Below are 144179 nucleotides of genomic sequence, written 5' to 3'. Positions count from 1 at the left end.
CCATACACTATAAAAGTCTTAGAGAAAAACATAGGCAGAACACTCTATGACATAAATCACAGCAAGATCCTTTTTGACCCAACTCCTAGAGAAATGGAAATAAAAACAAAAGTAAAGAAATGGGGCCTAATGAAACTTAAAAGCTTTTGCACAGCAAAGGAAGCCATAAACAAGACAAAGAGACAACCCTCAGAATGGGAGAAAATATTTGCAAATGAAACAACTGACAATGGATTGTTATCCAAAATGTACAAGCAGCTCATGCAGCTCAATATCAGAAAATCAAACAACCCAATCCAAAAACAGGCAGAAGACCTAAATAGACTTTTTTCCGAAGAAGATATACAGATTGCCCACAAACACATGAAAGAATGCTCAACATCATTAATCATTAGAGAAATGCAAATCAAAATTACAATGAGGTATCACATCACACCAGTCAGAATGGTCATCATCAAAAAATCTACAAACAACAAATGTTGCAGAGGGTGTGGAGAAAAGGGAACCCTCTTGCACTGTTGGTGGGAATGTAAATTGATACAGTTACTATGGAGAACAGTATGGAGGTTCCATAAAATACTAAAAATAGAACTACCATAGGACCCAGCAATCCCACTACTGGGCATATACCTTTAGAAAACTATAATTCAAAAAGAGTCATGTACCACAATGTTCATTGCAGCTCTATTTACAATAACCAGGACATGGAAGCTACCTAAGTGTCCAATGACAGATGAATGGATAAAGAAGATGTGGCACGTATATACAATAGAATATTACTCATCCATATAAAGAAATGACATGGAGTTATGTGCAGTGAGGTGGATGGACCTAAAGTCTGTCATACGGAGTGAAGTAAGTCAGAAAGAGAAAAACAAATCCCTTAAGCTAACACATGTATATGCAATCTAAAAAAAAAAAAAAATGTTTATGAAAAACCTAGGGCCAGGATGGGAATAAAGACACAGACCTACTAGAGAATGAACTTGAGGATATGGGGAGGGGGAAGGGTAAGCTGGGACTAAGTGAGAGAGTGGCCTGGACATATATACACTACCAAATGTAAAATCGATAGCTAGTGGGAAGCAGCCCCATAGCACAGGGAGATCAGCTCTGTGATTTGTGACCACCTAGAGGGGTGGGATAGGATGGGTGGGAGGGAGGGAGACGAAAGAGGGAAGAGATATTCGGATATATGTATATTTATAGCTGCTTCACTTTGTTATAAAGCAGAAACTAACACACCATTGTAAAACAATTATACTCCAATTAACATGTTAAAAAAAAAGAAAACAAAAAAAATAATAAAAAATATAACACCTAAAAAAAATGAGAGCCGAAATGCAAAATTTAAATAGAGCTTAAATTGTGAAAAAAAACAAATTGGATTTCTAACTTACTTTCACTTTGATCCTCGAAGGTGTTATATATTACTTTGTGATAGCTCAGAGAGAGTCTGAAGTGGTAAATTTATAGAGTATCATTCCATTTAAATGAACAGCAGGATGTATTTGCAGAAACAGATTAATATTTCTTGGAAATTTATTAACACCTGCTTGTTTTTCTACACTCCCGTTGCTATGTGAATTTTCTATCTATAACATGTAAATTCCATTCTTATTTTTAAAAATAAAGGGTAATGAAACTGTAAGATCTGTTTCACACACTGCAGGCTAGTGACAAATGAAGTCAAATGTAGTTTATGCCCTATTGTTAGGAAGGGTGGTGAGACATCATGGAAAGCCTGGGGGAGAACACAAAAGGACAGCAGAAAAGTGGTTTGGCTGTTTCTCTCACTTGCTGCTAAGTAGATACATTGCCTCCATCTACCCAAGCTCAATTCCTTGGAGTTTGTAGCCTCCAGAGCTGCTTACAAAAGAGGATTCTGTGATGTTCTAAATCAGTGTGATGAATGTGGAAAGGGGCAAGAAGGGGCTTCGTCTCAAGCACTTAAATGACCTAGAATCTCTCTGGGAATAGAGAACAGACTTTGCTCTACCTAGGCACCCATCTCACTCCCTAGCTTGGACTTTCAAGTTTTTGGTGTCAGATATGTATTTGGGGCATAGTCCCACTCCAGCTAACAGACTGGTGAATAATCTTTGTCCACTCTCACAATCCTCAGTTTGATATCTCACTACGAACTTTTAGTAGTTCTTTATGCTTCAATCAAGTTCAGAATGTGGTTCAAGGTCTGTTGTGTTGTTGTTTGGAGTTTTGCATGTGTGTGTGTGTGTGTGTGTGTGTGTGTGTGTGTGTGTGTGCTGCCTTCCTGAATCTTTAACATCAAAGGTAGAATATACAATTTAATACCGTTACAGTTTATATTCCCCTGAATTTAACTGTCCTGGGATCTTTCTTCCCTTCTTAAAATGAAACAAATAACTTCTAGTGGAAAGATTTCTGTCATATTTGAATCTTAGGAAGATGCTCATATAATTTACGGTGCTTATGTATGCATTTGTGGTATTTTTTTTGGGGGGGGGGAGGTGGGGAATTGTGGTACACAGTAAGAGCCATCTATCACATAAAGCCAAGTGAAAAAGGCTGAACTCTTTGAAGCTTCCATAATCCCATTGCATAATTAGTTTTTCCCCTTTTAGGTTTGGATATGGAAAGAAGAGTTTGTATTTAGAAAAGCCAATGCTTTGAAGTGGATCAAAAGTCTAGAGCCTGAGGGTCCCAGCTGGTTGTTCAGAGCAGGCACCAGAGCTGGATGCCAAAATGAATCCAACCAGAACAGATGCCAGATAAATCAAGAGGAGGGAGCCAGGTAGTAATGGCAGGTCAGGTGGACCAATTAAAGGATAACCACAATAGCCCTGCCCCATCTAATCCAGACCTTTGTGACTCCAAAGCCACATCACGCCATCTCCTTCACTACCTTGCAGCTAAACTCCCACAGGGATTAAGTTCAAATCTTTCTTCCACTAATTTCACCAGGTGTTCTATTCACCAAAAAATTACAATTACAAATGCCACCTTATTATATTGGGTGAATAAACTATGGGTCCAAGTGAATGAGAAATGCTTCAGTTAATGTAATAAGCTAGGTGGTTTGCAGCTTTGACCTTTCTCGGCATTGCTGGAAGCACTTGATTTAGAACTCATCAAATCTGAAAGGGCCGTGCTCACCTTACCTTTGGACTTATTCTTGCAAATACAAATTATAATTTTTCATTTTGCAGCAACAGGGCCCTCACTATCCAGGAATATGTTTATAAAGATGTGTTCTGAGATCTAATATACCATGTCTAATCTCCACCTTCCACATTTCTTCTCTTCACTGCTCTCCATGCTCACATGGATTCTGTGCCATACCAGCTGCTTTTGGAAGCCCTTATATGCATATTGATGCCTGAGGATTAGATCCACTTCTAGATTCATTGAAATGAGTTCCTTTGAATTTTCTTTGTTAAATTCCAGTTATTATCTCTGCATGATTTATAGATGTTTAAGAAAGAAGATGCTGAGTTTTGTAGCCATATACATAATAGAAACTCTATAAAAATATTTCAAAGGGAAATGTTCAGAACTTGTGAATGAAATGGGAGAAAGGAACATAAGGTGAGCAAAAAGGGAGCCACATTTAATTAGTGTTAACTAAGGGCAATAATTATTTTGTCCACGTTTTATTAACTAATTCATTTTTAATTTGCATTGAAATGATGAATAGGCATTTTCCCTCACTTATTCTTTTGCATGCAAATCTGTTTCAATGTGATTAATATTTTCCCTAATAAGAAGCTGAAGACATAAGTAATCATAAAACCAGAAACAGATAAGAACTCCTGTCCTCACTATTTCCTACCACCTTTCAAAATCTTTCATTTTATGAAAATATTAATATCATGTAAACTGGAAACACTTTCTTCAAAGAAATATTTACTATCTATAGCCTACCAAAAAAGTTCAAGTTTCCAAAAGTAGTCAACGGTATGCCCTTAATTTACCAGTCAACCTGTGTTTTACACTGTCCCCATTAATTCTTTGAAATTTCTCCTGATGACTTAATGTGTGCCAGGTACTGTCCTCCCCATCATGTGCCTAAGCCTGTAGTAAACAGAGTATTCACTGCATTCAATGTACGTGGTCATATGTTGATATTACCCTTGTAGTTTTCTGTGACCTCCTAGACCATTTCAAAGGCCACTTTTATTTAAAAGTCTTTGCTGAGTCATCCTTTACTGCCAATTTAAAGAATCATCTTTGCAAATATTAGATGCATGGGAAATATTTCAGTAATTTATCAAATACAAGTGAGCATCTTCTTGCTCTCGTCTTGTCAATAGTGTTGAAATTATTTTTCTCTATGACTGGTTATTTTCAATATGCTCTCTTATTATAGTAATAGGATTAGCTTTTTTATTTTTTCTTAAAGCATCAGTACAACTCATAATGACACTTTTTCTCCAAAATTGCTTCTAAGTACATGCATGAAGTCTTTAGGAGGCATTTAAAACCTCAAGACTATGTCATGATAATCACCAAGGAGACCAGTCAGTGTCTAAGTGTCATTTGAAGAAGGAAATAAGAAGTCTTATTTAGTTTGGAATATCATGATATGACAGAAAACATTATATAACTTTAATATGTAGTATCTTTTCATTATTTTTATATGACAACATCTTTTTCCTCTCTCAAGTTTTAAGAAGAATTCCATATTTGCCAGATTAATTTCTAAGGCTTCACTGTGTAGAACTGGGGTAATACTTGAGAGGGAGAATTAAGAACACTGATCTGAGTGATTCATACTGGAAAGGGCAGAGATTTATTTATAGTTAAGACCATGAGATGGGGGTGGGGGGTGGAAACAAGACAAGCAATATCTAGAACACACTGTGTTTGAGGGAGAGTTTGGAGGAGTTTCAAGAATGAAAGGGAGAGTTATTTGATTAGCTGCCATGATATAATTTCAAAAGATTATATCTAGTCTATTGGATTAGATATATCTATTAAGTAGATATATTTAATCTATCAGAAGATAGATTTATGGTTATTTTTTTTTCCTTAATATGAAACTCTCCTTTGTTTTTTTGCAGTGAATTATTATTTGAATTACTCTTAAATCCTTTGGATGTCAAATTTTTTTTTTTTTTTTCTTGGATGTGACAGTAGATGTGCCAGTTTCATAGGAGTTCCATTTAGGTTGTTGTGTTAGGGTTAACAGAGATATAGCAAAGTGGAAATTTCTTACAGGCATCGAGAGATATATGACTTGAGTTTAGATCAGAGATGGCTTGGAGAGATTTATAAATCATTTGTGTGGTTGTGGCAGCTGACACCAGGGGAAGGAAAGAGCTTTTTGAGGAATGTAGTATAGGAGTGAAAAGCTCAGAGACCACAGCTTCAAGAAACCAGTTATCTAAAGCAAGACTTGGGGGGAGGGGCATACAGATACTGACATTAGATGTTCAGGAATGAAAGGGTAAGGAGTCTTGTAATTGGCTGAATAGGAATTTAAACAAAATAGGCCCAATGAGAACGATCGAGGAATGCAATCTTACCAGAAAAGGCTGAACATTTAGGGTTCGAGGTCAAAGAAACAGAGAATATGAGCAAGGACGCAGGAAAACCACGGGCAAGAGCTATGATCATCTCGAAAGAAGTGAGCTGTGCTGACAGAGTGGCTGCCAGCTATTTATTTTAATGGGGAAACTCTGGCAGAACTTGTATCAGTCTTTGAAGAGAAGACCTTTAAGTGGCAAGTTGTCAGGGTGGGAGTGGGGAAAGAGGCCATGTCAGGACCTGGGGACATTGGAAGGACATCAGTAAGAATGGCAAGCTAAGGGCCTCTGAAAACCCACTTTTCCATAAAAGCGACAAGAACACCGACAAAAATTGTCAAAATCAACCATTTCCCAGTTCTGGAAAGTAATCAAAGACTTGCAACAATCTGAGGAGTGTTTATTCAAGGATCTAGGGGAGCAGTGTTCCATCCTATTCAACTCAGGAATTCTCTGAGCTTCTCTCTCTGGAGGCACCACCACTGTTCAGGGCATTGTAGGGGTTCTGATCTGTGCTTGGTAACAACAAAACCCACTGAGTCTCCAGCTCCCCCTCTTTCTTCCCCTATAAGAGTTTTACTTGATTCAGATAAGAGAGCTCAAGAGAACACAAAGTTCTGTGGAGCTGCGAAAATGGGATCCAGAATGGAGAAGAAGTGGTGGCAGTGAGGTGCTGTGTATATCTGTACAGAAGAAAGAGAATATTTACAAGTTGGAAGAAACCTATTTTATTACAAATAGTTTTATTTTCATAGTTCCTCCTAATTCAATTATATTCTTATTTTTTTGATGAATGCACTGAGTAATTTTTGAAGATCCACCCATTCAAATGTGATATTTTCATGACTATTACAATTCCAGAATGGCATTAGATATTATTATAATACCACTTTTTTCCTCAAACTTTATAAGGTGTTTTATATTTTTACATCGTGCTTTTATACGCAGGATCTCATAATCCTCATGAGAGTTCTGCGAGGAAGGTGACACGATTCCCATTTTACAAATGAGCAAACTAAGGTTCAAAGGGATAATCTAATTTGCCTAAAGTTACCAAAAGGGTGAATGGTGGTCAACATCTTTCCTCATATTTTCTTCCTCTTCTCCTCCTCTTCCTCCTTCTTCTTTTAAAATATTTTAGGGTAAACTTTTAAAAGCATACAGTCATAACCATCACTCAAGTCAAAAAATAAAACATTAAAAATAAATAAATAAATAAATAAAACATTACTACAGACATAGAAAACAAATATGGTTATCAAAGGACAAAGGAGGTGGGAGGGAGGGATAAATTAGGAGTATGGGATGAACAGACACATACCACCATATATAATAGATAAACAAGGATTAACTGTATATCACAGAGAACTATATTCAATATCTTGTAATAACCTATAAAGGAAAAGAATCTGATAAAGAGTATACATGTGTGCATATATATGTATATATATATATATAACTGAATCACTTTCCTGTACACCTGAAACTACCACAATATTATAAATCAACTACAGTTCAATAAAAAATTAATCAATTACTTTAAAAAGAATAAAAATGAAACATTACCAGAGCCCTGGAGTCTCCTTCAGTGTCATCTCTTAGTCATTATCCCCTCAATACCCACAAAAGTTAAATACTATCTTTACAGATATGATGGCACTTCATGTCCTTTACATGTTTATCATCTAAACATTCATCTCTAAAGACTATGACTGTGTTTGTACTTTATGTAGTACATAGAGTCTATATATGTGTGTGTGTGTGTATAAACATATATATGCCTGCATGCATGTGTGTATGTATGTACACATACACATACGTATAGTTTGAATCTGACAGTTTTCATTCAAGCTATTCTTATCCATGTTTAGATGTAGCTGAACTTTGAATATGTTTTTGTTGTATGCCACATGGTTGTGTGTGGTGTACATTAATATACCACAATTTATGTATCAGTTCCATTACTGATGGGTATTTGGATTGTTTCCCATTTTCAGCTATTTCCAATAATGCTGCTGTGAACATATTTGTATGTGTCTCTTTATGTGCCTGTGCACACATTTCTGTTGAGTATATTACTAGAAGTGGGACACTGGGTCATTAAGTGTGCACATCTTGAAGTTTGGTAGAAAATGCCAACCCATTTGTACGTCATTCTTTGTGAAGTGCCTGTTCCATTCTACCATTTGGTTGTCTTTTTCTTATTGATTTTTCAGAGTTTTTTAAAAAATGTTTTGCTTATCAGCTCTTTCTTTGTTCTGTGTTAGAAATATCTTATCCTATTCCATGATTTCCTTTTTACTCTCCTAATGGTGATAAACTGAAATTCTTAGTTTCATTGATGTTTTTCATTATGCTAAGTATGTTCTATGTATTATTTAAGAAATACTTTATCCTGATACCATTAAGATATTTTCTAAATAAACTCCTAGAAGTTTTATTATTTAGTCTTTCACATGTAGATCTAAAATCCATCTAGAATTTTTACTTTGTTGTTTATCATATGAGGTATGAGTTCTAATAGATACCCAATTGTCTTGGGATATATTTAAAAGATTCTGCAGTGCTATCTTTTTAAAAACCTCAAGTGTCTGCATGTATGTGGATACATTTCTAGAATTTCCACTATGATCCATAGGTTTATTTATATTTTCTTGAACCAATACCTCAGTTTTAATTATTGTAACTTTAAACAAATCTTAATATCTGGTTGCATAGATCTTCTCTGTTCTTTTTCAGTATTGTTTTGGATAGTTGTGGTCCTTAGCATATTTGTATGCAAACTGAGGAATTAATTCCTCAGTTTTCACAAACTTCCCTGCCTCCCCACCAAACACAAAGAAACTTAGTGAAATTTTATTTGGAATTACACTGAATCTATATATCAGTTTGTAAAGAATTGTCATCTGTATAATACTGAGTCCTCTAATCTATGAACATGGTATTTTCTCCCATTTACTTAGGCCTTCTTTTATTTTGCTCAATAATATTTAATAGTTTCCTATATATAGGTCTGATACATTTTTAGAGTTTTTTTTTAACACAAAGAATTTGATAACATGATGCTATTGCAGAGCATCAAAAAGAATTTAAAATTTTATTTTTCCAAATGTCTGTTGCTGGTGTGTAGAACTATAACTGACTTTTGTATGTTGACTATGTACTCAGCAACCTTGCTAAACTCACAAATTCAATATTTAATCTGTATTTTTTGTTTGTTTTGTCATGTGATCTGTGCATAATAAAGATTTTAATTATTTTTAAACCAGGCTTAACATTAGTTTTGAAAATGTTTTTTCATTAACCTCAAAGATTGTATCTGCTCCATTTTCTCTCTCCTCTTATTCTTGTCCTCTAACTTTCCATTTTAAACTTTTCCTTGTATTCCCTATGTCTCATGCTATGTCTTCTCTATTTTCCATATTTTTGTTACTCTGTGCTTTATTCTGAAAATTTCTTTCTATTTCATCTGGCTGTTGACTAATCCTCTCTTTTGTGGCATCAAATATGTTGTTAAATACATCCTAATTTAGGTAATTTTAAATTTCAATTCTAATATCTTCTTTGGGTCTTTTTCAAAACTTTTATTTCCTTTTATCATAGTGTCCAATTCTCAACTTTTTCCTTCACCTTCCCTCTGAGTTTTAGATTTTCTATCTTTGCTTAAATATTAGTCCAGTACTTAAACTAGATTTTAAAAATATTTTGCCCAGCTTTTCAAGTGATCCTTGTTGAAAAGGTTGCCCTGAGTTATTAACCAGCTATCCATTACTGGAGTCAGAGTCAACCATCATCGGACTTTTTAATCTTTTCACAGATGCCTCATTTTAGACACAATGCCTGCCTTTCTGGACCTTTCATGTGGCCAAGGAGATATGGTACATGCCCATTGAGCAGTTACAGAGCAATATAAGACAATCAGTGATTAAATACAAATATGAGTGATATAGACATTACGTGCTTTGGAAATCAAGGGAAGGTAAAACACTCTGTGATAGATTTCTATAGCAGAGAGGATATAAAGAATTTAGAAAAGTGCACAGGAGGGAAGAAGGCCATCTGAGTGGAAATGTCTGAATGGGAGTAAACATAAATCTAAGGCCAATGAGAGAAAAGAACATGGGCAGCTCCTGGATTGGGAGGGTCTTGACCCTCTAGGAGGATCATCCGAAGATTTTGTCACTTCCAGGGGAGGCAGATAAATACGATTTGGAGTTGAAAGTCCATATTAATGAAAATCTTAAAAGTTAAACTGAAGAGTTTGGGGCTTTATTTTGAGAACGATGGCAGGCTATGATAAGCTTTGAACCACTGATTTACATAGTAAATGAACTGCAGAGGTCTTCCTGAAAGTGATGGATGGATCTGAGATGAAAAAAATAGAAAAAGAAAAATTGAGCCAGAAAGACTTTGCTTGTCATATATAAGCCCCAGGCCTAAGCAAAGACCATGCCCAATGGTGATAGCAAGAAACAATGGCCAATAAATGAAAATAAAATGCATAAACAAAATGTGGTATATCCATATAATGGAATATTATTCCTAACCCCTGTTCTTTTACTGTTCAAGGAAGAATAAAAAGAGTCCCAAGACTATGATATCTCTCAACAATACCTCAAAAAGACTAGAGGTTTTGATCCAGAAGTAATTAATTTTACAAATAAAAAAATGTGTCGTGTCACTAACCGCACTGAAAGTGTCATAGAGCAGTTCACAGATCTGCTTGGGTAGAAAAAAGTATACACAAATTAAAAACAGAGGACTAAGAATGAAGACTTCAAAAGACCTACAAAATTCAAAAGAGTTTAAATTTAAAAGGAATTATCGGTTCAAGTAAGGTTGTAAGCTTCAGGCACAGTCAGATCAAGGGGCTCAAAAGATGTCAAGATTCAGTCTCTTTCTATACTTGTCGACTCTGCCTTCCTCCTTGTTAACTTCATTCTTAGGTAGGCTCTTTATACATATTGTTCTCCAGTTGTTCTAGGTTTCATTCCTGATTAACCCCTATAGAAAAAAAAAAGGCTTTCTCTCCCAAAAGTTCCAGTAAAAGGACCAAAAGCACTTTCATTGGCCTGGGATGATACTGAACTAATCCCTGAATCAATCACTAAGACCATGCTCTGATTGGCAGGTCTGGGTGACATGCCTGCTCCTGAAGCTGAGTGGTAGGGTCAATCACACATGAACCACATGCAGAGAGGGGAAAAGAAAGTTGCTACATTTAGCAAATGAAAATTCAAGACACACAGTTAAATTTGAATTTCAGATGAGTCATGAATATTGTGTCATATGAGTATGTCTTATGCAACATTGGGGACATATTTACATTAATATATTATTCATTGTGTTTCTCTGAAATTCAGATTTAACTAGGAGCCCTATATTTTATCTGACAATTCCAAAGAAGGTGTTTCTATAAAGGAAAATTGGAATGCCATTAAAGAAGGGGGAATAGGTGCTCAGCAGACAAAAATGCAAATATCTGTGAAGATTGAGCTAAAGAAGACGCCAGTATATCTCTTTATCCTTTTGAAACTCTACCATCCGGGGTATTGTAAAATCTCTTTAGTATAGCCAAGGGATAAACAAATGTCATGCTGACAATATGCCAAATTTGCAATCCTAATATTTAAAGCACTTAGAGAGAGTATAAATTTTTCCAAATTTTGTCAAAGCAGTTCATTCACCGATAAAGTCACTTTCTTTTTCCTGAATGTTAAAATAAAGAGCTTTGTTTCCATAAACCTGAATGTTCCAGGAGGTTTCAATGAAACTAAGTGTATCAATCCCCAAATGTCCATTTAACTAAAGAAGTAATTCACTGAAGTACAAAGAGTCACAAGTAAGTCACAAGTAAGTAAGTGTACCATTCAAAGCTCCCTCAGGCAGAAGTCAGAGGAATATTTGATCATTATGATCTCTTGATTCCAAATCTGAACGCTGATTTACAAAACATAAAATTTTATTTTGGCCATTTATATAATCCAATCTACAAAATTAAATCCCAGGTCCACATCATGATTGGAAAAATCAAAATTTATGAGTTTTGTGACTGTAGCACACTTGCATAAAGTGTTTCATAACAAAAACATTTTGCAGAGGGACAAAATACTCCAAGTGAAATAACCTAAAAGATAAATAAATGCCCATAGGTGTGCATACATAAAAATTCATATAGAGAAATATTTATTCTTACTTATTTCCTATAGGAATATAAGTATGATTTTAAGGACAGGTGATTTTTACAAATTACAAATCTTCCATGTAGTTGATTTTAAAAAAAGAAGTTTAACCAGGCTTCAGACCCTCCCCTGAGCCACCCTGGACCTTCCCCCAACGTCTACCTACACCCATCCAAGCTCAGTGTGCCTCTCAAGAATCAACGGGAACAGCCAAAAGGAGCGAGGTGGTTGTCTCACATCATGTCAATGCATCTATTTTCCATCCTTATTTGTGGTTGCAGTTTTCCATGTATCATCCTTTCCCTCTCCTCCTTCTCTTTACCTTTCTGCCTTCTCACACTTGTGTTTGTGAAACAACCTTAAGATCTTTTTACAGAAGCAAAGCATAGCAGCTGGGGGCTGTTTGTTTCACATACCTTCTGGTGAGTGCCGCTCCACAAATGTCCAATTTGCACTTCCATCCTGCCAGTCTACAGGGAATTTTCTGCTATTCATTGCTTTATTTGTGGACATTTCTTTGTTGTGTGTGGGTGTATATGTGGGGGTGGGGTTGGTGGGGAGCAATGTGCTCTTTGGTTGTGATAGAGAGACAATGTTTAGTGGTTCAATGGAACCACACCAGCTTTCCTAATAAGAGAATAGATTGGTACTTACTAGAAACAGTCGTTTGCTACAAGGGAAACAACCAACATCTTATTTGCATCTGTGCATATCAACAATGCAATTAGGGCAGACTTCTTAGAGAATTAGATTGAGATGGTAATTAATGAATTGTGCCATGAATTTTAATGTGATCATAGAGAAGTAGATTATTTAGTATTGCCATATTTTCCCACTTTAGAATAAAATGCCCTGGGACCTTTAAATGAAAATTCTGTCAAAATTGCATGGCTACTAGGGAACTTATAAAAGCAGGAACTACTTGCTTAAGATATCTGTAGCTCAAAGGTTCACTACATTAAATCTCTCCAATGGAGGTGTTACTTATGGTGCTTCAATGCAGGATACATGATGAAATGGAAATGAAGTTTAGAAGTCCAAGCTGAGGAAATTAGGCAAAAGTACTTCCACATTCTAAGCAGAAGTAGTGGGCAGCCCTATCTTATAGTTACTAAAAACTTATCAAAACTCATTAAATAATCATCGCCCCTCATTCCTATTACTCACTTCCATTTAAAAGGGGAATGAAGAGTCCTTGAGTTTGAGCATTATGGACCCAATAGCTGTGACATTTTCCCTTTATCCCACCCAAAGGAGAAAGGTTTAAGAGAACTACCTTAGGAGGGTCTATGTAAGGCCAGACGGGAAACCCCGTGCCTGACTGGACCCTATAGTTGCCGCCATGAGCAAGGAAATAAGTGGCTTGTGTCCCAGGAGCTTGTGTTCCACCTGGTAATTTCACAAGGCCTGAGATTGCCTGAAGCTACAGGTGAAAGCAAGGGCTGAATTGGGAGAATCCTGCACTTGTGCCAGTTGGCTTGGTGGAGTGTGTCTGTCACATTGGCTCAAGCCCTCATGATTGGACCCTGACCAAAAGGGAGGTCAGTAGGGATTAGCAGATACCAGCAGCAAGAGTTTGAGAAACAGGGGATTCCCATGGTCAGCCAAAGAGGTATTGCTCACATCAGGGAATTACACAATGACAAGGTTCCTGTGTGTTTTAAGGGTATCCAGGATTTGTTTTAAGACACAGAGACACACAGAAATGACTGTTATGAAGAAAGAAGTTTATAATACTCACAGATCCCTAGAAACAGGAAGTGTGCCAAGCCACACAAAGGGACCACATGGGGAAGTACCAAGGTCAGTCAGCAGGCAGAGGGAGGAAAGGGAAAATGCGGGTGAGAGCCTTTATTATGGTTTCCACAGGAAGGAACGGGTGAAGGTGGGCAAACAGGCTTGGGATGGACTAGTTGAATAATTTCAGCAGGGTCTGGGGCATAGGGTCTATCCCTAGTTATCTGGTACCTGTCCCTGGAGAGGTTAGGGCAGGTGGATAGTAGCTTGGAATATGACAGCCCAAAAAAGAGGTGGTGGGAGTATGGGCTTTGAATTGGTTAGTTTGTATATGAAAGGTGTGCTTCTGGACAATGTGTTTAGTATCTCAAGGAAGTGGCTAATCCTGGGAGGGGTAGTCCTTCCAGGGTCAGCAAAGCCCCAGATGTCAAAGCAACAGGATACAGAAAACAAAAGACATGGGTAATACACTATAGGTGCCCACAAAGACCCCATGTCTGAGCTCCAAGAAGAAGCTGGTATTTTGATGTCTGCTGCACTGGGAGGCTTGATAATGAACCAATGTTAGTCAAGAGAACCACAGCTACACCAGGGGTATAAACCCTTGTCCCTCTCCCCTTAAGTCACTCTCCCCAGATGTGGGAAGGACAACCAGAGTGACAGATATATGGCCAACCACTCTTAAAAGATGTAGGGACTCTGCTCAAAAAACTGGATTTAGAGCAGTAATGTTCTGAATTACTGAGGTTGTGTATTTAAAATCAGATGTACACTCAACAACTTCTCAGCCTTTGCTCTACATACTTAATTTATTTAGAGTTATCTATCATTCCAGTTTCTCAATTTTTTACTTTTCATTCTCTTTATTTAGTGTTTAATATATGTCTTGCAATATTTTTTTTTCCTTTAGTAATGATATGAGATGGCTTTTTTGTGTGTGTGCCCTTAAACATTTGAATATCTTTTTGTTGTCTTCACACAAAAAAATTGTCTAGGTTTTAAATTTGAATCAAAACCATTAATATGGCTACGTTTTTGTGTGTGGAATTTGGTTGTGAAGAGAAGGAAAGCTGAAGACTGTTCTTAATGTCTATTATTTTTTAGGTAATCTGCTTTTCTAACTTGATTCATGTACAGTAGAGCAGGGGTCCCCAACCCCTGGGCCACGGACTGGTACCTGTCTGTGGCCTGTAAGGAACTGGGCCACTCGGCAGGAGGTGAGCGGCAGGCGAGTGAGCCAAGCTTCACCTGCCACTCCCCATCGCTTGCATTACCGCCTGAACCGCCTGCGCCACCACCCAACCGTGGAAAACTTGTCTTCCGCAAAACCGGTCCCTGGTGCCAAAAAGGTTGGGGACAGCTACAGTAGAGTTTTATGTTTTTAATCCTTTTAATTCAAAAAAAAAATCTCTTCTATGTCTTGAAGTGAGTCCATGCTTATTGATTTGGCCTGATACATAATGACGTATTTTGATCAGCTGACTCAAATTTCTTTAATCAGGCAAATGTCTTCTATTAAAATTTTATTTGTTACTTTTATTTCATGGCCTCTGCTTTTTAACTGGAAAATTTTCAGTATTCTTAAATTGACCTCTTTCTATTTTCCATCTCCTCCCTTCCATTTTGTGATTTTTTTTATTGTTTATCGATTAGGAATATGTTCAGATGTAAATAATAGAATACATAGCAAAAATGGATTAAACAAGTAGGATTGCTTGTCTTAAACAACAAGGCCAGAAATAGGCAGCACGCAGCTAGTGCAACAGTTATAAAATAATTTCAATGTATTAGGCTCATTCTCTTAGTTCTTTGTCTTTGTGTGGGTGCTGTTGACTCTTAGCTGTAAAATGGTTACTGCAACTATGGGCATCATAACCGCATTCCAGAGAGGAAATAGAGAGGGGAGAAGAAAAAGACAAAGCAGGCTTTCTCCCAATGATATTCTACCTTTTTATTTGCAATGGATACAGCCCAGAACTACCTCTGTGCCCCCTTGACCAGAACTGGTCACATGCCATGCTCAGCTGGAAGGTGGCTGGGAAAGGGGGTTGTGAATGGGGTGGGTCAGCCACCAGAGCCACCTGCTCCAGTCTTCATGCACTCCCCCTTCATCCTGGGTGAGATTTGCAAGTTAGTCTTTTATGTAGCCAAGCCAGCTTTCTAAAACCAACTCTGTTTGTGTCCCCAATGCAGATTTTAATTCTGTGATTTTTCTTTCTGGTTTCCATTTTTGCTTTTTAATTTTGGTTTAGTTTTTTGGTATTTCAAGCATCTGCATTTCTATTTCATTCTGTGTGTCAGCCTAACTTTTACAACCTTATTCTGATCTCTCCTTATGATTTCCTTTTTTGTTGTTATTTTTCTATGCAGACCATGATTTTGCCTATCTTGTTGAAAACAAGAAGTCTATTTTTTTTTATTTCTTGTAATAAACCATTTATAGTGATGCAATTTCCTCTGAGGCTTTCATATAATACTCGACATTTTTTATGCCAAGGATATTTTTCCCCAAAGGCTGCATGCTATTAATTTTTATTTTTTTAATTCACTCTTGATTAAGGATGAATCTACATATATAAATCCATATATATCCCTTGTTTGCCTTTTCCCCTGCTCCTAATGTCCACTTCAATGCTTATAGATCAGCCTCATTCTCAGACTTCATGTAGTGCATGAGTTGATGAATTAACAATTGATTTCCCCCTCCCCCAATCCAATTTCCACTATCCATTAGCATTTATCTGTTGGTCTGAGGTGGGAACATCTAAGCTTCTACTTCTCAGTTTTCAAGTATAAGATGAATTTATGTTTAGTACAATTACAGCAATGCCTGACACATGGTTAGATCTCAATATATATAATATCACCATTATCATCATCATCATCATTAGAGGGAAGACTCATTTTAATCCACAGACACGAATGTAAACTCCCACACTGAGATAAAAGGAATGAACACCATCTCGTGAGAGCATATAACAAAGGAACCTGACCTAGCCAGGGAGAAGGCAGAGGAAAGAGACTGTGGTTGTGTTACAGAAGGCTTACCCAAGGGAGCAATGCATAAGCCGAGCTGAGAGAGATTATATGTCAGTCAGGAGTATTTTGTTTGTCAGCCGATTTCTAGCAAACAGATTTAAATAAAAAGTCACTGATTGATTCAAGGAATTGAGAACTCCAAGCTAGGCAGGCTTCAAGCTGGATCCAGGTAATTTGTCTCTCTGTCATCTGATTCTGCTATCTTCTGTGTTGGTTTAATTTTCCAAAAGACTCCAGAATTCTCAGAAAGACCAAAAGCAGCTCCATGCTCACTTTCTACCATGTTTGTTACCCAAAAAAAGATGACTTCTCATTCCCAGTGATTCCAATGTAAGTCTCAGAAATAAGTCCTGTGCCCTTCCCTGCATGAATTGCTGAGACCAGAGAAAAAGAACGTCTTGAGTGGCCAGGTCTGAGCCCTGTTCCTTTACCTGAACCAAGGAATGACTGAGAGGGAGAGAGAGCTCCCATAAGAAAAAGAGAAATTATTATTGAAGAAAGAAATGGGTTCTGGGCAAGCAAAAGCAACAGCTGTAATACAAATAATGAAATCCGTATGTCTGGAAGATCACTTCATTCAAAGGAACAATGCATGCAGAACAGCAAAGACCAGTGTCCAGGCTTCATTGTCCACTGACTCTTTTTGTGTGTCTCTACTTTCAGTACCTTCAGTGTAGTGTCTGTAGAGGGCTGTGGTCTTTGAGTGGTAGTATAAAAAGGAGTACCAGATCTGGCCATATCTGAACACCCCTGAGCAAGTGCAGTGTTTGTAATTTGAATACATCCTATGTCTCCAAGACAGGGTCGAACAATGAGGAGAAGCCCTTCCTCTCATGGAAACTGTTCAGTTACATGATTTTATTTCAGAGGGTAAAGTGTCCATGGGACACTGATTATGTTCAGCAAATCCACTCAAACCAACTTTTAAAAATGTGAAAGAGAGGGGCTTCCCTGGTGGTGCAGTGGTTGAGAGTCCGCCTGCCGATGCAGGGGACACGGGTTCGTGCCCCGGTCCGGGAGGATCCCACATGCTGCGGAGAGGCTGGGCCCGTGAGCCATGGCCGCTGGACCTGCACGTCCGGAGCCTGTGCTCCGTAATGGGAGAGGCCACAGCAGTGAGAGGTCCGCGTACCAAAAAGAAAAGAAAAAAAAAAAAAATGTGAAAGAGGAACTAATTAATTCTGTAATTAAAGGAAATTCCTCTCAGACTCCCATAAAGTGCTGACTTCAGTTTCTAATGTTATGAGGTTTTATCTTGAATTTCTAAATTGAGAGATGTGAGAGGCTATTTTCAGGGACTGGATAAAATAGCCCGATACTATTTTATCCCTGCTGATGGTACAAGATATACTAGAGAAGTAGTCAGCTCTGGGTGGCCAGTTGGTTATCGTGCTTGTTAGAGGAAAGCTTGCTTCTGGACTGGCACAATGCTGACAGGACTTCTACTTGGCATAGTTTGGTGGGCTGGTAGAAGGAAAGTTAATCACTGGGTCAACAGTTAGGATGGATTCAGCCCTTGGATGCCCCTCTTGCCCTAAAACTCTCTGTCTCCATTATTCTATATTTAAAAGAATTTGTAAAATGATGACTAATGAATTCAGCCTGTGGATAAATCGATTGACCTGCTTTGTGCATGGCACACTGCCTCCAGTTTGTTACTTATTTGATGAGAATAGAGAAAGAAAGGATAATTTATAAAACAAATGAATATGTTAAGTTAAAGTAAATAAACAAGGAGTCCTTTAGACCGAGGTGGCTCTAGTGCCTTGGTAACCTAAGTATCGAAACCAAAACCCAAGCCGGAGTCAACTCCTATAAAGGCACTCGTATCTAAAAAAGCCCCTAAATTTAGGAACAACCGATCACAGATCGCCAACTAGGCTTTCCCAAATTAGGCAACTGCTGAAGCTATAGCCTACCAAATAATGTCCCTACTTTGCTTCCTGGGCTGCTCTATTAAAGCCTTTCTCCTAGCTCCTGTGGGTGGAGTGCTCTGGAGCACTTCAGTTTGGCACTGCCCAATTTGAATCCATCCTTGCTCAAACTCTTGAAAATTTCAGTGTGCCTTAGTTTATCTTTTAGCGGTTACAATTGTCAAGTTATTGTGCAAATAATTTTTAAAAAGCAGGTGCTATAAAATTTTCTGCAGGTCACAGAAATTACCAACTCTTCCTGAAGGAGGCCACCCAAATGGGTCCATTTAAAACAGAGAGAACTCATCAGAAAGTAGATGGTGTGGAGTCTTTTAAGTCCAAGGGAACTGCTTAAGAGAAGTTATCAAAGACTGAAGGTCTATGCTGTGCCTCATGGAATGAGAATGGTGCCATTTGACAGCAGTAGAGGCTCAGGGTAGGTAACCATGGTAACTGAAGCTGGAGGCATGGGATCCAAATGTCAGATCTGCATGAGGGGCAATGTGGAAACGACTTGCAAGTTGTAAACCTCTCTACACAGTCCCATATTGTTGTACATATCTATTCCACCTGGTTAGTGAAGGAACCTATACTCTTTTCATCCTCTCAGTGATAAACAGTGATAGGCTGTGTTCTCTTTTTTTGTTTATAACTTACTATAAAAGTACATTTATAATGCAAACTAAAGAGGCATTAACTAACCCTGAGTATCAATACTAACCATGTGTTGGGCACTGACCAAAAGAATACATATAATTACTCACTTAGCAGTCACCAAAATATTTAGGGCAGAATCATTATACTTATTTCACAAAGGAAAGACTCAAAAAGCTCCAAGTACATCATTAATTTGCCCTAAATAACATAGTAAATAGCAAGCATGAAGGAAAGGGGTACTGTATATTTGGCAAGTGGAAAATGAAACAGAAGAGTTAGAATAAAAAAAAAAAACAGAGCCAAGGATTTTCAGAACAAGCATTATTTAAAGTATTACTATGATAGATTTAAACTTCTAAACTCAGTGATCTAGAACTCAGAGGATATACACAGATTTATTGCTAATTTTTAATTAATTTGTTGATTGATATTTTTGGTATTGACTCTACATCATTCAACCCTGAAGATGGCTGGGTAGAATAAAAGGAATGTCACCAGACACTATGGTCATTGCTGCCCAGAGTGGGCTGTGCTGGTCCCAACCCATGGCTGCAGGCAGGGCCTCTTCCCCTATGTAATCCTATCAGAACTTATTTTGTTTATCAATAGCAATATCCATGATTCTTAAATATCAAATATTCACTATATCCAAGAAGCAAATATCTGATCCAAAACGTAACGCAGATAATTACCGAATCAGATATCCCTGGGAAGGAATTATTTTTAAACAACCATAGCTATTTTTATTACACGGACATTTAGTCTCTCTCTTTGCCATGTTTAACTTCAAAAGAGAGATGGTAGGATCAAAAGAAAAATGTAGTATGGGTTCCATGACAGCTTAAAAGAGATTTTAACAATTCAGGATATAAAGTAAAACCAGAATCACTTTAGGAGCTTAGTCTTACCTGGAAGTTATGTGGAGACACCACTGCTGTCGTTTTTAATAATGGAAGAGAGACTCAGAGATTTTTCCCCTTTTCTTTTTTCCTTTTTCATGGGAAAATGGTTTTATAAGCTGCAAATAGTATCAATACCTGAAATGTACTTAAACATTCCTGAGACATGTACTAGTCAGAAAACTTCACTACGTACTGTATTTTTCCATCTGTAGAATTAATTCAGCAGGGTTCTGTGATCTGCAGTCCTACTGAATAACTTCTTGTGCTATTCCAGTCAGTAGGGCATGATGAAAAAATGGTTGAAAAACTATACAGATTAGATTACATATCTAATTTTTATGACAAAACTCTAAAACAAGTTTTTAATTCCTGAATCCTCTCTGTGAATTCCCCCCTTTCTCCCCCGTATCATTTACTGAATCGCTCTCTCTACGTATCTCATTTCCTGTTCTTGCTTGCTTTGGTTATGCGTCATTTCTCACCACTTTCTCACTCAATGTACTTTCTTTATTTCTACCCTTTCCTTTTTGCCATTTCTCCCTTCCTTTGATTCTTCCACTATTCATCCTTCACTCTAATGAGCAGACCATTACATATAATTTATTTATATTTAAAATACTGACTTTATGAAATAAGCATTCTGGTCCTGACTTTATTTTACATATTAAGTGAATTGAAAATCTTACATTCTCTACTAAAACTAAACAAAACAAAACAAAACCTCAATATCAACTTACTTTAGAGAGTGAGAGAGAAAGAAAGAGAGGAAGAGAGAGAGGGACTCTGTGTGTGTGTGTGTGTGTGTGTGTGTGTGTGTGTGGTGTGTAAGAAAGCACCTAATGACATTTTCCCATTGGATTATTTTTCCCAAGGACAGAGGATGGTAAGCAGGTGGAGAGGGAGAGAGGGAGAGAGATTAAACTCAGCAGAATAGCATGCCCATTTTATACCAGTATTTTAAAAATACATACTAGATTTTGGCAGATTTGGGGAGTGCTCAGTTTCCCAGTCACACATTAAGCAGTGTGTTGTAATTGATGACGGTCTGATTTTCACCAATTTTCTCTCCATTTGAAAGTTTTCCCTTTTTCTTTTGATTCTTTATGCTCAGGTATTAAGACTATCTCAATTACACCATGATTCAAATTATACTATAAGCCACTGTGTATCAAAACTATTCTGAACATAAATTAACAGAATAGTTATTTAACACATGCATTGAGATTTAACAAAACTTTATGCATTAAGGTTAATTTTTCAAAGTATGGTAAATTTTTAATTTGTGCTTTAATACTGAAGCAACTGTATTACAGCTAATGAGATTAAATGTGTGCTATTAAATAATTACCAAAATATATTTTGCTTTTTAGCAAAAAACAGACATATATATCAGTTTCTACATTTAAAGCCTCTATATAACAGAAAGGAATTTCACTTTTAGTAAAAACTAATCTCTAAAATTTTACAATAGTACTTCTGGTGTGTGTATATATATGTGTGTGTATATGTAGTCCACATAGATATAAGACTGATATAATTTTTAATTCCCAACGCATCATTAAAATTATATATGTTAAACATTTTGACAACTATCTTAATCCTGCTTAATGCAAAACACAATTTGAGAAGTACATCTGAAAATCTTATTATTTTTTATTCCCCATATTTCATGTTAACTCATGAAGGAAATCAAATTGTCAGTTAAATCAGATGCATAAAATTTGATAAAAGTCATTCCCACTTTTGGCAGTAAATTTCTGAGTGTGGCATACATTTTGGAAAGTTTGGCTCATTTCTGTTTCCTCCTCACAATGTGTAGATTGTGTGGTCAAATTTCTTAGTGCTCCAGCTTTGTTTCTGACACCTTCCACAGGTTCAGAGGTGTGCTTCCTTCCTGCTGGTCTCAATCCAAGAGAAGTCTGCCCTTCTGCAGCTGGGTCCTCACTGCCCTGCTGCCCTCGTATGGGCTGTTTCATCAGCCAGTTTTATCTCCTTTCTTAGTCCATACTCTGCTCCCTCTTATACTTCTTTCATCATGTCCCTTCCTGTTACCAACAAAAATGCTACCAAAATGCCTCTTCTTTCACTATAGATGGGTCTGTAGCCGGCACCAGCCTCCTTCAGTCCCTTGCAGAATTCTCTACCATGTCAAATTGCAGAAGTTAACACAAATTGGGAGCTTATGCCATGGCAGTTACTGAGTGAGGTACTTCATAAAGCTAGGAGGTAGATGCATTTGTTATTCCTCTTTTATAAATGAAAACACTAAACCTTAGAAGAGCATATGGTTAGTAAGCAGTGGAGCTAAGATTCAACTGCAGAAGCAAGATATTCTCTGTTCTGTTAAATTATTTTCTTAACTGAACTAAATATATTGCTTCTTATTAAAAATAATGCTAATGATAATAATAATTAGAGTAGGGCAATGGTTGTGAAAGGTCTGTGAGTATTATAAAACATTCTACCAATGTAGGATATGAGAAAATAATATTTTATAGTGTTCAAGCCATTTTATTTCACCTCATTTAACTACTTTCAGAAAATTATGCTGATTGTTCTAATAATCTGACTAATTGAAAGCATTCTGTATAAACCATATATGGGTTCTCAATTTCAAAGAGTTAGAAAAGCAAAAGTTTATTCCTTTTCAGGGCAACTTTAATGGGATGGCCTCTTTCTTTGGCGGATGAGGAAGATCTTACAGGGACTTAAAGTCATAAGCTTGCAATCTACTTAACTATATCATTGTACAATAAGCAGGCATTAATCAGGCAGCACCCATAATCAACATGAAAGAATTAAAACAGCTTTTACTATTAAAGCATTACTATTGATTTATATAAACATGAAAATAATATTCCTTCTAGGCCCATTACACAGGTAATAATAACCATTCATTTAATTAATACTGACTCACAGTGAAAAATTCAATCTGAGTACTTATAACATCCACATTAAAATCAAGAAGGTTCATTAGAATTAATACCACAATAAATATAAAATGAATTAGTAATGATTACACCATTATTTTAAAGCATTCCTATTTGTACTCCTGTATTTACTTTAATCACCATGGCTCTAAATAGCAATTAACAAAAGCTGGGCTGGGCATTTTTGTGTAGAAATAACAAGGCATATAAATGCGACCCAGTGCAAGCCCTGCGCATTTTTATCTGACCTCCTGCATCAACACACCCAAGAGTATGGGAGTTTACTTTACATATTCTATACAACATTGGTGAGGAAAATAAAATCATTCTACAGTTTGGTTTCCTCCCCATTTTTTTTTTTTTTGTTTTTGTTTTTAAACATCTTTATTGGAGTATAATTGCTTTACAATGGTGTGTTAGTTTCTGCTTTATAACAAGGTGAATCAGTTATACATATACATATGTCCCCATATCTCTTCCCTCTTGCGTCTCCATCCCTCCCACACTCCCTATTCCACCCCTCTAGGTGCTCACAAAGCACCGAACAGATCTCCCTGTGCTATGGGGCTGCTTCCCACTAGCTATCTATTTTACGTTTGGTAGTGTATATATGTCCATGCGACTCTTTCACTTTGTCTCAGCTTGCCCTTCCCCCTCCCCATATCCTCAAGTCTATTCTCTAATAGGCCTGTGTCTTTATTCCCATCTTGCCCCTAGGTTCTTCATGACCTTTTTTTTTTTTTTTTTTTTTTTTAGATTCCATATATATGTGTTAGCATACGGTATTTGTTTTTCTCTTTCTGACTTACTTCACTCTGTATGACAGACTCTAGGTCCATCCACCTCACTACAAATAACTCAATTCGTTTCTTTTTATAGCTGAGTAATATTCTATTGTATATATGTGCCACATCTTCTTTATCCATTCATCTGTTGATGGACACTTAGGTTGCTTCCATGCCCTGGCTATTGTAAATAGAGCTGCAATGAACATTTTGGTACATGACTCTTTTTGAATTATGGTTTTCTCAGGGTATATGCCCAGTAGTGGGATTGCTCGGTCATATGGTAGTCCTATTTTTAGTTATTTAAGGAACCTCCATACTGTTCTCCATAGTGGTGGTATCAATTTACATAACCACCAACAGTGCAAGAGGGTTCCCTTTTCTCCACACCCTCTCCAGCATTTATAGTTTGTAGATTTTTTGATGATGGCCATTCGGACAGGTGTGAGATGATATCTCATTGTAGTTTTGATTTGCATTTCTCTAATGATTAATGATGTTGAGCATTCTTTCATGTGTTTGTTGGCAATCTGAATATCTTCTTTGGAGAGATGTCTATTTAGGTCTTCTACCCATTTTTGGATTGGGTTGTTTGTTTTTTTCATATTGAGCTGCATGGGCTGCTTGCATATTTTGGAGATTAATTCTTTGTCAGTTGCTTCATTTGCAAATATTTTCTCCCATTCTGAGGGTTATCTTTTTGTCTTGTTTATGGTTTCCTTTGCTATGCAAAAGCTTTGAAGTTTCACTAGGTCCCATTTCTTTACTTTTGTTTTTATTTCCATTTCTCTAGTAGGTGGGTCAAAAAGGATCTTTCTGTGATTTATGTCATAGAGTGTTCTGCCTAGGTTTTCCTCTAAGAGTTTTATAGTGTCTGACCTTACATTTAGGTTTTTAATCCATGTTGAGTTTATTTTTGTGTATGGTGTTTCTTAGGGAGTGTTCTAATTTCATTCTTTTACATGTAGGTGTCCAGTTTCCCCAGCACAAATTATTGAAGAGGCTATCTTTTCACAGCTATATATTCTTGCCTCCTTTCTCATAGATGAGTTGACCATTGGTGCATGGGTTTAACTCTGAGCTTCTATCCTGTGCCATTTATCTACATTTCTGTTTTTGTGCCATACCATACTGCCTTGATTACTGTAGCTTTGTAGTATAGTCTGAAGTCAGGGAGCCTGATTCCTCCATCTCTGTTTTTATTTCTCAAGATTGCTTTGGCTATTTGGGGTCTTTTGTGTTTCCATACAAATTGTGAATTTTTTTGTTCTAGTTCTGTGAAAAATGCCAGTGGTAGTTTGACAAGGATTGCATTGAATCCGTAGATTGCTATGGGTAGTATAGTCATTTTCACAATGTTGATCCTTCCAATTCAAGAACATGGTATATCTTTCCATCTATTGGTATCATCTTTAATTTCTTTCATTAGTGTCATAATTTTCTGCATACAGGTCTTTTGTCTCCTTAGGTAGGTTTATTCGTAGATATTTTATTCTTTTTGTTGCAATGGTAAATGGGAGTGTTTTCTTAATTTCACTTTTAGATTTTTCATCATTAGTGTATAGGAATGCAAGAGACATCTGTGCATTAATTTTGTATCCTGATACTTTACCAAATTCATTGATTAGCTCTAGTAGTTTTCTGGTAGCATCTTTAGGGTTCTCTATGTATAGGATCGTGTCATCTGCAAACAGTGACAGCTTTACTTCTTCTTTTCCGATTTAAATTCTTTTTATTTATTTTTTTTCTTCTCTGATTGCTGTGGCTAAACCTTCCAAAACTATGTTGAATAATAGTGGTGAGAGGGGGTAACCTTGTCTTGTTCCTGATCTTAGAGGAAATGTTTTCACTTTTTCACCACTGAGGACGATGTTGGCTGTGGCTTTGTCATATATGGCCTTTATTATGTTGAGAAAAGTTCCCTCTATGCCTACTTTCTGGAGGGTTTTTATCATAAATGGGTGCTGAATTTTCTCAAAAGCTTTCTCTGCATCTATTGAGATGATCATATGTTTTTTCTCCTTCAGTTTGTTAATATGGTGTATCACATTGATTGATCAGCGTATACTGAAGAATCCTTGCATTCCTGGGATAAACCCCACTTGATCATGGTTTATGATCCTTTTAATGTGCTGTTGGATTCTTTTTGATAGTATTTTGTTGAGGATTTTTGCATCTATGTTCATCAGTGATATTGACATGTAGTTTTCTTTCTTTGTGACATCTTTGTCTGGTTTTGGTATGAAGGTGATTGTGGCCTCATAGAATGAGTTTGGGGGTGTTCTTCCCTCTGCTACATATTGGAAGAGTTTAAGATGGATAGGTGTAAGCTCTTCTCTAAATGTTTGAAAGCATTCACCTGTGAAGCCATCTGGTCCTAGCTTTTGTTTTTTGGAAGATTTTTAATCACAGTTTCAATTTCAGTGCTTGTGATTGGTCTGTTCATATTTTCTATTTCTTCCTGGTTCAGTCTCAGAAGGTTGTGCATTTCTAAGAATTTTTCCATTTCTTCCACGTTGTCCATTTTATTGACATATAGTTGCTTGTAGTAATCTCTCATGATCCTTTGTATTTCTGCAATGTCTGTTGTTACCTCTCCTTTTTCATTTCTAATTCTATTGATTTGAGTCTTCTCTCTTTTTTTATGGTTGAGTCTGGCTAATCGTTTATCAATTTTGTTTATCTCCTCAAAGAACCAGCTTTTAGTTTTATTGATCTTTGCTATTGTTTCCTTAATTTCTTTTTCATTTATTTCTGATCTGTTCTTTATGATTTCTTTCCTTCTGCTAACTTTGATGTTTTTTGTTTGTTTGTTTGTTTGTTTTCTCAGTTGCTTTAGGTGTAAGGTTAGGTTGTTTATTTGAGATGATTCTTGTTTCTTAAGGTAGGATTGTATTGTTATAAATGTCCCTCTTAGAACTGCCTTTGCTGCATCCCATAGGTTTTGTGGCATTGTGTTTTCAATGTCATTTGTTTCTATGTATTTTTTGATTTCCTCTTTGGTTTCTTCAGTTATCTTTTGGTTATTAAGTAGTGTATTTTTTAGCCTCCGTGTGTTTGTATATTTTCCAGATTTTTTCCTGTTATTGATATCTAGTCTCATCGTGTGGTCGGAAAAGATACTTGATACGATTTCAATTTTCTTAAATTTACCAAGGGTTGGTTTGTGACCCATGATATGATCTATCCTGGAGAATGTTCCATGAGCACTTGAGAAGAAAGTGTATTCTGTTGTTTTTGGATGGAATGTCCTATAAATATCAATTAGGCCCATCTTGTTTAATGTATCATTTAAAGCTTGTGTTTCCTAATTTATTTTCATTTTGGATGTTCTGTGCATTGGTGAAAGTGGGCTGTTAAAGTCTCCTACTATGATTGTATTACTGTCGATTTCCTCTTTAATGGCTGTTAGTACTTGCCTTATGTATTGAGGTGCTCCTATGTTGGGTGCATAAATATTTACAATTGTTATGTTTTCTTCTTGGATTGATTCCTTGATCATTATGTAGTGTCGTTCTTTGTGTCTTGTAATAGTGTTTATTTTAAAGTCTATTTTGTCTGATATGAGAATTGCCCCTCCAACTTTCTTTTCATTTCCATTTTCATGGAATATCTTTTTCCATCCCCTCACTTTCAGTCTGTATGTGTCCCTAGGTCTGAGGTGGGTCTCTTGTATACAGTATATATATGGGTCTTGTTTTTGTATCCATTCAGCCAGTCTATGTATTTTGGTTGGAGCATTTAATTTAATCCATTTATATTTAAGGTAATTATCGATATGTATGTTCCTATTACCATTTTCTTAATTGGTTAGGGTTTGTTATTGTAGGTCTTTTCCTTCTGTTCTGTTTCCTGCCTAGTGAAGTTCCTTTACGATTTGTTGTAAAGCTGGTTTGGTGGTGCTGAATTCTCTTAGCTTTTGCTTGTCTGTAAAGCTTTTAATTTCTCTGTCAAATCTGAATGAGATCCTTGCTTGGTAGGGTAATCTTGGTTGTAGGTATTTCTCCTTCATCACCTTAAATATATCCTGCCACTCCCTCTGGCTTGCAGAGTATCTGCTGAAAGATCAGCTCTTAACCTTATGAGGATACCCTCGTATGTTATTTGTTGTTTTTCCCCTGCTGCTTTTAATATTTTTTCTTTGTATTTAACTTTTGATAGTTTGATTAATATGTTTCTTGGAGTGTTTCTCCTTGGATTTATCCTTATGGGACTCTGTGCTTCCTGGACTTGACTATTTCCTTTCCCATATTAAGAAAGTTTTGAACTATAATCTCTTCAAATATTTTCTCTGTCCCTCTCTTTTTCTCTTCTTCTGGGACCCCTATAATTCCAATGTTGGTGTGTTTAATGTTGTCCCAGAGGTCTCTGAGACTGTCCTCAATTCTTTTCATTCTTTTTCTTTATTCTGCTCTGCAGTAGTTATTTCCACTATTTTATCTTCCAGGTCACTTATCTGTTCTTCTGCCTTGGTTATTCTGCTATTGATTCCTTCTAGAGAATTTTTAATGTCATTTATTGTGTTGTTCATCACTTTTTGCTCTTTAGTTCTTCTAGGTCCTTGTTAACATTTTCTTGTATTTTCTCCATTCTATTTTCAAGATTTTGGATCATCTTTACTATCATTATTCTGAATTCTTGTTCAGGTAGACTGCCTATTTCCTCTTCATTTGTTAGTTCTGGTGTGGTTTTGCCTTGCTCCTACATCTGCTGTGTTTCTCTGTCTTCTCCTTTTGCTTAACTTACTGTGTTTGGGGTCTCCTTTACACAGGCTACAGATTCATAGTTCCCGTTGTCTTTGGTGTCTGTCCCCAGTGGCTAAGGTTGGTTCAGTGGGTTGTGTAGGCTTCCTGGTGGAGGGGACTAGTGCCTGTGTTCTGGTGGTTGAGGCTGCATCTTGTCTTTCTGGTGGGCAGGTCCATGTCTGGTGGTTTGTTTTCAGGTGTCTGTGGCCTTATTATGATTTTGGGCAGCCTCTCTGCTAATGGATGTGGTTGTGTTCCTGTCTTGCTAGTTGTTTGGCATAGGTTGTCCAGCACTGTATCTTGCTGGTCGTTGAGTGAAGCTGAGTGTTGGTGTTGAGATGGAGATCTCTGGGAGATTTTCACCATTTGATATTACGTGGAGCTGGGAGGTCTCTTGTGGACCAGTGTCCTGAACTTGGCTCTCCCACCTCAGAGGCACAGCCCTGAAGCCTGGCTGGAGCACCAAGAGCCTGTCATCCACATGGCTCAGCATAAAAGGGAGAAAAAAAGGAAAGTAAGAAAGAAAGAAGAAGATAAAATAAAATAAAGTAATTTAAAATAAAATAAAATTAATAAAATAAAAACAATTAAAAATATTAAGTAATAAAAAGAAAAGAAAGAAGGAAGAGAGCAATCAAACCAAAAAAAACAAATCCACCAATGATAACAAGTACTAAAAAGTATACTAAAAAAAAAAAAAAAAAGCAGAAAAAAAAACAACAACCAAAAAACACCATTTCACCAAATGGTGAAAACAAAGCTATACAGACAAAATCACACACAGAAACATACACATACACACTCACAAAAAGAGAAAAACGGAAAATATATATATATATAATATTATATATATATATATATATATATATATATATATATATATATATATATATAAATAGTTGCTCCCAAAGTCCACCTCCCCGATTTGGGATGGTTCATTGTCTATTCATGTATTCTACAGATGCAGGGTACATCAAGTTGATTGTGGAGATTCAGTCCGCTGCTTGAGAGGCTGCTGGGAGAAATTTCTCTTTCTCTTCTTCGTTCGCACAGCTCCAGAGGTTCAGCTTTGGATTTGTCCCTGCATGTCCTCTGCATGTAGGGCGTCTGTTCCTCACTCAGAGAGGACGGGGTTAAAGGAGCAGCTGATTCGGGGGCTTTGGCTCACTCAGGCCGGGGGGAGGGAGGGATATGCATTTTGGGGTAGAGCCTGCGGCGGCAGAGGCCAGCATAACGTTCCACCAGCCTGAGGCGCGCCGTGTGTTGTCCCGGGGAAGTTGTCCCTAGATCACGGGACTCTGGCAGTGGTGGGCTGCACAGGCTCCTGGGGGGGACAGTGTGGTTAGGGACCTGTGCTTGCACACAGGCTTCTTGGTGACTGCAGCAGCAGCCTTAGCGTCTCATGCCCGTCTCTGGGGTCCGCGCTGTTAGCTACGGCTCGCGCCTGTCTCTGGAGCTCCTTTAAGCAGAGCTCTTAATCCCCTCTCCTTGAGCACCAGGAAACAAACAGGCAACAAGTAGTCTCTTGCCTCTTTGGCAGCTCCAGTCTTTTTCCCGGACTCCCTCCCGGCTAGCCGTGGTGCACTAACCCCTTCAGGCTGTGTTCACGCAGCCAACCCCAGTCCTCTTCCTGGGATCTAAGCTCCGAAGCCTGAGCCTCAGCTCCCAGCCCCGCCCACCCCGGCGGGTGAGCAGACAAGCCTCTCGGGCTGGTGAGTGCTGGTCTGCACTGATCCTCTGTGCGGCAACCTCTCCACTTTGCCCTCTGCACCCCTGTTGCTGTGCTCTCCTCCGTGGCTCCGAAGCTTCCACCCTCCACCACTCGCAGTCTCCACCCACGAAGGGGCTTCCTAGTGTGTGGAAACATTTCCTCCTTCACAGCTCCCTCCCACTGGTGCAGGTCCCGTCCCTATTCTTTTGTCTCTGTTTTTTCTTTTGCCCTACCCAGGTACGTGGGGAGTTTCTTGCTTTTTGGGAGGTCTGAGGTTTTCTCCCGGTGTTCGGTAGGTGTTCTGTAGGAGTTGTTCCACATGTAGATGTATTTCCGATGTATTTGTGGGGAGGAAGGTGATCTCCATGTCTTACTCTTCCGCCATCTTGAAGCTCTGCCCTTCCTCCCTGGTTTTAAATGTTCATTCTTTCTCAGTAGCCACATTCTGATTCAAGATGTTAGCTGAGTGCCCAGCATATAGTAGAAATATCATAAATATTTCTTATATAATTTATGTGCCCCCATAATATATACTGGTCTGGAAGCACTCTGTTTACACGTGGTTGTTTAATGTTAGTGTTGATTACAAAGAATTTGTCATTGACTAGCTGTATATGCAACCAAACTGGACAGGTGTTATTTAGTATAAGAAAAGGGGGAGAGGGGTAAACTGCCCTGTGCCTGCCAGCTGCCCCTACTGAACTTGGATAAGGAATATAATAAATTACCTTTTTTTGCAGAATGAGTCATTCAGGAGGAAAATTAAGGAAAGAAACTATAAAGACCTTCTTTTCATTCTCTCTATTCCTATTTTTCTTGGCTGAATCATGACATTTCAAGATGTTAGGAAGCTGTTTGCCTCAACAGGAGTAGCTCAGATGCAAAAAGACAAAGAGGAAAAGAAACTACACCAACAAAACTCTCCTATCCACCTTGAATCTCCCTGCTAGTGAAGGGTATCTCCATACTGGCTCTTGCAGAATCTTAAGTACTGATCATATTTGAATTGGAGAATGTGGAATAGAATGGAAATTAGTTAAGTTACTGTTAATTGTTTTAAACATTATCTGAATGGATAAAGAAGATGCGGTGTGTATATATGTATATATTGAACTATCATTCAGCCATAAAAAAGAATGAAATTCAGCCATTTGCAGCAGCATGGATGGACCTAGGTAATATTATGCTAAGTGAAGTAATTCAGAAAGACAAAACCACATGAAATCACTTATATGTGGAATCTAAAATATGATAGAAATTAACCTATTTACAAAACATACTCACAGTTGTAGAAAACAAACTAGTGGTTACCAGTGGGGAAGGGCAATTTAGAGGTATGGGATTAAAAGATACAAACTACTATGTATAAAATAGATAAACAGCAAGGATATATTGTATAGCACAGTGAAATATAGCCATTATCTTGTAATAACTTTAATGGAGTATAATATGTAAAAATACTGAATTACTATACTATACATCTGAAACCAATATAATATTGTAAGTCAGCTTTACTTCAAAAAACTATTTATTATCTTTATTCACTCATAAGTTCTGGGTAGTCAGAAGTCTATCATTTCACATACTATTGACAATGTGATAAAGGGGAAATTCCTACAAAAGAATGTCACAAAGTCCTCAGCACATTGGAGGGGAAACCATGGGTATGTTTTTGATACATGGGAGAGGATGCTTCTACCTGGAAGTTTGGTTCTGTTTGGGGTTTGGAGGCTGTGTGATGAGTGCTGTCGATTATCAAAGTTCTGCTCCACACTTGCCATCGAAGTCATCTGCCTTTGCTTTTAGTTGCTTTAATTCTTTGTTCTCCCCAGCTGTGTGACTATTTGTCCATCAGAGAAGCTAGGGATTTGCTGATGCTGGAAAGAGTGACTGCGTTTCAAGACACTATGAGCCCTGAAAACCAGAGACACAATAAGCAAGATCGCATTTATTTAAAAGATAAACAGTAAATCCAGGTAGAGAAACAAAACACAATTTATTATCCTGCTGATCACTAAGAGACTAATGCCTTTCCCTTTCCTAAAGACATTTATCCAATACGCTTTGTATGCACCACAGCAACAATCTGTAACCCACTTACAGAAGTGTCACCAATACAGTGTTCGATACCAGTGTTCGAAAATGGTCATTTCTAAGGGGAGGCAGCTTATGCAGTTCTCAGACTGGCATCAAACCACATCAGGTTCTCTTCCATCTCCAGCCTGAGGCCATTCTCTTCCTCTGAAGGAGAAAGGAGGCTATTCTCAGCATTGAAGAAGAAAATTCAGAGTGTTCCTCCCTTTCTATACCTCCAGGTATAGAAATCTGGACCTAAGAAGAATCCACCATTTTTTGCACACCTACTTTGTGCCAGGGTCCTTACATAAACTTTTGTTATATCTTCATAATGACTTTCTAATGCATGAGCATACCCATTTATAGATGAGATTCTATATAAATAACTCACCAAACAGATTATTACTGTACGTTGCAAAGATAAAACAACCTTTAAATGGGTGCCTCCACACCCCCAAAAACCTCTGGCTATTTAGTCATGAAATTCCATAACTAAAGGAAGTTCACAAACTGAAGACTGAAGATTAAAATACAAGGCGAGGGCTTCCCTGTGGCGCAGTGGTTGAGAGGCCGCCTGCCAATGCAGGGGACACGGGTTCGTGCCCCGGTCCGGGAGGATCCCACATGCCGCGGAGCGGCTGGGCCCGTGGGCCATGGCCGCTGAGCCTGCGCGTCCGGAGCCTGTGCTCCGCAACGGGAGAGGCCACAACAGTGAGAGGCCCGCGTACCGCCAAAATAAATAAATAAATTAATTAAATTAAATTAAATTAAATTAAATTAAATTAAATACAAGGCGATGGTTACACAGACACCACCACGAATCTCAGAGCCACCTCTGCGGGCACCCTTGGGAGGTTATTTGTAAGGACCTTGTATCCTAGCCCTGCGTGTGAAGTGGGTGGACTCTTCTCACCATACTTGTCAAAAATATTTTATTAAACACCAGGTCTAAATACAGAATACTGTGCTAGGTACTGTAGGGGTTTTAAGGCTTTATCTCTAATATGTGAGAACACAAGCTTTTCTCTCTCATTTTGGATCAAGCTATTGCCTCTTTTCAATTTGCGTGATAGCTTTTGAGAGCACTCTTGGAGATCATAAAAGTATCTGGGCACTCTGCCACCATCTACTTTAGTCTGTAGCATGGTGGGAAGGAGGGTGAGAACAAGGAAAGTGAATAGAGGAGAATCTAAATAGATGATGTTCAGGTCTAAATAGACTAGGGAGGATGAGAATGTAAGGAGAAATCAAGGGAAGTGGAGGTTAATAATAATAATAATAATCAAATCTTTGTCAGAGCTTGCTATGTTCTGAGCACAGTCCTAAGTGCTTTATGCATGTTACCTAGTTAAATCCTCATGATAATCCTTTCATTTAGGAACTCTTATTGTCCTCAAGTTGCCAGTGAGATAGCTGAAGGTTAAAGGTTAGCATCTAGCTCAAACTAGCTAGTAGATGGCAACATCTGGATTCTAATGCAGGATGTCTGACTCCAGTGCTTGCCTCCTTAATCATCATCTGTAAGGAAACAAAAGGAGAAAAAAAGAAGCTTCAAGAACATAATGGAAAGAGGAAGTATGAACCTGTGCTCCTAATGCTATTGGCATGACATGGAGTCGGGAGCCAGTATTCAGGACCAGCCTGGCTCCCCTCAGGAGGGGGACATCCAGCAGCTGTTCTCTCTGCTGTTCATTGTGCCACGCTGTCTGCCTCTCCCTTTTGCCTCCTCTCTTGAGTTGGCAATACCTATTGGTGGAGAAACGATGGGCTATGCAGTAAGTGGCTTTGGAGCAAAAACATTTTTATCAAACTTTTTACTGAACTATAATACACATACAAAAAAGCAAACACATCACAGGTGTTCAGTTCAATGAATGTTCACAAAGTGAGCACATACCTGTGTAACTCCACCCATGTAACATGTGTACAACCTTTGTAACCAAGCAACAAAATATTACCAGCCCCCGCCCCATTCCCCTCATCTCCAGTTACCAACTCCCTTAAAGGGTGGCCATCTGACTTTGCAACTATAGATTAGTTTTGCCTATAAAAATGAATAGTACACATATATTTCTGTGAATGGCTTCTTTTTAAAAAATGTTTCGTTTGAAAGACATTCATATGATAGCAACTAGCAATAGTTTATTTATTCTATTGATGTATAGGATCAATTATATAAATATACTATTATTGATTTATCCAGTACACAGATGATGACTATTTGCATTGTTTATAGTGTCTGATGCAGACTGTAGAAAAGTCTTAGAGCCATCCAAGGACAGTTTGATAGGAAACAAAGCAAGAATCCTAAATTGTTCTACCCTTAGTAGAAGGACAAATTAAAAATAAACTAATTACACAGAAGAAACAGCAGAAATCTTTCCTATGAAAGATGATAGAAAAAAATATAGTACTTGAGAATTTGTAAATACAAGTTGTTTTTTATGCATTCTATTTTATTTTTTAATTAATTTATTTATTATTTATGTTTGGCTGCATTGGGTCTTCTTTGTTGCACATGGGCTTTCTCTAGTTGTGGTGAGTGGGGGTTACTCTTCGTTGTGGTGCACGGGCCTCTCATTGCAGTAGCTTCTCTTGTTGCAGAGCACGAGCTCCAGGTGCGTGGGCTTCAGTAGTTGTGGCACACAGGCTCAGCAGTTGTGGCTCACGGGCTCTAGAGCACAGGCTCAACAGTTGTGGCACATGGGTTTAGTTGCTCCACTACCTGTGGGATCTTCCCAGACCAGGGCTTGAACCCTTGTCCCCAGCATTAGCAGATGGATTCTTAACCACTGTGCCACCAGGGAAGTCCTGGTTTTTATGTTTTTTAATTATTTAAATTCACGTTACCTGCACAATTAGCTTCCTAGAATCCCAGGCCTTCAAACTGTAAGCTATAAATCCTCAAATAAATAAATAAATAAATTCATACTGTGTACCTCAATCCAGAAACAAAGTATGCCCACAGATAAAATTCTAAGGAACATGAGTTATAATCAGGAAAGATAAAAACACTCAAGGGAATGAAGTCTTATAACGTATCGTCTGCAGACAGCTAAAACTCCCCTCTGCTATTAGCATTTAAAAATGTGAAATAGAGGTCACACATAGGAGCACTGAACAATAATATTTTTAAAAGACCACTTAGATTTGTAAAATATCCATAGAAAAGTCTATAAATTAAACTAAAAACAGAAATCTAAAATTCAATGAGTAGGTTGAAAAGAAACCGGGACAGGGGTGAAAACATAATTTGTAACCGAATATTTAACTCAATAAACTACATAGATTTTAACACAGTAAAACAAGGAGATGGAAAATCTAAAGAGAGATTGAGAGATATGAAGATAAATGGAGAAGTTCTAACATCCAGTTTGCATTCCAAGAGCTCCAGTGCAGGTGGGCATCATCCAATCTGCTGAGGGCCTGAAGAGAGCAAAAAGGCAGACGAAGGGTGAATTTGCTCTCTGCTTGAGGCAGGACATCCTCCTCCTCCTGTTTGTGGACATTGGTGCTACAGGATGTCCAGGATTTACACCATTGCCCCTGGTTCTTGGGCCTTTGGACTCCAACTGGTACTTACATCATTGGCTCCCCCTGTTCCTAGGCCTTTGGGTTTGGACTGGAACTACACCACTGGCTCTCCTGGGCCTCCAGCTTGCAGACAGCAGATCATGGGACTTCTCAGCCTCTGTAATCATGTGAGCCAATGTCTAAAAATAAATCTCTTTTTATTATATCTATATATATTCTATCATATCTGTTTCTCTGGAGAACTCTAATACAAGTAGTATATAGTGGTGAAAAATATAAACAAATGCATAGCATGAATACATATCAAAAATATAGCATTATAGAAGAATGAATAAGTACATATAATGATTTAATTTATATAAAAATCAAAATAGGTCAAATTAAATCGTATTTTGTTTTGGATACATACATATATAAATGGAGATTCCATAAAGCAAAACAAGAAGACATTTATAAAAATGTCCTCTTTTAAGGGAGAGAAAGAGCAAAGAATGAACAATGAGGTAAGAAAGACAGAAAAAAAAATTGGCGGGTGGGGATGGACTTCAAAACAACTGGAAACATTCTGTTTCATAAACTAGGTGATCAGCACCTGGATATTGGTTTTATTTTTCTTTCAATTGTATATATGAAGAGTGTATGCTTTTTTTTACTTTATAATTTAAGAAAATGATTTTGTACTATTAGAGAAACAAAACAGAAATGGAAATAAGAATTATAAGAATGAACTCTATGTAAATATGAGCAACACTGTGAATGTAAAAATTACCAACTATTAAATTAATCTTTGGCAAAGAAGAATTTCAACATACTTTTTATTCATAAATCTTTAAGCCACAAGTGAAGAAAATGAAGAAATAGAAAAGGAAAGAGTTACTCTGACCTTCTAAAAATGAAAGGACACAAACTAATAAATTACTGAGGTATTTTAACTTTCTTTTTTGTTATTTTTAGATGAATTACTTGATTGTATTTTTAAAAGATGTTACATGTTTATTATTAAAAATGTAAACAATACTATAAACCATAACAATAAACTGTTAACTAAAAATTATAAAGAATTACACAAAATCTCACCACCCAGAAATAATAATAGTTAACATTGAATAATCACATGCACCAAAGAAATAATAGTCAGTTAGGAAAAAAATATTTTTAAAAAATGAGATAAAATTATGTATGCTCCCTGTAAATTAAAAAATCATTAAAATTAATTTTACATGAGTTTAATAGGGAAAAAAATGAAGCTCAAGTAAATATTACAGTAATGCTAAAATTTAGATGAAATATTTTCAATCACAAGGGAAACTGCTTTCCAAAAGACCATATATGCTTTCAAAAATGTATATATTATGAAAATCATCAAGCTATTGGGATCATTCTGTCTTACTTGCACATTACATCTTATCTCCTACTATGGCATATGTGAAGCTAACAATCTTAGATTTTCTTCCCAATTCTTCACTTCCTGATTTTGGACAGTTAGAGTATTATATTTATACTAATAATTTTACACTTTTACTAATTTTAATAATTACACATTCTGTTATTGATATGTTATTATATGTAGTATTATAAGTAATTATTTTAATCACTTATACTTTATTCTCTAATAATTATAAACAGTTACAGTTCTTTTACCAGTTTTAACGTTTGAATTCTTTTTATTTTTTTTATCTTTTGTGTGGCTTGAAAATATGGGGGGGGCGGGTGTTCTTTATTCTTTTTTTCAAGAGGAGTTCATTTTTTTCTCTTTTTCTGAGTCCCTGTATGTTGCAAAATATCTGCCTATTGTCTTTATAGTCACATTACATCTAGGCTAATATCTTTCGGTCATATTTTATTTTTCCTGAAATTTTCTAAACATTACTCTATCACATTCTAGTATTGACTGTTGTGTAGAAATCCAAAATTAGTCTTATTTCCCCCCCTTAGGTAATGAATTTTTATGGATGCCTTCAAAATTATTTCCCAATTTTTGCCATTCATTTTAACTAACTGAGATGTGGTTCTGTGTGATTTTTCAGTTCCTGAGATGCAGAGGAGTTTTCACTATGTAGATTCAACGTATCTCTTCATCTCTGGGGAAATCATCCTTCATTTTAACTTTGTATACATTTTTACTGCTCAGTTTATTGGGTTGTTCAGGTTGAAGGTAGCAATGATACATTAAGTTGAATTCTCTTTTCCTATCATGTCTTTTATCTCTACTGTAATTGCTTTAATCCCTTTGTCTTTTTTCCCTTGTATTCATTGTAATTATCGTGAGTTAATGTTAGTAAATTGAAATTTTTTTCATGAATCAATTTATCTTGCCTGCTTACCCCTTCCTTCCTTCCTACCTTCCTTCCTTCCTTCCTACCTTCTTTCCCTCCCTGCCCTCCCTCCCTCTCTCCCTCCCTCCCTTCCTCCTTCCTTCTCTCTCTCCCTGTTTTGCTTTTCTTCTTAGTTTTATATAATGGTTCTCAATTTTTTTTCTTGTCTCTTCAATCTCCTTCTCAACTCATTCTATTATTTTACTCATTTTGTCTTTGAATTCTCATTGCATTTCTAAGATGAAACATATTATGTTCCTTTTACTTTTCTTCATAACCAATATTCTAATACTGCAAGGTTTTCGTGCCATTTATTATATTCTTTTTATGCTTAACATGAGAAAGCATATTGACTATAAAAGTAAAAGACTCTCTGTAGGTCTCTATAGGGATCTTAAAAGTCTAGAAAATACAAATTACATTTTGTCAATAACATTTTCCTTATTTCCAGACATTTTTGACAACCTCTATTTACTATGACAAAGTGTGATAGAATCTCCATGATTTCTTTCTTATTAATCTCTACCTAGCTAATTATCTCTTCCATTGAGTTATGTGCTAAAGACTAGGCCCATACCTGATGTAATAGGAGATGGCAGTGTGCGTGTCTGTCTGTTTGTGGGAGTGTGTGTGTGTGTGTGTGTGTGTGTGTGTGTGTGTGTGTGTGTATTATGACAGAGAGAGAGAATGATAGAAAGATCATATGACTCCTCTCTCTCTCTCTTTCTCTCTCATCAAATGGCCTATACTAAGACTGATTTTGTGTAGTTTGAGGGTAACCAATCCTAAGAGAATAATTAGGGATGGTAACCATTAAATTATTAAAAACAGATTCTGTGTCAACTGAAGATTTTTCTTGAAATTTTCTTTTGTAAGATCTTGCTCTAAAAACAATATTGGTTAACCACTATTTGATACTAAATTTCATGTTTAACTTACCCGTTCTTCAGGCAGAAAAAAAAAAGATTTTTAAAACTAAGAGATTCTTGAAATCTTAAGAAGAAATGGATGAAGTATTCTAAACATGAGTGTGAAATTACTAATGTAAAGTAACCTTTCCTGGATAGTGAGACTAATTCTTTATCACAGTGCTCAATAGGTTTTATTTTGAGGTCGCTTAGGATGGTCCATAAGCCCCATGTCAAATCCCCTAATATTCCTTTAGCATATTAAGAGATGATGCTTAAAATTCTGAAGTTTCTGTAAATGAAGTTAGAATTCTCCCTGCAGTGTATATAACCGATCATTTTCTGAAAATTCGTTTTGGTTAGGATGGGGCACATCTAGAGAACTTGGCACTTGAATTGGAGGAATCGTCTCACGAGGGGCTCATGTGACAACTGACAGTTATTTCACAAATTGGTCTAAGCTTGGTCTTGCTTCCTTCAAAATGCTTTTCCCAATGGCAAGTCTGCCTGTGTAGGACATACCCAATCAATGGACTTCAGCTGTCATCATGGTCGACATGGATCACTGAACTATTGAGTAGACTGATGATCAGTATTGACTGTGAATGTTTCTGAAATTAAAATATTGGATATACTATAGACTATTCATTTCATGAATGTGGAATATAGTCACTGAATCATGGGTCTTTAATTCCCATAACGATTATATCATTTTATCCAAACCTAACATTTTTCTCCTAAAAGAGGGAGAAATTTAAATGGCTACATAAAAGATGTAGATAAGAGCCTAAGATTTCTTGAATTCAACATTTTTTTTAAAAGAAATCAAAACATGCTCTAAAAAGTCACATATATATGGTAATTATTCTTGTGTTCTGTATATATGCCTTAGGTCCCCTATGTAAACTCTGTGAGTGTTAAGGGCAGTGTTAATTAATTTAATCAACTGTCATTGATGAAGTGGGCATTATAACATATCAGGCAGTTTCTACGTACAGAAATTCAGGCACCTTACTAGATGCAGAGATAAAATAGTGCCATGCCTTCTGTTGCATGGGCAGAGACAAACATGATGAAATCATCGCAATAATAAATATGAGCTTTAGAGGAATGTGAGTCCATTGTCGGTGAGGTACCTGGTGAGTGCAGAAAGAGGGAACTAGCTAAAGGATGCAGGAAGGATGAAGTTTGCTGAGGAATGATCTCTACCTGATGCGATATTAGAATAGGATTTCACTTAAGAAATGTAATTAACTATGCAAAGAGAAGGGTGGGGCTGGGGTGAATGAAGAACAGTCCAGTTAGAAGAAAAAGTGCTTCTACAGCTGAAATGGCACAGCACGTTTGAGAATTTGAGAGTAGCCTAATGTGGCTGAGTGTAGAAAGCAAGAGCAAGTGAGACATGAGGCTGGAAAAAGAGGCAGGGATAAGCAAAAGCAGAGGCTTAGAGTAGGGTGACTTATGCCCTAGAAAGTCTAAGACAGTCTCAATTTATGCCTGCTGTCTAATGTAATAATAACATACCCTTTCACTTTTAAATGCACTCCAGTGTGCTGAGGAAATTATATTATTACCCTACTTAAAGGCCATATTAAAGTTTTCGGTCTTTATTCTAACTTCTAACAATGGAAAATATTTAAAGTGTTCAAGCCAGTAAGAGATGATCACTTTTAAGGCTTGAAAAGATCATAGTATAAGGTGTACAAGAGGTTGATGGGGGCAGTGATGGATAAAAGAAGACTAGGTAAGAGGTAAGAGGCTGATGCAAGAATTGCAGAAGGGATGGCTCTTCAAGGTGATACTCGAAGAGACAGAATAAATGAATTTGAGGCAATTGGTGTGTACTTGTCTAATCATATCTGCCTCAGCCTGGACAAGAAATTAGTCAGACTTCGGAGTGTGTTGAGACTACTTGCTATTCAAAATGAGAGAAACTGGTGGGAAACCTGTGCTAGGGATTGTAGAATTGTAGTTAGAATTGCAGAATTGTAGTTAGGTCAAAGAAAGAACAGAAATTCTGGCAGGATAATTAACATTGCCATTTGGGGATTGATGGAGGCTAGGTGAGGTTCACCATGTTCCATCAAAAAAAAAAAAAAAGATTCTGAGGCTCAAGGCCACAGAGAGATTTTTCTTTGTAGCGGATTGCCAGTTACTTGTATAAATACCAGTTTATAGTATTGTGAGGAGGTTCTAGAATTCACATGTGGAGCTCATCACTGCACATCCCCATAAAGGGGACAAGTGTTTTACATGAGTATTTAAATGATTTCTTCAATCTGTCCTCTGGCAAGGTGTAGTAGAGTACAGTTTTAAAAATCAGAAACTTCTCAAGTCAGATTATGAACAATTCACAGCAAAGTGCTGCTGAACAGACTTAGATTCCACCTCAAATCCAAGAGGTCATTGAAATACATGTGATTCCTGAACCTCCTTTAAGAAGAGAAAAATAAGGGAAGCAGCATGGAGGAGGCTTAAATGGAGGAGCCAGTTTGAGAAGTGATTATGTCTGGATCTAGGATGATGGAAGTGGATAGATTTGCCACATGTTTTGAGTTATAAATGAAAGCCTGTTGACAGAATCAGTGTAAGTTTTAAGGGAAAGGATAAATCAACTCTTCCCTTTCAGAAAGTAGATAAATGATGATGCCTTGTTGATATAGGGAAGAATGAGAGAAGAAAACATTTGGGATGATGTGAATCAAGAGCTACATTTTTGGCCTGTCAATTGGAGATAACATTTAAGTTAATAGTTGGTTTAAGAGTCTATAGTGACTGTCAGATGCTGTAGATACTTACTGAATATGGTAATTTGGTGGCCATTAGCATATAGATGTTATATAATGTTATACAAGGTCATGGGATTGGAGGAGATCATTAGGAATAAACATATTCATTTGAAGTTCAGTTGGAAGGAACTGAGACCAGATGGCATTACGTGATAATGAGTGGGCCAGAGCAGGCAAGGAGAAGAAGGGAAGAAGCACCAAGACGAAGGAAGGAAAGAGTAGCATTAACAAGAGTGTGTATGGAGAATCAGGAAATATTGGAGCAGCTGCCCTGGGAGGTTTGGCTTTGGGGAGAAAGATAGATCAAGATGACTTTTTTTTTCTGTGTGGCATACTGTCTAACCTTCTCCTTAATATTCCCAAGAGATTTTCAGAGAACATATTCATGATTTTTCAGAGATTTTTGTATGAACTCATATTTATTTTCCTTTAGAATGTTTGATAAAGCAGACTGGTCTTGAGGTAACTAAGTTATATTTCAGTTGCTCATATATTATTTCATTTAACTCATTCAAAACCCAATAGAGGTGATTCTATTATTTTTCCCATTTTACATTTCAACATAAGATTAGTTTGTTAGATTTCAGAATGCTTCCCATGAGATTCCCGGGAGCAGAGGTCTTCGAAGCTACTATCTTTTTAGGTGGCTACTCCAGGTTTCTGTAATATGATCCTAGACTCTTTTCTCAGTGAGATTTCGGGTTAAATAGCCTGTCTATCCAGCATCTATTTTCAGGGCCTCCATAAAGATTTCCTACCTTGAGAATTGGTTCTCATTTCAGATATCTTTCCCTTCTAAGCACCATCCTAGTCCAAATGTATGCTCAACATGTTAGCTAGTGACTTTTTCTGCCATCAACTTAGATAATTTATAAGTTTAATATGTATTCTACTTATTATAAACAAAATTTTACTTGATAATTTTCACTATAATCCAGGTTCATAAGTAATATTATATAGCACATGCACCAGAAACGGAAACACTGAAATGTGTTTAAATAGATATATTTCACCTTCAAGGAATTGAGGCTTTCTCCACAAACTTCTGACACCCAAAGATCACATAAGTTTTCCAAGGTCACAGCTAAAAATTGATAGCATCAGGATTAAAACTCAATCAGTTTTGACTCCAGAATCCTTGCTTTCCATATTCCTAGCATAGTAAGTACTCAGTTCATGTTAGTTCCTTTCTAGTATGCACTAACTGAATATTTGTGAATAAAAGAAATCAATATTCAGAGTCTGGCTTGTAGTTATATATTTGTAATATACAGATCTTTCAAAGAAAACGTTAAAGTTTATGAATATTATTATTTCATCACTTATACCATGGAAATAAACATACTCTATTTTCCAGAATATGCTACCAATAAATAAAAAACAGAGACTTCCCTGGATGGTGCAGTGGATAAGACTCTATGCTTCCAATGCAGGGTGCTTGGGTTCGATCCCTCGTCAGGGAACTATACCCCACATGCATGCCACAACTAAGAGTTCACATGTCACAACTGAGGAGCCCACATGCCACAACTAAGACCCAACACAACCAAATAAATAAATAAATATTTTTTAAAAATAAATAAGAAACAGCTACATGGTACTAGAGAAGTTTTTGGAGCACTAAATCACATTACATTATTTTAAACACATGTTACTTTTATGCAAATCTTGTTGCCAGGAGAAGCAAAATAATCACTAAGACTTTGACAATCATTTAGTCCACACTTCCCCCATACACACTTTTTATCAAATAATGATGCTGAAAGTGACTTGCCCACAGTCACATAGTTAATGAAATAATTAGAACCCAAACTCAAATGTTCTGACTTTAATTTTTGTACTCTTTCTATTACATAACACTTTTCAATTGTTGCTGTTATCCATGTTTACCTTCTCTTTAGGATCTGAGATATTTGGAAAAGAAGTTAAGTATATGGGCTACTTATCATTCATATTCCTCCACCCTCTCATCCCATGAGGTATAAGCCATTTTCAATGCTTTAGAAAACATTTTTTTTTCAAGAATGTTTGCAAATTAAGTGTCAGAGTTTCTACCTTAGAGGCTAACTGTTTATACAGATATGCTAAACCAACAGGAAAAATGGACAAAATAATTCGCACTGGCAATACAGAATATTCTTTATATTGTTGTTTAATTAATGACAAGTTAAATCTGGCATTGTGTAAAGCAGTGGAGTTCCAGTGTACATTCAGGGGGTGGTGAGGGATCACATAAAAAATTTCCCTAACTTCTTGCGCATGTGTTTTCTGCATCCCACAAGATAATTCTCATTGGAATGTTTACTTTTGCCTTTTCATATTGAATAGTAAATATTCTGTATTTCCATATATTGTTATGATGACTATGACAGGTTTCCGAACAATTTTTATTAGCAGTTACTCTCAGCCTCATGAACTGAGGAAATCATTTTATCATAGGCTAAGACATTTCTTCGATATGAAGCTAAAAAGGAATTACTTTGACACAGTAGAATGCAATAAAGCAATTTGTGATCAATTTGAAAGAGATGAGTGAAAAAGAAAACAGTCTTTGGCCTTGGGAGTGTCTGCCTCTTGCTTTGATATCTTTTCTAACACTGCAGAAGCAAGCTGGGTCACTTTTCCTCCTCCCAGGCTGTTCACACACCATCTGTCAATGTTGTAAAAATACAAAAAACACTGTATAATTATTTTCCTTATGAAAAACATGAATGCAAAGTTTCTTAGAGCTAAAACTTTCTTAGAGCAGCACAATCAGCTGCAAGTCTGCTTCTAAAAAATCTATGTAATACTCCGTTGCTACCTTAGTACTTATTTATCATAATAGCACCTTATCAAGAAAAAAGGTAACATATATCCATAAAATAAAATACTATGCAGGTGTTCAAAAAATGCAAGATGTTCAATATATTTTTTAAAGTGAGAAAAATGAGTCATAAAAGAAAATGTTATGCCATTTAGTAAATATTTAGAATATGATACCATTTCAGTAAACACACACATATACACATGCAAACAATAAATCATTTTGGGAATAGGAATGAATTTACTCCACAGCAGTGGGGCAAAGCAACATCCTATGTCTTTATTTTCCTGTCTCTCCTAGCTTGTATAAAGTTCAATCTCAGTAATATTTTCACTGTTCCTCCTCTTTCCTAAGTATATACAAGAGTTCTGAGAGCTTAAAAGTCATGAAACTTTAGGAAAAACTTCTGTCCTTGCTTCTATTATGGCCACCAATGAGATTAGACCTTCCCAAGCCTGGGTAGTATTTTGGAGGGTGAGTGGCTTTGTTGCTCATAGAATCCATCCTTCCAAGTCTGCTCAAAGACCAAGAAATTTGTTAGACTTCCATGGCCCGGGTCCTTACAGTGTCTTTCTGTTCCCTCCCTGAACCTCTCTATTGTGGTTTCTGCCATTTTTGAAGGCACTGTTTGGGACTGTGGACAGGACTCATTTCAAAATATCACAAGAGTACTTCTTGGTTACAGAGAGAGAGCTGGGAGGTATGCCTTAACCAAATAATCCAAGTTAGCATCACCAAGAATGACAGAAACAGACATCATATGCCTCCTGGTGGGATGCAATGCAAAGTCCAGGACAGCACAAATCTAATATTCCTGCCAAAATGTTTAACTCGAATGCAGTAATGAGGGAACTATTGGACTAATCTAGATTTGAAGGCATTCTACACACCAATTAACCTACATTCATCAAAAATATTAATGTCATGAAAAACAAAAAGACAAGGGGACCATTATTATATTAAAGGAGACAAAGATACATGACAAATAAATGCCAAGTATGTTCCTTAATTGGATTCTACTTCAGGGCGGGGGGCAGGGGGTATCAGCTGAGATACATTTTGGAACAGTTGTATATCAGATGATATTGGTCTGTCACTGTTCATATGGGAGTATGACAATGGTTTTGTGTTTACGTAAGAGAATGTCCTTGTTCTAAGACTATATATGTTGAAGTATAAAGGGGTCAAGGGTCATAATGTCTGCATGTCTGCAACTTACATTCAAATATTTCAGCAAAGTAAATGTATGTAAAAGAGATAAAGCAAATGTGGGAAAATGTTAATAATTAGTGAATTCAGGTGAATATTTTATGGGTATTCACTTTTCTGTAGGTTTGAAATTTTTTAAAATAAAATGTTTGAAAAACAATTTTAAAATGTTTTTAAAAACAATTTTAAAATGTTTGAAGGTAAAAGTAAGATTAAAAACAAAGATAAATTTTAAGTTTTGAAAATGAAAAGACAGGAAGGCTCAGTTGTTTTGGGGGTGGTGGCAATGATACGTAAGAAGGGTCAGATGGAGAAAATTACCTCTCATACTTTTATAATTACCTTACTGCTGAATATTATATATAGCTCATTTCTCTGAAATTAATCTGGCATATTAAAAATAAAGAGCAGGGGCCTCCCTGGTGCAGTGGTTGAGAGTCCGCCTGCCGATGCAGGGGACCCGGGTTCGTGCCCCGGTCCGGGAAGATCCCACATGCTGTGGAACGGCTGGGCCCGTGAGCCATGGCCACTGGGCCTGCGTGTCCGGAGCCTGTGCTCAGCAACGGGAGAGGCCACAACAGTGAGAGGCCCGCGTACCGCAAAAAAAAATTAATTAATTAATTTAAAAAAATAAAATAAAGAGCAAAAAACTCTTGAAGCATATAAAACAAACCACAGATAAATAATGGATGAAAGAGAGAGGGGGAGAAAGTTTGTGTATGGGCTGGGGTTAATACAAGTTTCTTCCACCAGCTAAACCACAGGTTGGCCAACTACAGCCCTTAGACCAAATCTGACCCCTGATCTAAATCATAAATATATTTGAAGTTTTAAAAAATCAAACATATTTTAGTGTTTCAGTCAGAAAAATAAAAAACAGAAAGGACTAACTTGCTCAAAGCTTAGGTTTTCCAGACCTTGCTTCATCAAATGCAGGCTACATAGCTTGGCTTTCTAGAAGAAGGGAAGTCATAATTAAAATGAGCACATAAAGAAAGAAAAACTGGAGTATTCATTTAAAATAGTACATTAGGACAGATGGGCAAAGTGTTTGATAAGACTTATTTTCACTGCCCAGTGCTTATAAAAAATATGAGCTTACTTTTCCAGGAATCATGAAACCCATTTGCTGAATCATTTGCTAATTCCACTGGCGCCTCGAGAGAAATGTGTCAAGTATTTTGAAGTTTTCTAAATTCAGGTTCAGAAAGGTTAAGTAGCTTGCCAAGCAGCACAGCTCAGCACAGCTCAGCAAATTACTGGAAAGAAAAAAAAGAAGCACTGTACTTGAATGTTGGTTGAACCTACCCAGAAGAAAGTCAAGAATTTCCTTTGGGACCTTTACGTGAACTAGAACTTTTTGTACTTTAGGAGAAAAGGGAAAAACACTGGCTACCTCCTAAAAAGTGTGTTACTAATTCAATTTACAGAATTAGCTGTGTCTATTTTAAGAAGGTAACTCAACCCTGCTAGTAACCTTGGGTTTAAAAAGGTTTTAGGTCTCAAATTAAAAAAATGTAAAGTTTTTCTGTTCTTATAAAGCCCTGTATCATTTTTTTTTTTTTGATAAAAGGCAGCCAACAAATTCTCTCCTGTCACTATTAGCAATTTATGCCTTAAAGAAACAAAGACCAAAGTGAGTAGACTTGAGTCTATTCCCCTACTTCTCTTGGGTGAGCTGAAATGGAAGCATTAGCAGTGCCCACTGCCTCACTGCCTTCCTCCACACACAGCTCTCACCACCAGCAGGCATGGGAAAGAGGAAAAGCCAAGCACTTTGCTTCTTTGTGTTTAAATCTAGCCTCACCTGATCTTATAAGAAGCTCTGCAATATGAATTGTAGCCCGCAGCTTGTCCTGCCCAGACACAGGGTAGCTGGCCTGTTGTACCCCTACATCAGTTGGTCTAGCTGTGGGGTGCCTCTGGCATGATTGCATTTCCTTCTAGGAGTGCCAAGCGGGTGGCTTCTACAGGGTGAGGTGGCCCCCATCAGCCAATGGCAATCCTCTGAGAAGAGACAAGAGTGAGCTGTCAGCAGCAGCTGAAGGACAGAAGCACCGTGCTGGTGAAGGCCGCCAATAGCATCTATGCCAATAGCCAATAATCATATAAAAGCATGTTTATGCTCATGAATTACAAAAATGAAAATTAAAGCCTAATGAGATACCACATGTTCCATATGTGTTTGAAAAGAATATATGTTCTGCAGCTGTTAGGTATGGGCTTCTATAAAAATCAATTAGGTCTAGTTGGTAGCCATTCATTTCTATCTTTTCTGCTTTGCTGTCTACTTGTTCTGTCAATTACTGAGGAAAGGTTGTTAACATCTCCAATTATGATTAGGTACATTTTCTATTTGGCTTTTTATTTCTGTCATTTTGGCTTTTGAAGTTTTGTTATTAGATACATTTAGGATTACAATGGGATCTTAGCAAGTTGAACATTTTATCATTATTTTGAAGTTTACTTTGTGTTATATTCATTGATTATTCATGTTTCCATGCTCTCTACTGAAAGAGAAAGAATGGGGGTGGAGAGGAGGAAGGAAGGAAAGAAAAAAGTCCAAAAAGAAGAGCAGTCCCTTGGCTTCTTCTCCATGAGTGCTGGTTACCTAGGGAGGAATATCTGTGCTCCTACTAACCCTGTGCAATTCATTGCTCTCAATGTTTTACTTACAGAAACTCGCAGAGGCATTAAATAATAACCAATAAGTCCACTTTCCAGAAACCATGGTCCATGTGCTCACTTAGAATTTGAGTCTATTTTTAGTTCTTTTTGTACATACAATATCCCTGACTTCATTTATACCTTGTGGCTTAGACTGGGTCATAATACATGTTCATCTGAATATACAGTCTCAAAATTCAGTATTCAAAATAAGATAGTCATAGGATTAGCATTTCTTTCTTTTAGAAAACTGGGTTTTGGAGGAAGGAGGTGAGAGCAGAAGGTCACGTCTCAGCTATGTCCTGTACAATATAACAAACGTATGTTTTGATGGGTTATTTCCATTTTGTTTTCTATAGTTTTTTAAAAACTTGATAATATCCAAATTTGTTATACCGGCCAAGCACACACCCAACTTTCCTGATGACAGGGCATGTGTCCTTTTTTTAAAGTACTTTGTGGTTGATATAAAACTATATAATAGAGGGAGTTTTAAAGGCAAACTTATGTGGTATAATAATTCTGGGGTGTGCTGTTTTTTAAAAATAATGTTTCTTTGACAGCATTTTCATGCTATTTTTGCTCTAACAACTTAGCTTACAATAGACTCGAATTTGCACAAAATCAAACCCTGACCCAAAACCTGAGTTTATCCAGGTTCCTCCAAAACTACACCAGGCACATTTCTCATTAGGCATCTGTTTATTCCAAAACATACACATACACAGGGGATAGAATTAGATAACACTTTTTTGGCTTACTAAATGGGTTAGACTCAGTAAATATGGTACTTGCTTTTCAACTGATTCTGCCATCTGTCAGCAAACTTATTGCTTCTAGCAGGGGTTTTTCTTGTGATAATTTACAAGTTGTTTTTCTTCCTTTGTTCTTTTTGGGAAGATACATGTCCTTAAAATTTAAGGGGGAAATAACACGTGAAATAAATTCACCCACAAAACAGAAAACAGCAGAGACCAAAAGGCTGCTGGAGAGTTAAAAGGAACATGAAATTTAACCACAGAAGATAATTTTTTTCTTCTGGGGAGGGAAGGAGAACGAGTCTCAACATTCTGCAGGTGACTCCTCCAACCCAGCTCCAGCTGGGAAGCATCTGTACAAAAGAAACAGCCCACAGTAGAAAGAATTCATTTCTCAGGAAAAGATGCAAAGCAGGGAACCCCGGGCTCAGGGAAGTTTCTAATAAAGCCATCTAGTTCTGGGTTCTGCTCTGTGTCATGATCATAGCAGCTAACTTTTCCATAGTGCTTGCTCTATAGTTTATACTACTAGGGTTTATTGTGTTTCGTGTCTGCCACTGCCTCACTGAATGCCATTGGGAAGTTACTCAACCTCTCTAAGCCTCAGTTTTCCTGAGAAACAAGTAAAATAGCATAGTGTGTTTAGTGTGTTTATTATGTGTTCAGTAGTGTGTGTTCAATATTATGGTAGCTAAGGTTTACAGATATCCTTTTAAAAAGAGTGAGCTTCTTGAGAGAAGGACTATGTCTTCTTCACTATTAGATGCCTAGTGCCTTCCCCAGTGCCCAAAATGTAATAGAAAGTTAATAAATGTTTGTCAAATGGATGGATGGATGGGCTGACAAACATGTAAATAAATAAATCTCATTATTTTTATTTGATTCTCAAAGCAACCCTACTAATTATTATTTCTCACATTTTATAGATGAGAAACCAAATCCCTGAAAAGTTCTGTGACTTGGCCAAGCTCATATGATTAGCAAGTAAATTGAGACTCAAATCCAATTCCAGTCATTATTCTTGATACTAAGAGAGTTCCTGAAATGGTAACAAGGGTTACTATTTAATCCACTTGTCTGGTTTGTACACACAATTTTAAATATTTGCTTAACATCTGTTAATACCTTTATAATTCACAAAATAATTTGGCTTTCGTCTATATGGCTTGAGAAATGTGGGGTTTTGTTTCAGATAGCATGGGGGAAAATGGGAACATTTCTGAAACCAGGTTTTTCTCTTTTTAATGACTCCAAATTTAAAATGTAGTCAGAGAAATTAAAATCCCCTCCTAGTTCTATCTTTTAAGAAATCCACTAGTATAACCATTGCTATTTATTGACTGCAAGAATTGTACACATTTTATTCCTATTTCTTACAACAACTTGAAAGATTAGGCATTATTACTCACAATTCATGAGTGAGTAAATAGAAATTCAAAGAGTTCAAGTTAAAGTCTGCCTAAATAGTGCTAAAGTTGAACTGATCTGAATTTTAAGGAGGCTCTCCTCTATGCCAGTGCTTTCAAACTGTAACATGCATACATCTGTTGAAATTGCAGATTATGTGGGTCTGGGGTGGAACAAAAGGGTCTTCATTTCTAACAAGCATCTAGATGATGTCAAGATTGCTACTCAAGATAGGCCACACTTTGAGTAGCAAAGCTCTTTACCACACTACCTTCCCAAATTCAGAGACACAGGCAGTCATCTTTACTATGGCCAGAGTTCTGCTTATAAGAATAACATTTTGCGTTCTTCTATCTTGTGTGGATAACTTACCAAAATAGTCCCTCATGTATTACCTAATTCTGAACATTTCTCCTTTCTTTTCAATCCTACCACAGTATAGCAGAAAATTTGGTGTAGCTGCAGTTGAAGACTTCTTCACCAGCTTCTTTAAATCAGAAGATTGTGTAAAGAATCAGCAGTTGTGTTCCTTAGTAAGTGAAAAGAAGAAAGAAAAATAAGAAAAACAATAATTAACATAAGCAGAGAAAGAAGAAAAAAATATTAAGCAGTGAAGCAGAAAGCTTGTGGCCTGAGGAGAAAAAAAAAAAAAAAAATAGAGGCAGATCTTAATCACTCCAGGGAAATTTCTGAGGAAATTCTATGCAGGAGCAAAGAAGCATGACAAGGGAAAAAGAGGAATGAAAAAGCTATAAAGGATATTTGACATCACGGCCTTAACTAAACTGTGATGTGCAAGTGGAAATCAATAGAGGCTAAATATTTAAGCATAATGACTGCCTAAAAGTGATGAGAGGGAATGGAAGCAGTACCTATGCATTTTATTGAAGCCATTGATGGAAATGAGAAAGGAGGAGATACCAGAGAAATAACAAGTGCGACAGAGTTATCATGGAATGAAATCAGAGAGGATAAGGAAAGAAGACTCATGAATCAAATTTCAGCTTAGACCATGAACAGAAGATCAAATTGAACAAATGGCGAAGGAACCAATAATAAATCTGAATGGTTACAGGTAAAGTGTGGAGTTGGGTAGAGGAGGAAGGGAGAGAAAAAAGAGGCCAAAGGTCTCTTAGGGGGAAGGAAGAATAGTGGTTAATCAAATTATCCAGAAGGGAAAATAACCATGTCTGAATAAGGTACCTAAGATTCAGAGAAAGGATCACTGCCAGCCTGTTGTCCTACCGTCCTCCCCCACGTCCCCACCTTGACCGCCCCTTCCAGGCTTTCCTTATGGTTTTCTTTCCATGGGATTCTATGAAGAAAAGCAATGTTTTGGTTGCAGTTGAGAAGTGCTTGGGGATCATTTGTTTGCTAATATCAGAAGCCATGAAAAGAGATGCAGGAGAAGAGGGGAAGGCAGAGATTAACACAAACAGGGACAGAGGCAAATTTTAGTAACCAAATTTAATTTCATTAGTTATAAAAAAAAATGTATGTAATGTTTGGCTTATATGTCTTATGCTTGATCTGAAATGTTCATGTTTTTCAGATGCAGTTTAATATGCAAGAATAATAAACTGATATTTTACTGAGCACTTACTTTATACTTAACATTGATTAAATCTCTCACACATCATCTTGTTTAATCATCACATGAATCCTAACTAGTAGACACCACTATTATCTGCCTGTTATAGATAAGGAACAGAAAGTTTAAAGATGAGACATTAAAGCAGGCTGAGGGCTTCCCTGGTGGCGCACTGGTTGAGAGTCTGCCTGCCGATGCAGGGGACGCGGGTTCGTGCCCTGGTCGGGGAAGATCCCACATGCTGTGGAGCGGCTGGGCCCGTGAGCCATGGCCGCTGAGCCTGCGTGTCTGGAGACTGTGCTCCGCAACGGGAGAGGCCACAACAGTGAGAGGCCCGCGTACAACAACAACAACAAAAAGTAGCCAAAATGCAAGTTTTTTGTCTCTTAGTGGAGAAAGTACTGCACCCTCGTTCTTATAAGGTAGTTTCTGGCCCCTGAGAGGCTGGGTACTCAGGGCCAATGATGACCTATGGCCATCTTAAACATGATTTGCCTTTGGAACTCCATTCAGTTCCTCCTTCCTCCCTCAGCGGCATTATCACTAGCCAGTTCAAGTAGCCGGTGACCAGACTTCTCTCACTCTGTGTAAACAGGGGCAGATCTGATATGACCACAAATGGTCAGAGAAATCAGCTGATTGCCCAGAGACACTCGATCAGATATCCTGATTCCCAAATAAGTTCCCTTTCTATCAGATGGCATACAGCCAGGCTCACCCCAGCCCAACACAACTATGTAAGTCTACAGATATTTTCTAAGTGCCTAATATCTACTGGTCCATCTGCTAGTTGCTGGAGATGTGGAAGAATAAGTCTACCTCCCCTACCAAAGAGGAATGCAGACAATTATTATAATATTGGGTGATGAGTTTGATAATGAGGTGGCCCAAGGGAAGCCCAAATTCTTAAAAACTTTAAAAAAGGCAGTTACTTTGTTAGGAAATCAAGAAAGTCTTCAAGCAGCATTTGAGAATAGGTAGAGAAGAGAACATTTGAGGTGACATTCTAGGTAGAGAAACAAGTATGAGGAAGATTTGGAAAGTTCCAGATGTGTTTAGGAAGGGAGAGTGGTTCAATTGCACCGCAGGATAAGGTGTATGTAGACAGATAATATAGCAAGTTAGAAAAAAATTGAGATATATTTTTGGCCTCTCTGCCAGGCTGAGAGCTTTATGTCTCATTCTATATGTTTGTGTTTCCTGAAGTATAAGACCAAGATAACCAGTGGTTAAAAATATTATTTGAAAGAGTACACGAATTTGATTTTGTGTAATATTTAATCATATGGAGAGAACACTATTCCCATCCTTGGAATCACATTAAATAGAAAGTTTTTGATAGGCACTAGGAGTTGAAACACCTCTTCCAAAATTGTTAGCCCCCCTCTGTAACAAAAAGAGTGAGGATTTCAGGTTCAAAGTTTTCAGCAGAAACATGCCTACAATTTAAGAATTCGTTTTATTCAAATCCTATTTATCTAATAGTTATCTTTTTTTATGGCAGTTGATACCGGCTTTTTCTATTCTAGTATTAGCATTGTTTCTTTTTGTTAAATAGATCTAATTTAGTTTGTAAAAAGGGATTATGTAAATATAATTATTGATTAAATCATAGCAGAAGCAGAATATAGAAATGGCAAAACATCAATCAATCAATCAAGACAGTGGTATGTGAACAGCCAAACTTTAGAAAGAAAAATACTATAGTCCAACTGTGCCACCTCAAGAAAGCCCAGTTTTTAGGGCATTTCAGGGAGGAAATGGATGATTATGTCAAGTACTCTACAAGGTCAAAGAGGATTTGGTTATTCAAAGGGCACTTCCAAGAGCCTTCCACAGTAAATTTGGATGAAAACCAGACTAAGCAAAGATTTAATTGGTAGTAAGGAGGTAGACATGACCTAGATAGTCATGGACCACATTTGGAAGGAAAATGTGGTGCTATAGGATGGGAAACCTTCTTCATTATGTTTCCAGCTGGGCTGAATACTCAATGTATAAATCTGGGAAGGCATTTGCTCCCCAGAAACTCAATTTTACCTTGGTGGTATTTTTTTTAAAAAAAAAAAACACCATCTATTTCTCCTCTTGAATTAGAGCTCTCAAATATATAAACCACTTGGATTAACCTGACCACAACTTCTACCAATCCTACGTCTAAATATGCCACGCACCAAAAAAAAAAAAAAAAAAAAAAAAAATCCATGAGGTAAGTGCTATCATTCTTCTCACTGTGACAATCAGAAAACGAGGGTTAGGGAGATTTATTAGCTCGCCCTAGGTGACACTGACACAGTAAGGCCCATACTTAACCCTCAAGCAATATAATGCACACTGTTGATGCCAATGTGTTTTGGTCCCATAAAACCTAAAAAAACTAAAACAGTATATAATATGGTTTGTCCAAGATGAGATTATAACTTTAGAAATGTTCTCTCAATATATGATAGGTTTTATTAAGAAAAGTGATTTATTTTTGGTTACATACCCTATCCTTATCAAGTTCTAGAATATCTCTTTATCAAAATACATATTTTGGGGCTTCCCTGGTGACGCAGTGGTTGAGAGTCCGCCTGCCGATGCAGGGGGCATGGGTTCATGCCCCGGTCCGGGAAGATCACACATGCCGCGGAGCGGCTGGGCCCGTGAGCCATGGCCACTGAGCCTGTGGGTCCGGAGCCTGTGCTCCGCAATGGGAGAGCCCACAGCAGTGAGAGGCCCGCGTACCGCAAAAAAAAAAAAACCAAAAAAAAAAACACATTTTTTTCTTAACCTTCATTGTAGGCCCAGCTCAAGAATCACATCCTTTATAAAGCTTCTCCTGACTGTTTTCCTCTCTAAATTCCTACAGCACTCACGGCGCTTGCCCCTCCATAGCCCACTTGTTATGTATATATATATATTGTGTTTTTGTGTACACTATGTATCTTGGAAACCACATAAAATTTTACATGTCCTCTACCACAATGGGCACCTAATAAGTTATTTCATGGAACACATTAAAGATCCACCACTAAATTTAAAAATCAACAGAAAATTTAAAAGTCCACACCCAAAGCAAAAACTCTTAGAGATGCTTTCTCCATCTCCAGTTTATACTCCAATTGATAGTCATAGTCTCAGCTTTGCTAATGTTCCCATACCTAAAGCCAGATTGCATTGAATTCGTTAAAGCTGAAGCAAGCTTATTCAGTCAGCTATAAGTATAAATGTTTACTGGAGCACAAACTAGGAGGAAGCCTACGAGAAGAATAAAGGGAGTAAAGCTTTTGCGATCCATTTTCTTCCGAGGCTCATTTCTCAGAAGGAAATATTTAAATGGTATTTTAACTGTTGTTGAAGTTAGCCAGGTTTAACAAATCTAAAGATAGAAGAATACTAAACTAGGCCTAAATAAAAAAAAAAAGAGAGGTGAGGATGGAATACAAATTAAAACCAAAATTCACCAACCAGCCTGAAGTTTCTATTACCTACAGTTCTTTCCTTTAATGTTTAGTGTGCCAATTATGACATTGCAATGTATTGATCTGGTTATTTGTCTGTCACCTCTGTGAGACTGTGAGCACCTCACAAAGAAGGACTGTGTCTTTGCATATCAAGGGATCAGTCCTGAATGATTTTTGTCCAACACTAACATCTGTGCCCAACCAGACCTTTCCTGGATAGTAACAATGGTTAACATTCATTTAGTGGTTCAATCTCTACTCTATTTATGTATGTACTAAATCACTAGCCTTTCCAAAATCATTCCCATTTTGCAGAAAGGGCAACTGAGACACAGAGAGGTTAAAAAAAACTGCCACAGCAGAACCAGAATTTGAAAACAAGCTGTCCTGCCCCAGCCTGCACACTGCTTACCACTACACTGCAAAGCCGCAGTTAGAATGGTATTCGTGACTAGAAAAAGTGGGTGGAAATTTATAAGTCTGAACTAAAACCTCTGTACTTTTGATAAGTACCTCAGGTGATTCTGATGTACATAGTGTGAGAACCACACATTAAAAACACAATTCTAAGTAGTAGTCGTAGAAATAGTCTTAAGAACTGATGTTTATCATTGCGGTTCAGCAAACATTTCCATATACATCATCTCATTTCATCCTGATAATAACCCTGCAGGGTTATTGTAACTGCTTCTCATGTTTCTGAATAAGAAAAGCAAATCTCCGAAAGCCTACCTGTGACCACATTGCTAAAAAACACAGATTTTCCAGTTTCAGACCCTGTGCTCTTTCATGACACGAACACCCTAACTGGCCTTCATAATTCTGCTTCTGCCCTTCTACAACTCATAGTCCATACGACAAACAAAGGATTGTTTCAAAGCATAAATCTCATAATGTCATTTCCAGTGGATTCTCACTACACTTGGGTAAAATCCAATTTCCTTACCATGACCCAAGAGCCCCTCATGATCTGGCCACTACCTGCCTCCCTCACCTAATCTCTCACCCTCTTCCCTCCCCCTACACTCCAGCTACACTCTTTCCTTTCTAACCCTTTCACATCATTTTTTTTCTCCAGCTGAGCCTTAGTCCTTTTCCTGTTTCTTATGTATTTCATACCATTACTTGAAATGAACCAATGGATTTATTGATTGATCATGAAGATGATGACGGAGCCCTTGTCTGACTTGTTTAATAGCTAACACTTACAAAGTGCCAGGTACGGGTCCAAATACTTTATACACGTTGATCTATGTAATTTTTATGACTGAGAATCCAGAACCTTACCTGAGGTCACCAGCTAGTAAATGACAGCAGAATTTTACCAAGAGCCTGTGCCTTTCACCACTTACCTGGACTCTCCCTCAAAGGGAATAAGTGATCCCACCACCTCACCTTTTGAAACAAGCCCATATCTCTTGCCATCACTCAGACACTCAGCCCCCGACCAAGCCACCAGTGTCCATGGTTAAGCTCAGTCTGAAATGAGACATGTTTGATGGAGGCAGGCCCTTTACCCCCATTCCAGTCCCATCTCCAAAGAAATGAATTTAAATGAATGCAAGAAAACTAATTAGAAACTACAGAATGAGAATTCAGAATGCCTAAGAATGCCCTTAAGATCAAAGTAATGTCAGAGAATGTAGACTTTAGAATGACTCTGTATTTGGTGGGGTGGGGTGGGGAAGGGGGGGAGGAGAGGGGCTGTCAGAGTTGACTCCACATGAGCTCGGTGGAAACACTTCATAATGAGCATCCCAAACCAACTGAAGTAGAAGGCTATTAATCAAGCTGAAGTAGCAAGTGGCCATTTTTTTCCATTCCAGACATCTCACTGGTTTGGAGGTCAAATATCTATTCTTCGTCAAGTATAAAAAGCTGCCATTTGGGAGAGATTGGGTTTTATAGTATTATTTTGCTTTGTTTTTCTTTAAGACATCTGTCATTTCTGAGAACAAAGATTTCTGTTCTGTGGTTCTTAATAAGCTTTGCAAGGTGGTTTTCCTGGCATATGAAGAAGTCATTTGAATAATAAAAGCTCATATTTATAATTACAGTGAGTTAAATAGATTTGCTTAGCTTAGAGTTTGGGGTTTTTCATAAACAGATGTGAGTCCAGAAAGGCTCTATAACTCCAGCAATCTTACTGCTTTGGGGTTGCTGAAGAGCTGAGAAGCCTGAATGGGAGTTAAAGGAGCTTTCCCCAACTCCCTAAATAATCACCATGATACCTCAACCTGAGCCTACTCCTCACAACCCAATACTATTCACGTTTACTAAGCATTTGCCAGTATGAGGACAACGAATGAGCCTGACTCTAAGCTGATAACATTCACCCCCTAAGTATTCAGAGAGGAGCCTTTTATAAAATGCTTTGCTCTGTTCTCAGAGTATATTGATGACCCATAGCTCCAGTTCTAGTTGAAGCTGCTGGTTTCAAAACAGTGGTGAAAAGTGGTCACCAGGCGAAGCAGCACCTCGGGTCTAGGCCTTCCCGTACAGCCACCTCTCCTCTTGAAACTCACCAGCTCTGTGAGCCATTCCTTCAGGTCCTTGGAAGGTGATGGAGTTCATTTCGTGCCAAATTTTGAAAACTGCAATGTGCTTCCTTACTTGAAAATATGTGTTTGGGGCAATGGAACTTTTGGTCACTAATTTTCAATCACTTATGGAGTGGATTATCTTTTACAAATAAATTTTTACACCGAACCTCAATACATAAAACAGGAAAAAGCTCAGCCACTCTAGTTGAAGTATCATTTCATTTACTTAGAGGTCCCCTAATTGTTCTGCCCTTATCCATAGATACCTCTAGCAAAACCTAGAATTCTTCTATCCATAGTTTGAAGACACTGCTTAGAGTCATCCTATCAGATCAGGGGATTTGGCCAAAGCTCTGATCTTTCTGAGGGGAGGAACAATATATTACACGGGCCTCTCACTGTTGTGGCCCCTCTCGTTGCTGAGCACAGGCTCCAGACGCGCAGGCTCAGCAGCCGTGGCTCATGGGTCCAGCCGCTCTGCAGCATGTGGGATCTTCCCGGACTGGGGCACAAACCCGTGTCCCCTGCATTGGCAGGCGGACTCTCAACCACTGCGCCACCAGGGAAGCCCCAAAGCTCTGATCTTGAGCTTCAATCAGGACTTTGTTCACACATACCGAACACACTAGACATCTGTGGGACGCTGAGCAGGCCCAGACTTGTGACCTAAAGCTCTGATAATTTCTTTAGCCAAATTCAATTTAATATGTGCAGTGGATTTAATAGTGTTTCCCCTAAATTTATGGCCACCTTAGAATGTGACCTTTTTGGAATAAGGGTCTTTGCAGGTACAGCGAAAATAAGGTTCAAGAGATGAAATCATAGTGGATTAATGTAGGCCTTAAACCCAATCAGAGTGTCCTTATACAGCGCACAAAGGAAGACAAAGGGAATAAAGTATTGTGAAGCTGGGAGAAAGGCACGGGACAGTTCCTACCTCACGGTTTCCAGGAGGAACCAACCTGCCAACACCTTGATTTTGGATTTCTGACCTCCAGAACTGTGAGACAACTCATTTTCTTTGTTTTCAAGTTTGTGGTAAGTTTTTACAGCAGCTCTAGGCAAGTAAAACATTCTGTCTTTCACTTAGTAGGCAAATATTTGTGGAAAGAATATTTGTTGAGTGAATATAAAAAATCAGCTCAATTTGATACAGTCACTGACTAAGGAAAACAGCAGTAAGTGTTTGAGGAGGAGAGAGAACGCTTATGGCTGGGGTTAGAGGAAACCCATTTTTCCTTTAACTCTATTCCAAGATAAGACTCAGGCAGAGCCTCCAGAGGAGCAAATGTGGGTGGTTAATGGATAAAGGACTAACCAAGGAAGGTGAAACTCACTATTGGCTACCTGAGGAGTAACAGAGACTCCCTGAGGCTTTCTCAAAGATGTCCTGGCACAATGAGAAACCATTCAGTTTGTCTTAGGCACTTAAGTACAAATATCATAATAGCAGATGAGAATTGGTAAACATATAATTTACATAAAGATTCTTTTAAGGATATTATTTTTCAATAGGTACCAATAATAGCTATGAAGTTGTTATGGCTTTTTATATTGCATACCATATTGCCACCTTGGCTTTTATTTTTTTAATCTATGATCTTCAGGTTCCATTGGCTGTGTTTTGTGGGCACACTTGTTATCTGTTTGGTGACTCCTCTCTCCTTGCCTGACCATAGTTTTATTCTGATGCAGCGTACCCCATGACTAAATTTCTACTTACCGATGTCCCTGAAGAATTCTTGAAATGTAATGAAGTAACTATTTTCCCTGTAATTTATGCATACATTTATATACTGAACAGTAGTTTAATCAAACTCCTTTGCCTTGTGTAGTATAATAGCAATATCTAATGAAAACATATGAAGTATGTGTTTCATAATTACCCCAGACAGTTCATTTCGGTTTGCTTCCTACTTAATCCTGAAATTCCTATCTTCCTGCACTGTAAACACTTTCTTTCCTTTCTCATCAATCTCAGTTATGTAAATGAAGCAGGGCGGTGGCACAATTACTTTTTTTCTGGATGTTATCAAAGGCTCTATTCTCAGAGAAACAGCTGACAAGGGCACCCGCTAAAAATGATCCTTTAGTTTGCTTAAAAGACTGAAGCAGACGTAAAGCGGAGAGAACTTTGCACATTCCACCAGAGTAGCACTGCTGGGGCAAGTGAATGCTGATTTGCATGTGTCGTGGAAATGCCCCTCATGTTGCCAGGCCCAGCGATAGTCATGAACCTCATTCAGTCCTGTACTTTTTACAAGCACACTGGGAAAAAATCCATCCCAATAAAAATCACTGTCATGGAACAAAAGCAAATTGCTGATTGAGCATCAGCATAGTGATGGTCCCTTTGACTTTGCAGAAACAACCATGCCAGCCGTCAGAGAACATTGAACTTCCTGCTATATGTAGGAAGTCCTCTATGATCTAGATTCTATGCTGGTTTCCTATCAACGATGAAGGCAGAGAGTAAACAGAAAACTGACATATCTCTTTACATTTTCAGAGCTAGTTTAAATGTCCTTTCCCTTATTTCTTCTCATCAGGATGATCCCTTTTCTGTCTATTTCTTTTAAGGGAGAAATATAATGTTTTGTATTCCCCACTTTCACTGTTCCAGAGGCTGTTGATGAAAGAGACAATGGGACCATGGAAAAACACACAATAGTTGACCCAGATATTCTTGGTACCTACTGTGATCTCAAGTAAGTTAAACAATCTCTGAAGGGTCAGCTTTTTCATCTGCCAAAACTAAGATAATGCCATCTATCACTTCAGGTTGCTGTGAGAATAAAATAATAAGTATGGCAATAGTGCTGGGCACTCCAAAACAAATGTTTCCCTCTTTATTTCTAAGACATTTTCTATCTGCCAGGTGAAATGAATCTACATTCACTTATTTGATAAACAAGTATGGAACACGCACCATACTGGAATTTGGAAAGTGAACATGGTCATTGGCCACATGAGTCTGACTCTGGCAGGGAGGGTAGACATTAATCAATTAATAGCACACAAATTATATTTGCAAACTCTATGTACACCAAAGGAAAACCTCAGGATGTGCAGGCATCATTTGTATGGGGGAGGGTAACTTCTGAGTTGAGGTGATTAGAATAAATAGGATTTAACTAGGTGAAAAGTAGAGGGGAAAGGAGGAAACAGTCCTTGCAGAGGTTGGTGGGCATACAGAAAGGTATAGAGGCTGATAGAAGCAGAAGAATTTGAAGAACTTTAAGGCACTCTTAAACCTCTAGGTTAGGAAATTCTTGGGCTTATTCTTAAGATCTCCAGGGAAGGATTTTGCATACTTTCCCTTGACAATTTATTCCAAGTGTTTTTCTGAGGGGAGAAACAATATATTACAGGAAACTTGATGTTAACTGTTTGTAGAGTATATCTCATTGTTACACGACAATATAGTGGTTTGAATAATTAACTTGTATTTATTCTTATTGCATTTTCCCCTTTCCTATTGAATGAAGTAGTCAGATCCTAACACTCCCTTATGGCACTAAAGGTCTTTGTTTCAAAGTATAATAAAAATTTACTGGGATACAAATTCTTAAAGACTAAGCAACTTGAAGGGACTATGGAAAGGAGACAGAAGTAAAAGTGAAAAGAAGGTCAGGAGCAGGGAGGAGAAGGAAAATGAGATGGAAAACTCTTGCTAATGTCTAAGATTATACTCTCAGTCATCACCAAAGAAGTTAATTAGATTTAGTTTATTTTAAAGAAAATAGAGGAATGTGATGGTTCTTAAATTTTCAGGTGGGTAGAGTAAGAGTTACACTTTCTACACACTACAGTGAGAAAAATATTGTTTAAGTGAAGGGTTTTTGACATCCCCAACATCTAGAACTTTCTCTAAAATGTACACAGTGGACCCTGTGCTGTGCTGAAGGGAGCACCATGGTAGGACCATGTTGGGAGACCTCTGGAGATTTCTGGAGCTAAGACTTGTGTAACAGGCCCTTCCAGGCCTGCTGCCCTCAGTCCTTCCTGGACACGTCACACCCACAGACTGGTCATCATTACAGGGCACGTGTCATGACTAGTCATTATTAGATAACTTGTGGATAACTCAGTACAATGTCACTCTCATACAATCCCTGTGCCTGAATGTCTATTCTCTGAGATATAAAAACCAACCTACTAATTCACTTTTCGTGTTCTGCTACACAATAGTCAGGTTCTGCCACAAGAGGAGACACAGGAAGGCTCAGGAAAACAGTTTACTATACTCATAGTCCTAGACAGGGATCAATAAATGCCACACAGGGTCACAGGAGAAGTACCAGGCTTGGGTCAGGTGACAGGAGCATGGGGACAGCTGAGACTAGAGCCTTTACTGGTGTTTCTTCAGGAAAGGTCAGACAGGGTGAACAGTTTAAGGTTGTCTAGTTTGAATAATTTCCATGAAGTCTAAGCTATGAGGTATGGTCCTTAGTTGCCTGGTACCTGGCCCTGGGATGATTAAGGCAGAGGAATATTCCCTCCTGGTGTGTATGGGGCAGTAGATGAGTTGTGGCTCTGAATCGGTGAGCTTATCAAATGCTATTTCTAAGAATTGGGTAGCCCAGCAAGGTGCAGTCTCTCCCTAGTCAGATAAGTTTAAGAGGGTAAAAAAAAAAATCAAAATATACAGAAAATAAAAAAATATATGCAATACAGTCACCATGCATATGTAAAACTCATGCCAAAATTCACCTTACATATGTAAAACTCATTTTACTAGAGCTTTAAAATCTTATTGAATTAATGCTTATTGTATTACTATTTATCATTTTGTGACATTTTGAGAATTGCCTGAGCCTTCTGATTTTCAGCCTTGAGAAGAATATGTACTGTTTTGTACCTCTCAATGTCCAGTCCCCTTTTCTTTGGGTTTTCCATAATTCAGGCATCAATATCTCACCCATACATGTACTGACTCTACCCCCACCTCCTGTGTGGGTCCTGATTGGCTCAACCAATGAATAAGCAGGCTTCATCCTCCTGGCCATGGTGATTGGTTCAGAAAACATGACCAATTGGACCAATCGGACACCCAGATACATTTTTATGTATTTTACGTTAAGAAGTTTGTTTATGATCTTAGAGAACTTCTGCAAGATACACTTTCACTTCGTATTAGGTATGAATAAGAAGCAAATACTTCCCACTAGCTGTGGACAGCCGGCTTATGATTCTAGAGAAGACAGGAGAGAAGGGAAGAAGTGGGTTCTTTGGGAGACATTGTTGATCTATGGAATGAATCTTCACCTGTCTACTTCAGGACTTCTTAGTTGTGTAAGACACTTTCTCACTCCCTTTTTAAAAGTCACTTGGACTCCAGTTGTCATTACTTGCAGTAAAGATTTCTGACAGAAGGTCCTTGTTTTCTCTCCAGCATCACTTTATTTTGATCATGGCACTAAGAGAAGAGAAAGCTTACTCAATTTCTTTTCTTCTGTGTTACCAGGAAAAAATCAGGTGAATTAGAAAGGTGAATTACAGCTTTACTAGGTAATGAATTTTGAATAACATGATAATAGTGTTTAAGAGGAAAAATTAGACAAAAATTATAATAATTATACTTATTATGAGCAAAAATACACAATTACACAATTTTATACCCACACTCATAATTTCCTGACTTTGCTGCTCTCTGTTTTTCCTTGTGGAGAGGCTCTCCTGGATTTCTGGGATGATGGAGCCAATGTCAAGCTCCTTGATGGAGTAGAGTTGACTCTTAAACAACATGGCTTTGAACTGCACGGGTCCACTTAATATGCAGATTTTTTTTTTCAAAAGTAAATACTACAGTACTACGCATCCCCAGTTGGTTGAATCCTGATCTTCGGTTGGTTGAGTCCTCGGATGCAGAACTGGATACAGAGGGCCGACTACAAATTATATTCAGATTTTCAATGGGGTGGGAGGTCAGTGCCCCTAACCCCTGCTTTGTTCAAGGGTCAACTGTATATAGTTCTTATTCACAGTACAACTGAAAACTGGAGGTCTATCAGATCATCTTAGCACTTAGACCGTGGATTTTCTAATTCCCTCTTCGTAAAGGGTAAAAGCAGGGGAAAACAAGTAGCAGAGAATGAGAAAGAAAAAAATGCAAAAATAGCTAAATTTTTATTTTTAATGTTTTTTAAAAAGAGAAAGTGTCAAAATAAAATAAAGTGTCAGAAAAATGATTTTTAATTGTCATTCTTCATTATGTTCTTCTGTCCTTTCACAGTCTCAGTCCTCTATAAACTAATAAGGGAAAATGAAAATCAGTTTCGTCAAGGAGACCACTTTTGTTGGACTCATTCTTTAGTTGATCAAATCAGGCAGCTGAGTGAGGATGAATCTTCCCTGTGATTAGCTCACACTCCTGAAGTAGCCAGGCACCTGTGAGGATATGGGGTGGAGAGAAGATAATAATTGGGCTCTCATCATTTATAATTATGTGTGTTTCAAGTGGATGTGAACAGTGGGGTTTGAGAGGGCTACATAAAAGGGGAAAATTCTGACATGAACACTTCAGTCATTAACTCGAGTATTCAAAAGGAGAGATAAAGTTTTAAACAATAAAAGCCTTGAGAAACAAAGACCTAAAAATAATAATGTTACCAAAAATTAGAGCAATTGTTTATTAATTTCATATCATACAGCATCTTCATCATACTAAAGAATTACCATAGTTATTGACTGGATGTACAGTGAACTGTTGTTACCCTTTGTGTACAAAACCCTCTGAAGTCTCAGAAAAAGTTAACCATTTTTTCCTTTTTACATTTAATTTATCAAGGAAAAATGAACAGTAATGAGAAGAGTCCAATATGCTATTTATGTGTGTGTGGATCATAAAAGAACTTTAATAAAATATCACATATTAAAGATTTTTTTTCCTTTTTTAATGTAGAACTTTCCCCAAGAGTCTGTTCCTATGATGTTTACTCTTATCTCTTCGATTTGAGTGTCTAAACAGAATATAAGTGAACTTAATTTTCTTCTTGATATTTTGTCTCCCAGCAAATGTATAACAAGAAGTGAGGTTTAATTAGAGCTTTGGAGTCCCACAGCTTTTCTACCCTTAATTAAAAAGGAAAAATTACTGTCTGCCCTCCCAACATAACCAGTAACTAGTAATTATTTCTATTTAAAAGCAAGCTTTCTATTTAATAAAGCAAGATTAAAAAGAAAAAAAATCAAACAAGTAGGTATAGTTCCAGCAGACTATAATCTCTATGAGGACAGATGATTTGGTTTACTGATGTATTCCCAGCAACTAGGACAGAATCCGGCATATGTTATTAAAACACTGCGTCATCAAGTATTTGCTGAATAATGTATAAATATATTTTTCCAACGTATCACTCACGAAATTTCAACTAGGGCTAATTACCATTTAATCTCTATATACCCATGACTCTCAACCAGGCTTGGGTGGGATGGTTATGTCACTTCATCATGAATACCTGTGTCTAGACAAGAGCCCTTTTAAGATAAATACTGCTAGAACTAGGGCACATTGGCACAAAAACAGAAAAAAAAAAAAAAAACATTTGGTCTTTCGCTTCTTACAGATTGATGCTTCCTAGAGAAAGAGCACTCACTGCCTGCTTACAGCCAGCCAGTTGGAGGAAAGGCCCTAATTATCCTCCCAAGTTCTGGCACTCAGACTCCATTTCCTCTTTTGGCTTAAGATCAAACAAAATGTGAAAGTGAAAAAAAAAAAATCAACAGGGCAATAATGTTCTTCTGTGCAGAGCACAATCAGAAAATTACTTCTTTTTCTACCAAATACTGATACAAACTCTTCCATTTTCAGAAGTTTGAAATTTCATGTAATGCTTAGATTTACAAATAAAACCCTATAGGCATATCATGTTTCCTTATTACAGCAAAAAGTCTTTCAAAGGGAACATGCTATCTTCAGGTACAAAATGATGTCTCTTGCTAAAGTTTAATTTTCAATGTATTTAAATAGATATAAAGTATTTACTCTATATTTCTTCATGTTCCTATCGGGGGCACTTTTCTGCTTTAAAATGAAATTTTTTTTGTCTTTTTTCTCTTTTTAGCCTGCCTTGATTCTCCCTCCACTCTTCCTGTTGTCCCCACAACACACACAATTCCTTGACCTTTTCTTACCCTCTCTTTACCTTTTTCTCTCCCCTCTATATGTTAATGTACACAAGTTCCCACCTCCCTCCCCAAACAGACCTCACCAACTTTTACTACTCACCATTTCCTTTCTGAAGAATAGAGAAGTTGCACAGGATGAAATGAATCTTCTAGTTTTCCACGTCTCCTGAGCAGTAGCTTCACTAAAGTTACCTCTATCAGTAGGATAGATCTATGCTGTTAGAGCAAAATTATGTAAAGTTTACATATTTAAATTTCTAGAAAACTACAAATATTTCCATCTTCTCTATTGAACTCAACACATAAAGTACCGCTAACCCAAAGTTCATAGCTAAGAGCATAGTTTTCTTAAACTTTATTATATTTAATGAAAATCATTACCAGTTAGCAGGTAGAGAGGTATGTATCTTGTGTATTGAGTCCATTCAAATATCTTAGAGTAAGAGGTCATGTAAAACTTACACACCTAGCACTAAGCTTGTGACATGGAGGATTCCCAGTAAATGTCTGGTAAATAAATGAGTCAGTGAACTTAAGTTAGGGAACGATTGACTAAAACTGCCTGCCTTGGCCAGGCACAATGATAACCGCTTGCCTGAGTTTTCTCTCAACAGGAGGTCCTGATAAAGAATAGGGTGCTGCTGCCAAAAACTAACCAGGAGAATTCGGGAGGGGCCCAACGAAGAGGGAGGAGACGATATGTCCTGCCAACCTCCCAGAAACCCTCACACTGGAATCCACCTCCGCTGAGAGATGTGTGTGCCACCAGGAAGGACCCTGAGTCAGATGATACAGCCAGAGACAACCAGAAACTAACTCCATCACCATAAAACCTGAGACTGTGAGCCATGCGGCAGAGCAGTCCTCCAGGGTTCCCTTATCCTGCTTCTCTCTGCCCCGGCGCCCCTTTCCAATAAAGTCTCTTACTTTGTCAGCAAGTGTGTCTCCTCAGACAATTCATTTCCGAGTGTAAGACAAGAGCCCATTCTCAGGCCCTGGAAGAGGTCCCCCTTCCTGCAACAAGGTGAGAATGTGGTGTATCATTCTGGCTGAAGTGTGGAAGATGAATTGGAGACTGGCCATGCTGGAACTAGTGTAACCAGGTAGGAGATTTTTAGTAATATTAAGGGGGTAAGTGATGAAGATCTAAAAATGTAGCAGAAATGGAGAGCAGTGGTCAGATATATTTTAAAGATAGAGAGGAGGTAAAACCTCTAGGATTTGTTGCTTAAGAGGATAACAAAGACAGGCAATTCTGGGTACCAGCTGGTATTTACCTAAAACTCTGAAAAAGTCCATGAATATCGTCAGGGTAAGCACGGACATTTATGAGTTTACCAGACTTAGAGGGACAAGTACTGAATTTACTAAATCAACTGCCCCCCCAAGTGTCCTTCACATGGTGACAGGGATAAATTTGTATGTTTTTTTACTTCTTGATCTTGTTAAATTAATTAAACAGGTAGGCCATTAGGTGTAAGCAAACCAAAACTTAAGTCTGTAATGCCTCAAGTTTAAGAAATGGAACCCTGGGGCTTCCCTGGTGGCGCAGTGGTTGAGAGTCTGCCTGCCGATGCAGGGGACACGGGTTCGTGCCCCAGTCCGCGAAGATCCCACATGCCGTGGAGCGGCTGGGCCCGTGAGCCATGGCTGCTGAGCCTGCGTATCTGGAGCCTGTGCTCCGCAACGGGAGAGGCCGCAACAGTGAGAGGCCCGCGTACCGCAAAAAAAAAAAAAAAGAAAAAGAAATGGAACCCTAAGGAGGGCCAATCACAAACAGCCAACCAGGCTTTCCCAAATAAAGCAACGGCTTCAGCTATCATCAGTCAAATAATTTTCTTGTTTTTCTTTTTCCTCTTCTCTATAAGTCTTTCCTTTATGTCTACTGAAAATAAATGCACAACTTGTGAGTTAAGTTCTATTTGGGGCAAAATGAGGACTATAGCCAAGGAGACAGCATTTCAGATAGCGCTGAGAAACTGCTCCAAAGAGGCAGGGGGGAAGGTCAGTGTTATGAATGATTTTAGTGAAGGGGGTGCACGCCGTCAAGCACATATTTTGGCAGAGGCTTTCCGCTAGTCACCAGGAGCAGATGATGCCGAAAACTCCGCCTCAGAGTTTTGGGTGAAGTAGAAGAAAATAGTTGTTTTTGTTTGTTTGTTTGTTTGTTTGTTTGTTTTGTGGTACGTCGGCCTCTCACTGTTGTGGCCTCTGCAGTTGTGGAGCACAGGCTCCGGACGTGCAGGCTTAGCGGCCATGGCTCACGGGCCCAGCCGCTCCACAGCATGTGGGATCTTCCCGGACCGGGGCACGAACCCGTGTCCCCTGCATCGGCAGGCGGACACTGCGCCACCAGGGAAGCCCGAAGACAATAGTTTTATTGCTTTGCCAGGTAAAAGGGGACACAGCGGGCTCATGCCCTCAAAACTGTGTGTCCCAACCCGGGGGGGCCTTGGTGAGGAGTTTTATAGCAGTGGTTCAAGGGCAAGCTTGCTGATAAGGATCAGGGTATGTACAGGGCCTGCATTCCTTTAACCTGGTCTCAGGTGGTCTTCTGATGAGCTTCTGTGGTTCTCAAGGTTATCAAACTGTGACCTTCTCTCTGAAATGAAGAATCCTTCATCAAGTAGTTGACATCTTCCATTTGTTGGGGGTTTTGGTTTCGCAGAAGAGCTCAAAGATAGTTATATGTATCCCTTGAGGTGGAACCAGGACCCTGCCCCAGGGCTGCACTACTGTTTCCTGACTGCTCCTCTCTTGTCTCTGCATCCCCTCCCTTCCCTGATTAGCAACTCTTTGAACTTGCCCTTTGGAACTCAGAGAATGTCATGGAGGTTGAAGCCTACTCCCTACAAACAACAAATGGGGGACACAGAAAGTTTTCCATGCCCAGGAGCCCCAGATGGTCCTGCTCAGTTTCACAGATGTCACCACTAATGATTTTAGTGCTTTTCTAGATATGAGGAGGTGCAAGAATTGGGCTCATAAAATCTTCTGCTGAGAATACCTACCTATCTGAAGACCTGTTCTGCTAGTTTTTCCCAGAACACAGAGTGACTCATCCTGATCTCCTTTCAGGATGTGTCTTGCAGAGGTAGATGGCAGGTGCCAATTTTTAGCTGACACCTAGCTCCTGCAGTGGTGCCCCCCTAAACAACTCTGGTTTGGTGCAGCACGATTTAATTTTTGCTCAAATATACTATTAAAATTTTTAATATGCCTCAATTAAACACTCCCATTTGATCTGCTGTACTTTACAGTAGAGATTTCTTTTGTTCGTTGAATTCAAAGTACTCTTCATTTAGTTCTTATAACATTATTGACTCCTACTGATCTCGGACAGCCTTGGCCTGCAACGGCTTGAAACAGGGTTTCAGTTCCCAGCCAGAGATTGAAGTCAGACCACGGCAGTGAGAGTGCTAAATCCTAGCCACTAGACCACCAGGGACCAGTGGCCAGTGACAAGGCCCTGGCCTGTCAGCTGTGTAGAAATGAATTTCCACATAGAGACAGAAAGTAGTGAAGCAAGTAAAGTGTTTATTAGGAGGAAAAAGAGTACGGTACGTGTGGATAGACACACAGGTAGGCTCAGAGAGAGAGTTTCACCCTCGTGGTACTTTGAATCACTTTTATGGGGCATTTCTTCTGGGTTTCCTATGACCAATCATTTTGCTTTGCCTGTTGCTGAGTCCGTATTTATGGACTCCATTTATTCTCAGGAATACTCCATTAAAAAAATACTATTTCCAAGCTTGCTTGCTTTTTTCTTTTTCTTCCTCCTTCACTATCACTGACCTAGATTCCCCACACCAGATGTGTTCACCTGGATCTCAGATTAAAAGGAGGAATGTTCACTCCCTGCTCTTTTTGTGCCTCAGGTCACAATCTGGAGAATTCCTCTACAGAGAGAATGGTTGGAAAACATATTTCTAATTCTTAGGAGGAGGTAATTAAATAATTTCCTTTTATGATACTCTCTTTGTTCTCTTCTTGAAAGGAAAGAGCATCCCCTTTATCACTTTAAACAGGGCAAACTAGTATTTCTAACCCTCCTCCCAAAGTTAATTAACATGTAAATACTTGTCAGTAAAAGGTAACACTTCATCAATTAGCATATAAATGGGCCAGGGACAATATTCTGCCATAAAGAGACAGCTTGGAAGATTTTGCCAAATGTATTTGGAAAGAAAAAAAGAAAATAAAATAAAGTCTTTATCATTTCCATGCAAACAGTTATGAAATAGAATGTCATCCGGAGCCTGAGGTAAAGGGAGAACTATCCTGCCTGGATAGAATGAAGTTTGCATACGCAGCTTGGTTTTATGTACATGTTTACTCAAAAAGCAAAGACGGAAAGTGACTAACTGCTTATGTCCAGAAAACACATCATGTTTTTTTCTATTTTATTGGATACCATCAGTGAAGGAAACAGAAAGCCATGGGTGGGAAAAGGATTTAAGGGCTAATTTTTCCATATTGGGTGTAATGATGAGTACACTCAGGAAACTGTACATGCAGGGGTTGTTTCCACTCAGCCCTGAATTTGTGTTTCAAATGAGGTAATTGTGCACCTAATGATGCATTTGCACAAGCAATTACCTGATTGGCATATGCCAGGTGAGCTTTTGAGAAATAATAGGGCAAATGCACTTTTGCTTGGCACCCACGGAACCTTGTCTGTAAAAATAAAATAATAATTATAATCATATCATATTTGTGACATTCTTATTAGAATCATGTGTGAATGGGATGTTCATGCTAATGAAAGATAAGTCATTAGCCTAAGAGGAAAATACACTCTCTGGCCACACTGGCAAAGATACTAGTTATTCTATATTTATTACTAAAGCTACAACATATTCTAGTTCATGCAGGAAAGCCCAGGATTTGTCATCAGAAAACCCGATTGAAATCCCGTGTAGCTGTGTCAATTCCAGATATCCAAATTTAGGCAAGTCACTTAAAAACACAGAATCAAAGTTCTTCAAAATGGAGACAGTAGTTTTGTTCATGTGGAAACTGAATCTGATTATTATTATTTATTGCATCTTGTGTTACTAGTGCTGGTATTAAGTACATTGTACTGATGCCTGTTCCAGGTCAAGGTGAACCCTAGCAGGATTATTTCATCTGTTAGTGTTGGTCGGATTGTGGTTCCCTCCTCCACTTGTGGGGGCTGATCACCAGGGCCCCATCTCTCTCTCACTACCGGGTAACAGATGACCCAACTCAACTGAAGTCATCCTGGACAGAGCCACCCTTGAAGCAAGCTTCCCTGACTTTCTCCAGATCTAGCAAAGGGTAGAATGAGGTGAAATCTGCATACTCAACTTGGTTTTAGGTACATGTTTACTCAAAAAGCAAAGACGGAAAGTGACTAATTGTTTATGTCCAGAAAACACATCATGTTTGTTTGTCACATCACGTTTGTACCTTGGAGCTCAGCCTAGTCCAAGGTCCAAAGTTTGGGTCAAAACCAGATTTGTCTTCTAAAATTGAAGAGTGAGTATATTTTCATGGCACTTAAGCCTAGGAAGTATGATTCCCAGAGGAGAGTGGAAAGGATCTGCACATTAGCTTCAATCTACCCAGAAGCTGACCTTTTCCTCCCTGCACCCTAGAAAGTCAAGCATTCAAGGAGAACTTTCTGTGCTTATAGAAATGTCCCATAATCTTCACTGTCCAATAGAGTAGCCACTAGCTCCATGTAACTGTTGAACACTTAAAGTGTAGCTAGTGGGAACTCAGGAACTAATTTTTTCTTTAATTTAAAATAATTTAATTTAAATGTAAAGAGTCACATGAGCCTAATGGCTACCATATCAGACAGTGTGACAAGGTAAAAATTAGACTTTTTATTAAGTGATAATTCAACACTATGGACTGTGAATATCATTTACTGCCCACTGTTTTTTTACTCCTACCTTTTAAAATATTCAATGCCAATCCTCCCTTTTCATGGCAATCTTTGACACTTTTTAAGCCATTCTTCTTAACATCAATAAGCTAAACAATGCACAGAGATCTAAAGACTATAGTTAATTTACTTTTATTAGAATTCAACCTAAAACAAAATAAAACAAGACAAAATAAATAAGTAACAAGGAAATAGAAAGGTAGAAATTTTCTGAAGCTTTCAATATCTGCAGTCTGATTATTGAAAGGTATTAGGTATGAGAATAACATCTAATTGACATGAACTATTAAGGAATCAGAGTCTGTGCCCTAACCAAGTACCCAAAATCCTGTAACAAAGAAATTATTCCTAACTTGACTGGGCTTTGAAAACATAGGTAAAATGATAACAGTAATAATAATATAGTAACAGCAAGAGTTAATCATTTATTATGTCTTAGGCACTCATCTAAGAACTTTGTATACTTTATGTAATTTATTCTTCATGTAGCCTTATGTGATGGTTGTTATTATTTTCCCCATCTTACTGATTAAAAAACTGAGACTTAGAAAGGCTGCATAACTTGTCCAAGGTTATAGCAAGAACACGTGGCAGAGCTGAGATTCAAAGCCAGATCGGCCAGACTCCAGAACCTACTACCCTAACCATTGTGTGATGTGGTTTTATACTACTTCAAGGTAAGAATGTTCTAGAAAAGTGATGGACTTTCTTAGGCTCCATAGAAGAACAGAAGTTTCCATGCTAGACAACCACGCCACCAATGGATTAATATCAGTGAGTGTGCAACTCGGAAAATTGCTTCCTGGGTAATTTAAGGGAATATTGGGTCAAAGGAGTCTCCATCCCAATATTTCTCTGGCAAACAGTCAAACAATGATCTCACTCCTTCCTAAGGGCTGGAATGGAATGAACCACTTGAGTCTTGTTTATTGGGAAGGCTAATTCCCCGGAATAAACAGCCCAGGATTTACAGAAGCACGTGATGTGGTCAGTGTAGGCTGTGGACCCACGTCCCACCATGCTTCCTGACAGCCCCCTGACTCTTTTCCTTCTATGAGTCTCGCTGTGCTGCCTATATCAGACTGGGCTTTTGTGAATGATTTATAGCACGTTTGAGATTGCAATTCTTACTGAAGTGTAAATAAAGTGGTGAGGTTATCTTAGGATTGAAAAATGGTGATCTGGTCCAAAATAAAAATATTCATATTTCTGGTTTCCAGAAACCAGGAATGGGAAATAATGGTCACGGGCGGGAGGTGGGGGAGCAGGAGGTGGCACTTTCTTTTGATGACACAAATAACTTCAGCATGTGTGTGTGTGTGTGTGTGTGTGTGGTGTGTGTACACATGCATGTGTGCACGTGCACACACAGGCATGCACCTACATTTCAGGCCCATCAGTGTTCACTATGCTACCCTCTACCTCCCTCTCTGCCTATAAAACTTGTGAGCAAGTGATCTTTGAATATGTTCTCCCCAGAATCTAGTCATACTGTCATTATTAAAAATATTTAGAGCTATTTTTGTTTTTTGTTTTTGTTTTTTTTTTTTGGCGGCACACGGGCCTCTCACTGCTGGGGCCTCTCCAGCGGCCATGGCTCACGGGCCCAGCCGCTCCGCGGCATGGGGGATCTTCCCAGACTGGGGTACGAACCCGCGTCCCCTGCATCAGCAGGCGGACTCCCAACCACTGCGCCACCAGGGAAGCCCTAGAGCTATTTTTAAAAAAATGTTAATGAAACCTTCCATAGATTTGGAAAAATAATTAAATGTAAAATATAGCAGAAATAGGGATATTGGTGACAACTGAAAATACTAACTTTACTGGATGATAATTCTATATACCAGGACATGATCATATCCAATTAAGTCGAGCTCTATTCAGTAATCACTGTGTAATGGGATAGACTCACAGAGTAATAGGATTTATTCAAGGCAAGGATAGAGGGGCTTAACACACATTAGATATCTTGAATGCATTAAGAGTAAGAAAAACTGATTGATGCAAAATCATTTGGAGGAAACAGAGAAAACGAAAATATTCTTAAGGGTTAGATGTATGGTCTCTCTGAAGAGTCTTAATGGACATTTATAAACTTTGTTGCCCAGTAATTTTCATCACCAACTTATCTGAAAATGGAATTAAAAAGCGAAAGCTCGCAATATGAAGACTCTCACCCTTAAACTCTTTTTGTAAGATCACTGACCACTGCTGATCAAGGTTTCGTCTGGAAAAGCCAGGACAAGATCTCAGAAGGTCACGATGGCCCTGAACGCATTGTTTGGCTTCTCAGAGAACTTTCAAAAGGAACTGTGAATGCTTTGTCACGCTTGAACTAGATATTAGTTGGCTAAGCTGAGAATCAAATATGGGAAATTAGTTGCCATTAAAAGATTGCTTCAGGCAGTTCATTTCTCATCAACCAAGCTGTGCAGACCTCCTGCTGTGGGCAGTGAACATTAGCTTACTAAATACTTCAGCTCATCAGACACTGCATTACTCACGGATGGGCCTGAATTTTGGTGATGGGGGAGGGGGAAGAGGAAACAACTGTTAAACAGCATAACTATTGGCATCTATATGGGTAGAGATTAATGCTCTATGCTATTAGAAAAAACAATAAAAATTATTGTTCATTGACATGTTCAGATACAATTTATTTTTAAGAGGGAAATAAATTGGTTACAAAGCCATTTTTACATGATTTTATTTTTGGTTAAAAAGTGTGTGTGTGTGTGCCTGTGCGCGTGTGTGCTTGGTTATGTGTGATTTTAACCAGAAAAAATAAACGGTAAAATCGTTACAAGTGTGATTTGGGGGGGTGGCATATTAAGGATGGCTCTTTATAATTTGTTTTGTCCATCTGTATTTTCAATAATTTTATAATTCAATCATTATGACTTTATAATAAACACCTATGACATAATGACATAAAAAATAATAGACATTAAACAAAAGATCATGTCTTTTTCTCCTTCTTTTTGAATTTTTTTTTTTCCTGTTGAGGAACATTCATTCAGGGAGCCTTTCAAATACATGAAGGAGAAAATACCAGAGTGAGTATAAATGAATCGTGAATAGAAAATGCCATATGTCTTGGGACTTCTCCTGTTCTAGCAGCCCTAGAATTATGCTGCATAGGACAGCCCTAAGACTGGGCATTGAGAGTCACCTGAAGTTCTCACTGGCCTTCCTCCATCCCTAAAGTTTGCACAGACTCCCCTTTGGTTCTCTCATGTGACAAAATTTGCATATTCCAAAATAGTGCCATCTGCATACCCGGAAGTTTGGAGCCAGAAGCTCTTGATCTGAATCATGGTTCCACTGGATAATAGCTGTGGAACATTGAACAAGCCACTTAATAATCTCTGGGTTTCAGATCCTTTATCCGTAAAGTGAAATGGTAAAGCCTACCTCACACAATAACCTTCAGGATTAAATTAGATAATGTACGTAAAGCCCCAAAGGGAGGTAATCTCTGAGTTTTGGTTATTCTTACTTTCCCACTTGTCAGGCAGTGAAGCTGCAATGAAGACTATAGATAGGAAAAGAGGTGATGATGGTAGAGTTTAACGCAGGGTATAGAAAGTGTATCCTGACTTAGCAAAGTAGAGGTGTGGATACGAGTCACTAAAAGTGCAGGTTTTGACTGGTGGATTGCCCACGAATTACAGAATCCATTACTGCAAGATGCTTAAACCCTACACACTGAGAAGGAGGCTTCCTAGAAATACAAAGCTCCTGAACTCTTGCCAAATGATCTTGATAAATGTTCCCAGGATTCCAAGTCCATCCTCTCCTCTCTAAACTGGGGATGTCATCTACTTTGTTTTAATGAGTTGTTGCGAGACTCAGAAACTCTTTATAAGGTGAAAAATACAACCTAATTATTTTTCAGTAGGACTCTGGTTTACAAGTAAGTGACAGAAACCCTAATCAGAAAAATGTAAACCAAAAGAAGAAACTCTCATAGAATCAAGTGCAAGAACAAAGTTGGGTTCCAGGAATTCCTAGTTAAGTGGCCAACTCATCCCAGCTTGCCTGGAACTTTCCTGGGTTTAACACTGAAAGTCCACTGGACTGGGAAACCACTCAGTGAAGGCTGTTCACCACCATCCCTCATGGCTGTGTCCCCTCTGAGTGTCTGCTTCATTTTCTCCCTCTGCTGACCAGCTTTCTCCATTTCTCTGTCCACATGGTTAGAACCACAGTCAGAAGCATGTTCTAATCTCTACTTTTGTTATAGCATGGGCAATTTCATTTCTTATTGCCCATGATGTACTATACTTTACAATAACCCCATTTTTAAAAGTCTCATACTTTGCTCTCAGGAAATAATCAAAATGATATGCTCAACATCTGTGTTTTTATAAGGAAAACCTGCTTAAGGAGGCACTATACTGGATGAGTTCAGTGCACTCCTGAGATTACATATTTTCAGATGAAACCATTTAAACACACTCTGAAAAATCATGGAATCCAGGAAGGGTCCTTGTTTTTAAGGAACTTTCATTAAAATCTGCTCTCCTGCCTGACAGTAAGTTCTATGAAAACAGCAACCTGGCTATTTTGCTAGCCATATTAATGCTAGTGCTAAGACCCAGTTGGTCAAGAGGATGAACATGTCAGGTAGATGAAAATGAAAACATGAAATTTAAGGGTTGAGATGTGTGTTACATGGTCTATAGGATAGAAACTCAGAGAATCAATGGAAGCTTTTGTAGAGTACTCGACTTGGTAAAGACTTGGAATGGTTGAGAATAGAAATACAATGAGAAGGGAAAGCCAGCTTCTTTATTGCCTTCCTCATTCGGTTCCTGACTCCGTAGTAAACAACAAGCATAGTCCATGTATCAGAAGACTAAGCTCAAAACCCAGCTTCTGTGGATCAGGGGAATGGCTTTGCATATTGTGTCACGTAGCATTTCCCCTCTTTGAAACTTACACTCTCCAAAGATGTAGATGCAGAACAATATCAGATGTTGGAGCTACTGACAGTTCTCTTCTTGATCAACCCCAAGTTCCTTGTATTTGAATGGATTCTTTTTAAAAGCATGCAGGTTTTATGAATGTTTTCTCTGAAATTTGATTAAACATAATGGAAAAAATAGCTGGTCTGAACCTCATTTTCACTCTCTTTTTAACCTTTCTTCCCATTTCCTCACAGCCTCTTCTTTTCTAATTGCCCAGCTCTACCTCATTCTTTTTTTTTTTTTAGTTGAAGTATAGCTGATTTACAATGTTGTGTCAATTCCTGCTGTACAGTGAAGTGATCCAGTTACAACATATATAATTCATTTTTATATTCTTTTCCATTATGGTTTATCATAGGATACTGAATGCAGTTCTCCGTGCTATACAGTAGGACCTTGTTTATCCTACTTTCTTCTTGCTCATAGATTTCTATTGGACACTTCTACTCTGGCAGTCAGCTATGGGCCTTAATTGACACGTCATTAAAATGTACTCAGGCACCATTTGAATTGGAACAAGAATAAATTCCAAGCAAAGGGCTCGAGTCAGCCTTCCAGATTTCTGTGTCAGAGTGCCCCCTCAGAGGAGCAAAGTCATTTGTTCCCATTGCCTTTCTCCAGCATTGCAGGGATTCTAAATAAGCCAAATTGGAATAAAATCTCCATGATGCTACTTCACCACTTGCATTTCAGAGTGGTGACTGCCCAACAGTTTGCACTGAACCATGTAGCACTTGCGCATTTGGTCTGACAGCTCTTTTATTATAGATGAGCACCCCAGGTCTTGAGAGGTCCACTTGGTCCAATATTGATTTCATTTGGGCATTACATTTTGATCAGCATTGTTTACTGAGCAAGCTCTGCTAAACCTCCCCCTGTACTGATTGCCTGTGGGGAGAAGTGGGCCAGCTCAGTTTCCTGGTTCCAAGAAAGAGAATTCAGCAAGCTGAGGGGCAAATTACCCCAAACTCCAGATCACCTATATAAACAGTTGTCATATGTGCCCAGGAAAGAGAAGCGCTATTGTTTGTCTTGCTCAGTTTTTCTGGAGCCAAGAAGACAATTGCTTCCATGCAAACATGGACAGATTAAATACGCTACATTCTGACCTTTTGCCATCTGCTTCTTGCTTATTTTATTTTAAGCTGCATGACTAAACTTTATTATCCGACGGTGAAGGTGGGCTCTGTTGTTGCTGTGCTCAACTCCTGGAGGCTTGGAATGAATGTGAAGTTGCAGGGCTGATCTGCAAAGAGTGAGTCAGAAATCAATTGGCCACTGTGCAATGATCACTCGCTGTGTCAATACGGAGACATTAGCATTCTAAGATTCCTCCTGGCAAGATTCACAGCAGGAGGGAGGGAGTGATGAAAGGGGAACAACAACAAAAACCTTGTTTTGTTTTATTCCTCTAAATATCTGTATTTGCATAATATCCCCCCTCTTTGTGCCTGCCTCCAAGTGCTGAGAGGAAGATTCTGTTCCCAAGTTCTGCATCTCTCAACTTTTCTAGAAGATTTTGTGGTTTCTAGCCTATCTTTCTTGTCTCATTGCCCCAAATATCTTAAAGTCTTCTATCACTGTAAGCTAGCAGAGCACTCCTTAGGAACTTCTAACTATTCCTTTCTACTCCCATTCATTCTAGTTTCTCCCTCTTTTAATCTGACTTCTAGAGCTGAGATTACAGTGAGGTAAGAAAGGTACACTTCTCAGGTAGAAAATTTAAGGGGACACCAACAAACTCAGTAACCAATATAAATAATGTTTCAGTATAATGTATTTTTAAAGTATGTTTCTAATTAAACTTTTTTTTTTAATTTTGAGATAATTGTAGTTTCACATGCAGCTGTAAGAAATAATATAAAGAGAATTTCCTACCACTTCGCTTTACGCAGCTTCCCCCTGATGGTAACATCTTGCAAAACTATAGTAATAATCACGACCAGGAATATTGACATTGATACAGTCAAGATATAGAGCATTTCCATCACAAGGAGGTTCTTCATGTGCCCTTTTATAGTCATACCCACTCCTCTCCAACACTTACCTCCCTCTTGTCAATCACGAATGGCTTCTCCGTTTTAATAATTTTGTCATTTAGAGCATGTTCTATCAACAGAGTCATACGGTATATAACCCTTGGGGATTTTTTTTTTTTTCACTGAGCATAATTCTTTGGAGATTTATCCAGGTTGTTGTATGCATTGATAGTTTGTTCCTTTTTTTTGCTGAGTAGTATTCTGTAGTGTAGATGAGCTACAGTGTGTTTATCCATTCACTCATTGAGGGGGATCTGGCTTGTTTCCACTTTGGGGCTGTTTCCAGTCAAGCTCCTATAAAACATCATGTACAGATTTTTGTGGGAACATAGTTTTCATTTTAGGGGGATAAATGCCCAAAGCTACAATGGCTGGGTCATATGGCAGTTGCATGTTTAGGTCTTTAAGAAACGACCAAACTGTTTTCCAGAATGGCTGTACCATTTTACATTCCCACCAGCAATGTATGAGTGATCCATTTTCTCCCTCTTTACTGGCATTTTGCTTAGTCACTATTTTTCATTTTAGGCATTCTGATGGGTGAAGTGGTTTTAGTTTGCATTTCTCTAACGCCAATGATATTTAACATCTTTTCATTGCTTATTTGCCATCTGTATATCCTCTTCAGAAAAACTTTTCTTCGTGTCCTTTGTCTATTTCCTAATTGGATTTTTTGGGGTTTTTTTTTACTGTTGAATTTCAGAGTTCTTTATATATTCTAGATGCTTGTCCTTTGCTGGATTTGTGTTTTGCAAATATTCTGCCCCCCACCGTTTCTGTAGCTTGTCTTTTTATCCTCTTCATGGAGGATTAAAAGAGTAAAAGTTATAAATTATGATGAAGTCCAATTTATTAATAATTTTCAGTTTTGGATTGTGCTTTTAGTGCCAAGTATAAGAACTCTGTCTAGCCTCAGATTCCAAAGATTTCTCCTATGTTTCCTTCTAAAAGTTTTATAGTTTTATTTTTTTGTATTTAATTCCATGTTGAGTTATTTTGTTGCGTAAGATGTAAAACGTAGGTTGAGGTTCATTTTTGCCTATGATGTTTAATTGCTCTAGCACTATTTATTGAAAAGGCAACCTTTCCTCTCTTGAATTGTTATTGCACCCCTGTCAAAAATCAGTTGAGCATATTTAGTTTGTCTATTTCTGAGTTCTTAATTCTGTTCAATTGATCTATATGTCTACCCTTCCATCAAAATAAATACAAAAAAAAATCCATGACAAACAAAATATCAAAATCGTAAATGACACAGAATCAGGAACAGTGCTGTGTTGTACCATATCAGAGCCTGAGGCAGAAAAAAAAAATCAGTAATAGCGATCCTACTGGTGATTCCCAGTCATCAGTATGAACAACTACCCACTTGAACGTTTTCTAACAAGTCAACACGCCACATACCTGTATGTAGGCTGGAAAATAATTCATTTCTTATTCAAGACATTCCCAAAACACATAACAAAGAAGGATACCAATAAAGGTCAATATAAAATGTATTTCTAAATATCTGAATAATTTTAAATCTAATATCTTTCAAAGTTTTTATCTAGATGGTTGGCACTGTGTAGATGTAGCCAACAAGAACTATAAAATACAAAAAGTTTCATGGATGGGAATATTTATCACTACTATAGCCCTTCTGTGTAATTTATTTTGCATATTGCTTAAGAAAGGGGGCAAAGCAGTTGCACAGATCTTGCCCATGAAGTAATTAAATAACAAATAATAGTGACTCTCTCTAGTGATATAGTATGGTGAGAATGAATTGGATCTCAACCAATTATTTTTTGCAATTTTGAAAATGTCTTTATAAGTGGGGTGAAATGAAAACTACTTAACACCTATGTCGTGGATGTCAGCAAATCTTAAAGGACACTGGCCTTCAATGACAGGTAGGCCTATTCTGGGGTGTATCAGCACAAAATCTTCCCTACCACAAAGGGTGTGTAATTCAAATATAATGGTAAGAAGGACCTTTTTCTTTTATATTATGCATGTAAAATCTTCAGAAATTTTTTATTTTGATATTCATCAGGGTCTTCTTAAATCTGTTAGCAAATATTTGTTGATAGCCATGTTCAAGATGCTCACGTACATGTATGTAATTAATTGATAAACTAAATTCTTTATATACTTTGACAGGCATTTCTGAATGACAAACATAAGAAAACCATTTTTTGTTTGTTTTTTGCTTCAAAATTAGTATAGTTTATTGTAATAACAATTATTTTTATACAATTTGGATAATTGAGGTGTTAATTCTTTGCAACTATATGGATCCCAAGGGACAAAAGTATTAGGCAAACTCAGTGAATTCTCTTAACAATCCTGAAAGGTATTAGCATTCCCTTTTAACAGATGGAAAAACTGATGACCTTGAAAGCAGTAGAGTTGAACCAAAACCCATGATCTCTGACTGCTGATCCTGTTCCCTTCATCATGTATGTAAATAAACTCTCTGCAGATGACAAAGTTTTGTATGAATTATAGACATTTTTGTTCCTATTACAAAAGAGTATTCTTCTATATGAAAATGAATGTGGAAAATGGCTTACAAATTATGACTTTGAGTAGACCCTAAATGCCAAAAGACAAGTAATCAATTTCTTGATAGTTGGTTTTGCTTTATTGTTCATTAATGTCCAAATCCTCTTTCGTCCCCAGGCAGAAACACGTACTTCACTTTTCTCACGTTGGGTTTTAAAATTGTTTTTTTTCTGAAGAGTTACCTAAACCAACCAGTTCTGTTGATGCATTAGTTTTGTAAAAGAACAAATGTTTTGCTCAGGTAGGCCAATTCGTTCGTCTAATATCATTCAGATCCTTTCAGGCTGCATGTGAGACCTCGGATGCAGGCTTGCATTTTAGTTATTTTTGAACATGAGAACCAGACACATAATTGGTGTCTGGAAAGGTTCTTGCCTCCACTTGCTGAATATCTTACTTTCCATAAAATCCTTAAGGCTGTATAACTTATTATATTAAAACAAATTGCAGGACTCCTATGTTGATAAATTAGAAAACTCCCCACGATTTTCCTTCTCTGGCTCCCTACCACCTTTGACCTTCCACCTTCTTCTATTGTCCTATTTGTTATGGTCCCTGGCACATGCCTGTTTCACAAGGTGTCAGAAATAGATTAATGGGTGTCACTGTAAAAAAGAAGAAAACATAAAGCTTACCATTTCTCAATGTTTACTGAAGTGACAACCTAATAATATTTTAGGTGGTGGGACAGAGGGGAGAACCACATGAGTCAGCCCAGGAAACTTGCAAAATGATTCAATTAAATTGGAAATATTAATTTATTTAAGTGGACATCTGTCAGCCTTACTCTGTTCAGTCCAATGTTAATTTTATATTGACTCCAATTTCATGAATTCATTGCTGGTATAAGATTATAGACTCACCAATATTTTCACAAATGTGCCGCATTACCCAGATATACCTCTTTCAACAGCATGTAATTATGATGAGCATAGATAACAGAGACTGAACTGTTTTAGTGATTTATTGGAAGGGATTGTTTTAGAAGGGACAAAATATTCCTATAAGAATGAGCAACAGTAACTATTTGCATGAAGGAGCTAAAAAGCAAAAAATGTAGAAAAGAGTAAAAAAGAAAAGGCACAGAACTGACAACCAAAGCAAAAGGTAGAAAGAAGAGAGTAGAGCAGGTACACACATGTTGTATATTTTTTAAAAAGAATGTTAAGAATGATGCATGACCTACAGATGGTCACAAAAATTTTTGGAAGGATATGGAAAGAAATAATAGCCTTTGAATTTAACCTGGAGAAAATTGTTGGTGATTCTAGAGAGAGCACTTCTGTTTGTTATAGTGAGAAGACCTAAGGCAGCTGGTAGAACCATAACAAGTAATCAGTTATCTGCGTTTGGAGGTGTCCATTAAGAGGAAAGTTCCCAGGGGAAAATGATTGGACATAAACTATTCTATCCTCATATGCTTCCAGGGATGTGGTCAACATTCCTTCCTCCCCTGAGCGCCTGTAGTCTATCCATCTGTGACCCTCATTTGACACTTAGAACCTGCTGGCTTGTATTGTTCTTTATTTCTTAAAGAGTTAGGCTACTTCCAAAACAGGCTGCAAGCCCTTTAACAACTGCTTTGTATTATCCGCCACAACGCCTTGTACATAACCGTAGTGACAGCAATAGTTGTCGAGGTAGTAATGATAAAAGTAGTACTAGAAATAGCTGTTACTATGACTGTGCTAAGTACTTTATATGTTTTATCTCATTTAATCTTTCTCCCAGGGTAGCTATCATTATTATCTACCGTCATCCTCAAATTGAAAGTGAGGATGCTGAAACGCAGATTTCAAATAGCTTGCTTCTGCTCATATAGCTTGTAGGTGGCAGAGTTGGGATTCAAATTCAAGAGTTTCAGTGGCCCAGCTTTAGTGAGGAGGATTTGCTACATTCTCTTTCTTTTGCTGACATCTAAAATTCTAAACAATGAGAATTTTATCAAGGTATCAGGGCAACAAGTTGTTTTATGTTTATCACTGGAATCCTAAATTCTTTTGGCTATTATGATTTTTAACCAACAGCAGAATGGTTTACATCTGAGAGCAGCTTGGGTTCATGGTGGCTCTGGTGAAGGTGGGGTATCTGAAATAAAGCACTAGATCTCTGACCAGAAAGGTAGATAAGCAGTCTAGAGCACATTGTCTGTCAAATCAACCACTCATGGAAACAGAGCACAGGGAGGTCAGATAGGGTTGACAGATAAAACATAGAACACCCAGTTAAATTTGAATTTCAGATAAACAACAAAAAAAAATGTTAGTATAAATCTATCCCCAATATTACACAGGACATGCTTATATTTAAAAAAATTCATCTTAAGATATAAAATCCAAATTTACCTGGATATTCTATGTTTTTATTTGCTAAATCTGACAACCTTAAGGCTGGTGCATATTTCCCCCATCATTTGAGATGCTGAGGAAGTAGAGCTGAAGCATAAGCCAGGAACGGAGGAAGAAAAGGAACATTTCTGTCATTCATTTGAAAACCAGAACTGCTGTCAAGTAAATTTGACCAACTTAAAAGAATTAGTGTTTTTGTTTTGTTTTCAGTCTGAATCATATTCATTCAAAATACAGAAAATTATTTAACTGAGAAATATTCTTCAGTTCTTTGTATTTTTCTATCTCACATACAAAAAAGAACTTGTAGACCTTAATGCCGCTTCTACATGCAATAACTGATTTTATTAGTTTCATGGGCTCTGCAAGGGAAACACAAGAAATTGGGTTCTAGTTACGATGTGTGAAATGTGTCCACTCAGAATCCGGGGAACCATTTATTTTCTCCCAGCAGTCCCATCTGTCTATAGTCTTCGGCAGGAAACCACAGGGCCTTTGAACTGCAAAAGGACTTCAGAGGTGTGGACAGATTTGTCTGCAGATTTGTGGTTCAATTGAAACTCTCCCTGTGATAACTCAGATAATAATATTTCTGAAGTTCCATCTGACCAAATTTGCTCTAAACATGACACTTAGGAAACAAGAGCTAGTCCCTGACCCAGTCTAGCAGACTGCAGTCAGCACCCAGGCACCCAGGCACCCTAGTAGGATTTGGGGAGCTTGAACACATCTCACAAATGGTCTCCAGGGTCTTCAGTTCCCACAGGTCAAGAACTTGGACTGACTTTCCTTTCTCCCCTCTCATTGCCCTCACCTCCTATTCTTCCCAACAGTGCTCCTTTACTCTCAGAGTTTGATGCGTTGGGTGGGACATTGTAACCCCCTTCTGGGAGTCACAGTGCCAAGTTCCTCTTGGAATGAGAGAGAGATTCTGTTCATGTTCATATTATAGAAACATTTCAGAGGGACAAAGAAGGAGATCGGCAATCCATATTTCTTTAATTCATCAGAAATTGTCTTTCTTTCTACTTTTTTAAAGTTTAAGAGTAAACTACTTACTTAATTCCTAAAGGTGACCAATCACTTTGTGCTAGCATTACAAAGAGCATGATTTCATCCCAAAGTTCTCCATTTTGTCAATCTAAATAGCTTGTGATAGGTTATTTTCCCAATCAAAATGTCAATCCTCTGAACTTCTTTCTATGTTATCCTTCTAAGTTAATCCCATTGAAAAATGAAGTAATTTTCATCTCATGAAACTAGATTCTAGAAGGAACACTTTAAGACATGAGGCAAATCTCTTTAAGATTTCATGATTCAACCATATCTGTGGTATCACAGGGAAATGTTAAATCACTATCATTCCTGTTGGTTATTTATTTTAGAATAAAAACGTAAGAAGCAACTGACCTTATCAAATTGGAAAAAAAAAAAAGAAATCTTAAAACTCAGAATATAAATACCCACTTAAGTAGAAAAATAACATTCCACTGAATTTCAGAAAAGGAATTCAATTGTTTATGATGAATGACAATGATTCTAAAATTACATGTATGTGAATGTAAACATTTGTATCTAAGATTTGTTTTGTCCTCATACAATTTTACTGTTATAAAATGAAATTTTGTTGCTGTCTAGTTTATAAGGTTGATGAAATGATATATTTTGAAACAATCCAAGTTTTTACTTTGGAAAAATAGTAGTGTTGCAGGGGTAACTGTTACTAACTGAAATACTGTTAGTATTTCAATTTTCTCGTTGCCAACAATTTATTTAAATGTTTTCTTGGAATACTTTGCAGCCCTGAAAATTTAAAGACCAATCAAAGAGGTGGAGTAGTTAGATCCAAGGCCCATGTGTCGGACAGTAGCTATTGCCCTACAGTGGTTAAAATATTCAAGATTCCAGGAATTTCACAAGAATATCTTAGGAAAATACGAGGAATGTCATGTATTCTGAGCATGAAATTTGTCTTTGACATACATGTGTTTTTTATCATAAACTGAATAAATTTGGTGTTATTTTCTCCTACAAATTGGCTGTAGCTTACATTTCCCTTTGCATTTCTTTTAGAGGGGAAAAACACAGCGTAGGACATTGCAGGACTCTTGAGCATTGAATCAGGAGAGGACTTATTCTCCAATGTCCAGCAGCTGATGACTCAGCTTGTGGATGACTTTGGACTCTTGCTTTTCTGTGCCAGCCCCTGCTTTGAGATTATAAATTTCTCATTAATATCTCCACTGGACAGAATAAGGAAAAGTGTCAAAACAAAATAAAATAATTATTTTTTCTGTTTCTTTCAAAACACAGATATTAAACACAGTAGAAACTATTATAAAATGGCATTATTAAACTGTGTGGATTTTTTCATTGACACTTTTATTAAAAGAAAACAACAACTGAACAAGCACTATGAATAGGTACAATGAAGAATACCATGGTGAAATAAGTACACAGATGAAACGCAAACAGAAAACTACTTTATAGTGTGAATTTTACCAGCTTAGATTTACAGGTAATCAGAAGCAGACTCCTCTGTCCTCTTTGTGTGTCGTGAATGTGTGTATGTCGTGCATTTGAGTGTGTGTCTGTATGTCATGTCTGTGTTCCAGCCGGACAAATCGATTTCTCTGTTTTTTTTGCCTCCAGATTAGACAGATTAGATTACACGAAGGGATAAACCCGTAGCAGGGGCTACCACCCAACCCAGCACTCTTTTCATGATGTAGGTAGAAAGTGATGAGTTGTAACATTCTCCATAACCCCATATCTAATATTTATATCTAGTGCTATCACAGAAATTATATGTATAAAAATGCAGGTTGCTGAATTATTAACATTATTTCTATTAATTTAATGAGATATATTTGTAAATTAAAAAAATAATTTCCAAAAGACCAAAATCATTTAGACTAATTGATACATTATACAACCTAACTGTGTAATTGATTTTTTTTTTTTTTTTTTTTTTTGCAGTATGTGGGCCTCTCGTTGTGGCCTCTCCTGTTGCGGAGCACAGGCTCCGGATGCGCAGGCTCAGCAGCCATGGCTCACAGGCCCAGCCACTCCGCGGCATGTGGGATCTTCCCGGACCGGGGCATGAACCCGTGTCCCCTGCATCGGCAGACGGACTCTCAACCACTGCGCCACCAGGGAAGCCCTGTATAATTGATTTTTTAAATGAACTGGTCTTTGGGTGTTCAGTATCCTATAATAATTGATTTCTAATAAATGGTATAAATAAATGAGTGATTAATGTACTTATATAGAAAGCAGTTGGTATTTCTTTAGTTTGCCTGAAAGACCCAGTATACTGATGCAGAAAGTCCATTAGAATGCTCAGCATTATTTAAGTCAGAATGTCATTGTTACAAACTGAAAATTTTAGACTGCAACGAAAAATGCCCATCACTCATTCTTTGACTCTGAATGCAAATGATCACTTAGTTTAATAAATAAAATATATCATTTATTTTAGATGTAAGGTTAACTGAATTATGCATTGTGAGGACTGAGAGGTTCCAAATATTTAGGTTCCTAGGGTTGATCTCAGTGACGAATGAAGAGGTAGCAGTTTCCTTTACAACAGAAAAGGGTTCTGTCAGCAGAAGATATTTACAAAAGCATATTAAATAATGAGTGTGTTGGGGCTGTTTTTCAAGTTGATTGGGAAGGACATTCTCTTTTAAGAAGAGCTATATGACTGCATATAGGAGACCTCCTGGTCACTGGCCAACTGTTAATATTCAGCACTTAGTATCTCTGGCTCAGAGCCAGTCTTAGCATCTCAGGATCTGTTAAGTTGTTCCTTCTCCTAAAAGGCAATTGGCACTTGAGAGCAATTCTGACATCCAAAGGAAACTGTAAGCCAGAAAACACAGAAGGAAATAAGTGGAACTATTGCATAGATATTAGAGGTACCTCTGCTGTTTATTCACAAGTGTCAGAATGGCATACAACAGGCAAGGAACCTGTGTTACTAGTTGGCTCTGTAAAACGAATTCTTCCTTCTGTGCGTACCAGGATTATTTCCTGTTGAGGGCTTTCCCTCTGTATCATTGAGTAGAGCTTGGTGGTACTATCAGTCAAGGAACCCCATCCTTCTTCTATCCAGGTGGCAAGCATATGACCTAAGTTCCTTCCCTAAAATATAAATCATGGCAGGGAATTAATATGTTTGGATGTGACTCATTCCAGCCATAGTGCCTGGAGAAGACCGTCATGATTCCTATAGAGATGATCCTGAGTCCCTTGAAGCTGCCTGGCTCCTGTCCTTTCTCTGCCTGGTTTTCAGCCTCTTCTTGATCCTGAAACTTTCCCATAATCTTGCAATATGTTTTTTTTTTCTTCTTAAGTTAGCCAAATTCTGCTTCCTGCTGCTGACACCCACAAACTCCAACTGACAAAAGTTTCTTATTTTTTGGTTAGTTTGAGGTTGAAGAATAAATAGGAAAAAAAAAACCTAATGTTTAGTAGCTAGTCTGTGGTAGCATAATTAATTACTGGCTCAGGAAGTATAAGAGAGTCATATCAAGTTAATACAATTAAAAGCATCATCATTCTTTTCAAATACTGCATCCTTCATCCTAATCTAATCTACTAAGCATTGGTCCAGCTAGTCAACTCAACAAATTCCAGGGCTATTTTCAACCAACAGTTGTTTATTTTTGTTGTATCAGTTGAGATATAGATAGATAGATAGATAGATAGATAGATAGATATAGATATAGATTTATTTGTTATATTAGATTATAGATTTCTCAAGGATTGCTGTGCTTTATAAAAGTATGTTTTCAGTTTCACTAACCACTCAATCTTCCCTCTTGCAGCTGCAGTATCTAGTCTTCCTAAATGCTGCTTTCAAAAGGTGGAGGAACCAGAGTTAGAGATCTTCTTTCTCAGGGATGCACGTTATCTCCTTACTTTTTATTTTACCTTTATGTTGTCCTCCTTCCACAATCTGGGATAACTGGTTTCAAGTCTTGGAAGTTGGGAAGAAGGGTGTGTAGTAAGCCTTGATTTTCCCTATCACTTATTCACCTCCAATTATGTTTTAATATACAAATCCTTCCTCTTTGCTTTAGACTTAAGATTCTGAACCTCAGAACCCAAGGTGTCCTGGTGAACAATAAAAATATACACTAGTTAAAATTTCAAAATATTACCCTGCCATACTACAATGATTCTTCGTTGTTTAACGAGTCAAAATTCATATGGAAATTCCTACTTTGGTTCAATTTGATTAATCTTATTTCTAATCAAATACTTACAGGAAACAACAGGTTTATTGGGTTGTGTTGGTGAGAAGTAAGTGTGTCCCTACTAGCCTTTGTTAATCTGCACCTGTGTGTCCTGTGACCAGAAAGACTCCATCATGGAAGCTGGGCAGAACTTTATGGAGGTGGTCCTCTTAGCCAGCTTCCTCCTGAAAAATACTTTATTAACTTATGTCTGAATTATTGTGAATGGGGAAAACTAATGTCCCATGAGATATATTTCATAGACTTTTCAGTGGAGCAGAAACCAATAAAAGTATGATCGACTCTGTCAATATAAGCCAAACCTTTGGGCAAGGACTCCAGTGGCACAAGATTTTTACATTTCTTCACAGAAAATTTCATTTCCTAACTATATTTGGCTTATTCTTATTACTTGGTGTTTGAACACTAATCATTTGGGAGCAAAGAGAGATGAACCAGAGTGTCCAGGGGAAATCACGCTGGAATTACAAGTTTGACCAAAAATGATGAGTTTGCACACATGTAATGGGAACACAAGCTGTTATTCCCTTGATAACTCCTCAGAAAGTCTGATATATATAACTTCCCTCATACATTGGGTTCTTGGCTGAGATAGAGCCAAGAACTGTTAAGATACTCCCTGCCACTGAGATGCTATTTTTCAGTAATATTGACTTTTAGAAAAGAAGAGGATTAAACTCAGAATGGAGACCTGAACTTTCATCTTAGCTTCAACACTCACTTTGCAAAGGATTTAAACTCAGAAACTCTCATCCTAATTCTTTCAAATGATAGTTTCGTATAAATGCAATCAAAATGATGGTATTGAACAGTAATGTTCAGTAAAAGTTATCTAGAAACCATGCTTATAAAATTCTTCAGTGGTCAAAAGGAATACATTTAAAGTAGAATTTTTGTAAATGCAATGTTTAGGGATGGAGGTGTTACATTAACAAGTCTGTGAATACAGGAAATTATCATCGGCTAATAGCTAAGAGGAAAATCTTGTTTCCAAGGAAAGCAGACTATTTTTATTCCCTGCTCATTTTGACTTTCATTCTACCTTTCAGAGTTTAGAAGCTCAAATAATTCAAATGAAATGTTTTTCACAGATTTGTAATACCCCCAATGTCATAAAATTCTTATAAAATAAATCAAAGTAACATTAATATCAACCCAATAAAATATTATAAAATAAATTAGTACAATTAGCCCTGTTTGGGGCAGAAGGTTCTGGGAGATAGAATGGGACTTGAGATCAACCTATTCCAAAAACAAAACAAAACAAAGAAAACACATGAAAAAAGCATGTGGGTTAACTAGATTTTTAGTAAGATACTAAACATAAATTTTGGGAGAATCTCACATTATGATTGATTATAACTAGAAAAGAAGACAAGGAAGACTGACTTTTATGCTGAGAGTTTGAGGAAAACATGTCTGAGACACGCCCTTCACATATAGGACAGTTTCTTCTAGGTGAGAAAAAATATTTTATTTCTTGCTGTGCACACTTATGATTATTAGTTCACTGGTTATGTAGACATGTGAAGAAAGCACTCAGTCCTTTCCAACATTCTCCCAGACAGAGGCACCCTGATCAGCACAAAACAGAGGAGAAAAGGCAAGCAAATTGCACCTTCCCCCTGTGGGTGAAGATAGTCCTAAAACAGATCAACCAACAACACGAAAAGAATAGCTCTAAATCCTTAGTGAGCTATTTACTTGGTAAAGAAGAAACCCAGGTCATCACATGCACCATGAGCAAGGGACTCTCAAACAGAACAGGATCAAGATGAGTCCAGCTGCCATGGTGTGAAGAGCAACCACCAGACTTCAGGGCTCAGAGATGTTGGGGGTCAGAAGTTCCTGCTGGCACTTGCATTGTGAGACTCATCTGAGGATACAGACAAGGTGTTCATGTTGCTGAGGGTTCATATCAATTGTTTGTAGTTTTTTTTTATTTTACATTTTTTTAATATTAAGAAGTTTTTTTTTAATTATTTACAAGTTGCCTAAATCTAAATACCAGTTCTTTGAACTACTTTAGAAAAACGGATTTTAGCTTTCACTTTTGAAATTAAGAGGAAAAACAACTAAAAAGTCATTTTAGTGTGCGGTTTGAATCACTTTACCATTAGAAATTGTCTCATTAGCTAAGTTAATAAGGAGTGGCATTAGAATTTTGCTCTTATTCAGATCACGTAAAAACCATCAACGATCATTGTTAAATGAAGTGACTCTTAAACAAATAAGCATGTGACTGTAAGTTCTTCGAGCTTTGTGGAGTCAGAAGCAATGCAGCTTAGATGGAAGCCATACCAGAGCTGAGGACACCTGGGTCAGAGGCTCTAGCCCATCTACAGCTGTACCAAGAAAGCGAATGCAAAAACTATGTCTAGTAAGTAAATTGTAAACAAATGATCTGTACATTCTATACTGAAGATTTAGGCTCCATATGATTATAAAGTGAAAAGTGTATATACACACACACATATAGTAATAATTCACATTATTATGAAAAACATTTCTGACACATACATTCTCAGGAGAAGTAACTGTCTTCTTTTCTGATAGTTACCTTTATTTTCCCAATCATATTTAAGCTCCTAGATGGAGAAAACCAGCCATATCCATCTTTGGAAGTCAGTCTGATAGACAGCATGGACTTTGAAGCAACAGAAACATGGGTTCAAGTCCAGAAGTCTCAAATTTTCTGACCCTCAGGCTTTTCACTTGTAGATGAACAAATAATTCCTTGTACTACTAGGTACTCCACTCATGCTGACCTACTCCTTTCTTAGTAGTCAGGACCCATATGTTTTGCACAAGTAAGACCCAAGTTCACATTTATTGAATTAATTCATAAATAGCTGCCACAAATTCAAATCAAAATCCTTTCCTATATATCAGCCTTTGTTTGTTTACTTGTCTGATGCAAGAACATGAATCATTCCCCTTTTGTTTGACTTCTACACTGAGCTGATTAATACACTTCTCACCTTGTTCAACTTCCCTTTCTCAAAAGAACAGTTTTCTTTCCAAACTCGCAGAGGTAGTACTTGCCCAGCCTTTGTGCAGAAATGTCCAATGAATGTACAGGATGAAAAGTGGTGCAAGAATCATTCACACTTTTGTAAGTAATCTATGAAGTAACCTGGAGCGAAGCACTCTACTCCACAGGGGTGATGGTTTCCACATGGCCAATCTTACAGGCTCTCTCTTACTCGATCCTGGAAGATGGAGAAACTGGCCAATCAGCAATGGGTGGAGATTGGGCAGGGCATGCAGAGACACTGATGAGACTGGCCGCCAATAACAGGTCCTTATTGTTTTTCTGGATGGTCTTTCACTTCTAATTCTTCATCACACTTATCCTTAAAATAAGTCTCCTTTTCCTTAGAGTGACTTATGTGAGTCTCAGATCCAGGCAACCAAAAGAATAAAGGAAATTAAGCTTTCTGCCACAACTTTCATCCGAAGTACATCCAGTCCTTGGCTACATTGCTGAGGCTACACTAGGAAGACACCTGTAAGGAATGTACTGCAAACCTGGCATTGCTTTGATTCAGGTATCCCTGCCCTTGTCCAATTGCACTATTCTATTTGCATGTGTTCCCCTTGGGATACTCTCTGTGCCACATCCCTTCTCCACAGCATGGGCAATCTTAGGTAAGTAAAAGCAGAACCCTGCCCTTATGCAATTTAAAAAATCATGCTGTCTCAGAGAAGAAACAAATACAAGTGGGCAGAACCTGTTCATAGCACACACCCTGTGCAGACGGAGTTATCTGTACATAATGTTCTCATCTCCCTTTGAGAAGTTGTCTATGGTCCATGAAACTTCTGAAGGCCGCAGAAGTTTGGGCAGCTCACTCTGCGCGGTTTATACCACTTTCGGCTCCCAGGATGTCCTGTTTCACTTGGCAAATTCTTTGAGCTCCACTGAATCCCCCTGTGAGGCAGAGAGCAGAATCTTGTGTCTAGCAAAGAAGGAAGAATACACACACACACACACTCCGAGTCCTTATTGACTATACACTCCTTGGACTATTAAAGGAGGAAGGTGAGAGCTGAAATGCATTACTTGCATTCCAGGCAGCAATCAACTACACTTTGCTATATAGCACTGATCAGAGTTTTACTAGGCTACACTTAAAGAAGTCATCATTTGTTTTTATTTTCAGAGAGTGCAGGTGGGACGAAGTGTGGTTATCAGCACTCCAAGCCAAAGGCTGGGTGGAGAAAGCACAGAGGTGTCCATGTATCCAAAACTAATCCCTAGCACCAAAAGAGGCGGAGACCTTATTCACCACCAGTAGTAAATGGTTGAGAGAAGTGGGAAACGTGGAGCCCCAGACACTTTATCTCCTGGGGTATATTTATGTGATTGAAAGGGAAAAGCCCACTCAACCAGCATCACATAAAAGGAGCTTCTGTGTTGGCAAAGTGTTCCTGCAGTTCACTCACCCTCTTCTCCTGGAATAGCACTTGACCAAAGCAGGCAAGACACACCAGCTCCTACGTCACCTCCACACCCCGATTTCAGACATCAGGGTGCTGCCTCTGGTCTGGGCGCTTACGGCAGTGTGCCAAAATATTATCTGTCTCTGTGACCTGCTAATTGAGGCAACCAAACAGCAATGCTGGTTAACCAAGTCTGATTGATTGTTCTCTTTTGCCTTTGGGAATTCGACGAGGGGAGCTATCGTTCAGGGAAAGTGAGCAGCATGACTGCGGCTGGGGTCACGTGGGTGGAAATGGTGGAAATGCAAGCAGACCCAGTATCTCCCAATCCCACCAGGGTACAAATTACTAACAGCTCTCGTCCTGGAATTCAGTATCATTTTGCAAATGGAGAGAGATCGTTTTAAAAGTTCAGGTTGGGCTTCCCTGGTGGCGCAGTGGTTGAGAGTCCGCCTGCCGATGCAGGGGACACGGGTTCGTGACCCGGTCCGGGAAGATCCCACATGCCGCAGAGTGGCTGGGCCCGTGAGCCATGGCCGCTGAGCCTGCACGTCCGGAGTCTGTGGTCCGCAACGGGAGAGGCTGCAACAGTGAGAGGCCCACGAACCCAAAAAAAAAAAAAAAAAAAGTTCAGGTTGAACCAATTTACCATATGACTCAACAAACTCCACCACTAGTAATCCACCCAAGAGAAATGAAAACATTTCCAAAGGTTCATCAGTTGGTGAACAGATAAACATAATGTGGTGTATGTATTTGATGGAATACTATTCAGCCATAAAGAGGTATGAAAATACTGATATATGCTACAACATGGGTAAACATCAAAAATATTGTGCTAAGTTAAAGAAGCCAGACATAAAAGACTGCATATTGTATGATTTTATTTATATGAAAGTTCCAGAAAAGGCAAACCTATGAAGACCTAAAGTAGGTTAGTGGTTGCCTAAATCTTGGGGTGGGCACAGGGCTGACTGCAAATGGGGACATGGAATCTTTTGAAAGTGATAGAAATGTTCTAAAATTGAACTGTGTTGATGGCTGCACAACTCTGTAAGTTTATTAAAGATCACTGAATTGTGCAGTTCAAATGGGTGAATTCTACAGTACGTAAATTATACCTCAATAAAGCTATTTAAGTAAAAATATCCCAGGTTGATCATTCAGCTTATATCTAATGAGGGAAAGGAAAAAAGACATTGTGCTGAAAGTTTCTCCTGTTCATGGAAATCACCTGAGCCCTTTCCATCTGTGCATTTTTACCTCAGTCATCCCAAGTGAGTGGCCAGCATGCATTCGGTCTAAATTACCTTCTTTTGGGTCTCTTTCTTTGCCTACCAAATGTTAGAGAATTTCAGGTAGAAAGAATTGGGGAAAGGAAATGATTACCCTTACATTCCATTTTTTTTACTTGTCACAGTGAAAAAGTAGGCAAAACATGAATATTGGCATCAGAAAATTGCTCTTTGTCATTTTATACTTCCTCTATAAAAAGTATTTGGGTAGCCATTTCCATAACCCAGGCTGGTATCCTACAAAAGCATAACACATGTAGAGTAGACCACAGCATGTATGACTGTTATGAGGCTGGGGAAGATTATAATTCAGTAGACAGTAGAAAGTCCACTGGGGAGAAACTTCTTCCTCTTGCCTCCAGAGGCATCTGACCCACAGGAGCCATGGTGTGTAGCTTCAGTAGCACATGCTTACAGATTGGTGAACATCAGAAACATTCGTTTTATTAGGTAGTTGCATAATAGCCTTTTATTTTTGATTATTTATGCATTAGCAGCAAGCAATAGAGATGTGCTATGTAGGAAAGTTATTATTTGCTAATTTGCTGCTTTTAAAATACACGGCACACTATTATGTATCATGCATTACAATTACAACAACAGTTTAATTAATCACCAGCACCCTGTTTTGTACAAATCTACAGCAGAATTCTGGGTAATGGTGTTGTTTACCATTTAGCAAGTAGCGACATTTCACTCTGTTTCACTACATTAAACTGCTCAAATAAAGCAAACGGATATTGAAAAGAGTTGGCCATCTGCCTTTATTTTCTTTTACTTTTTTTTAAAGCGAAAAAAAACAACTCTCAAAAGAGAAAGAACACAGCCATGAAACTGATAGTGACAAAAAGCACTCTTTTTTTTTTTTTTTAATCGGGTCAGAATCTCATCTCAATGCAGTTCTGATGAATAGTTTAAAAAATAAAAAAGAAGTCCTCTTTGTGGATTTGGAGTGGGTCTCAAGACCAGCCGTGAAGCCTAATGATTATTTAACGGTGCCGCACTTGAGGCTGGCTTCTGAGAGCCTCCTTCCCCCTTTAAGAGTTTGATGAATAGGTCTTGTGACAGCCATTTAGGAATAAACAAGAATTCATCAGTCTGCATAAGAAGAAGCCAGTTTATAGATTAAGTTTCCTGAGGTAATTCATGAGGTCAGTCCCATTTAGATGGAGACTGTTAGGGCCTGGCTCTCGAGAGTGGCCATACAGGGGAGTCACTCCAATGGACCCTGCTCACACAAAGCCCCCTTTCAGGGAGAAGCCTGCCATTTTTATGACCCTGCCGCTAGGATGCACATCAACTTGTCACTGTGCAGATCTGCTAGGGCAAGACCTCATCACTCTATTAAAGAGCTCTGTGACCCTATTGATTTGAAGTATTTAAAGCAGGGGTGAGGTTCAAAGCAATTTCTTTTCTATACTATTACTCAGTCTCTCTGTGTCTTGGCTCTAAAACATCTGCTGTCAGTTCCTTTCTGTCGTCTGATTCTGGAATCTGTCACTGGAGAACAGAGTAGTTTTATTTAAAATAAATTGGATTCCTTTTCAGTTTTCAGCATCTCACATTGTGATCAATGGTTTATGCTCCTTCATCTGCCGGGAGACTTAACTGCAAGTGTACCCTTTTATGTCTCTTTAGGGCAAGACTGAAGCAACATTAGCCTCTGAGGCTTTATAATAGAATCAAGTCTTAGAAGTAGGTAGCAGCCACCAGCTCCTCTAATTGGCCAATCAACAAAAATAACAACTTTTCATTAAAAAAAAATACAGCAAGAAGGAAAGAGGGGGGAAAAATGCATCTCCAACTGTGGATCCAGGACCCAAATGCTAATAGCATCTTTTTTACTTTTATTTGCTCCAAGAAATGAAAACAGAGTAAACAACTCAGTTATTTTTAAATGTCCACAGGTAAGGCAAAACTGAGAGTCAGTTTTGAAAGGTGTTTTGGAAAACAATGCAGGCTGCCATACTTGTTCTGTGAAACAGCAGGAAACAGAGTACCTTCTGGATAGTTAATAATACATTAGGCACTGTGCATGCATTCCTGAAGTCATAGTGGGAAACTGGTAGCCTTTAACTGGTCTTGTTGGGAGACTGTCCTCAGCCAGTGTTATCAGGAAATTTGTTTGAACAGCCAAACCTGAGTTACAACATTATATTTTCAAAAACTAGAAAATACTGTTTTCAATAATTATCTTAAGCTCATGAGCAAAGGAGAGAATACAAAAGTTCAGGATTGGTGTTCGATTTAACATTGTTACCAATACGTCCAAAAAAGTTGCTTAGACTCCTGGTACTTCATGTATAGACCAGGGGTATCCAATGACAATAGAAACACCAAGCACTTCACTTCTAGGAGTCTCTTTTAAGTGTATCTTATATTATTCCCTGGTCTCCGTGTGGATGGCATTTCTCTAAGAGGAAATATTCTCATGGAGTCAGCTATCACCTCACTTCATATGACTCCCAACTCTTCATGTCCATCCTTAACAGCCTCTTTGGCTCTGGTCAGAGCTGGGGTCAGGTGTCCAACCCTGTGGGCTATCTCCCCTCCCCTCCAACGCAACCTGTTTAAATTTGAAACCTTACTTGACATCCATCCTACAGTCATCTTTTCAATTCAGCATTCTCTCCTCTAAATGGTGCTTAATGTCTTCTTGGTCGCATATGTCTTTCCCCCATACCCTAGCAGGTGCTCAGTCCTATAGAATCTGCCACTTAAATGTCTCTGACCCCACAGCTTCTCCAGAGCCTTAAGATCTGGGTCATCTCCACTCAGATCTTTGGTACATTTCACCAACAGTTGCTTCCAAATTGGTTCATCTGACTTTTGCCTATCTTTTACCCCAAATGAATCCTCGGAAACCAAGTTTTGACAAAGACACTGGACTACTGTTCCATACGACCCAGGAAACAAACCCCAATTTCCTCAGTCTGGCATTCAGAGGCCTTGCGATTCCAATCCCTGCTTTCTTTCGCCCATACTATGCTTCAGTCTAACAAAGCCATTGGCCATTCCAGTCTGCACGTCTTCTCTCTCCACACACTCTCCCTAAGGGAGCTCATCCACTAGAAGGCTTTAGAAAGCATCCCTATGCTAAAGACTTCTAGCTCCAGTACCATCTTTCTATGAGCTCCAGACCTGTGGATCCAACTGCTAGTGGAATCTCCTCTTAGATGTGTCCTAGGCAATTAGAACACAACAAAGCTCAAAGTTATCTCATCATCTACTCTTTCAGATTGTTGCCTCTCAGTAAATAGTGACACTATTCACCAAGTTGCTCGTACCAGGAGTCTTCCTCCCCATCACCCCTAACAGCAAGTCAATTATTGACTCTTCATTTCTTCTGCTGTCTTCACACCTCTCATCTCCACTGCCTCCACTCTGGTTTGGCATCCTCTCCAGTTCAACTTTGAAACATCCTGACCCAGGATTCGGTTCAAGAGTCATTGTTTTGCTTCCTCAGGGAGAACTGGGACCCCATTATACATTGCACATACCGATATTATTTCACATGTCAAGGTTTTGCATTTATTTGTAGGAACCACTTCATATACAGCCAATAAAAATATTTATTGAATGAGTAAATGAACAAATAAACAGTCAGTCCTAACAGGAGGAAACAGAAACTAAGTTTTCCTTTTTCTAGCTTAGGTTGATGTAGAATTAATGCCCAGTTAACTAATGGAAGCATACAAATGAATATTGACAATGTTCACCACCAGATCTAACCCATTTTTAGTTTTAATACAATTTACTCTGAGTGCTAATATGTTTAAGTATACAGAAAAATAGCTCATTTTTACTCTAGCCTTTCTTCTTTGTGAACATTCTAATGTCATGTCTATGGGTTATAATGACACAAATATGAAAATTGCATCATTTATTCTATGCTTTTTTTAAAGGTAGTTGTGCCTCAGATGATGCAATATGTTGAATTCTTGTTGATCAGAACATACTGCAAACTTTTTTTTTTTTATTTTGTAACTCTAACTGTGTATCCTTTCTAGCTCTTTTATTTGTTTGGTTTGGTTTGGTTTGATTTCCAGCATAAAAATTGTGGTGCCGTAGCTTTGAGGTCAACAGTAAGTACACTGGTTCAGGTCTCCCTGAAAATTTTCAATAAAGATAGCACAAAAGATTTGAAGGAGATAATAGTTTCTGTTCATATCCTCTGAGGAAGTAATAAATCATATTCGACAGTGTTTCTTATACCTTTATATGGAAGAGGAAAGAGTGAGAAAAACTTGTGGATGTCAATACAAGCAGAACACCATTACAAGCAGATATCATCTTGAGTGTGCAGTGCTGAATATGTTGGAATTTATGGCACGCGTTCATAGAGTGTATTTCAGAAAGAAACTAAAATTAATGAACCAACTGTGCTCCATTCAAAGAAAAGTAAGATGAAAAAAATACCTATCTACAAAGAACTGATGATTTCATATTTGAGTACCGCTGTTAAAAAAAAATGTAAATGTTAAGTCTGCCCAACTTCAAACCCACTCTCTTTGCTAATCTAATATCTTCTACTTTCTAGACTAGGGAGAAATGATCTTGTTTATTTTTTTCAAACGATTATTTGGATCTTAGAGTAGACACAAAGGAAACTTCAACTAAAACTATAAACATGTCTTTTTATTTTCTGCATAGGTGCACGTACCGAGACATTGATGCGAAATCAAAGAATAGAGGCTTTCTCTTCTCAAAAGATAAGGACACAATAAATTAGGTGGAAGAAAGTTATATTTCTTGATAAATCTCCCATATATCAGTTTTCAAATTCTGCCATTTGTGTATGCTGATCTTTCACCAAAGTTCTGTATATTTTTCTGTAGAAAGTGTATTCAGGACGCTCATTTTATGCAAATGCATCAGGTTTATAATTCTAAATATTGAGTTCCCCTGTTACCACCAAAAATACAGTAGTTGAGATATTTAACAAAATCATAAATAAAAACAGGTTTTTTTTTCCATTTCTGGGAATAAATGATTAAGATATTTATAAATTGAGCCTAAAGTTTTTCTTTGAAATTGTTAGTGAATTACCAAAGAAGAAAAATATTCATCTATTGCCTTTTTACTAGTACAATTCAAATTTTTCAGATTAGATCTTAGGTCTGTTTCTTTTTTTTTTTTTTTTTTCTTTTTGGAAAAGAATATTGGAGAACCAATATGAACAAACAATTCAGAAATTAAAAAGCATCCTCCCATTTACATTTTACTTCAAGATGGTGTCACTTTACTATCTACCTTGATTATAAACCATTATGGCACAGTATAAATTGTGAAGGAGTCAGTGTATGGAAGCTAATTTTTTTAATCCAAACTTTTAACACATCTCTATCTTTGTGCTATTAATGTGATTATGTTTCAGATTATGTGGAAAGCACTAGGGAAAATGATAAATAAAACTCAGTCCCTATATTCAAGGAGCCTAGTGGACAGACAAAAAGATAATTCATAAATTTAATACATAAATTTGATCAGTTCCCCTATTATTGGTACACGTTAACAAGCAACATACAAACATGCATGATTTTTGAAGAATAGGGATTATGTAAATCAACTGATTGCATTTATTAGTAGTTACTTTTGGATGCATGCCTATAATGGCTTAGTCAAATAGGGGTTTATTTTAACATAAGAAGGCTGGTGATGTAATTCTTTAATATCACCAATGTGCCAGGATTCTTTTATGTTTCTTCTATGTCATCTTTACCATGTGACTTTCATTTTTGAGTCCATCTCACAGTTAAAGATGTCATTCCACCTTCAGGTTCACACATGTGATCCAGATAAGTAGAAGAAAACACCAAGAAGGGCAGGGAGAGACTTTATCAAGAAAACAAAGCTCTCACAGAAATCCCCAGAAAAACGTCGCTTCTGTTTCATTGGCTAGAACCATATTGCGTGGTCACCCCTGATTGCAAGTGTATCTTGGAGATATAGCTTCTAAGCTAGAAGTACTGCTGCCCTAAACACAATCAGGGTTCTATTCCTAAGAAAGAAGGGAATGTGGATTGGTCAGAGAGCCAGAGTGTCTGCCATTAAAATCCACTATGTGAGTAGCTTAACTTCCTAACTTTTATATTCCCATATATTTATAATCCCAATATATTAGGTCCAGTTAAGAGGGACCCTGCTCTGGGTCTGGTAATTTAAAGAACCTTCTCTGGCCCCCAGTGCCATGCCTCTGTTTATGGGAGGGGAGTTTACTGGACCCAGGGGAGGTGTCTCATGGAAGCTGTGTTCCCATCCCTGTCAGATCATGCCTTGACACTCAGGCCAAGGAATCACCTGCCCAAATGACTGAGGAGCCTCTTCAATGGCCTGGGTGGGACTTGTCTTTGGGTCAGTGCTTCTGAAGTCTGAATTCACCACTGGGTGTAAATGCCTCTACACCTAAGGGGCGGCCAAAGACAGCAATGGATGTGGACAAAGTTTGGATATGTAGGCTGGGTGTTTACAAGTATGTACACAAAAATCCTTATGAGGCAGGAGAGCCAAGGGTGGAAAAAAGGAGTGGGAGTCAGGCTAAACTGACAAACCACTTTGGAACATGAACATTGAGGAGTCCAAGAATTCTAAATTCAAGCATGGTTTTCCAGGCATTATGAAAATATATTTATCAAGTTTGCAGGATAGGACATATTTTATTAAAATGTTGAGTAACTCATTTGAAACTTACATTTAGACCTATGGTGTGTGGGTCTCCATTTGTACTCTTACCTTCACCCACACAAATGTTGGGGGTGAAACGGGGCCAAAAGTTCATGGGTTCTGAGAGAATGAGTTCTTATCCCTAAATAGGCATTAATTTAATGTCCTTCCATACTTTGAGAAGGTAGATGCTGATATAGCTGACTGTAGTTCAAATGTTTAGTCACATAATAAAACCAATAGCCCCACCTAACCTGACTGATATTTTGTTAAATCTTGCTAAATGTGCATATTGACTGTATATTATCCATTCACAGTTCTTAATATCTCATGGAGAAGGAGCATGGCTCCTTTAAGTTAGTTAGTTCAGCCTAGCACACAGAATGGTTCAGTGTGATTCATTTAATTAAAACAGCAACTAATAATCCAAGAGATAATGATTATACTTATATATAACAAGTATGTTATAATATTTATAATAGTAATTATTATTATCATCATCATAGAGAGTTCCATCTTGAACACTTATAGTTCATTTAATCAGCAGATATTTCATGGTCATCCTCTTTATGCCGGGAAGTATTCTAGGTCCTTAGGATATAGTTGTGAAAAAGACAGACAAGGTGTGTGCAAGAACGGTTGGTGCCTTATACACATAAAGGCATCTCCCAGTTAATATTAGTTATTCAGCAATTTCTGAAATTTAGACCTTGTCCATGATACAGCCAAGCAGGAGCCTATTTCTCATTATTTTAAATAGGAAGAATTACAATGCATTTTATTGTGGCCTAAATCCCCAAACCAGCTTCCCATATTCACTAAAAAACAGTAAAGCCTTACAAAGAAGTAAAAACTACCAGATTAGAGTGCAAAATACTGAAAACATCACTTCATTATTAAACAGTTAATGTGGTTGCTAATAAACAATTCCTTTACAAGCAATAACATTGCTCTTCTTAGAAGCACCAAGAACTTGGGAAACACACAGCATACATCCTGTTGGCTGACATGATGTACACTGGGAAAGTCAACAAAGTGATTCTGCTTCCAGCTAGAACCAAACCAGTTTTCTTACCACAAACAAGGACAAGACTGAATAAAATACATGAAACAACAGTTTTCAGACATTAGATAATAAGGCAATGCAGGACTGTGATCCCTGAGAGAAAGGAAACAAGTAAGGTGAGACTACAGTGAACACAGTCTCCGTTGTGGAGGCACTTTCAGAGCTGTAGTGCGGAAAGGAGAGGCCCAAATATCTCAGCGAGGGCAGAAGTCTCACTGAGACGAGGGAGCAGACATCTAAGTCTCGGAAGGCCAAGATACCCAAAACTTATAGAACAGATAAGCGAAGAGGAAGGAACTTCACAAAGAAAGAGTTCCAGAGATCTGCCTAAGGGTCCCTTTGAATATTTGGCTAAATATCCATCTGCACACATATATGGTGAGACTCCAGGAGGCCAGGAGGTAAACAACTATTGGGGAAATAGCAACCAATGGGAAACTGTAAGCTGAGTAATTCCCAGGTATCACACAAGAATGAAAGATATTCATGTTCTGGACAGCCAGAGTGGAATGATCACATTGGATACCTAGGGCATTCGGTACTATTTCTATGTACTGTCAATGAGCAATTTAAAGTAATTATTATAGTTTATATTAAGTATTGACATCAGGCCCATCTCTTCCATCAGGTATTAAAATTCTTCTGGAAATGTACCAGGTTTCTCTCAGCATTTCAGAACTAGGTCGCATGTACATTCTTAGTTCAGGAGCTGCACTTTCCTTGAGATCAAAGGATCTTTTTCAAATAAACAATTTAATTTTTCTTACATATGTAATATAGTCACATTACAATTTGTAAAATAGAGAAAAAAAGTCCCAAATAATAATAAAACTTGGGTCATGTTTGCAATAAAAAAAAAGGGGGGGAGGAATTTTATCGGATGAAGAACCATTTCTGTCAGAATGTCATTGTTTTTGGATATCCATGTTACACATATCAAAACCTACAAGATGTGCTGTGATATAGAAATATGTTTCACTTTGTTTAAACAGTGTTTCCAAAATCTTTTAACACACAAATTTTTTTTTCACACAACAGTTATGCTCTGACCAGTGTTTTCCAACAGACCTTTTTGTGATGTTGGAAATGTTTCCTGTATCTTTACTGTCCAATATGGTAGCCGCTGACCACAAGGTGAGTCCTTGAAATGTGGCTAGTGCAACTGAGAGAAAAAATTTTTATTGTATTTAATTTTTTTTAATTTAAATTTAAATAGTCAGGTGGGGCTCATATCTTCCATATTGAACAGCATAGCTCTAAACAATGCCTATTGCAAAGAATATACATTTGAGGAAACCACTATGTAACAATAATATTGTTACATGGAAATCAAGCTCAAAGTGGTTAAGCACCTATTCTAAATAACCACCAAGTGAGAACAGAACAAGGATTCAAGCCCAAATAAACCCAAATAACTGATTCCAAACTCCATGTTCACAGTTCTACTCTGCCTCCAATATGTTACAGAGATGAGTATTTGATGATAATCTCAGTATTTTTTAATTTTATATTAATTTAATCCCCGTATTGTATGTTTGCTAATTTCTATTCATAAATTTGATTTTTTCCATTTATTTTGCTTAAGGAAATCTTATAGTTCCAAATGCTTTATAGACAATTCTTTTCAAATAAAATAGTTATATAAGTTTTAATTAGATATTACCATTTTATTGTTGGAGAAACTGAAACATAAAGAAGAAAAGCTATGCAGTAAATTCTGTATCTGCTTTATATAGAAGACATTTGAAAGCTATATAAGCAAGACTAGAAGTGGAAATAATTTTGATCATGTATATTAACTGAGTTATCTTAAAGGACAAGAGTAAGTATTCACTATGTACACAGAAATAATATTTTACTCCTTAACAATGTTAATTCATTACAATGCCCAAAGTGTCAAAGCCACTTTACAGAAGTCTGTTTAGTTTGTAGTATGGTTTAGTAATGTATACTTTAATCAACATATAAGAGCTGATGGAAATGCTCATAAATTTAGCTTTAAGAATTATATAGCTTGGATTGTACTGATGTGTACTAGACATGGCCTCCATTGAGAGGTTATTAGATTTACTGACAGTTTGAGGGCTCCAGTTCACCCAGACAAGACTCCATTACATGTAACCAATGATGATGGTTATACATGTTTTAAAGATAATAAAGAAATTTATTATATCAAATAGGAAGAGACAAATAAGTCATGTTTGGTGTACCTTCAACTTTCTAAGATTGCTTTTCAGAATACTATCTGAAAAAAACATTTTTTACATTTTAAGATATTAATTTTGATATTTCTAATTTACATATTAAGTAAATATTTTATATACTTTGAAGATTATCCATAATTTTCAATGAAAAATAATGCAAATTTTTTTAATATTTTATTTAAAGTTTTTTAAAATGGTACTTACACTCTAGTTTTAATTATGTGACTATTATAGGCATAGGGAAAAAAAGAATGAAAAAATAGAAAATTGCTACAAATGGTTATGTCCAAGGGATAGGATTATGTGTTTTTTGTCAAAGTGTTTGTAATGTAATTATATTACATTTATAAAGGGAAAAATAAATTATTTTTAGCATATCAATACTACATTGAATCTTCAAAAATATAACTCAAAGGAGATACATTCTTTTCCTAACTATACAAATTGGTTGACCAAGCTTTGATCTGAAGTATTTAGAAAACAGTTAAATTAGAATGAGTTTTACTTTTTAAAATGGACTTGCATGGCAAAGTGAAGTGAAAACCGTGAGCTAATTATGTGGTAAATTCAATTAGTGAAGTCACCTAATCTAAATTATTCAGGCTCATTGTAGCTCCAGGAAAGCAAGGCCACCCTGCCCAGGACCCAGCCATGTGCAAATAGATGGTTAGTAAATCCTGCCAATGGTAAGAAACAAAATTGATAATTTTCTTCCTATTCTAACTGCTTTCTTTTTACTTGGAGTATGAAATATCAAATAACTTCATCAATGGGTTTATTTAAAAAAAAAGTCAAAAAATTCATTCCTATATCTACTAATTTTTAAACATATAACTTACCCACAACTGAATATTCTCAAAATCATCTGCATATGCCATGGGTGACCGGGATGATAGATCAAGGGAAATTGGAGAAAAGAAGATACTTTTCCTCCTATTTGAGGTTTGAACTGTTGAGGTAAGAAAATGAATAGGCCATCACTATTTACTCTTTGCTTGCAGAGCAATTGCCTTCTGTCAATTTGAGATAAATTCCATACTATCCTCATGGAATAATCTAGATTAAAAAGAGAAGAGACGCTATCTAGGACTTCTGCACAAATATCTAAGCTGCTCATCTTAACTTTCTCCTTCCCTGGTGGAGAACAGTGTCAAAATGCCATTTTGAGAAATACAAACTCTGTATCCCTTATGATTACATTAGAAGCCCTGGATAATCCAGGATAATCTCCCCACCTCTAGATCCTTAATTTAATCACAACTTCAAAGTACCTTTTGCCATATAAGGTAATATTTACAGGTTCCAGGGATCAGAACCTGGATATCTTTGAGGACCATCATGCAACTTACCACAGAAATGTCAATGGTTCTGGTGGCAGTGGTAACAAAGATGGCAATGATGTTACTGTAGACCATAGCAGAAGTGTTGGCAAGTTCCATGTTATTAGTATGAACTGTGATGGCGAAGGTGGCAGTGCAGGCAATGTTGATTCTGGCAAAAGCAACGGTGATGTTAATGTGAGCATAATGGCCGGACTGGGACATTAGCGAAAGTGATTTAGTCTCCATGGTGGGTTGAACACAGTGTGTGTCACAGTGAGGACAGTACCTTTGACTGACTCCAAAGGACAGAGCAGAGCGCCCTAAATGAACTAACTATAGCCTGGCCTTCAACAAGTAAAGTCAGCTATCTGAGCAGCCTAGAGCAGCAGCTGAGATAGCAAGAGATAATGTCTCACACTTGCAGGGGAATAGGTTTTATATGAAGATTTCTTCATGAAAGAGAATTTGCCAACAAGTTTGCTTAGGCTCCAGTTTCTGAAGCCGCTTGTGCGTTCTCCCTCAGGTAAAGGCATCCAGGAGACAGGCAATTTTGACAATTAACTTCTACAGTTCCCTGGAAAAATGACAATCAGTGCACCAGGCCGCCAGTCGGGAAGATGATTGTTTTGAAATCCAGTTTTTCTTGGCGTGTGGATGTACTGTAAATGCCCCCCAGCTCTACCGCCCTATGGATTAAACTTTCCTAGAGAGAAGTTTCATCAGTCACCTCCAAACGTTGTGCAGGTAGAGGCTCTGATCGCTCCTTCTTTCAGCAAGCTCAGCACCCTGTCCTGAGAAGTCTGAGTTTATTAGACATCTATTATAACTGACATATTGTTACAGTGGGGGTGAAGAGATGCATTAGACAGATGATCTTAATTGGCTTTCTTCCAAAAGAATTTTTTTTTTCAGAGGAGACAGCTGAAATTCATTCACATTTACAATTAGTAAAACTTTCTTTCATTATTGAAATGCTTGCTGAAACAGCAGCCACATCAGGGTGACAAATCCCGTTATCATGCTTTCTGCAATTGTCTCCCCAGAAGATGCCTATTGAGAGCATTGTCTGGGTTTGTGTATGAGACTGACAATCAAGCTCCAGGCAGAGGGTGGGGGGAGCTACACAGCCCGTTCCAAAGTGCTTTTGTGTGTGTGTGTGTATGTGTGCGCATTTGTGGTTGTTCAGTAGAGAGATCTAAGGTTCTGGAAAAATCTGAGAACGCACTATGCACGCTAACAAGATCAGTCATCAGGCATTAATGGTATTCTCATGCTTCTCGCCTTTAGTTTTCTGTTTTCTCTTATTTGTCTCTGTGAGCGACGGCAGGTGCTATTTTTTTGTGAGGCTGTTACTGGGCAAAATGAGGGTGGGGGAAGAGATCATTTTTTTAAAGTGAGCAGTTAACAGTTGAGCTCACATGGTTGATAATAGAATCGTGACGAAGGGCACAAAGCATAGAGTGTAAAGATTACCTCTTATGAGTCTTTTGGAATGAACTGTTTCTGAAGGGACGGAGAAGGCACACTTGCCTCGATCCTGGCATCCCTTTTCTTCCAGGTGAAGGGAACTGGACAAGCCATGCTGGTCTGGCACTGGTAGACCACTGAGTTTATCAAACTTAAAGGTATTTCTCTCTACGGAAATGGAGAAGATATAAGTAAGACCTTAGAATGTTGAGTGGAAGGAGAGAAGTGAAAGGAAAGTGGGGAGGGAAGAAGCATCAATGAAGCAATGCAGATAATTGCTGTTTCAGTCCCCGTGGGACATTTGTCTCATTTTCTTCCACCAAATGAAACGCCTAAGTGATGTTGTTTAAATACCTTCGTTTACTTATTGAATTGTCTGACATGTACCATGTTGTTTTCTCCCATATTTATCTTGAGTGCTGACAGTTCCTTTCTCTTTGGCCAATCCACCCAGAAGCATGTTGGCTAGTTCAGTCTGTGCCCATTCCCTTCTCCAGAGAGCCCCCTCTAGTTCTAAAACCACGATTCCAACCCAGTGAAACCTGCTGTCCTTTGACAGGTAGCCTTGCTCTGATTGAGAAAAAGCCATGCGCTCACTGTCATGGTTTTGCTGAGGTGTATCAGGGCAGACACACAGTATGAGGTTGAGAGGTGAAGCAATAAATAATGCTACTTGAAAGAGACAAATTGAACTGTGACATCAGAAAATCTCCTGCCCCTGGGATCCTAGGGTGACTGGAATGAAGTCTGAGCTCTGTACGGCATTATCACCAATATCTTTTCAAGATTTTCATGCTTGATGGAGATCAAGAAAGTAAAAATCTTCCCAGGTTTTAAGCAGCATGAGGGTACAAACCAATTTCCATCATGATCACTTCTCTAGGTCCTAGCACATAGTAGGTGCTCAATACATTTTCATCAAATGAATGAATGGATTACCAAGTCTAACTCAGCTTTGCCACTTATTGTGTGACAACGATAACTTTCATGCTTATACTAAATATCAGACATTCAACACCATAGGCAAAACATCACAAAAAGTAGTGCTTCTGCTTTCAAAAAAGCCTAGACTTGAGGATAGGAGATTGAGATATAAACCAAAAGGTGTTGTAAGAGCTCTGATAAAAGCATGCTCAGGTTAAAGGAGAAAACAATTGTTTCTGCATGAGAGGGAGGGTCAGGAAAATCATCTTCTATAAAGTGACTTTTGAATTGAGTTTTAGGAGATGAGTAGGAATGAACCAATTGTCCAGGTCCTTGACTTGCCAGCCCTAAACCTGACTCTGCCTCATCATAGTCACAGCTGTGCCCCCTCCACGGCATTGAGTTCATCCTCTGTGATTCTCTTTGAACAGTCATGGAAGACTCCGGACCTGGATACTAGCTCATTTCACTTGCCCTCCTATCACCATTAGCTGAAATATTAGCCCTAGAAATCTTTCATTCCCTCATCCCAAACTCCTCTGGCCTCCCCATCACCTACCTCCATGCAAATGAGCCGAGAAGCCAAGGGGTGGATTACAGAGAGTCCTGTATTCAGCGATCTAAGGAAACAAGGTACTTATTCTGCAAATGCAGCTTCCAGACAAGTCTCCAAGGCTCCACTTCCAACCAGTTCTCTACCTGTAACCCTCTCCTGTATGGAAATTCTAGAACCTCCACTCTTCTAACAAATCTTAAGTGCATATTCTCAAACTCTCGTTTCATGGAAAGTAAATTATATACTCAGACTCATTAAAAGATACTTTTTCCCTATCTTGGCCTTTACCAAAATCATTCTGCTGTTTTCCTTACACCTTCCCTAATGGAAACTTCTTATTCTCCTGACTTTCATAACCCCACAAGTCTCATGAGATTTTTGGCATTATTCTTGCTTTGTCTGTCTATTTCCAAATTATAATACTCCATCTTTGAGTTATGTGGCATCTGGTCACACACGACTGACTACTTCTCTCTCCCAACTTTCTTATGCCCCTCATTCATTATAAATGTTAGCATATGAATCAAAGCTTTAGCTCCAATTTAGCCACCATCCTAGGTGGCTCCAGCAGATATGTGGAAATCCCATTCCAAATCCAGATCTCACAGTTCCTTATCATTCACAGTTCCAGTGGCCATGAAAACCACTCCTTGAATTTGTCATCATTCTGAATCATTCTAACATGTAATATCAAACTTTAGCATTTAATTCTTTGTCAACAATTTCCTATATTTTCCAAGCTGTCACCTCTCTCATACACCTATTCCCACCACCCCTGCCCTTTATGCCATAGGGCCCTGAAGTCTCCAGATCACTTCATTGTCTGTCAATCACACAGACTCCTTTCCCTGAATAGCCCTGACCTATGGTGATTACACAAATATTCTGTCAACAGTCACTCATTTTCCTCACAGTCCTTATACAATGTCAGATCTTAACTCCATTCCTGGGACATTCACATAATTCATCTTCTCTACTCCTATATCCAAACTCTAAGTACAGCTTGAGAAAATTCCAACAATCATGTGGAGTAGTAACACAATAAAAGAGTGGTTTCCAGCCTCATCTGGACCCTTGTTATTACACGGCATTCCTTTATTTGTCCTTGGTCCTTGGTCCAACCTATCCATGACCCCTGAAATGATTAATTTCATGTGTCAACTTGGCTAGTCTATGGTCAAGCACCAGTCTAGGTGTTGCTGTGAAGGTATTTTTTTAGATGTAATTAACAGTTTAATCAGTAGGCTTTGAGAAAAGCAGATTATCCTCCATAATGTGGTTGAGTACCATCCAATCAACTGAAAATCTTAAAAGACTGAGGTCTCCCAAGAAAGAAGGAATTTTGCCTCCACTGACTTCAAGCATAAGACTGCAGTATCAACTCTTCCGCCATCTCCAGGCTGCCAGTCTGCTTAGCAGATTTCAGACTTGCCAGCCCCCACAGTTGCCTGAGCCAATTCCTTAAAATAAACCTCTCTCTCTCTCTCTCTTTCTCTCTCTGTAATAGAACACTATTGGTTCTATTTTTTTGGAACTAGTAAAAATATCTGTTAGTCTCAGAAACTATGAAACACTTCACCCAGCAACTATTAAAGATATCTGTTGCTCTCCTCAACCCCTTTCCCAATTCCCACATCTCTCATTTTCAGGACTTTCTTGGTGCACGCAGAAAGTTTAGGCAATCCAGCCTGATCTGACTCAACTATCCAACATCTTATTTCTGATTACGACATACCTAGGTGCCCACTGCCTAGGTAACATCTTTAATGTTTAAAGAAAAAATTGAACACTAATTACATGCCTACAATGAGTGCCAATGTGTTTTACCACGGCGGTGATGGCTTATGCATCCCTTGAATCTTCCCCCACTGAAATTTTCTTTCTACTGTGAAAAACATCATTCTCACTCTCAAACCTACCATTCTTCTTTGATGTATAACAAACATGCACTCGTAGTTTGGGTGACTAAATGGATTTAGGACCTAGAACAATAGGGGTTATTCTTAATATTGAAGATTAGACGTTACTATCCTAAAACGCACTGGCCATTCCTTATGACCTGGAATTTCATACTGGCGATAAGCCCCTTAAAGACCCAGCTTGATGCCGTTTTCTCAGGCCTTTCTCCCTAATACCCCCTTAGAACCTGACCATTACCCATCTTTGATATATATTTTTTTCTGTTTCCTCACTTCTCTCAAGAAATGTTCCTTCTAGAAACTTCAAATTTGTCCTTCTCTATAATGCAGAGTAATTCTACTCTATCCTGGCATAATCATAGAATAGCAGTTCTCAAAGTGTGGTCAGGGACACTTGTAGAGTCACTAGGACCTTTTTAAGGGATCTGTAAGAGAAAAGATATTTTTATAATACAATTAAGAAATTATTTGTCTTTTTCCAAGTCATTTTCTCCATAGAGTATAATGAGTTTTCCAGAAGTTGCATGACATGGGATATTGCGACACATAAAATGTAAAGTTAGATATGGGAATCCAGCTGTCTTATATTAACAAAGACTAGAGAGAGATTTGCAAAAATGTAAAACAATAGCACTCTTGTCACTAACTTTTTGAAAATATAACTATTTTTCATAAAAAGATGTCATTTCATTAGAATTTAATTGGCTTGTTATTTTTAAAAAGTAAAAATAAATATTTCTTAAATTTCTATTTCTATTTCAATATCTAATATGGTAAATACCAATAATAACAACACATAATTACAACACATATGATACATAAAAAGAAACTCTTGGAGGCCTTTGATACTTTTTTAAGAGTATGAAGGGATCCGGGGACCACAAAGTTTGAGAGCCACCCAGACCATGTTGTTAGATTGCCATCTTTTACTCTCAAGAGGCCTTTTCCTTTTGAAAGTCAAGGCATTTTCCTTTGGAAAACTCAATTCTTCTGATATGAATTATGAAATTTTCAAGAATTAAAAAACATCTAAAGATTTTTTTTTCTGCTAAAAGCCAAATAATCTATAGCCCTACATATACTTTATTCCTTCCCTCTGCTCATACTAGTAAGGATCCTCATTCCAGTCAACGCTTATAACTATGTTCTCAGTCTCATCTCATACCATTTATTTTCATGATCATCCTCAAATACTTTATCTCTTTTCTATTTCTTAGACAGTTCCTTATTTATTCCCATTCTTTTCAGCCTATAAATTGATATAAGTTCACATAATTTATTTTTAAAATTTTTATTGGAGTATAGTTGATTTATAATGTTGTGTTAGTTTCAGGTGTACAGCAAAGTGAACAAGTTATACATATATCCACTCTTTTCTGGATTCTTTTCCCATACAGGCCACTACAGAGTATTGAGCAGAGCTCCCTGTGCTATACAGTAGTTTCTTATTAGTTATATATTTTATATATAGTAGTGTATATATGTCAATCTCAATCTCTCAATTTATCCCCCCCATAAATCCTGGTAACCATAAGTTTGTTTTCTACATCTGTCACTCTATTTCTGTTTTGTAGATAAGTTCAAATGCACCCTATTTTTAGATTCCACATATATGCCATATCATATGATATTTGTCTTTCTCTGACTTACTTCACTCAGTATGACAATCTCTAGGTCCATCCATGTTGCAGCAAGTGGCATGATTTTGTTCTTTTTTAAGGCTGAATAATATTCCATTGCATATGTGTACCGCATCTTCTTTATCCATTCCTCTGTTGATGGACATTCAGGTTGCTTCCATGTCTTGGCTATTATAAATAGTGCTGCAATGAACACGGAGGTACACATATCTTTTTGAATTATGGTTTTCTCTGGGTATATGCTCACGAGTGTGATTGCTAGATCATATGGTAGCTCTATTTTTAGTTTTTTAAGAAACATCCATACTGTTCTCCATAGTGGCTGTACCAATATACATTCCCACCAACAGTGTAGGAGGGTTCTCTTTTCTCCATACCCTCTCCAGAATTTATCATTTGTAGATATTTTGATGATGGCCATTCTGACAAGTGTGAGGAAATAGCTCATTATAGTTTTGATTTGCATTTCTCTAATAATTAGTGATGTTGAACATGTTTTCATATGTTTTTTAACCATCTGTGTGTCTTCTTTGGAGAAATGTCTGTTTAGATATTCTGCCCATTTTTTGATTGGGTTGTTTGTTTGTTTGATATTGAGCTGCATGAGTTGTTTGTATAATTTGGAGATTAATCCCCTGTTGGCTGCTTCATTTGCAAATATTTTTTCCCATTCTGAGGGTTATCTTTTCATCTTGTTTATGGTTTCCTTTGCTGTGCAAAAGGTTTAAGTTTAATTAGGTCCCATTTGTTTATTTTTGGTTTTATTTTCATTATTCTAAGAGATGGATTGAAAAAGATATTGCTGAGATTTATGTCAAAGAGTGTTCTGCTTATGTTTTCCTCTAAGAGTTTTATAGTATTCAGCCTTACATTTAGGGCTTCAATCCATTTTGAGTTTATTTTTGTGTATGGTGTTAGGGAGTGCTCTAATTTCATTTTTTTACATGTAATTGTCCAGTTTTCCCAGCACCATTTATTGAGGAGTTTGTCTTTTCTCCATTGTATATTCTTGCCTCCTTTGTCATAGATTAGGTGACCATAGGTGCATGGGTTTATCTCTGGGTTTTCTATCATGTTCCATCGATCTATATTTCTGGTTTTGTGCCAGTACCATATTGTCCTCATTACTGTAGCTTTGTGGTATAGTCTGAAGTCAGGGAGCTTGATTCCTCCAGCTCCATTTTTCTTTCTCAAGATTGCTTTGCTACTCCAGGTTTTTTGTGATTCTATACAAATTGTAATTTTTTTTTTCTAATTCTGTGAAAAATGCCATTGGTAGTTTGATAGAGATTGCATTGAATCTATAGATTGCTTTGGGTAGAATAGTCATTTTCACAGTATTGATTCTTCCAATCCAAAAATACTGTATATTTATGCATCTGTTTATGTCATCTTTTATTTCTTCCATCAGTATCTTAGAGTTTTCTGCGTACAGGTCTTTTGTTTCCTTAGGTAGGTTTATTCCTAGGTATTTTATTCTTTTTGATGTGATGGTAAATGGGATTGTTTCCTTGATTTGTCTTTCTGATCTTCTATTGTTAGTGTATGGGAATGCAAGAGATTTCTGTGCATTAATTTTGTATCCTGCTACTCTACCAAATTCATTGATTAGCTCTAGTAGTTTTCTGGCATCATCTTTAGGGTTTTCTACATATAGTATCATGTCATCTGCAAACAGTGACAGCTTTACTTCTTCTTTTCCATTTTGGATTCCTTTTATTTCTTTTTCTTCTCTGATTGCCATGGCTAGGACTTCCAAACATATGTTGAATAATAGTGGCAATCCTTGCCACTTGTGGACAAGTGGACATCCTTGTCTTGTTCCTGATCTTAGAGGAAATGCTTTCAGTTTTTCACCATTGAGAATGATGTTTGCTGTGGATTTGTCGTATAAGGCCTTTATTATGTTGAGGTAGGCTCCCTCTATGCCCACTTTCTGGAGAGATTTTATCATAAATGGATGTTGATTTTGTCAAAAACCTTTTCTGACTCTATTGAGATGATCATATGGTTTTTATTCTTCAATTTCTTGTTGTCATGTACCACACTGATTGATTTGTGGATTTTGAAAAATCCTTGCATCCCTGGGTTAAATAACACTTGATCATGGTGTATGATCCTTTTAACATGTTGTTGGATTCAGTTTGCTAGTATTTTGTTGAGGATTTTTACATCTATGTTCATCAATGATATTGACCTATAATTCTCTTTTATTGGGATATCTTTGTCTGGTTTTGGTATCAGGGTGATGGTGGCCTCGTAGAATGAGCTTAGGAGTGCTCCTTCCTCTCAGTTTTTTGGAAGAGTTTCACAAGGGTAGGTGTTAGCTCTTCTCTCAAAGTTTGATACAATTGGCTTGTGAAGCCATCTGGTCCTGGACTTTTGTTTGTTGGAAGATTTTTGATCACAGCTTCAATTTCAGTACTTGCGATTGGTCTATTTATATTTTCTATTTCTTCCTGGTTCAGTCTTGGAAGGTTGTACCTTTCTAAAAATTTGTCCATTTCTTCCAGGTTGTCCATTTTATTGGTTGCTTGTAGTCGTTTCTTATGATCCTTTGTACATCTGTGGTGTCCATTGTAAATTCTTTTTCATTTCTAATTTTATTGAGTCCTCTCCCTTTTTTTCATGATGAGTCTAGCTAAAGGTTTATCCATTTTGTTTATCTTCTCAAAAAACCAGGTTTTCGTTTCACTGATCTTTGCCTTTGTTTTCTTTGTCTCTATTTCCTTTGTTTCTGCTCTGAACTTTATGATTTCTTTCTTTCTACTAATTTTGGGTTTTGTTTGTTCTTCTTTCTCTAGTTGCTTTAGATGTAAGGCTATGTGTTTATTTGAGATTTTTCTTGTTTCTTGAGGTAAGATTGTATAAACTTCCCTCTTAGAACTGCTTTTGCTGAGTCCCATAGGTTTTGGATCGTCATGTTTTCCTCGTCATTTTTCTCTAGGTTTTTTTTTTTTTTTTTTTTTGCGGTACGCGGGCCTCTCACTGTTGTGGCCTCTCCTGTTGCAGAGCACAGGCTCCGGACACGCAGGCTCAGCTGCCATGGCTCACGGGCCCAGCCACTCTGTGGCACGTGGGATCCTCCCGGACCGGGGCACGAACCCATGTCCCCTGCATCGGCAGGCGGACTCTCAACCACTGTGCCACCAGAGAAGCCCTCTCTAGGTATTTTTAAATTTCCTCTTAGATTTCTTTAGTGATCCATTGGTTGTTAGTAACATATTGTTTAGCCCCCGTATGTTTGTGCTTTTTATAGTGTTTTTTCTGTAATTGATTTCTAATCTCATAGTATTGTGGTCAGAAAAGATCCTTGATATGATTTCAGTTTTCTTAAATTTACTGAGGCTTGATTTGTGACCCAAGATGTGATCCATCCTGGACAATGTTTCATGTGCACTTATTTATAAATTGTATTCTCCTGTTATCAGATGGAATGTCCTATATATATCAATTAAGTCCATCTTGTTTAATGTATCATTTAAAGCTTGTGTTTCCTTATTTATTTTCATTTTGGATGATCTGTCCATTGGTGAAAGTGGGATGTTAAAGTCCCCTATACTATGATTGTGTTACTGTCGATTTCCCCTCTTATGGCTGTTAACATTTGCCTTATGTATTGAGGTACTCCGATGTTGGTTGCTTAAATATTTATAATTGTTATATCTTCTTCTTGGATTGATCCCTTAATCATTATGTAATGTCCTTTCTTGTCTCTTGTAACAGTCTTTATTTTAAAGTCGATTTTATCTGATATGAGTATTACTACTCCAGCTTTCTTTTGATTTCCATTTGCATAGAATATCTTTTTCCATCCCCTCATTTTCTACCTCTATGTGTCCCTAGGTCTGAAGTGGGTCTCTTGTAGACAGCATATATATGAGTCTTGTTTTTGTATCCAATCAGCCAGTCTGTGTCTTTTGGTTGGAGCATTTAATCCATTTACATTCAAGGTAATTATCAATATGTATGTTCCTATTACCATTTTCTTAATTGTTTTGGGTTTGTTTTTGTGGGTCTTTTTCTTCTTTTGTGTTTCCCACCTAGAGAAGTTATTTTAGCATTTGTTGTAAAGCTGGTTTGGTGGTGCTGAATTCTCTTAGATTTTGCTTGTCTGTAAAATTTTTGATTTGTCTGTCAAATCTGAATGAGATCCTTGCTGGGTAGAGTAATCTTGGCTGTAGATTTTTCCCTTTCATCACTTTAAATATGTCCTGCCACTCCCTTCTGCCTTGTAGAGTTTCTGCTAAGAAATCGGCTGTTAACCTTATGGGAGTTCCCTTGTATATTATTTGTTGCTTTTCCCTTGCTGCTTTTAATATTTTTTCTTTGTGTTTAATTTTTGTTAGTTCGATTAATATGTGTCTCAGCATGTTTCTCCTTAGGTTTATCCTGTATGGGACTCTCTGTGCTTCCTGGACTTGATTGACTATTGCCCATGTTAGGGAAGTTTTCGACTATAATCTCTTCAAATATTTTCTCAGACACTTTCTCTTTCTCTTGTTTTTCTGTGACCCCTATAATTTGAATGTTGGTGCATTTAATGTTGTCCTGGAAGTCTCTGAGACTGTCCTCATTTCTTTTCATTCTTTTTCTTTTTTCTGTTTGGTGGCAGTGATTTCCACCATTATTTCAGCTCACTTACCTGTTCTTCTGCCTCAGTTATTCTGCTATTTATTCCTTCTAGTGTATTTTTTGTTTCAGTTATTGTATTGCTCATCTCTGTTTGTTCTTTAGTTCTTCTAGGTCTTTGTTAAACATTTCTTGTATCTTCTTGATCCATGCCTCCATTCTTTTTCCAAGATCTTGGATCACATTTGCTATCATTACTCTGAATTCTTTTTCAAGTAGACTACCTATCTCCTCTTCATTTAGTTGTTTTTATACATTTTTATCTTGCCCCTTTGTCTGCAACATATTTCTTTGTCATCTCATTTTGTCTAACTTACTGTGTTTGTGGTCTCCTTTCTGCAGGCTGCAGGATCATAGTTCCTCTTGCTTCTGGTGTCTGCCCCATGATTGGTGAGGTTGGTCCAGAGGCTTGTGCCATTATCACTTTGATAGGGGGTTTGACTGGTGTTGTGGTGACCAGAAGCTGCCCTGGATATTGAGAGGGGCCTCCCCTTTGCTATGTAGTTGTCACTGCCCTGTTTGGGGCAGGGTCTGCTTCCTAGTTGTTGGAGTAGAAGCCCTCAGATTTGTTTCTTAGCTGTGTTTCTGATCTGTAGTGCAAAGTAATTGGAATTGGAGCACTCCCACTGGGAGAGAAGGCACTGAGTATTCCTCATCTGGAGGTGTTCACCTGTGAATGTACTCTGTGTGTCCCCTTTCACCCATTGTTCAGGCTCACAAAGTACACTGTTGTTGGCACCGCTCTTGGTCCCAGGTTAACTGTGGGTATGCCAGCAATTGGCCGTGGTGACTCTCAGGCATTGTTTTCACCAGGTCACTGGTACAGATCCACTGAGATCAAATCCCAGAACTGCAGTAGTTGTGCACCTGGACCCACTGTAGGAGATATAGAGGCAACTCATACTCTGGCTTTGCCCAACTTCTGTGTGTATGTGCCCACAAATTACACAGCTGCTAAAGCCAGACCCATCCCAGCTATAGGAGCACTTGCTGGACTTTCAGATGTTTCTCAGGTGCTGAATTTAGGGAACTGTCAGCAGAGGTGTAACTCTGCAGTTTGTGCAGCCATAAGGAGAGATTTCAGCTCTTTTTCCTTAGTCACACAGCCCCTGGGCTCAGCTGTGGTTTCAACCCCACCTCTGCATGTGTTCCATCCACTGGAGTCTGCTCCAGAGATTGCTGGGGCACAGGAGACTTTCAGGTAGGAAGGAGCTGAGGTGAAGACTGGGGCATGTGGGCCACCCAGGTGGGAGGGTGCTGGGGTATTGACTGGAAAGCGAGAGCCCATCAGGCAGTGATTGGGGTCAGGCAGTGGGGGTGGGTGGGTGGAGGCAGGTGGAGGAGATGATGGCAGGGACATGTAATCTGGCTCTGGAGGGAGCCCTCCCTAGTGCCTATGGAGACAGGGGCTAGTCCATGAAGACAGAGGCTGCAATGGCAGCCCCACCCTTTGCACTCTTCACTTCTGTGGCAGTCTGGGCTTCCTCCACAAGCATTCCCTGTTGTGGATTTCTTCACTCCTGTCCCCTCAGGTTGTCTCCTCACAACCAACAGCAGCCCCCTCCCTGGGTCTGCTCTCCAAACCCCATGTTCAAGCACCCAGTCCCTGTGCACACCAGCAGACACCTGTCTCAGGCTTGGCTTCACAGGGCTGTGGCACAGACCGTCTGTGTAGGTCTTAATCTGTCCTGCCTACCACAGGCTGGTTGCTGGGCTCTCTTCTGAGCCCCCAAATCTCCCCTTCTGCCCCACCTGATCTCCCTGACAGTGAGGGGGCTTCCCTAGATGAGGGAACCTCTCCTCACCTTCAGCTCCCTAACAAGGGCATAAGTACCATCCTGCTTCATCTCCTCTTCCTTTTCCCTTCTTCTTTCTTTAATCCTACCCAGTTATGTGGGGATCTTTCTTGTCCTTTTAGGTGTCAAAGCTCCTCTGCTAGTGTTCAGCAGGTGCTCTGTGAGAATTGTTCCATCTGTAGATGTATTCTTGATGCATTTGAGGAGAGAGATGAACTCCACGTCCTCCTACTCCTCCACCATCTTGGAAACCATGAAGTCACCTAATTTAAAAAGAAATATTTATATTTTCTTTCCCAGAAATATTTATATTTTCTTTCTTTCTTTCCTGAAATATAAAAATATTTATATTTTCTTTATATTTCTTTCCCATGTCTAATTGTAGACATGATTCCACTGAATTCTGCTATGGTATCCCCATATGAAGTGGCCTGAATGTTTTTTTACCTTAGAGGTGACTTTTTTCCTACCTGAATGCCTAAAGACCTCGAGACCTCTTTGCTTATCATTGAGATGACTTACATTTTGGTATCATTCTGCATTATTTTTTTGTACTGGAACATGGAATGCTTTTTCAATCTACAGGTTTTTTTAGGGAAATTTTCTTGTATCACATTTTGAAATAAATTTTCTTTTTTTGATTTTAAAAAAGACATATATATTTATTTAATTTAAAGATAATGTATATAATTCAATTACATAAACAAATATACATACATGAGTGTATGTATATTTATATGTGTATATATATATATATATATATCTACATAGATACGTAGATATATATATATGTGTCTCTTTACTGTAGTGCCACCCTATGACTCTCCCTTTTTAGCTAAGTTTTTGTAAGAAGAGTCAAAACCTTTTCTGTCTCTATTTCCTTACTCTTCAGCTCCTTGCAACTGACATCTGACTGAATTCCTCTACAGCAACTATTTCAGTAATGGTCACTCATGACTTCCAATGCAAAATCCAATGGATAGATACCAAGAAGCCCTCATCAAAAATGGATACTTGCAACACTTCACACTGCTAACCACACTCACTATCTTTGCCATTTATGGCCTGTTCTTTATGGCTGTTCTTTCTCTCTGACCATTCTCTCTCACTCTCCTTTCTGGGTCCCTCTTCATACCTTAACTCCTGAAATCTTATTTTCCAGATTTGTGTCAATATTTTCTACACTTCTGTCCATACCCTGATTGGATGTGAAAATCAAACAAAAGGACTTGAAGGAGACTGGCACATTTCTGACTTGGTTAATGGCTGGTGCCACCATCTGAACCACAGAATATGGTTGAAGAAAAGTACGATCAGGAGAGAAAGTGGGCAGAGGAGGAAGAGGAAGAGGAACCTGGTAGTAATAAGATTTAAATGTGCAGATACACATCATCTCTAAGGTATTTTTTTCTTCTAAAATCCAAGTATTTGGACCCATTCTTGAATGAGACGCAGATTATGGACCAATATAAGGGACAATATAATTATAGAAACATAGGTAACCTGCATGACCATTTTCTAGAACTGCTGTGCACTAAGTAATTTCCCAAGTCCCTTCAATATTTAGATGTTATGATTCTATGGATATCATTATAGTATTAAATACAGTACCAAAGACAAAGAAACCAAGGCAGACCTATTGAAAATCAGGGGACGAATCACAGTAAGAATGTATTTTCTTCCTTGTTCTGAGGAACTAGGAATTAGTTGTCTAAATCATATAAAACTCTTTATAAAAGACATGCACAACCCAAAGAATTTCTTCTTGACTGACATTTTAGCAAGCAGAGAACAGTCTTCTAAATTGTTCTCCTTTCCACCTTATGATAAGTATCTTCATTTATTGACCTCAGTGCCTTCTGTTGTTTCCATCTGAGTAAGATTTGTTTCAGGGTTAAATCTGGTGACAGCTGATATGAGATAAATGGATGGAATGATCCCTAGTGTTGCTAAGCAGGTTTCTCATTATTTGGCATCGACATTTTCACTCTTCTCATGGACCCTGAGCATATGAAAAGAAGTGTTTTTTGCCACACCGCTCTAACTGCCCTTTGAAGGAGGGCTCTCAACCCGTTCACTGTTGCTATCTTTTCTGAATAAGTGCAGGGTCTCCTTGACCCTTCAGCTTAATAGCAACTAGATCATAAGCCACAGTACCCTATAGTGTTTCCAATTTTAAGATATGACAGATTTAAATATCAGGTTTAAAGTAAATGAGAAAAGAGGTGAGGACGTAGGGTTGCTGAAAACCAACCATAGTGTAGGGAAAGAAAAAAGAATGAGGTGGAGAAGGACAAGAAGTAGGAGGGGGAAGAAAGAGAAGAAACACTTATTAAATGCCTGCTGTGTGCTAAAAACCAAGAGGACCCTTTCATTCATATTTTCTAACCTCGTGATTACAGATAAGGAAACTGAAGCTTAGAGGTTAACTAACCTGCCCAAGTGTACACAGATACTGAGCACCAGGCTCTGCCACACTGGGTTCAGGCTGAGAAAGTTAACAGGGAAAGACTAGTTATGGGTAATGAGTTTACAGAAGTTGAGAAAAATACTACAAGGCCTGCCTCCTTGGTGTTTGAAACTTGTGCAACTGTTTAGGTCAACTTATAAAACCCCAATAGCACCAAAATATCAGGAAAATATCACCCAAATTTCCTGCTATCTGGGCTAAAAGAGTATTTACATATGTCAAGGTAAATTAGTTAAACACTACTAAAACTATAACTTCTCTGGAATGTCTTTTACTGGTTAAGGAAAAAAGATGCAGATACTGTCATTACCAAGATATATATATATATTACAGTACTTTGAAAGTAACAAGGTATAAAACCCTAGAAAATTCTATAAATAACACAAAATTTTAAGGATATTTCTTTTCATTGTGAATTTTATAGATCTGCAGTACTATTTCTGTTCAGATAGAATGAATGTATCTAACAATATCAGAGCTGCCAGCTGAAGAATATAAGTTAATATCAGGAGCTGGGTGATTTCTATCTCCATTATCACTTTGACGTTTGATTATAACCAGCCACTGAGATCTTAAAACTTTACAACCATGTAGCACTTGATAGTCAAAAACTTCTTCTTCATATTATCTCATTTAATTCTAATAACTCCCTTAGACTGTTTTTGTTCCTTTGTGAGGCTCCAAAAAATGGACTTGCCCAAAGTCACATTTGTAACAGGTATCAGAGTGAGGATTCCAACCTAAGTTCTCTGCTTCCACTAAAATATTATGTTAAAGCCATGTTTGTGCTAGTTCATAATATATTTATTCTCTGATGATAAAACCATTTACGTAAGTATCTTCACATGACTTCATTGAAGTTAAACTTAATCACATCTTAATGGTGATAACAAATAGTTTCAGTTCAAAGTAGACTAAAAAAGCTATTTTATGACTTGACATTTTAGATTTTGTCAGAAATGCTTAGGCATAAAGGAAAACACTAACTGGTCCTTGAATTTATCTGGTGAATGTCTAGGTTAGGGAAGGAATGTTAGAGTGCAGAGCGTTATGTATCTGTAATCTGATAAGCAGCTTGATAACCAGAAGCTGAATCCAAAAAGTTCATCTTGAATTGCACTCTGGGCTGTGATGTGTCTCTCCATATATCTGTGTATGTGTACGCAAATACGAAGTATGTAGATGCATGTATATTTATATCTATACACATATGTATTTACATATACATAGTAATATGTAAATATAGATGCCACTTCCTAAATATCAAAAACATGCAGTCTGCATGAGTCTGCTAGAGTGTGAGGATTGTGACAGATCGCCTGGCGAAATGTTACCCATGTTATACACAAGACAAAATTAACATCACTCCCTCACTGAGCTTATTAAAAATTAGGAGAATGAAATAAACTAAAATTCCCATTGGAAGTCAAACAACATATAAGTTGGCTTTCTTCTGAAAGCTTCTCGTTGTTCTGACAGAACATGGGAATCATTTAAATCACTCAAATTATTATTTGTGGAATGTATCTGGAGACAAGCTTGGGTGTAGGTGTCTAAGCTGCAGAAAAGTGAATAAGCTTGCTTGGCACTTACATTCTCAGCTGGGCCTTCTCTTTCTTTGCACTTGACTTTCACTGGCCCTCAAGCTACAAACCCAACACTAGCCTCTTGCTGGGAGAACAACTGAGGCAAACCCTGCTTAGTAGACCCTGTCGTGTTCCACTCTGGTCCCTCAGAGCCCTTTAAAGATTTCTGGGCTTTCTCTGAGCATTTCCTTCTAACTGCCCACTTCTGACTCTGGAGAACTGTCACTGGGCTACTGTAGTGTTTTGCTGGTGCAGAGGGCTATTAAAAGTGCCTGGAGGTTACATGTCCCTAAAGCATGTCAATCAATGACTGCCAGGTAGAGGTGTATGAAACTCTTGCCTGAGTTGGTACAAAATCAGAAGTGTAATTCATACTGTGTAGCTCCCCTGCAGGATCAGGCTGAGACAGAGACTTTGCCTGGAATCACACACTTACTCAGCATTTTTTTTTTTTTTTTTTTTTTTTTTTTTGCGGTATGCGGGCCTCTCACTGCTGTGGCCTCCCCCTTTGCGGAGCACAGGCTCCGGACACACAGGATCAGTGGCCATGGCACACGGGCCTAGCTGGTCGGCGGCATGTGGGGTCTTCCCGGACTGGGGCACGAACCCGTGTCCCCTGCATCCTCAGGCGGACTCTCAACCACTGCACCATCAGGGAAGCCCCCCTTACTCAGCTTTCTGCTCCCACTTCCTTCCCTTTCCTTCCAGTGTCTCCTGGGAGCACATTCTTAATAAGTTACTTGCATGGGGTCTGCTGCTGAGGAACCCAATTGCTGATGACACCCTGGACCTTCCTTCCCTCTTTCCTTCCTCTCCTCCTCCTCTTATTTTTTTTCTTCTCCTCCACCTTCTCCTCCTGTGTTTTGTGGTTCTCGTCCTAATTCTTTTGAAAAACAAATTTCTGGCATATAAATTAATAAATTAATGAGGGTTAAGATTTATGGAACACTCACTATCAAATATACTTGCTCTAAGTGCTTTGCGTGTATTAATCCTCATACCAACCTAGATATAGGTATTATTATTATCTTCACTTTACAGGAAAGGAAATTGAGGCTTTCCTGTAAATTGAGGCAGAGAGATTAAGTAACTTGTTTAAGGTCACAAGGCTGGGATTTGTAGGCAGGAATTCTGGCTTCAGAGTGCATGCTTTTTTCAGTTCATTATACTTTAGAAACAAGCTTGGCTTTCTGAGTCCCAGATCTACTTCTTTCCCAAATGGTAAGAATTTAGAAAAGGTTCTGAATTTTCTGTGCCTCAGTTTCTCTCCCTCTTACATTCCTTCTGTAAAATGCAGCTTGTTTTCTTTTGTAAAATGCAGTTTTCCTTGCAGCTTGTTTTCATAAACTAACAAAAGAGTTTTGTAAATAAATTCTACATTTATCATTTTAGTAAACTCTTACTTGGAGTAAGCATAGGCATAACTTTTGTCAAATGTTAAATTATTTCTGTACTAAAATCTTCTGATGATTTGGCAATCATTCATTATTACTGCTTTTTAAGTTTTTGCCAAAATATTGCACAGGATTCACTTTCCAAATTGTTCAAAGGTATTTCCTAAGATGTTGAAATAATGAGTACATTGCCATCATGCTATACTGCCTGTTAGCTAGTTACATGAAAAGGGAGGTGTAGCTTGACATCATTTATAAAGATTAAATCAGTAGAGCTATTTTTGCTTATAAATGTGAAGAAAATGCCCCACCATCTCACTATGACTAAGAATTTTGGTTACAAGCCTCATGAAAGATGATGCTTCCATATTTCTGTAGAAATGAGGATCAGAGCAAACAATTTCTTCTATGTCTTATGAATTTATGTGAACAAAATCCAAAGACAAATTAATTTGACATAGTTAACATGAAATAAACATGGGGGATGGGTCAGATTAGCTAATAGCATTTCAGGGGCACATTATTCTAACGGGAAGATGTCTGATGGAAGCCAGTCATCAGATACCATGGTGTCTGGACATTGGTACCTGATCCAACGCATGGTGGGGGAAGTCTTGGCTGTTGTATGACTCTGGGCAATTTTCATAACTTTTCTTCCTCATATCCCTTGTATAAAAGTAAAGTGATTTAGACAGGAAGCTACCTGATCTTAACCGGATCCATGAATCTTTGGCTGTTAAGCTCTGTGGGTTTACTTTTGTTTGGATTTTGACTGGAAAGAAGCACCAAGTCTCCCAGTTTCATTTATTAAATGCATATTGGCTTGTGCTTTGGATAGTCTCCTTATAGATTCTAACACTACCTTCCCAATATATACCCAGGCAGACCTTATGATCCACCAATCTACTAATCAGCTGACATGTTCCACGGGTTCATTAAATTATAGGGTGCCCTGGAGAAATCAGCATCAGTTGTTGCCACCAGCCATGGGTGTCTGTGGGCTTACAATTTCCAAATGAACTGCTGCGGGGGGCAGGAGAGCAAGATGAGAGAATGGTCAGGAAAAAATGGTAATGTGAATGCTACTGGACAAGGAAAGATAGTTGCATTTGGCTGATGGCTTTTAAAAGTCACTAGTGCTTTCTCTTTGCATTTGAAGTTGGCTGTCTATTGGCTCTTTACCTTTTAGCTTTAATTCATACAATGAAAAGGAAAGAGGAAAACAATGTGGTCTCTCATTCTGTGTGATGTTAACCCAGGTTTTCTGGGCATGGGACAGAGATTCACAGTAAACATTGCAAAAACAACAGAATAAACATTCTTCTCAAGTGCTCATGGAACATTCTCCAGGATATATCACATCTTGGGTCACAAATCAAGTCTTGGTAAATTTCAGAAAATTGAAATCATATCAAGTATCTTTTCTGACAACAACGCTATGAGACTAGATATCAATTACAGGAAAAGGTCTGTAAGAATTACAAACCCATGGAGGCTAAACAACACACTACTTACTAACAAAGAGATCACTGAAGAAACCAAAGACAAAATCAAAAAGTACCTAGAAACAAATGACAATGAAAACACATTGACCCAAAACCTATGGGATGCAGCAAAAGCAGTTCTAAGAAGGAAGTTTATAGCTATACAAGCCTACATAAGAAACAAGAAACATCTCAAATAAACAACCTAGCCTTACACCTAAAGCAATTAGAGAAAGAAGAACAAAACAACCCCAAAGTTAGCAGAAGGAAAGAATTCATAAAGATCAGATCAGAAATAAATGAAAAAGAAATGGAGGAAACAATAGCAAAGATCAATAAAACTAAAAGCTGGTTCTTTGAGAACATAAACAAAATTGATAAACCATTAGCCAGGCTTATCAAGAAAAAAAGGGAGAGGACTCATATCAATAGAATTAGAAATGAAAAAGGAGAAGTGAAAACTGACACCGCAGAAATACAAGGGATCATGAAAGATTACTACAAACAACTATATGCCAATAAAATGGACAACCTGAAAGAAATGGACAAATTCCTAGAAACGCACAACCTTCCGAGACTGAACCAGGAAGAAATAGAAAATATGAACCGACCAATCACAAGCACTGAAATTGAAACTGTGATTAAAAATCTTCCAACAAACAAAAGCCCAGGACCAGGTGGCTTCACAGGAAAATTCTATCAAACAATTAGAGAAGAGCTAACACCTATCCTTCTCAAACTCTTCCAAAATAGAGCAGAGGGAGGAACACTCGCAAACTCATTCTACCAGGCCACCATCACTCTGATACCAATACCAGACAAAGAAAGAAAACTACAGGCCAATATCACTGATGAACATAGATGCAAAACTCCTCAACAAAATATTAGCAAACAGAATCCAACAGCACATTAAAAGGATCATTCTCTATGATCAAGTGGGGCTTATCCCAGGAAGGCAAGGATTCTTCAATATAGGCAAATCAATCAACGTGATACACCATATTAACAAATTGAAGGAGAAAAACCATATGATCATCTTGATAGATGCATAGAAAGCTTTTGACATAAGTCAACACCCATTTATGATAAAAACCCTCCAAAAAGTAGGCATAGAGGGAACTTTCCTCAACATAATAAAGGCCATATATGACAAATCCACAGCCAACATCATTCTCAATGGTGAAAAACTGAAAGCATTTCCTCTAAGATCAGGAAGAAGACAAGGTTGCCCACTCTCACCACTATTATTCAACATAGTTTTGGAAGTTTTAGCCACAGCAATCAGAGAAGAAGAAGAAATAAAAGGAATCCAAATCGGAAAAGAAGTAAAGCTGCCACTGTTTGCAGGTGACATGATACTATACATAGAGAATCCTAAAGATGATACCAGAAAACTATTAGAGCTAATCAATGAATTTGGTAAAGTAGCAGGATACAAAATTAATGAACAGAAATTTCTTGCATTCCTATACACTAATGATGAAAACTCTGAAAGTGAAACTAAGGAAACATTCCCATTTACCATTGCAACAAAAAGAATAAAATATCTAGGAATACACCTACCTAAGGAGACAAAAGACCTGTATGCAGAAAATTATAAGACACTGATGAAAGAAATTAAAGATGATTCAAATAGATGGAGAGATATACCATGTTCTTGGATTGGAAGAATCACTATTGTGAAAATGACTCTGCTACCCAAAGCAATCTACAGATTAAATTCAATCCCTATCAATCTACCAATGGCATTTTTCACAGAACTAGAACAAAAAATTGCACAATTTGTATGGAAACACAAAAGACCCCAAATAGCCAAAGCAATCTTGAGAAAGAAAAACGGAGCTGGAGGAATCAGGCTCCCTGACTTCAGACTATACTACAAAGCTACAGTAATCAAGACAGTATGGTACTGGCACAAAAACAGAAATATAGATCAATGGAACAGGATAGAAAGCCCAGAGATAAACCCACGCACATATGATCACCTTATCTTTGATAAATGAGGCAAGAATATACAATGGAGGAAAGACAGCCCCTTCAATAAGTGCTGGGAACACTGGACAGCCACATGTGAAAGAATGAAATTAGAACACTCCATAATACCATAAACAAAAATAAACTCAAAATGGATTAAAGACCTAAATGTAAGGCCAGACACTATCAAACTATTAGAGGAAAACCTAGGCAGACCATTCTATGACATAAATCACAGCAAGATCCATTTTGACCCACCTCCTAGAGAAATGGAAATAAAAACAAAAATAAACAAATTGCACATAATGAAACTTACACGCTTTTGCACAGCAAAGGAAACCATACACAAGACAAAAAGGCAACCCTCAGAATGGGAGAAAATATTTGCAAATGAAGAAACTGACAAAGGATTAATCTCCAAAATTTACAAGCAGCTCATGCAGCTCAATATCAAAAAAACAAACAACCCAATGCAAAAATGGACAGAAGACCTAAATAGACATTTCTCCAAAGAAGATATACAGATTGCCAACAAACACAGGAAAGAATGCTCAGCATCATTAATCATTAGAGAAATGCAAATCAAAACTACCATGTGATATCATATCACACTGATCAGAATGGCCATCATCAAAAAATCTATAAACAATAAATGCTGGAGAGGGTGAGGAGAAAAGGGAACCTTCTTGCACTGTTGGTGAGAATGTAAGTTGACACAACCTCTATGGAGAACAGTATGGAGGTTCCTTGAAATCTAAAAATAGAACTCCCATATGACCCAGCAATCCCACTCCTGGGCATATATCCTGAGAAAACCATAATTCAAAAAGAGTCATGTACCAAAATATTCATTGCAGCTCTATTTACAATAGCCAGGACATGGCAGCAACCTAAGTGTCCATCAACAGATGAATGGATAAAGAAGCTGTGGCACATATATACAATGGAATATTACTCAGCCATAAAAAGGAAGGAAACAGTTATTTGTAGTGATGTGGATGGACCTAGAGACTGTCATACAGAGTGAAGTAAGTCAGAAAGAGAAAAACAAACACTGTATTTTAACACAAACATATGGAATCTAAAAAAAAAGAAAAGAAAAGAAAAGAAAATGATCAGAAGAATCTAGCGGCAGACAGGAATAAAGATGCAGACCTACTAGAGAATGGACTTAACGATACATGGAGGGTGAAGGGTAAGCTGGGACAAAGTGAGAGAGTGGCATGGATATACATACACTACCAAACGTAAAATAGATAGCTAGTGGGAAGCAGCCGCATAGCACAGGGAGATCAGCTAGGTGTTTTGTGACCACTTAGAGGGGTGGGATAGGGAGGGTGGGAGAGAGGGAGATGCAAGGGGGAAGAGATATGGGGACATATATATATGCATAACTGATTCACCTTTTTATAAAGCAGAAACTGACACGCCATTGTAAAGCAATTATACTCTAATAAAGATATTTAGAAAGAAAGAAAGAAAGAAAGAAAGAAAGAAAGAAAGAAAGAAAGAAAGAAAGAAAGAAAGAAAGAAAGAAAGAAAGAAAGAAAGAAAGAAAAGGAAGGAAGGAAGGAAGGAGGAAGAAAGAAAGAAAGAAAGAAAGGAAAGAAAGAAAGATGTTATTATCTTCATCATTGTAGATGTGGTTAGTTTATAAATGTCCTTCCTCGTATTTTCTGGATTTAGTATCAACATTATTCAAACATCATAAAAAAGTTCCCAGCTTTTATTATTTTCAGAAACAATTTGTATAAGATGCAGATAATTTATTCCTTCAAAATCACCTGCAAAATCATCTGTAAAATCATCTGAATTTTTCATGGTAGGTTTTTGATTACTGAAATAAATTCCTTAGTATATTCAGATTTTTCAATATTTCTTGGGTCCTCTTTGGTAATTATTATTTTCACAAAATTATTTCACGAGTTTCAAATTTATTGGCATAAATCATGAATAGTATTCTTTTGTGTTTTGCATCTCTTTTGTCATTATTCTTATGTTCTATTTTTAAATTTCTAACATTACTATTTCTACTTTCTTGTCTTTTTACTTGGTTGATTTTGGGAAGTTTCTTAATGTTATTAGTCTTTTCAAAGAAATCAGTTTTGTTATTGTCAATCTTTTCTATTGTTTTAAAAAATATGTATTCCTTTAATTTATGCTGATTTACATTTCCTTCTTTCTATTTTCTTTGGATTGACTGTGATGCCCTTCTAATTTCTTGACTTGAACACTCAGTGTGTAATTTTTCTGCTTTTCTTATGTAGACACAGCCTTTAAGCACTAATTTAGATTCATCCCGCAAGTCTTGATGTTTGGAAGTTTTTTGTTTTCCTTCTAAATACTTTTTAAATTTCCATTATGATTTCTTCTTTAATCCACATAATATTTAGACGTGTGGTTTCCAAATGTATGTATTCTTTTGGCTCTGTATTTATTTCCCATTTCTAACTTCTAATATAATTTTATCATAGTAAAAAATGTGGCCTTAATTATTCTGATTCTGTGGTATATTTTAAGATTTGCATTTTGGACGATTCTATGGTAAGTTTTTGGAAATGTTCCATATGTGCTTGACAAGAATGTGAATTTCTGAATTTGTTAGTTACAAGGTTCAATACATGTTCATTACATAAAGTTTATTAATTGTGTTGTTCTAATAGTCTATCTTTTCAGTGTGAATTGAATACTGTTTACTATTAAGTCTATGTGTATAATATTATATTGAACCCAAGTTTCTTTAGCTCATATTTACCTAGTATATATTTTTCACAGCTTTAACTTCAACCCTTTTTAATCATTATTCTTGATCTTGTCTTGTTTACACAAAATAACATATGGAAGGCTATATTGTCTCTTCGAATGATCCCTTGCTCTCTTTCTTCTAGAGTAATGCATTGAAGGTACTTGTACTTACTTCAACAATCACTTATTAAGTGAATCATGCAGTAGACAGTCTACTAATAATACAAATATGAATAAGACGTGACTTCTTTTCCTAAATACCTACAAAACTAGTGTGTAGACCATTGTAAGCAGAAAACTGCAGTATAAAGGGCAGACGCTAAGACAATGGTATGCACTTGATAAATATCTCCTGATCAGGCCAAGCTCTAATCGTTTCCCTACAATGTCTGGTGAAGAATACCAGTGCTTTCTTCAAGCAAAATATCTAGGCTCTGTGCACATTGATTGGCATATGAAAGGCAATTAGCTAAGGGAGGTCCAACTTCATATCTGCAGCCACTATCTGATATCTCAACAGATTCATTCAGATGAATTTACACATCCTTTAAAAAAGTACCACTGAACATAAGAAATAAAAATGCCCTTAAGCCACAATTTAAAAAGCAGTGTATATGTTTAAACCTGATCTGTCTGGAACAAAATTACACAAAAAGTTCAATAGAGTGTGTTGTGTGATTGAACCATTATGCATGCCTTTGGGATCTTGAGAAGCACCAAACTGCAGAGAAGTGAATTAATGGACAAATAACACATGTCAACAGCCATTAGAACATCACTATTTTCAGTAAAAAAATATAAATCTTAACATAAAAATAATTTTATATATTTATATAAATTTATATTATATTAAATTATATTTTATATATTCATAGTATACATATTTCTATTTTATTAAATTATATATTATATATAAATTTATATTATATTTAATTACATATATTTATATTTACATAAATTTATATAAATATATGAATAAATATATAAAAATATATTTATATGTTTATATTTGAATATGCACATTTATGTAGTAATACAACTGTATATAAATATATGAATTATATGTACTATATAAATATAATATATATAAATTTTATATATATTTATATATCATATGTTACTATGTAATTTATAATACAAATAATATATATTATATAAATTATTTTTGTATATATTTATGTATAAACATAAAATATATATTTGTATATTTTAAATTATGTACTATACATTTATACAAAAAATTGTTATATAATTTATATTATATAAATATAATGCATGCAATTTAATATATAAATATATATTTATAAATATATATCATACATAAATATAATTTATTAATTAATATATATTTATTTAGTAATCATATATTAATTAAATATAAATTAATATATAAATTATAATTTTATTTGCATAAACTACTGTATAAATTATAAATTTGTATAACATATTAATATATAAATTATATATTAACTAATATGTAAATATACAAATATAAACACATTGTGAATATAATATATAATTATGTATAATATAAATATAAGTTTATATAATTACATATGATATAAAATACATTATATATATTTTATTTTATACATATATTAAAATTTTATACATACTTTTGATATATATTTTATATATTTTTTATTTATATGTAAATAAAATATATAATATAAAAATAAATTATATGCATTATATATCTTGTATATTTTATATATAATATATTTATATATACTTTTATATATAAATAAATATATATTTATATGTATAAATATAATATTATTATGTATATTATAAAATACATAATAATATTTATATATAAATATCATCATATAATTCATAATATACATAATTATATAATATAATTACTATTTTATATGAATATAAATTTATATATATAAATATATGTTTTTAAATATATAAATATTTTATATATAAATATATTTGTATATTATTATATAATTTATAGTATATAAGTTATATTACATACATATATAATTTACAAATAATATACATAATTATATAATACATTTATATATAAATATATAAAATATATGTTTACATGTTATAAAATACCTTAAAATATTGGTATAGATACATTTATATATTATATAATTATATATATAAATGTCATTATGTAATTTATAATTCATAATTTAATTACATAAATATCTAATTTATCTAATATATAATGTAGTTATATATAATATAAAATATATATTTATATATTATAATTTCCATAATATATATTTATATATAAATATTATTATATAATTTCTAATAGTTATATTTTATATTACATAAATATAATATATACATTTAGTATATCAGTATTATATATATTGATATATTATATATGATTCAAATTTTACATTTATATATTATATAGTTTTTAATATTTATATATTATATTTACATCTTATATTTATATTTACATATCACAATATTTATTATATCTATATATTATGTAATTTATAATATATAATACATATTGTATATTTATATATTTAACTTATAAAATATAATATTTATATTATATATATTATACATAATTTATATAAATAAAATATAATATATATTAAAAATAATTTGTATAAAAAATAAAATAATATATAATGTAAAAATATATATAATAAATAAAATATAATATAATATATATAATTTATATTATATAAATGCATGTTCAAATATATATTCATTATATTATATTTAAGTATACTTACATTATATAATCTATTTAAATATATAATAATTTATATTTTATTAATATATATTTATATATAGTAGTTAAATATATATCTCATATATCATTATATGGCATATATTTATAATATTATTATACATTCATCTTTATATAAATATATAAATTTTAAAGTAATATATATACTTATATAATAATATAAATATAACCTATAAATTTTACATATAAAATTCAATATAATATAAATGTAATGTAATATATTAATATATGATGTATAATAAATATATAATTATATTATGGCATACATTTATAAATATATAAGTATAATATATATATATATTTTTATTTATTCATATAAATATACAAATATTTATATATAAATATATTTATATAAACGTATGTTAAATTATATATTATATATAAATTTACATTATGCTAAATTTTATATATTTATATAAATTTACATTATATTAATTATATTTACATAAACTTTATATATATAAATATATTCTAAATATTTATTTATTTTATATATATATATATAAAATCCTTTGCAGTTTTGTGATTATTGATCATTTGGTGGGTATTCTGTGATATTGATTCTTTCAAATAAAATAAATTATTATTGGAAACTTTGGGAGCCACTGAATCATGCCAGCAGACATTTATCAGTATCCTACTCTGTCCAAGCATAGTTCTATCTTAGATTTGTGGCCAGAGGATGCAGGAAGGGGGTCAAACGGGAAGGTTCTGAGGGGCCTTCAAACACCAGATCACTGAATCAAATAGGTCTAATTGAGGATAGGAAGACAAGACACAGAGCCTACAGGATTAACACCATAAAGGAATCAGTAAATAAGGATGTTGTGGATTGAATTGTGTCCTTTAAAAAGTATGTTGAAGTCCTAATCCTCATACCTGTGAATGTGAGCTTACCTGAAAATATAATCAAGTTAATGTAATCAAGTTAAAATGAGGTCATACTTGATTATGACGAGCCCTAATACAGTACCTGGTATCCTCATAAGAAGAGAGAAATGTGGACACAGACCCACAGACATACAAGGGAGAACACCATATGAATACAGAGGCAGAGACAGGCATGATGTGTCTATGAGCTGAGGAAAGCCAAGGATTACCATTAGCCATCAAAAACTAGGAGAGAAACCTGGAACAGATTCTTCCTCAAAACCTCTAAGAAGAAGGCTCCAAGACCTTGATTTCAGACTTTGAGCTTCCAGAACTGTCAGAAAATAAATTTCTTATGTTTTAAGCCATGCAGTTTGTGGTGATTTGTTACAGTAGTCCTAGGAAATGAATAAAAGAGGGATCCAATTAGATAGAAGGATGGTGAACTTCTTAGAGGTGTTATCTGAAAAATTTGGGGCTCTTTAGATAGTGTCTTGGGCCAGTGTCTAATCTTATAAGCATTGGGCTGTGAAACAGTGATTCTCACCCTTTTGATGAACACAGATCGCTTAGGTGGGGCAGGAGACATCACAGTCCATTTAGGTTGGCCAAAGACCCATACTCTCCGTTCCTGCCTGTTCCTAACTTTCAATGAATAAAAGAATAAAATAATGTCATTTGCAGCAACATGGATGGACCTAGAGATTATCATACTAATTGAAGTAAGTCGGACAGAGGAAGACAAACATCAGGATATTGCTTATGTGTGGAATCTAAGAAAAAAGATACAAATGAACTTATTTACAAAACGAAGACTCACAGACATAGAAAACAAACTTATGATTACCAAAGGGGAAAGGGGGGGGCATTGAGGGATAAATTAGGAGTTTGGGATTAAAATATACAGACTACTATATATAAAATAGATAACCAACAAGGACCTGTATAGCACAGGGAACTTTACTCAATATTTGTAATAACATATAATGAAAGAGAATGTAAAAAAAGAATATATATTTTTACATATATTTATAATGGAATCACTTTACTGTACACCTGAAACTAACAAAATATTGTAAATCAACCATACTTCAATAAATATTAAAAATAAATAAAGAAACCAGTGATCAAAAAAAGATGAACAAAATTCACAAGTTATTTATAAGCTTACGTATAATTTTCTATTATAAAACAACGACATAAAGTTAAAAATAATCTAGTACTTACTTTACATTTATTATGATAGTATATTTTATTTAAATAGAGCAAATGTATAGGCAGCACATGAAGAGTGAAGGCAGCATCATTCGGCAGATGATGTGTGTGTGTGTCTGCTTTGTCTCTAGATGTATGGATGATTCATCTGGAACTCACTGCAGGCATGACTTAAAGTCTAGTTATTGGAAAATTATAGACCAAAATAATGTTGATGCAAATGTGCAGAGCTACATATTGTAGGGTTAGCCAAACAACCCACATCATACTAAAATTAGTAATGATGAAGCTGAACTAACAGTAATTTATAATTCTAAGGCAAGATTAGCATCAATTGAAAATCACTACAAACTGTTGATGTTCTAATAATATTGTATCCTTCCCCCAAATTGTTAGAAATTAAATTGACTTCATGCTTATGCACCTGTGAAGGAAGAGCTGCCATTTGTTCGAATATATCAGTATGTACCCAAATATTAATCAAGTGCCTTCTAGGTATGCCAAGCATTCTTCTTGATGCTGGGGATAGAGCAATGAACAAAATAAAGTCCTTTCTCTCACAGAGCTTACATATTTCCAAACACATACAATATGTAATAAACACTGAATCCTCAGTGAACTCTGGCAAATATAATTTTGTTTTATTTTTTGTTTTTTGTTGGTTTGTTGGTTTTATTTTTTTTTAACATCTTCATTGAAGTATAATTGCTTTACAATGTTGTGTTAGTTTCTGCTTTATAACACAGTGAATCAGCTATACATATACATATATCCCCATATCTCCTCCCCCTTGCATCTCCCTTACACTTTCCCTATCCTATCCCTCTAGGTGGTCACAAAGCACCAAACTGATCTTCCTGGATGATGGGCTGCTTCCCAGTAGCTATCCATTTTACATTTGGTAGTATATAAGTCCATGCTACTCTCTCACTTTGTCCCAGCTTACCCTTCCCCCTCCCTGTGACCTCAAGTCCATTCTCTACGTATGCATCTTAATTCCTGTCCTGCCCCTATGTTCTTCAGAACCATTTTTTAAATTAGATTCCATATATATGTGATAGCATACGGTATTTGTTTTTCTCTTTCTGACTTACTTCACTCTGTATGACAGACTCTAGGTGCATCCACCTCACTATAAATAACTCAATTTCATTTCTTTTTATGCTTGAGTAATAATCCATTGTATATATGTGCCACATCTTCTTTATCCATTCATCTGATGATGGGCACTTAGGTTGTTTCAATCTCCAGGCTATTGTAAATAGAGCTGCAATGAACATTTTGGTACATGACTCTTTTTAATTATGGTTTTCTCAGGGTATATGCCCAGGAGTGGGATTACTGGGTCATATGGTAGTTCTATTTTTACTTTTTTAAGAAACCTCCATGCTGTTCTCTACAGTGTCTGTATCAATTTACATTCCCACCAACAGTGCAAGAGGGTTCCCTTTTCTCCACACCCTCTCCAGCATTTATTATTTGTAGATTTTTTGATGATGGCCATTCTAACTGGTGTGAAGTGATGCCTCATTGTAGTTTTGATTTTCATTTCTCTGATGAATAGTGATGTTGAGCATTCTTACATGTGTTTGCTGGTGATCTGAATATCTTCTTTGGAGAAATGTCTATTTAGGTCTTCTGCCCATTTTTGGATTGAGTTCTTTGTTTTTTTTGATATTGAGCTGCATGAGCTGCTTGTAAATTTTGGAGATTAATCCTTTGTCAGTTGCTTCATTTGCAAATATTTTCTCCCATTCTGAGTGTTGTCTTTTTGTCTTATTTATGGTTTCCTTTGCTGTGCAAAGGCTTTTACGTTTCATTAGGTCCCATTTCTTTATTTTTGTTTTTATTTCCATTTCTCTAGGAGGTGGGTCAAAAAGGATCTTGAAGTGATTTATGTCATAGAGTGTTCTGCCTAGGTTTTCCTCTTAGAGTTTTATAGTGTCTGGCCTTACATTTAGGTCTTTAATCCATTTTGAGTTTATTTTTGTGTATAGTGTTAGGGAGTGTTCTAATTTCATTCTTTTACATGTAACTGACCAGTTTCCCAGCACCACTTATTGAAGGGGCTGTCTTTTCTCCATTGTATATTTTTGCCTCCTTTATCAAAAATAAGGTGACCATATGTGTGTGGGTTTATCTCTGGGCTTTCTATCCTGTTCCATTGATCTATATTTCTGTTTTTATGCCAGTACCATACTGTCTTGATTACCGTAGCTTTGTAGTATAGTCTGAAGGCAGGGAGACTGATTCCTCCAGTTCCATTTTTCTTTCTCAAGATTGCTTTAGTTATTTGGGATCTTTTGTGTTTCCATACAAATTGTGAAATGTTTTGTTCTAGTTCTGTGAAAAATGCCACTGGAAGTTTGCTAGAAAGAAAGAAAAAAATAAAAGAAAATAAAGTTATTAAAATAAAAAATAATTATTAAAAGTAAAAAAAAAAATTAAAGTAATAAAAAAAGGAAAAGAAAAAAAGAAGAGAGCAACCGAACCAAAAAACAAATCCACCAATGATAATAAGTACTAAAAACTATATTAAAAAAAAAAAAAAGACAGACAGAAGCCTAGGACAAATGATAAAAGCAAAGCTATGCAGACAAAATCACACAAAGAAGCATACACATACACACTCACAAAAAGAGAAAAAGGAAATATATATATCATTGCTCCCAAAGTCCACCGCCTCAATTTTCGGATGATTCGTTGTCTAATCAGGTATTCCACAGATGCAGGGTATATCAGATTTATTGTGGAGATTTAATCTGCTGCTCCTGAGGCTGCTGGGAGAGATTTCGCTTTCTCTTCTTTGTTTGCACAGCTCCTGGAGTTCAGCTTTGGATTTGGCCCCGCCTCTGTGTGTAGGTCGCCTGAGGGTATCTGTTCTTCACTCAGAGAGGACGGGGTTAAAGGAGCAGCTGACTGGGAGGCTCTGGCTCACTCAGGCTGTGAGGCGAGAGGGGTACAGAATGCGGTGTGAGCCTGCGGTGGCAGAGGCCAGCCTGACATTGCAACAGCCTGAGGCGTGCCGTGCGTTCTCCCGGGGAAGCTGTCCCTGGATCCCAGGACCCTGGCAGTGGTGGGCTGCACAGGCTCCAGGGAGGGGAGGTGTGGATAGTGACCTGTGCTTGCACACAGGCTTCTTGGTGGCTGCAGCAGCAGCCTTAGCGTTTCATGCCCGTCTCTGGTGTCCGTGCTGATAGCCGTGGTTCACGCCCGTCTCTGGAGCTCATTTAGATGGTGCTCTGAATCCCCTCTCCAAGCACACCCTGAAACAATGGTCTCTTGCCTCTTAGGCAGGTCCAGACATTTTCCCAGACTCCCTCCCGGCTAGCTGTGGCTCACTAACCCCCTTCAGGCTGTGTTCATGCAGGCAACCCCAGTCCTCTCCCTGGGATCTGACCTCCGAAGCCTGAGCCTCAGATCTCAGCCTCCACCTGCCCTGGCAGGTGAGCAGACAAGCCTCTCAGGCTGGTGAGTGATGGTCGGCACTGATCCTCTGTGTGGGAATCTCTCCACTTTGCCCTCTGCCCCCGTGTTGCTGCACTCTTCTCTGTGGCTCTGAAGCTTCCCCACCACCACCCCCCAGTCTCCGCCAGTGAAAGGGCTCCCTAGTGTGTGGAAACTTTTCCTCCTTCACAGCTCCCTCCCACTGGTGCAGGTCCCATCCCTGTTCTTTTGTCTCTGTTTTTTCTTTTTTCTTTTGCCCTACACAGGTACGTGGGGAGTTTCTTGCCTTTTGGGAAGTCTGAGGTCTTCTGCCAGCATTCAGTAGGTGTTCTGTAGTGGGTGTTCCTCATGCAGATGTATTTCTGATGTATTTGTGGGGAGGAAGGTGATCTCCACGTCTCACTTTTCCGCCATCTTGAAAGTCTCCTCTAAATTTTGTTTTTAATATTAAAACATGATAGGTTGCTATCAAGTAGTCTTAGCCATATATAAAAGAGAAGTCTAAAGAATTATGTATCATTCACACTCTGAAAATGTCTGACATTTTTGGATCAGTCTATAGTCTATTAGGAGGGGAATTTGCTGCTCTCCCATAGACCACACATCACACTTAAGGCACATGTCTCTAAAACATATCATCTAGATCATCTCAGATAACTGCTGGCATAACTTGACCTTTGACTTCCTGAAATGACTCAGAGTGTTTTCTCCCTCTGCATTGGAATATGAGCAGGACATCAGCCTCATTCTGATCTATTCAGTTTTGGAGGGTAAGAGATGGTAGGAGGGTAGTCTGTTCTTCTTTAGTGTGCCTGTGGAAAAAACTAGAAGTCCATTCTGCCTCTTCTTCTATTGGGACACAGTGGACATACCGGCCTCTGCCAGCTTTCTCCAGCTAATTCCTGCCCAAGCAGAGATGGAAGTTTGCATTGTACTGCAGTCTAAGCTATGCAGGTTTAAGGGGTTTCTAATGTACCTGTTTGCCTACTTTTTACTCATTTGGAGTCTTCTCTGTTAGGTCTGTCTTAAATTCCTATTTCAGATTTATCCATTTCACCTATTCAACCTTCTCATATGTCAAAGTTTAATTTTTTAACAAGTAAAAAAATGACTGTTATACAAATAAAAGGTTAGCACATATCAAAAATTCTTTTGACTTTTAATTAGGGAACCAACAGGGTGGTACAGCTGGTTCAGAGGCAAATTTGAGGACAAGACATTGTCTAGTTACTCAGGTAAGTCATGTTATAGTAAGTTTGCTAAGTTAAAAGTAAACCTGGTCAATGTCCATCAGGACAATAAAGTGATAACCTTTAGGGTTAATCTACTCTGTGGACAGAATCATTTACATATCTCTTGAAGAGACTCTCCAAGTTGACTTATGTCTTCACAGAGTCTGGGCCCTAACCAGCAGTAAGCAGGAGGTAAAGCAAAGATTTAACCCTTAAGAGGGCCTGTTAACCAATGCTCCAGTAAAATATTGCAAGGACTTGCATTTGCCTTATCTCGAAAATTTAAATAATCTTTGCTAACACAGTGTTTTGCTTTTCTAAAGACCACAGTGACCAAAAAATTTTAAAGATATGTCCATATTATTATGTCTAATGTTTGATTATTGGTTATATTTTGAGTACTCATTTAACACCCATCTTTAAAAGTTTTGGCTAAAATTTAAAGCCTTACCAGACTTATAAAATACAGTGGTACAACCTATCTCTTTCTCTGGGTCTCTTTCTGTGTGTGTGTGTGCGTGCGTGTGTGTGCGTATTTACCTCTCCAATAGAAGAGGAGATGAGATGGACTTTTCTTGTGCTAGCATTATTGGTTCCAAGTCCCTGTCTTCCATCTAAAATTGCATCCTCCAGGCAGAATAATCCGCTGGATAAGAATGTGAGCTTTGGCTTCAGACAGCTCTGAGTAGTAGTCTTGGCTCTTTTATTAACATTGTCTTCTAGCAAGTTAGTTAACCTTTCTGAATCTCAGTTTCTACAACTCTAAACTAGAGAAGTAATACCTACATTGTAGGGCTAATGTGAAGATTGCATCTGAAGACCCTAGAACAATTCTGGCACATAGGGAAAAATATAATAAATATTAGCTGTTCTTCCCTTTTCTTAACTTTATAAACCCATTCATCGCACAGAAAAATACTACACCAGGCTCTTTAGGATAAAAATGTATATTTTATATGGATGTTCAGGGTAATTAAGACAATCACATTGTTACTCAGTCTAATTTTAGCAATTTTAAAATGAGATTTTGGTTTGTTTTACTGTATTTTATTTATTTTGCTCTAAATTTTCTTTGATTCTGTAGCTTCTCCATGGATCTAGATCCTCAAAATAAGTGTGCTTTGCTGACATCAAGCTTCTCTCCAAATGCACTAGAAGTTATATGTGTTTATAACACTCATTCATGATGTCACTAGATCCTTATCCTCATTGCTTCTGAGTTAGTAATAGGGTGAAGGCATGATACTCTAGGATCTACTTGTGAACAAAGGAGTATGCTCTTTGTGTTTTATTCTTAATGTCAAAATATCAAGTTCTCGTCTCTGTGCATCTTGAGAGCCCTCCTCAAATTAGACTCATGGGCCTTCTGTTTAAAGCTAAGATATATTCAATCATTTTAGGTAAAGAGATGTATAAATTGAAGTAGCATCTAGAAGAGAATCTCACTTGACTATAACTTGCTCATGATAGAATTTGTTTCTTTGGAAAGGCTTGTGCCAGAACCAAGCTTTAATATCCTAACTTTTAATTTCTATTTGTGGCCTGCCCCATGGATGAGGAAATGCTAGAAGCTAACATTCTAGCAAGGTACAAAGTCAGCAAAATCAGTTACAGATACATAAAGAAATTCACTGTATTCTGAATTGTTTCATCAACAGTTGAGCAACTGTAGGAAAGGTAGAGAATTGTTCCTTTTAGCCTGAGATTTAACCAAAATACCTGTCACCTGGTTGGTTGTTCAAAACTGTCTTCTGAGAAACTACTAGAAAAGGGAAAAGGAAAAGAAAGAATAAGAAATTCCATTACCCAGTTTATAGGTGCTGTGGGTGCTGTATTATTTGATTCTTCTGTGAATTTTTTGTTATTGTTAAATGAGATGAAAGGCTATAAAAAACACCATAAAGATGTGAAGTGTTACAATTATTTCCACAGATCAAAATGAAAGCTGGAGAGTTTAGATGTGTAACTGTGCATTTTCACTGATGCTGTTGGCAGATTCTCTCTGAAGCAGCAGTAGCTGTGACATCCATGTCAGCACACATTGCCCGTAAACAAGGAAGACCTGCCTCAGAGTGGGGTTGAGGGAATTGATGCCTCACTTGAGTGCTTTGAGAGGCCAAGATCAAAAGCACTTTTAAGCATATCATATAATTATCATCATTAAGAAGCATGAGGCAAAGAATCCTAAACTCCCAAATTTTCAAAGCAACAAAAGCAGCACAGATTTAATGGGACTTTGAAGTCAGATAAATCTCCAGGTATTTTTATTATAGAAACTCACAACTAATTAAGGAAAATTCTATCTGGGCCAGTGTTTAATTATGTTTGCTTGTCTGCTTGTGTCATGTACTGTGTTCTGAAAGTAGAAGGGTATCAGTTTGATTGTACCAAAGACTGTGCTGGGACCAGCCAACAGTATTCATTTTGAATAAAGCATGGCATAGCAGGGTTTTGATCTCTTTTGTCTAAATAAAGCTCTTAATGAGCATTGGTGATTTTCGTAATTGTCTACATAGCCCAAAGGTTAGCCAGAACTTTCTGTGCAAAAATCTCATCTGCTTTACATTACAGGTAATGTTATTAGGCCATTTACATAGGAAGATGCTGGAAAACTCTGTCTGATAATAAAAGAAAAACAAATGGCACTAAATATATCACTGGAAGAGGTGATTTATATAAAAGCTAGACTAGACTGATAAATGGTAGCTCAAGAGTCAGATCTTGCCTAAAGTTTTTTATTTAGCATACAACATGGTCCACATTGTGATTTTCCTAAAAATTTTAAATTGTAGACAGCATTTAAGTATTAGGAAATATCCCATAATATGTACATTTCCTGAAATTCTTAAAAACTTGGAAGTTCTGGAAATACTGGGCAACGATGGGCTGGTTTTGTCTTAGGAGAAATGTTGGCCAATTCCCCACAGACCCAACCATAATGAATGGGTAAACAAAATGTGGTACATCCATACAATGGAATATTATTCAGCCAAAGAAGAAAATAAGTATTGATACATACTACAATTTGGATGAACCTTGAAAACATTATGCTGCGGGGAAGACAGTAGACATGAAAGACCCTATATTGTATGATTCCATTCATATGAAGTAGCTAGAATAGGGAAATCCACAGAGGCACAGAAAGCAGATTTGTGGGTGTTAGGGGCTGAGGGAAGGGGGAAGTGAGGAGTGAATGCTGAATGGTTATGGGGGTTCTGTGTGGAATGATACAATAGTTCTGGAACTAGATAGTGGTGATTGTTGCACTATATTGTGAATGTATGTAATGCCACTGAATTGGACATTTAAAAATGGTTAAATGGCAAAATTTTGTTATGTGTATTTTACTATAGTTTAAAAAAATCACAAGCTACCTGTCCTCACAGTGTTCAGGGCACTGGAAAGACGTGGTTGATATGGCAGAGCACACAAGCCCTGCTGGCCCCACCCACCTTGGCTGGTGTGAGTGGGACAGAAAATGGTCTGAGTTGCTCCAGCCCCTCTCTGTGCCCCACTTCTGGGGTGACAAAAATTTTGACAAAAAGTTTACTGTATGTGGTGAAGCCCTAAGCCTCACCTCCAGCAGCATGCCCACTGGTACTCATAGGCTGGTGACCTACGTGGTCAAAATCCACCTTATCACACAGGGCTTCTCTGAGGCCCTCATAGATCACTGCTTGTGGAAGCTACCTTGGACCTGTCACTCTAGGCCAGCTG

Source organism: Pseudorca crassidens, chromosome 17 (assembly GCF_039906515.1).
Source record: "Pseudorca crassidens isolate mPseCra1 chromosome 17, mPseCra1.hap1, whole genome shotgun sequence".
Lineage (NCBI taxonomy): Eukaryota > Metazoa > Chordata > Mammalia > Artiodactyla > Delphinidae > Pseudorca > Pseudorca crassidens.
This window is presented reverse-complemented; position numbering follows the sequence as displayed.